At 39.2% G+C, this 144179-nt stretch overlaps 4 protein-coding genes across 6 annotated transcripts; 2 read left to right on the forward strand and 2 right to left on the reverse strand.

Moving 5' to 3' along the window:
* Nucleotides 1-12840: 12840 nt before the first annotated feature.
* cables1 (Cdk5 and Abl enzyme substrate 1) lies at nt 12841-39362 on the forward strand. 3 transcript variants are annotated; one of them, XM_078264049.1, is made up of 10 exons: nt 12841-13563; nt 22897-22968; nt 23119-23211; nt 24515-24592; nt 28316-28424; nt 28911-29067; nt 29230-29333; nt 32644-32750; nt 32881-33088; nt 37637-39362. In XM_078264049.1, exons 1-10 carry the CDS (start codon nt 12986-12988, stop codon nt 37775-37777), a joined length of 1647 nt encoding a protein of 548 aa, XP_078120175.1. In that variant the 5' UTR covers nt 12841-12985; the 3' UTR covers nt 37778-39362. The 3 variants fall into 3 exon arrangements, with proteins under 3 accessions (XP_078120175.1, XP_078120176.1, XP_078120177.1); XM_078264051.1 differs by lacking the exon at nt 12841-13563 and adding an exon at nt 16398-16676; XM_078264050.1 differs by lacking the exon at nt 24515-24592.
* Nucleotides 39363-46923: 7561 nt separating this feature from the next.
* On the reverse strand, nt 46924-63447 carry npc1 (Niemann-Pick disease, type C1). Its single transcript, XM_078264053.1, has 25 exons — nt 63291-63447; nt 60827-60955; nt 58946-59052; nt 58410-58555; nt 57990-58157; nt 57587-57836; nt 57346-57428; nt 56815-57185; nt 56383-56609; nt 55858-55958; nt 55167-55269; nt 54863-55052; nt 54426-54608; nt 54045-54159; nt 53701-53828; nt 53245-53379; nt 52995-53084; nt 52495-52685; nt 52117-52232; nt 51181-51310; nt 50808-50993; nt 50050-50281; nt 48804-48917; nt 48336-48498; nt 46924-48238 (listed from the first exon to the last, which is right to left on the reverse strand). The coding sequence occupies exons 1-25, from the start codon at nt 63366-63368 to the stop codon at nt 48156-48158; spliced, it is 3819 nt and encodes a 1272-aa protein (XP_078120179.1). The 5' UTR covers nt 63369-63447; the 3' UTR covers nt 46924-48155.
* Nucleotides 63448-65275: 1828 nt separating this feature from the next.
* Nucleotides 65276-105567, reverse strand: egfra (epidermal growth factor receptor a (erythroblastic leukemia viral (v-erb-b) oncogene homolog, avian)). The gene is made up of 28 exons (XM_078264057.1): nt 105304-105567; nt 86492-86643; nt 85327-85513; nt 85047-85178; nt 84842-84910; nt 83936-84054; nt 83384-83525; nt 82774-82890; nt 81851-81977; nt 81652-81725; nt 81477-81564; nt 81121-81320; nt 80812-80944; nt 78688-78778; nt 77931-78088; nt 77132-77170; nt 76879-77023; nt 76477-76599; nt 75196-75294; nt 73791-73976; nt 73225-73380; nt 71844-71919; nt 71010-71156; nt 70753-70850; nt 70472-70639; nt 67979-68026; nt 67769-67862; nt 65276-67307 (listed from the first exon to the last, which is right to left on the reverse strand). Exons 1-28 carry the CDS (start codon nt 105380-105382, stop codon nt 66964-66966), a joined length of 3591 nt encoding a protein of 1196 aa, XP_078120183.1. The 5' UTR covers nt 105383-105567; the 3' UTR covers nt 65276-66963.
* An 8032-nt stretch (nt 105568-113599) lies between these two features.
* Nucleotides 113600-127661, forward strand: mmp16b (matrix metallopeptidase 16b (membrane-inserted)). Its single transcript, XM_078263785.1, has 10 exons — nt 113600-113728; nt 115642-115790; nt 116426-116542; nt 117595-117899; nt 120769-120930; nt 121759-121976; nt 122129-122267; nt 123965-124115; nt 126701-126816; nt 127300-127661. Exons 1-10 carry the CDS (start codon nt 113600-113602, stop codon nt 127659-127661), a joined length of 1848 nt encoding a protein of 615 aa, XP_078119911.1.
* Nucleotides 127662-144179: the final 16518 nt, after the last annotated feature.

The following is a 144179-nucleotide window of genomic DNA, read 5'->3' on the forward strand; positions in this document are numbered from 1 at the left end:
TTTTATTTTTTGTTAAATTTTAATATTGTATGTGGCGTTTTCTTTTGCAGGGTGCAAATGTTTTACCAAACCAAGTTCCTTCCCGCAACCATTTTACAGATCCTACAGAAAGAAATGCAAACAACCCAGACTGTTTATTTTTATCCTATCCAGGAGTGTTTGTGTGGAGGGGCCAGACCTTATGCCACAGTGCTGTAGAGATAGGTCTGGCAATGCGAGACTAGATTTATATTAAAGAACCACACGTGTTTTCTTTGTGCATATAGCCTACATTTGGGGTTCTGGAGTGCCACAAACCTAGACTGGGTAAACCCAGCCCGATCTGCCGGCGATTTGATTTCGCCCTGCAGCTCAGGCTGGAAACCTGTACGTTTATCTATCCTGCTTCCATTACAAATTGGCGGGAACCAATCACAAACTAGCTTATCCACCTGGGCGCTATTGGCGGGTTTAACACGATGACGATAGAGCAGCGACCAAGCAGCTTTTTGTTTACATTCAACAAGCCAGCCATCAAAGCACAGCACTCCGTGGCAGCAACCTGTTGATGCCGCTGTCGCTGCTACGTCACCCGGATCGTTGGTCTGATTGGTTGAAGGACTATCCAATTGCGTACAGAGTCATTTGAACTATGCCCGTTGATCACGCCTCTTGTGCAGAGAAAATACAGAGCAGACTCCTCAGACTAATGCTCAATCTTAAAAGATTGAGCTTGGTCTGGTGATAGCCAGACTACCACAAAACCACAAAATGTGAAATAAGACAACCCAGTCATTGTTTTGTGGGCTGCCTGGATCAGGAAACATTCAACAAGCCAGATTTGGCTCTTCTTCCTATGTCACATGCAGGCTCATTAGAATATACCGCCCCCCATCTGAGTTTCTCCACCCACGTCTTGAGAACTACCTTTGCAAAGGTGAACGATTTTGAAAATATTTATTTGTAATGTAACAACGTAATATAAATGTTGAGTGAAAAATGCAATATTTTCCTCTGATATGTACATCAAAGTAATGATACAAATAAAATGGAAATACTTTAAGTACAATACATGTCATGACCCTGATATCAGACTGTAAAACTGACTACATTCTCATAATGACAAAACCAAAGTGTTACTGTGACAGCAGCACGCTGATGATGAAGCCATTCTTTACCTCAAAATACCGCCAGTGCACTTAATAATTTGAGGGTGAATCATGTTATGACAATGTTTACCTTGGATCACAGCCTCTCACATGTTGTGCAAGACATCAGGAAATAGGGGGACATCAGAGAGTGTGAGAGAAAGTGTGGCTGCACAAAACAGTCATTACATTATTTTTTTAGACCACAACACCTGATGAGCTGATTTTTTCAGTCCCACGTGGTCCTCTTACGGTAATGTGCCTCCACAACCTAAAATAAGTCATTTTCGTTGACATGTAGTGGGTGTGATGGAGATGTTTGTTAAAGAAATGACTCACCAGAAATGTTATTTTTTGAAATTTTGAGTCAATGTTTTATGAATAGCCTCTGGTCTACAAATATAAGAATAATAACAAATTGACATGTACTATAATACGGAAGTACAAGTAGCCTACCTCAAATTTGTACTTAAGTCCAAAACTTGAGTAAATGTACTTAGTTACATTCCACCACTCTTACCACTCTTACATAAATAATTGTTTTTCCAACAATAAATGTTTAATAGTAGTAGTGAAGTGTTCTGTTTCTACTCAATAGAAATACTAAGGGGAAAAAGGCTCTGGCTTGTTTGTATTTCTTTAAAGTGCTCATATTATGCTTTTTGGCTTTTCCCCTTTCCTTTATTGTGTTATATATATTTGTTTGTGCACGTTATAGGTTTACAAAGTAAAAAAGCCCAAAGTCCACCCCAAAGGGACTTACCATCTTCCAGAGAAAACACTGTTCACCAACTGCTCCAAACAGCTCTATTGTAGTCCAGCCTTTACTTCCGTGACAAATGCTCATCACTTTGTAACACACGTTATAATGACCTCATACTCTGCAACTGACTAGCTAGTAGTGCTTGAATGAATTGTAATTTGTGTGATGGAAACAGATTTAGAACTTTAGAGCTTTTGATATTGCTTTAGATTTTTGCTTTAGATTTTTATCTTTAGAGTTGCCACATAATAAATGTTCCCTGGAAAATTTAACAACAAGAGGAGTATTGTCGAGAGACGTAAAGAATCTGGTTTCAAAAGGAATTTCTGATGAGATTTCCTAGAAGAGGTGTTGGTGAGAGTCAGATCCTGCCTGTGAACGGGCCTGGTTGCTATTTGCACAACTTCATCCCTCCCTCCCTCCCTCCCACTGGAATCTGATGACAAACTAGGTTTAACCTCCCAGCTATGAGCAGCTGGGTTCAGCTTCTTATTGCTCTGTGTGGAGGAGTCGCTTGTCTGGTGAGAGATGAATTCTAGTTGTGGGTTATGATTCAGGACAGAAGGAGGTATAGATTTAAAGATTCCTCCTAGCATACTGTGATTTGACTCACAAGCACCTTTAGTCACTGTAACAGACAGGAACATATGAATCACACTTCAATTTTAAAATGGGAACAAATATGGATTTCCTTTCTTTTCTGCATTATTACCAGTTGAATCCAACTGTTGCAAACCTTAACATTAAGCCTCACTGGATGTTTAAGAATCAAAGGAAAAGCATTTAGATCCCCTTCTGTTTTTTAAGTTAAACCTCCTAGTTGTTTTTGTTTGACCACTTTGGGGCAGCGCATCAAGTTTTAAACAGTACATTGACATAATCTCACCTTTATTAATTTGATTTGCTGAATGTGGTACACATCCAGCACATACAGAGCAACATTTATTTTGAGTCATGTTTTCTGGCCACCTGATTAATGTAAGTCCATTATGCACTGTTCTTTTAGCTAACTGATGGAAATATCTGGCTTTTTAGTTGTTAAATACTCCTCTATGTTCACCAGTTAGTGTTGCTAACTTTGTCTGTCTGCTTTCAGAGAAGTAGGAGTGAACAAAACAGTAATGTTGTGGGCCATAAATCAAAACTAGGACCTTTACAAATATGATTACTATTTTCAAATGCATGATGTACAGACAGTGTTTTGGGTGAATTTGTATAGTTCCAGGCAGTCATTGGTTTCAAGTAAATTCTTTAAGATATGCAAATAAGTTGTGTGCAATTTAAGTGCACATTGTTTTGGGAAGTCTACATTGAATTATTATTTCTTTCTTTAATTAGCACTCTCTGGCACAAAACAAATAGATTAAAACTTCTTAGATAAGGATTCTCTGCAAAATGATTAGTTGTGTCAAGTACTGTATAAGAGATTTGTATTGGTCTGAAACATGCAGAACCACTGGCAATGTACTATACATGATCTGAGTTTCTGGCCACTGGTCTGCTGGCAAGATCTACATGACAATGCCAGTGCACACTGGTTTAAATATAGTCTCATGATTGTCAATATTTCCTCATGACATTTCAAGTTGTGCCAGTTCTTTCATCTTTGCCCATGGTCCTTTAGGGCCAGGCAATTAGATGGAGTCAGGAAGTCATTGGTACTGCTTGGCATACTGTGATGCCGGAAGCAAAGCACAATATAGAGACAATCATCCTTGTTGGCCAGACCTTGTTTCTGTACTTTATGATCTATTGGTGTTTGTCAGCAGTAAAACTCCTCTCAGCTTCACTGACTCTCTGAATTAATAACACAAGATGAGAAGAAATCCTGTTGTATACTACCCCTGCTGGGGAAAACCCCTGACTATACAAAACCTAAGCAGCTTTCTCTTATAGTCACCACTTCGAGCCACTAGCTTCACTTTTACATGACAAATCATTCACATTTCCAGCCTAGTTGTTTCCTCCGAAACCATTTCACGAACAAAAGAAACCCAAAAGTGCTGATGTAGCATGAAGGATGGTGTTTTCATAAGTGGTTTGGCGTCTCTGTCGCCAAGCCTGCCACACACCACTATCCATTATCTTTCCGTGGGACAGGGGAAGTTATCTTGGGGACCTATTGTATGCTTGGTGAAGTTTTGACTGTGTGTTTGTGGCACCTCTGCTGTGCATACAGGAGGTGTTGGGAGACCAAGGCTGGAGTCTCGGATCCCAGAGGAAAGTCTTGGCTCCAGGGGGCCTGTACTCCCCTCTGGCTCTTGCTGGGCTGCTGGGGAAGCCAAGCATGGAGACAGTAGTATAGGGAGGGGGGGCTAGCATAGAGGCAAATGAGCAGAAGAGGTGCTAGGCCGGCTCTTGCCCTCTCACTGACAGGATCTGGCCAATGTCCTGCCGCCAAGGGTCGCGGCCCAGCTTACGCACACAAACTTATCTCCAGTGCATCTGCTGGGCCGCCTGCGCAGTCAGGCTGTCTCCATTGCGGGCCACGAGCGTTTTCCTGCTGGGGGTGAGAGGAGGATGGTGGGAGGATAGAGGGAGGAAGGGTGGGGGAGATGCAGGGGGGAGAGAGGAGCTTGAGGCAGAGAGGGACGGGAGGGGACTCAATGTGAAACTGCCCCTTTAGAGGCCTGCCAAGTTGCTGAGCTATATGGAAAACACAAGCTGCCTCCAGGGTAACAGGACCACTTCTGAATTTCTACAAACAAAAATAGCTTCGATGTCTGGCTACGACCTCTCTGTTCTCTGGCCCTCGTCGCTTTTGACTTCCCACACGAAGACAAAGCTCATGTTCAAACCTAAACAGCCCTAAAGAACAACTTCATTTACGGTTGAGAAGGAAAAAAAGAACACAGAAATTTAATAATTGTGTGGAGCCGAGTGCATTTATCATTCCTTCTCTTCTCTCGGATGGAGATGACCTTTTGGTGACCAGTTGTGGGGACCTCAATCAAGGTCCCATTGGTGAGCCATTTCATCATTTAAACAGTACGAGATCCAATTCTCATGACCTAATGCGTTGTAGAATGCCTGAAATCTGCTGCTTGTGTTTTCTCTTCTCTTCCTCAACCCTTTCTCATCAACAGCAACATGGATCCATAACAGGAAGCTGTTGGGACAAGGTGGTGAGCTCTCAGACGAAACAGCACTGAAATGTGTATACTTTTATAAAGTCAGTAACACATCATTTGCTTTTTTGAATAATTATTATGGCATATTTGTCTATATTTGATAGTTTACAGTGTAGATGCAGATAGAAAACACAGGGAAAGAGACAGGTATGACATGTAACAAGGGTCCCAGAGTCAAACTAGTGACAGTGCAGTTATACGGTAAACGTCTTAAACAGTAGGCCACCAGGACACACCATCGTTTACATTTTTTAAAGGATTAAATTTAGTTTATTACACATTTGTGTCATTTTGGCCTTCATATCTATTGGTACTGATAACATTGTACTTACCAAAATAATTGCTGAGATCTGAGAACACAGTGACAACAAAGTGCAACAATACGGCAAGTATGGTATGTCAATGTTGAACCAGGGAGTTGGTCTGTAAACTGGTATGGATGTTTACATTGGACAGTTTGCATAATGATTTAACTTTTGTTTTCTCCAACAAATAAGTTTGACTAACCTGGGGTTTTGGTTTAAAACCCAATTGTGTCTGTCTGCTATCATAGGCAGCCGCTATATAAATGGCGAAGATGCTGTTACTTTATACCCATAAGAACAGAGGGGTATGCTTAATAGTATGACCTTCAGATCGTACTTGGCCATTGGCATACAGACCTGCTGTATGCCAATGGCCCATGATTTTGTATATGTATTTAATCTCTAATGTTTATGTCCCTGTAAATTATTCTTTTCAAGGGGATTTAAATAAATTGCTAAAAGTGTGTGTGTGTGTGTGTGTGTGTGTGTGTGTGTGTGTGTGTGTGTGTGTGTGTGTGTGTGTGTGTGTTTTACAGTTCAAATCATTTATAATGGCTGATAGAAATAAACCATCAAAGCTTCCTTGGCTTTGATTCTTCTGTAGTCTGTGGGTCAGTTACCTTTGAGTACTTTAATACTAGTCCTAAAGTCCCAAGGCCTGCAGTAGATCCTCCAAGTCTTACATGACAGCACACCCGCCACTGACACATGCACACCTATAAACCTTACGCACACAACTTCCCTCATCTGCTACTCATTGGGTGCACTGTTAAAGCAGGACATTTAACACAAAGGTAAAACCATGCGATGGGTGTTTACAAGGCAAAGTTTAGCCATGTGACCTCCAACACTAAGACTGTTTGACAGTGACTGAAGGAGGAAGGGAGCAGCAGGGCGAGGACCTGATTATGGCGTACTGCTCTTCAACCTTTAAACGCTCATGTTGTTAAGACACAAACATCACAGTAAAATGGAGCCAGTGCTATTTGAGCCATATTTTTTGTTTGTTTGAAATTGTCTCTGATTACACTGACACAATTGTGAAGCAAACAGGAGATAACATACATGAGGAAGAGTTAAGTTTACCTTCTTTACCATTTATTTTTATTTTTGCCTCAACATGTAGTTAGGATGGAGGGTGCAGGGAGAGAAATAAGGAAAAGAGTGGAGGAGAGACAACCTCCTTAATGGACATTATGTTCTGCTTTGACTGTGATTCCCAAGGTTGCCTGTCTAGTGTGTGTGTGTATATGTGTGTGTGTGTGTGTGTGTGTGTGTGTGTGTGTGTGTGTGTGTGTGTGTGTGTGTGTGTGTGTGTGTGTGTGTGTGTTTGTGTGTGAGTGTGTGGTGGTGCCAGGCACAGCGTTTCTTCTGGCTCACACAGTGTTGACCCTGCCCTGTACTCTCCTCCTACTATGGGCGAGGCTTGGTGGTGAAGCACGTAGCAACACTGTGCTAATACTGATATGTGCATACACAGATAGGCCAACAGACAGACACGCACACACCTACACACACTCAAAGAATAAAGACTGTGATATTTGCTCATTGCATAAATACATTCAAAGTTCAAAATCTGCAGAAATGAATTCTTTTTAATGTTTATTTCTCCAATATTGCTGCTTTTAGTGTGTGAAATAGCTCAGCTGCAGTCTTTTAACATGCTCACTGTTATCCATGAATTACTAGACGATGGCTAACAGGACGCCAATCAAAACAGTGTAGTAGCTTTATTAATGATGAGGTGTAAAAAGAGTCACCATCGATCACATGTCTCTTCTACTTCATAGTTATTATGGATTGACTGATATAGAGGAACAGAATAGTTCAAATAAAAGCATTTTCTTCCCTTCATCTTACTCCTTCCATTAACATCACCCGACACTCTCCACCACAGATTTTATAAGTGAGACAAATATTCCCATGTGAAATGAATTGCAAGGTATGTGAAGGTACATTCCTGATTTAAGGCTTTCTTGCCCAAGTTTGAATCTTGTTTAAAACCTCAATTTTCATGTGTGCGAGCCCACGTCGTCCGATTGTATCTTGCCACCACTTTATGCCTCTCACCCACTCAATTCCAAATGAATATAAATGTGTTTTCATTGTGAGACAAAACGAAAACAGCCAAGTATGTAACCAAAAACACTGGCTAATACTCTTAAAGGGAGAAAACTAGTCTACAAGAAAAACAAAAGTAGGAAATTCTTGCAAAAAAAAAAAAAAAGTTGCGGCCAAATTGTTTTTCATGTCTGCATTTGGAGTGCAAATGCAGAGACGAAAGAAAGACGAGGAAGCGCATAACCAGTAAAATGAGACATGGTTAATAATTAATGTTCACATTGTACTCCACATGAAATGCTATGAATTTACATTAGTAAAGTTAGTTTTTGGCATTTAGCTGTTAAGTTATCCAAAACATCTTGCAATAAGTGCAACAGTGAAACAGGCCTACATTCCTAGACTAAAAACATTACAAAGTGACTAATAGGCAGAAGTGCAAAGGTCAAAGCAACAGGAACAAGTCACTGGATGTGACATGAATTTGTACAAAAGCAGTTCAGATTTCCACGTACAAGATTAACTATAGATCCCATCTTACTATTTAAAAGGAAATGTGCAAAAAATAACTGACCTAATGTTCCCCAAAAGTGATTTCATCATTACTGTGGAATCCTGAAAGATGCCAGGAACATGTCAGAAATATAAAGGAGGTTTTGAATAGCTTTAACTCTCTCTCGGACAGAGAGTATGTGTTAATATGTTTAAAGCATCAGATGATACACGCTGAGCATTTACATTTCATGCATACGGAGACATCTATGACAAAATGATATTACTAGATAATTAATCAATCATAGTGGACATGAGTATCAGCTAGCTAACTGCTAACTGAATTTACAAGCTGTCAGGTTTAAGGCAGACGTCACAGAACCTGAAATGTCTTCTGGGTCTCACTACGATCTGAAGGTTGTCTCAGTGTAAATCTCTCAGTTCAAGACCTGGGCTGACCTGCAGAGTTAGCCTTTGTTTGGCAGACGCCTTGGCCCCCTTTAATCTTGTGAAGAGATAAATCCTTTGATGGACCTGGCCTGACTCTGTTGAAAGTGCTGCCCAGCCATCTCCATAGATCAACATAATACGGCATGTTTGATGTTGTGGGGGGGCTGTGGCACACGGACGGGTTCTTTCTCCCTGACCTATAACAGAGTCATCAATCCCGTGCTACAACCGCAGACCCCACCACCTCTCCACGCCTCCTTTCCCCTCCTCCTCCTCTAACCGTGGACTCGACCACAACCTGCCCTGCCCTCTTGACCACAGAGCACTAACACTCAACCAGGATAAGCATATCTGTGTGTGTCAGGCACAAACAGGCAGACTCTGTGATGGCAAGCATTTGACACACAGACACATTCCTCATTCAATATAACTGCCACTTTTAAAGGAATAGTTCGACATTTTGGGAACTATGCTTTTGGGAAATATGCTGTGCTTTGGGAAATATGTTTTCTTGCAGATAATTAGTTGCCTGGCAACCTCACTGACGACAAAACTCCAGGAAGTTACTGCTCCTAGCCAAGAAATACTGTAATCCAGCACATAACCCCCTGTAAAACCTCAACGTTTTGTTTTTACCCTTTCAAAGTGAACAAACAAAATATCACATGTAAATTAGTGATCTTTAGAGGTAGTAGATATATGCTGGTAGATATACAGAGCCATGCTAGCTGTTTCCCCCTGTTTCCAGTCTCTGTGCTAAGCTAAGCCGCTGCTGAGTCCAGCTACATAATGACTCTACACACATAAAAGTGGTATACATTTTCTCATGTAACTCTCGTCAAGAAAGCAAAGTGTAGTACCAAAAAACCAGTGCAGAATATTTCCTCACAGTCCTCAGAGACTCGATGAAGTGTTGACTCATGAACACTCTCTGGACAGAAGAAAAATTTTCTTTTTCTTCATCTGTTTCTCACTGAACTTCTCATCCATGGCTTTCACTCTCATGAAAGTGAATGATCCTTTTCACTGAGTACATCAATGGGTTATAAAAGTGTCATCGAAAAGCTTGCAATTAAACTGAGGTGAACTTCAGGGAGCTCTTTTGATTCCACTGATAAGACCCCGGTCCCATTAAGACGAGCTATCCCTGTGTGAGAGCGCAGCGCTGGCCTCACACACTCACTCTTATCTAAATCCTTCATCAACACACACCTAATCTGACCACGGCTGCTAATGTTGATAGATTTGATTCTCCACTAGGGAATATGGGAGAATTCAGTGTCAAAAATCAACATTCATCAACAATAACAAACCATTTAAGTATCCCATTGTAGAGAGGATCAGGTATAATGGACTGTACTGCAGTATATTAGTATGGTATAGTTTTCTTGCTTGGGTGCAGTAGGTGCTAAGGCACTCAATTATACTGTCATACTTTTCTGGCCCTGCATTTGTGTGTGTGTGTGTGTGTGTGTGTGTGTGTGTGTGTGTGTGTGTGTGTGTGTGTGTGTAAGACATGCATGTAAAGAGTGTGCCCCAGCAAGACCAACTAAGGCAGGCAGTGACATTAGCACCCCTGAAATAGCTTGGCAGGCATTTTAATTGCTTTACCCTGCAATGACTCAAAATGTTATTGGTGTAAAAAAACAAAAGGGTGAAACCTTTCCCAGGCTTAGGATTTCCAGAAACACTAATCATACGTGACTGACAGGGAGTTTCTGCCAGTGAGAGCTAAATTCCATGATTTTAATACCTGGATGAGTATTTATTTCCCTATTGTTGTCTCTGATCTTTGCTCTCTTCCTTCCACATTCTATCCTCTCACCTTTATTCCATTTTTCTTTCAAACCTTCTACTTTCATTATTAGAGCAAAAATTATTTCACTACTGTACAGTGCTAGTGTTCTCATTAAGAGACTCCAGTATTGTGTTTCTACATCTTAGGACAGTAAGGGGAAATGTATGATGCATGTTGGCATATCTGTCTTTAATCATTGTAAAAGCAATAGCAGAGGCATGTGCATGAAGCCTCACAATGAGGTGCTGAAGTACTTCATGAGTAGGAAGCTTCACACAAACACAGGAAGCTCAGAGTTTCTCACCGAGGGCAGGAGTCTTTGCTGCGACGCTGCGGGGACTGATGGGCCGCTCAGATTAACTGGGGCCAAAGAACCTGCAGTTCCTACACATTATTGTTGCCCAGGCTGTTTACAGAAAGGCATCAGAGCATAGATCTGCAGGGTATATAATGTTGTTATCCCAAGCTAAATGTTATATGTGTATCATTCTGGTTGTTTAATATTGGTGACACATTTAATGTACAAAAAGTAGTCAAGAATCAAAACTTCTTTGAGTGTTTTTGGAGCACAAATGAAGAAAAAAAGTGACCCTAAAGATCAATCATCAGTATTTCTTTATCTGTATATATCACAATAACCTTAGGATGAGTGACTACAATCGAGTCAATAGAGTCAATATCACCAATGTTATGGTGAATTTATGTTGGTTATATTATGATGTGCATCCACCCTGGGGCTTTTTAAACATCAGTCACTACGTGCTCTTTTGTGTACTGCAGAATGTAGGAAACATGCAGCATAGTGCAGATGTAAGCTCCAACAGAGACATCTAGTGGTAAAGAAGTGCTGTGTTGTTGGCAGTCTCTACAAAGTGCGACCATTTGACGTCTATTTTCTAAATATTCCATTTAATGTAGACAATTTTAACACACTGTGTATTTTATAAGACCTATTCTGCAGATGAGGACAAGGCTCATTGTCTTGTGGTTTGAAGGATAGCCTCTATTACAAGCAATGTCTGTCTTCATCATTTCTGTATTGCAACCTTTAGGTTTGGCTGCAGTTGTCCCATTATCCAGGAATTTAACATTTCATTTTTTTATAAATAAACTTTAGTTGTAGCAACTATACTTCGTATTGATGAGCTTACTAATAATTGCTGATATTGTCAGAAATAGTATTGGGACATTTGACAAAGCTTGACTTTACCTGGGATTGCTTGTGGGACTAGAACAGGAGATTTACCAGAGTGTGCATTAGATAAAGAGTCGATTGTTTGAGTCGTTTGATTCAGATCCTGTGCTGATGTTACTTGACTAACATGTGGAATATGACTGTGAACTACTGAGTTAAATGTCTTCCTGTAGCTACCGATAATACTTCCGTTGGTCAAAGTGAGGAGTGCGATTATAAACATGTCAGTTTATCACAAGATAATGAGAATATTTTAAATCACACATTGTTGGACAAACATTGCAAAGAGATGTCCTACTGATCGTATCATGTCTTATGCAGTCTTGTGGCCCCATAAAAAATATAGTTTTAAGACTATATTCATTTAGTTTATATTATGCTTATATGGTGTCTAATCCTAAATAAACTTGTTCAAATGAACACAAACTGACACACAGACAACTAATAGAATCTTCAGCATGGGAGCACTGGTTGTTTTGGGTCTAATGAAGAAGCTGCCATGTGTATTCTGCTGCTTGCACTGAATTTGGTGGGAACATGGCAACACAGTAGGCCTACATAAGAGGGGTCAGCAGGAGTAAATGGGGGCCGAGGAACAATTTGTGTTCTCCCAGAGCCCCAGAACATTTTAATCCAACCATAGCAGGGAGTAACATCACTTGCAGAATAGGGCAAATAACAAACACATTGTAGTAATTCATTTGTGGAATGAGCAGTATTACCCACAAGGCTGTAAACTGTCCCTTATGGGATCAAAGTTTTATTTCATGTTATGTTAAATTTGAGAAACATAATGCTATATAAGCATGCACAATACCTTAATGCATCCTCAATTAAAAGGGAAAAGCCTGATTATTCCTCAACACTGCCTCTCTTGAGCGATTCATCAAAACGCTACCCAGCAAACGGATAACCCAGGTAAATATCCCCCTGCATATAAACTACAGTGGCTGTCACCGAAAATCCACAAGGTGGCATATTTTTTGGGTTATGGCAAAAAAGCAACAACAAAACACAGCACACGCAATGCATGTCAAGCAGACAGATGGCGCAATTGCTGCAGAGATGCTGACTTGTACAGTTCAGACAATGATATATTTTTTCAAAACAAACAGAGCTAGGCCACATTCTGTCAGCGCCCATTGATCATTGTGCTCCTTGTGCGGACCGTCTACTATGGTGCGGACTGAGAAAGCAGCCATCAGCTCTTTCGCCATGCTTGAATGATATTTGTAATGCAGAAAGCTGCAAAAGTTTTCTTGCCATGAAGTTTAAACATTTCTTGTAGGAATGTGTTTTCCAAATTGATGGACAAAATGTAAATGTTGCTTACAGACTCGTACTGTGCAGATCAAACTGTTTTAAAGATACCGTGCTTAGTTTATGTAATTTTGGCATACCCTGTCAGAGAAGCTAGTGGAGGCTCCAACAGTCAGGAAAAGGTAGAAAAAACGCACATGTATTCCTGACAGCCCATTGGTCCAAAATTTCCCTGTGCTGCCACAATACTGCACACACGTGACCCCCCTGTTTTCACCCAGTTAAACGCATGTACTTAAAAGACAGGCCACTGCAATTCACCAACACAAGCACGATTAACACAATATTAATGTTAGCAAGGTAAGATCGCTGCTGTGGGGATTAGGATCACTGGAAGAGGACCATGGCGGCTGCCACGAGCAGCAACACATCCACAGCCACGCTACAGATCAACCACTCCAGTGTCGAGCAAACACGGAAACGCATAGACCCGAGGAGGAGGCAAGCGGCGTTGTCTTTTCTCAGCAACATTTCTCTGGATGGGCGACCAGTGCAAGACGACCAAAACGAAGAAGATGACTCGCTTGAAGCTAGGACTAGACAGAGCCTGGTTTCTCCGGAGCGCTCTGTGTACGGGGCTGCTGGGGCCGCCGGAGCTGCAGCTGCTGCTGCGGCGGCGGCGGCAGCGACCACCGCCGCCAAGGCGCTCGCTTTTGCAAACCAGGCTCTTCTCTCCAGCAGTCGGGCCAGTTTCGGGACGGGTCCCGCAGCTGCCCCGGCGGTTACAGACACGGAGGGCGACGCTTTTGTACCCTCGACGTTCAGCTCGCCGTTCTCCGCGGTCCCAGCATCGACTAGAGGGAGGCTGCAGACGTACACTCAGGGAATCCTACCTGCCCCTTACTCCAGGCAAACCTCCCAGAACTACAGCCTGGAGGGCGTACAGATAGCCAACTCTGCGATAGAACTGCAGAGATCAAGGTAATTGTTTGAACAACGGTGTCTGGTGTTTGGGAACATGCAGTACAGTGTGAGTAGTGTAACGCTGATGTTAAAGGTGCAAGCTTGTCTGCAGGATCTGCAGTCAGGCCGTTAGACTGTACATTGATGGCATCATAGCAAGCAAACAAAAACTTAACCATGTCCCCTTCCAAAAACAAATCATAGGAGAAATACATAGGAGCAGTAAGCCCCCATGCATGTTTGGTACCCTCACTTATCAATCCTTAGTTAGTTTTCAAAATCATTATTAGCTACAATAAGACGCCACTGACAAACCCTCTATTGCAGTTACTTTTTGTTGGTTTACATTCACCACCATACCTAAGCAGCCAGATCATTGTTTTATTTCTTAAATTTTAGTAGATTATCAGCGTTCTATGTGCATGTCACAATCATTTAGTTAATAATAATAATAATAATAATAATAATTACTTAATAATCTGTTATTAAGTAAAGAAGTTAGACATAATTACTTACTTTTGTTTTGAACATCCAATGCATTGCTTTGTTTTCCTTACAACCACATAAACCAGGGCCCTGAATTATTGAACCTTTCCCTGCTGTTCTTTTTAATTTTTATTATTTTTTATTATTTACAGTCAGCTATTTTGGAAAGGTGCTTTTTGTTCTCAGCAACACAGTCTGCCTGGACACAAAAATACACCACAGGAAGATAAAATTCAACTGTTTTTTTATGTACTGCAGGTGGTTGTAGCCTTAGGACTCACTGGTCTGCAATCTGCATAGGGATAGATATGTGCAGTGCTGTAACCTAGTTTCCCCATAGAGGGAACTCAGCGGTTCTTTTTTCTTTCTTGTGCTCATTCTCATTGTCAAGTGTCACCTGCTGTCTCCTTCTCCTCAGTGTGATGTAAACATCCGGTAACTGTACACCGCTTTTCAACTACATATACAATTAAAGCTGCAAGCAGAGTTGGACGGGCCCTCGCACCTCCTTGCACGTCACCAATTAAAAAGGAACTCTTGAGTTCAATGATACCTCACACAAGAGTCTACATTAAACGGTTCAAATGTTATGAAAGGGGGTGTGGCCTGAGTAAGTGGAGTCTATGAATCATGAAAAGTTTGGGCCAGATTGAGCAATGTACACTTGAGTTACACTCACTTCCTGTTTCGATGGCGAAACGCACAAAATGGCTGCCCTGCCACGGCCAGGCCCCATGACGAAAAGTTTTTCTTTTAATAACTTTTCATCTTTAAGGTCTTAAGATGGTACAGACCAAATTTGAAGTCAACAGGTTGAAATCTCTAGGAGGAGTTCGTTACAGTATGACACGTGGAATTGGGCAAAAACGCACTCACTTTGAACTTTCAATTCAAAATGGCAGACTTCCTGTTGGGGTAAGGGTATCATTCCAATGATTTTTTTTTTGTACTTCTTGACATGATACATATGTGTACCAATTTTCGTAGTCTACTTTAGGGCTGAAACGATTCCTCGAGTAACTCGAATAATTTGATTACTAAAAATCCTCGATGCAAAATAATTTGCCTCGAAGCTTCGTTTAATTAATGTTACCAACGTTGTATCGCTCACGGTGTTTCCGCACGGAGAATTATTACTGTCGCACACCGGGCTGACGCTGCTGGCGACACATGCCATGAAGACTGATTACAAAATGAAGAAAGAGCGTAAGGGGCTAAGAGAAGAGACAGACTGGAGAATACGACAGAAAGTGTCCAAAGTTTGGAATCAGTTCAAACGTAATTAAAACGAAAACTCTGTACAGTGTGTGTCTACTGCAAAATTGAACTAGCTTACCACAATAATAGCACGACGTCAGTGCTTCAGCATCTCAACAGAAAACATAGTCTAACTTAATCATCCATTCCACGAAGCGGACCTGACAAAAGTAAATCACAGAGTCATATGGACGATGAAACTACACCAAACACAACAACTACCAAAATCAAAGACAAGAAAATACGTAGTGGTGACCACAATTTGATCTAAAGAGCCAGGAAAACAGCTGATTGTTGCGCACCATTTTCCCTCACACTCTCTCTTCACGGAGAAACAGCTGATCAACGATCTACTAGCATAAGTGTAACAGAGCTGTGTAGCATTGTTATCAAATATATAAATGAAAATAGGTTGGGTATAACTAATATTTACATATAGGCCTATAGAGGGTTTTCACCGACGTCACGTTCTGGGCGGTAACCTCGATGCGCGGCCATATTGGAGGCACTCAGTGTAAACAACTGAATGGAGTAATGGAGTATTGTGCACTTTGGATACTTTAATACTTTATGTCTAAACAACAGAAAAGCTCATCAAAACGCGTCCAAGATGCAAAGGCATGGAAGGACTTGGACCACAAAGAAAGGCGCGATATTTTGAGAAATTACAGTTTACTGGCGGTGTAGATCCGTACAAGTTGGCTCCCTCTTCTTGGATCCATGGCGACCCGGTGATTCTTCCTTCAGTTGCATATCCCGATATAGTCAACTACCTGGTTTTGTCGCCGAGCCCATACACAGCGGAAGACCTTAAATCCTACAAAAGTTTGGAGGCTTATAACCAGATGGTGTGTGGATGGGTCAGGGAGACGCAGTACCAAGTCATTAACGACCAATGTGTTGTGAAGGCCAAAGTAAGTAATGCAATAACGTCTTTAATCAACCTAACCTTAACTGCATGATATCATTGTGATACTCAAGGTGTAGCCAAGTGACTCTCAATATTTTTTTTTTCCATTTCAAAGACCGAACAAGACAAACAAGTTTTCCCTCGTAGATCCTGGTTGAGCTTTGCCAACCACAAGCGCCTCCTTTCCTCTGATAACTTCTGGCATTCCTCTCCCTGGTTTTTAATAACTTTTGGAAGTCGATAATATCCCAAACGTTTTTCTCGGTCTGACCTATTGGTACAACCTCAAACATGGCAATAATTAACCATTTTCCTTGACGCCGTTCTGGATCTACTTCAGTGCCTGTGCTTTGTTGTGATGCGGAGTACCTCCAACATGGCGACTTTGGGTCTGATGACGCATCGTGAAAACCCTCTATAAACAGATCAGTCTCAGGATGAAACTTGTAGTTTTGAAAGTTAAGTTGCACAATTTAAGGTAATGTTTATGTATGTATAATGTATGCCTTAGTTTGAGTTTGTTATTGCATTTCAGAAAATGTTTTCTTTAAAAACAATGTAATATGGCACTTAAATGCACTTAATATGTTTAGTTTTTTTGAGAGATGATATTGTAAGCAATGTAGGCAATAAAAATGTTGCTTTTTGTTCATTTTTGTGCGCCTATTCCCGAAACCCTTAAAATACATACATTTTCACCAGGCTTGATGCGACCGCCAATTTTGATGAGTTTTTGAGTATATTAAGCCCCTCAAAAAGGCAATTCATTTGCCGTAATAATAATAATAATTCCTTCAGTTTCAATAGGGCCTTCGGCGCTCGGGCCCTAACAAGGGCTTGCTGCTCTTTTATGTGCCCTCTCTGTCTACTTTGCTTTCACACTGGAGGCACAAAGAGAGTTTGGACGGTCTAACCTCGCTGCAGGACAGCTGTCAGTAACAGTCGTCTCATGGTTCTCTCACTGTCATAACCTGCCGTCAAGTCCTCTCTGCTCTGCTTTTCATTCAGAGGCCCTCTCTTACTCAAATCCTCTCCTCCCTCTGGTGTCTCTGCCAGACTTCACAGGGAGCCCTGCTTTATGGCGAAACACTCAATAAGCGTTTAGTTCCCCTTCCTGAACTCATGGAAATTGTACTGCAAAACAGCTTCCGAAAGTCTGGATCTGTACCTTTTTGATAGTGAAAGAAGTGCATTAAAGAAGTTATATAACACTTATAACAAATAACACCATTGACTATTTCAAAATGTGCTCTGTATTTTTACCATTAACTGCTGCTTCAAAATTGAACAGAGTTGAAGCGAAAGTTCAAAACAAAGTTAATATTAGTTGACAAAACAATCTCACGTCTCAAGTCCATTTAGTAGCTTTTTTGTGAGTTAACGATAATATCACAGAATCTTGCTCAGAAGATGGTGTTTGCTCAGTTGTCATGGAATTACAAATGTTTAAATTTCCATTTTCCTGAGCACTTTAAGGACCACCTGTTCATGTTTGCGTAAAAGTCGAGATTGAAAGTTCATTCTGGACCTTTTGAAAACAGCCGTTGAAGGAACAGTCTCACCAGAAGGTCATTTTATTAGCTTAAACTTTTGATGTATGTGGTTTTGAATTGCATTACAATGTATTTCAGTCGTTAAACCCTGACGGTACCCTCCTTTTTGAAATGTGTTTGGATGATGTCCACACAAAATGAATTCTAATGTTGAGAAATAAGCAACCTGTTGATGGAGTGTGGTCATGTTCCACAGACAGACCAGCGCTCTGCACAGTGCCTGGTTTGTTTTCTAAGGGCAGCTGGTGGAAACGTGTCCAGAGGTCCCTGGCTGGGAGAGGCAGGATGCCCAGGCTTTCTGAGAAGCAGCCTGGCTCACCACTCTGTATTTTTTGTACTCCACTTCCTCTCCCATGGGCATCAGAGACACACACTCACCCCTTAGACTTTTGGCCTTCAGTCTTGCTCCCATTCAGGAAGTCACAGAGCCTCTAATGTCCTGCCAAAGTAGACTTTCTGAAGTTAAGGCTGCTTTAGACTATATCTTAATCAGAATCTAATGCATGAAAATGATGGATGATTTCATATTTGGCTTTCCTGCCACTCCTCAGCCTTCATCTATCATGAATCAGCACTCTAAGTGCTGTGGCTTTAAATATAGCATTCCTATTCTTACCATCTGGCCTTGTCTGCCTAAAATGTAAAGCTATTTTCATTTCATCCTTTAATTTCATCCCTAAAACATATCCAGGTCTTCTCACATCCTATTTCAGTTATGTTCCGATCACCATTAGGTACAGAATCATGTGCTTAACAGTATTATTTTTTTTAGCATGAGACAGCAGAGGCCATGGCTGGAAAACAAGCAGCGCAAGCCATTATAATGGTCCTGTGGAGTTTTGTGTGATTGGGTCAAATACTTGTGGTTATGAGATGGATTGTTGTTCGCTGAGGTCATGGTTGGCATAATGACAGGATTATATAAGAATGCTTCATTTTCCTTCTCAGTGTCTGAGCTGTTAACAAACACTCATAAAAAGCCCATAGGATTTGATGGAGAAACCCAATTTAAATGCAAGACAAAATAACAAGGGTCAGCATGTGTTTTTCTTCATGCAGTTTCAAGTTGAACCCCAGAGTTAAATTTCCACATTATGACTTGTACTGTATCTCACCCTGCAAAGCTAATATAACTATTGTGTGTGTTTCTGTTTCTTTAACTTCCTTTTTTTGATTTTTAAAATCTACTGATACATGCCATTTGTACTCCCTGTGTGTTTTTTTTTTTTTTTTTAATCAGAATAACCCAGTTTTCCATTTGCCTGGGATTTATTGTGTGAAGAAGCCCAGAAAATTACATTTATTTCCACTCAGCGACTCTGGCAAAATGAAAAACTATGTTCTGTGGCAAGCTGCCAGCAGGGTGTACGTGTGAAACAGTTTAATCTCCACATCTAAACAGTCCACTTGAGTTTTATGGTGTCATTGCATGGCACTGCTGGAGAGGATTTTTAATAGCTTTTTTTGAAACATTTTCATTGCAAGAGGATGACATTGTGTTTGTAGAGATTGAGAGATACTAAGGGATGCTTGTTGTTGCTCCTTTGCCACTGATTTATACTTGGGCTTCTTTGAAGCTTCGGACCAGGCCTTGTTAATGTCAAACTGGGTAGAAACAGACTGATCTAACCCTAGCTGGTAGGAGTTGTGTCTGAAGTAAATTAGTTTTAATGATGAGTGAATGAGTTTCCAGGATTTGTAGCAGCCTGGTAAACATATTTTGCATTCAAAAACATGTCCTGTTGCTGCTGTGCATCTGCAGTGCCTGGATCAAAGTTCTCACACTGCAGCTGTGTCCTCTTGAACTGGAAACATGCCCCCTCGGCCAACTGGTGAATGCTTTTCGAAAATCAGTAACAATTCACTGAGATTTGGACTGGAAAAAATGTCAGTGTCACACAGAAATTGAGGCCTATGGCTAACATACAGTGTTTGCAGAGTTTAAGGACAGGTTTGGATTTTTCTGTCTGTCTTAATGCAATACTCATGCCTGTATGTACGTTCAGAGCTATTGGTCGCTGTAATAATTTATCCTGCCCATACTATAGTAGCTGGGAAGTGATCATGCCTTCACTGTGACAGTTGGGACCAAATCTACTTCTGTACATTCCTCCTATCCTTCGAAAATCCAGCCACAACTTATATGAGGCTTCAGCAATCGGAGTTAGTGAAATCAAGCTTCCAAAGTTGCAAGCTTTTTAGTGCAAAATCCCATCTTGGTGTTAGTATCCCTCCACTGCATCCTTGCAAGGAAACGCTGTCCGGGATTACCCAAAGAGGGAATTGTTCTAAAAAGACAGTAACTTTGGAAGATATCCACTTGATTTGTCTATGTCAGACTGCTAAAGCCTCACATTAGCATCGACTGCGTTTATGATGCATTCATGCTCCGAACAAGATCTGTGGATTTGGTACCCTCTCTATTCACTCAGAGAAGTGATCGCTTCACGAATAGTATGGACAGGAGGAATGATGACCGCAAACAATTTGAAACTCTTTTAATGTGCATGTTAGTGTATGGGTAATATATTAGGATAGAAAAAATCCAAACCTATAAGCCTGCATTAATTGACTTTTTTTGACCACTTGGTGGGGGCATCACATGCTGTAAACACAACACTGACATACTGTATTATCACCTTATGAAGGCAAACAGTTGCCTATTTACACATACAGCAGATACAGAGAAACATTAGCGTTCATTTAGCTCGGTTTTGGTCTCCACCAATTCCTGAGATCAGTATCTGGCTCTTTGGGTGCTAAATGCTGCACTATGTTTGCCAGCTAGATGCTAACTTTGTTTCTGTTGTTTCGGGCTGTGCTAGTAGCTCACAGTGGGTCTATCAGGGCTATTAGTTTCTTTTTAGGTTTTCCAAATGGCTGCCTGCTGCATCCAATGAGAACAAAACAAAAAGTTGAAAAAATCTAAAGCACTCTGTAGAGCTAAGGAGAATTGAAGTGTTGCAGAATTGCAGGAGGATAATTCTCAGTGGGTTCCATACTACTGTACGAGTGACACCTCTCACATTACACATTATTCATTTGATCCATAATTCATATAAAAATATTGATTCATACAGCTTTAAATTGAGTCTTTAGCTAGAAACTCTTACTTTTATTCCATTTTTGGATTAAAGACAAAGATGAGGTGATTTTCACTTTATTATCTTATCAAAATATGGAAGCATGACACCATGGAAATGAATGGAAAAGAATGAAGTGATGCTCCATCACGAGAAAGCTAGAAGCCTTGTCCTCTGTCTTGCAGAGGTCAGGCCCTTTCATTACAACCATGTCAGCTGCCCATTGTTCTGCTCATTTGGACTAAAACATGTACTGTTCATGCTCTTTATCAGAGCTTAATGTTCTTCCTTCCAGTTTATGATCATTAGGGTCATAATACACAGTGCAGAAGGTTAGCCAGTATAATGGCTTTAGGTTTCTTGTCAACTCCAACAGTCTGGCTCCTCATGTAATCACTTATCGCGGCCCCGTCTCCGCCTCAATACACTGTTCACTCAGCTTGTGTTGGTTTAAACCCTGGGAGCTCCTCAAGGACAGTCATTTTTTGTTAATCTGTTCTCATGCTCTGTCATTTATTAACCAGCCATTCTGCTTTACGCTCCGCTGTCTCCCCCTTTGGCTGAAATGTTCAGTGAAGAGGCGAGTGTCATCAGCATTGTAAAAAAGAATTGGATAGTCCAAGAATATATACAGAATGCATGGTTTGAACAGTCATTTATTTGCACTCTTACTTGGCTTTGCCGACTCTGCTGCAGATTTATTTAGCCCTTGATCACAGATAGACCCCTTTGGGAGAATGTGTTATTTTACCACTAACGTGTTAATTTCTACTACTCTTAAATGTGAGCCACTTTGTAAGGTTGACTAATGAGTTGGATTGTGTTATTTGTGGTTCTAAACATGCAATTACAACCTAATTTTGGAACAGCTCAGGCATACTTAGCTATCACATGTGGGTTTATTTCTTAAACTGGCAGCTGATATGAAAGGCATCCAGCAGAATTAACCTCTTGAGTAGTAGTGCAACTAAAGTGTGAAATAAAAGCCGTCTGGGACAAAATGTGTTACACAAAGTGCTTGCCGAGCCAGCTTGTTATCCTTGTAAAGGCTCTAATTCTGGAAAATTATCTGATCTACGCAAGATTGAGGAGTGATCCTTGTCCACACAGGCACACAGTGGTGTTGATGGATGGTGGTCATAACTCGACCGTCCAAGACACTCTCTGTAAATTATCCAGAGAACAGACAGAGATGGGTGTTAATTTGACACCATTGTTTGACTTTTTGTTCCAAGGCCTTCAGTGACCACACACATACTTTGTTCCAGGGCTTTGAATGGAACCTTAATGCTTTTTGAGTACTTACCGAAATGTGTCCGTAGCATCGAGTACTGAGTAGTTGGCATTGAATGCATGGTCAAATTCTTAGGTTGTTTAGTTTCTTTGATCAGATCTTTGTCTAAATAAACTTTGGATAACCTTTTCTTTAGACAAAAGTATTTATTTAACACTTCTCCATAGAGCAGTTTTACATATTTTGGTAAATTTAAAATAAATGGGTTAAATATGCCTCAAGTCCTAAAACTATTAAGTTATCAAAAAGGTATTGTACTGAAACTTCACTGGAAAATGATTGATAGGTATCTCCCACGCTATTCAGTTTCTCAGTAGTTGTGTACAGAACAGTGAGGTGGATCGCAGCTTTACCCACTTATCACCCGGTGATACACAAAAGTAGATTAATGGAGATTTGGGTTGAAATTCCCTGCACTGTCTGTGAATGCTGATACCTTGGTTTTATTGTAAAAGCTAGACTGACCTCAATTTGTCAGGAAAAATGATTGATTTTCAGTGTCCACTTGCAAATTGTAGGTATTGCTGTGCTGGGGTATTGACTTTGATTTATTGTTCTGCCTTTCAATCAAATTGCATTGCAGGGCTGTGTCCATGTGTTCGGTAAATGGAAAGATCACAATGAGGATTATTATCATTATTTTGCCGGAGTTCATTCTTTTAATAGGTGTTTTACATAAGGACAGTTGGTCCTGTGTTTGGTGTGTTGATGTCTTTTCGTATCTAACTTCAAACTTTCCATCTGTCTGTCTTCTGTTTGTCTTTCCAGACGAAGACTCATCTCTCAGCGCTCTTCGCTTGAAACACTAGAGGACATTGAGGAGAATGCTCCTCTGCGCAGGTAGTAAACTGCACAGAAATACCGTTCACATTGTCTGCTAAAGTATTTTGTGTCTAAACTGAGATATTCTACTCACTGTATGTATCTTGGACTGGGACAGTTTCTCTGTTTTTTGAGGTATTGATGTTTAGTGTTTGTTTTACATTTTAGATGCCGAACCCTATCGGGTTCACCCCGACCAAAGAGCTTCAAGAAGATCCACTTCATAAAGAACTTGAGGCAACATGATATGCGCAATGGAAGGTATGAAGGCAAACATCGCCATCCATTAGTCAATACAATCCTCAGTGGATAATGGCAGGCTGCCCCAGTCATTGAACTGCAGTGTGGATGTTTCTCACATTACAAGCCACACCGTAGGCAAGCAGGCCTGGCCCATTCACTGCATGTCATTTTGAATTATAAATGAAATGTAATCAATTGAGAATCCCATCCATTCACACAGAGTATAATCTGATAGAATTTAATTTTGACCTTATTTGATCACTGTTTAAATTTTTTTGAAGCAAACTATGAAATCACTAATAAAACTAAATCACATATAATTGGGTCACAGTTTACATAAGCATGTATGCAGAACACTAATCCCTAAATAAATATATATATATATATATATATATATATATATATATATATATATATATATATATATATATATATATATATATATATATATATATATATAAAAACATTTGGCACAGTGGTGTTAATGTTGATGTTTGACTGGGTGTGCAGATTGTAACCAGAGAAAAGATGGTTGTTTAATCTAGGCCAGGAGACCCGAGAGTGTTTACTGCTCTGGTGATTTCCATCATTATCAATATCACGTTCTTTGGATGTTAAATCTAATTCAGTTAACTGCTGTGAGTCTAGTTCTGGTGCTTTCTGAAAAAATATTTTTTCTGCTGAATTGTTTTTTTTGAAAGCATAGACTGTTAGTACAGTATCTCTTGTTTAGTAAACCAGTGTGCCATCTTGATAAGTTCCTCCTGTTAAATTAGGTCTCCTGATAGGTAGAGTTGTTTTTCCTCAGCTGATGTTGGAACAACTGTTAGCTGGATTTTCCACACTATTGAGAACTGCCTGTTGATTAACTGATGCTTGTCATGACTCACCGTGTTGTTTGTGTCCTGATGTTGATTTTTACCTAGTAGTAAGATTCATAATGTATCTATGAGTTGCAGCTATGGCTTTGAGGTTGTTGTAGTGTTACCTAAAGTTGGAGCCATTCTGCCCTGTGTGCTGCTGACATCTGGTCACAACACATCTGATTGGATATGTATGTTTACACAGGGCAATTTAGTATAAAAAAATATCATTATGTTAATTGAAGTTAACTTATAACAAAAATGCATCATTGTTGCCCCCAAATCACTGTATACATGCTACATGTGCTACCACAACAGAAAAAACAACACAAACTCATGTTGAAGTTTCAGCTCATTCTCTTCATTCTTATTTTTACTGCACACTCTCTCCAGCTTTAACGTGTGGATCTTGTCAGATAGATATTGATTAGCTTGTTTATCATTTTTTGTTTTTATAGGATAGTCCTTATCAGTGGCAGAAGATCCTTCTATAGTGTATTTTCTGTCCTGCCCTATCGAGATTGTAGCCAAGCAGGGTATGTATCCTACAGCATGCCGAACTCTGTAACCTCCTCCAGCCTGTGCTCCCTCTTTCCCTTTGTTTTCTCATCCCTCTTTTTCTGTGGATGTACTCTCCTCTGACTGGTGCATACATTTCTATGGGTTGGTTTTGGTGGTTCCTTTTTTACCATTAAGGTTTGATAAATAAATAAACAGCAGGCTCAAATGAGCTTCAAAGGTTTTATTTTGTATATATCTAGACTATGTTGTTGCCCAGTGCTTGTTGCTTGTATTGCTTTTCCTATAATGGCTCTGGCGGCTTTTAGCCACTCTTACGTTTTGTTTAAGTCAACCCATTTTTGTCTGTTGCAACTGTCTCTGGCTTTGCTGTTTAGCATTTAATACTCACCTTTCCCGGGGGTTCCTGTTCTTTACAGATTTGGAACTTTAACTCAGACTGGAGTTTCTGCTGCCTGCCCTGCAGACAGTTATGACAGTTCATAATTAACCACTTTTGTTTCATCTTTGCCTTGTTTTAGGGTTTTACATTTCTTGGTGCTAGAACAGAAGACCTTTCTGGCTTATCTGTAGACGATGCTTGTTTCTTTTTTTTTCTTCTTTTTTTTAAAGCAATGCAAGGCAAGGCTCTATGTAATGGGAACCCACCTGGCTTGCATGGGGATAGCTCTGGAACGGCCTTGGTTCTGACTCCCACCAGTCACATGACAACGGTGTGTTTTGGAGGAAGTGAAAGAGAAAGGGGGACAGATAAACGCCAGAGAATACAATGCACAGAAAGAAAAGCTTCACACTGGGGCTTAGTGAAGAGCATAGAAAGCTCAATCCATTTGTGGAATTTCCAAAGCCAGCCAATCAGTGCAAGGTCAAGGGTTAATAAACCCCCAGGGCTATCCAATATACACATTTGACTGCTCATTGCTGCTAATTGACAGTTTACTGACTTTGGCTCAGTCAAGTGTTGTAACTGCAAAACAACATTGTATTAGACGACTGGGCCCAAACGGCTGTTTGCATGTAGTTTCTTTCTTCTGTCTCTCTGTCTTTATTCTCATTATAATTACCTCCCCATAAACAAAAAAAAAAAACAGCCCGGTATGATCCTTCAAACTAAAGGGGACATAATATGAGAACAATTTTCCTACAGTACAACAGTAACTAATTAAATTCAAAGGACAAATGGTTTGACATTTTGGGAAATACACTTCCATGAAAACATTGACACCACTCTTATACCGGTCTATGTGAGGGACTATTTCTTGGACGTATGTAGTGACTTCTCTCACTATGACGACAAGGTTATTCCTACCGACTTAAACAAAATAGTCGAGTCTTCATGCTAAACTAAGCTAACAGGCTGCTGGCTCCAGCTTCATATTTTTCCTTCTGACATAAGAGTAGTATCAGTCTTTTTGGCAAGAAAGCAAATAGCCATTTTTCTCCAAAATGTCGAACTATTTCTCTAAAGGAATGAAAACATTAAACTATGCTGACTAAAAGACTGTTTAAATGGGCATCTGTTTATGGGGCGTCAATGTCTCTTGACATCTAGATGGTTCTGATTCAAACCCCGCTAGGGACGACTGGCTTTTCTGTGTGGACTTTGCATGCTCTTGCTGTTTTGGCATGGTTTTCCTCATTTACTACAGTTCCGCTGACCCTAAAAGACATGCATGTTAGGTAATGCTCCTGGCATTGGAGTGTAGTGGAAGACTGGGATAAAAAGTTAAATGGTTCAAATGCAGTGCATAACATTTCTCACAGGGATAATAAAGTATAATTTACTGATGCTCATAAGTTTAGTGTAATGGGTGAAGCTTGGGCAAGACTGCGGAAGAATATTATTACAGGCCAGTCAAGCCAACTTTAAACGGTTTGTGAGCTGTTAAGTATTTGGTAGTAAAGTAACTGGCAAGAGTCAAGAATCTTTTAGTCATGTTCATGTATATGCTTTTTTCACTTAATGCTAGCTTTAGAAACATTTGGCAGGGCATGATGAGCACTTTGCATATATTATAACCCTACTAACATACAGATGTTTGAAGCCTGTGATTCCTATCCATGCATGTTGCTAAGCAATGTCAGCTTTTTAAAAATAATTTCCTTTCATTTCTCCTTACTCTCAGCAGACTGAAGCGCAACTATTTATTTATCTGGATTGCTTATTAGAAAAGCTCTTTCCAAAGAAAGCTTTCAGTCTCCTTTGTTTCCCCCTTTTTATTTAATCTTCACTTTTCTGTTAGACGTCTGCTGCCTGGGGATCTCAATGCTCCGTGATGCATCTGTTAACATTGTGTCCTGACATGCCAGTCTTCCAAATAACACTGTTTTCATTATAACAGATTGGCCACACATGTCACCAAAACACTGGGAGAGTCATGCAAAGGCCCACTGTGTAATTTCTTCTATTTATCTGGGCACATTTTAAAGAGAAAGCATGACCGAGCTAGGGAAGATAAGGGAGGAGCAGAAAAACAAGACAGTGTTACAATTTAATGTCTGCTGTCTGCTGACTCAATGTAAAAAATTAAGCTAAAATAAGGCTGAAGTTAATATTACACAAACACAGGTTGATATTTGGCTATCTTTGTCTTGTCTTGTTTTGACAGGAAAGCAAGTCTAAGACATTTCAGCAATTAAAAACATCTCAGTCTGTAGTTTGGCAATATTATTGCAGTACCTGTTTAAAATGTGCCCGTTTAAAACGTGCCCGTTCAAAATTTGCCTGTTGGAACAGGCCGATTGCTTGGCCTCCTGTATTGCTGCTTGCAGCTTTCTCCAGAACCATTTTCCCCAAATAACTTACAGAAGGCTCTCATAGCACTTAATATGCAACTCAGCCGTATACTACTGACTTCCTTTGTACTTCTACTTTAGAGGAAAACATTGTACTACTAAATGTACCTGACAGAAATGTTAGCGCTTATGTTGCAGATTCAGATTTTACTCACATAATATCACAATTAAAATACGATGAATTATTATTTATTCATTACCATCCAGCATTATATTAAAGTTGAAAGCTTCACCTTGAACAGACGCTCATTAAATTTAAGTAGCCTACATTGTGCTGATAATGCCTCTCTTTTCACTTTCAGTAGGCTAAATATTTAAATGCAGGATTTGTACTGTGCAGTCTAAGGCGATTTTACCATATGGATAGGTAGGTAGGTAGGCGATTGCCTGGGGCACCAGGAAATTGAGCAGTGTGATTTATTTATTTATTAATAAAACACAACCGGGGACACCTGACAATTGGGCGTGGATCAGCTACGGCTCATAAAGAGATTTGGCGTGTCGCCTATTTTTTCCGCGTAGCCATCACCCATCCATTTAGTAGCCACACTGCCAAACAGCCGGGCATACTCACTCACTCTCTCACTCACTCACTCACTCACTCACTCACTCTCTCACACACACATGGTGTATTTTAGTGTTTAGTTTGCTGCTATGATTGATGTTGTGGTTTTAATCATACTTTTCTCAACACTAGCCATATATATATTTCTCAACACTAAAATGCCATTTTATATAAATTGTGCATGTGATTGCCCCAGTCTACGGTTTCATCTCAGCAGCAGACATTAAATAGAAAAATATTCGGCCAATCCATCGTAGAGATGTAGAGGTGAGCTAGAACAGGCCTCAGCGATAAGGTTAAGGAAAGGGATTAAAGTTAAAAGAAGCTGTAGGAAGGTTTCTATGTATGTTGAAAGCTCTAAAGGTGTTGTGCTTATTAGGGATGTCAAGCTGGAAGTAGGAGGGCGTCAGCGGCACCCATCAGGAGGCGTCAGTGCCAAGGAGATGGTGATCGGGCTGGAGGGTGTGGAGTTAGGAGCTGATGGAAAGGTAAGATGCCAGCAGAAATAGGCTGTGTGGAGGATTTTAATCACCTTACCATTATTGACAACAAGATAAATATAAGACCATACTTGCTAGTTACTTACTGCTATTCAAAAAAAGACCAGTTCAGACATAATAAACAAAAAAATGTAGTAAATCACCACCGTTTTTAGCATATTTAAAGCAGGATTTTGACACATAGCACGAAACCCCAGTTGTAATTACATTGCATTACATCACATTATGCATTCCGTTTAGGCAAGTCCGTTCCAGGCTCCTGTTATTGTGCATGCTGGCTTACTAGTATAGTATACTGGGACACTTAATGAAACCTACCACCCTAAATGATATTGGTAACACCTGGGGATTTTCCTGCTTTGACAAAATGCTTCTGTGAAAAATATATATTATACCTGTTCACCCTGTTAGATTATAGGAGTGCAAACTTTTTTAGGCTTTTGTGAAACATTGTAACTACACCTGTGTCTGCAGACGGTGTCTTACACCCAGTTCCTGTTTCCCACTAACTCGCTTGGTGGTCGAAGAAACACCATCGACTCCACCTCATCCTTCTCTCAGTCTCGTTACGCCAGCCATAGAAGCCTCAGTTTGGGCCGAGCCAACAGCAACCAGAGCAGCATAGACACAGGTCAGTCGCCTGCCAACAAGTACTTACCTTATTCATTATGAATGTTGTGTATTCCTCACCCTCAGTTTTTTTCCTCCATTATCCAGTGTATTTTTATTGGAAAAGTGCAAGTGCAAATGTTAACTTCTGGCTCAACCTCTGTTGTGTTTGTGCTCGTGGCAGGGAATGATTTGGGGGACTTCCGCGAGTACGACCCCAATCTGCTGGATGACCCGCAGTGGCCTTGCGGAAAACACAAGAGAGTCCTCATTTTCCCTTCCTACATGGTGAGAAAGTACTCTAGCTGCGTCTAACACATCATCACTACCACCACCACACACAACAATAGCGACAGCAACTGCAACCTTGTCCTCTTGAGAGCAGAATGGAGAAGTTGTTGGCATAATTCGCTGAAACAGACCCACCTCTGTTTTGACATGTTTTTCTGAAATGTCTTACAATATCTCACTGTTAAAGCCTTTTTTTTTCTCCAATGGTTATTTGTGTCACCTTTTTGTTCTCAGTCCTCCCACCACAACTAAGAACAATAACACACCGGAAAGATTTGTCTGCCTTGTCTGACAGTCTCTTTCTTAGAAGTCCTGAATTTTATCAGCTGTTTTTTTTAAAAGAGCCAGAAGGATGTTTCAGATGGTTTTAATCAGCAAGGTCGCTGGCCCAGACTCTCTCCCACCTTCTGGGACCTGAATGAACATACATACTTTATCCCAGTATAGTGGGCAGTAGCTATTAAGCAGCCACTTCACCAGAGCAACAGTTTGTGTAGTGTTTGTACCTCAGCACTAATCACTCTTGTACTTTTCCGGAAAAGAACGGATGTTTTATTGTGGTGGGAAGAGGGGGAAAAAAAACCTGACTAGACTCCAACCTCATTCTTTCCTGGGCTCTGTTTTTGTTACAGAGACTGGCAGAATACACAACAAGGCCTGCCAAAGTTGAAATGTTAAGTCAAGGCCATGCTATGTGTTTTGTTTTTTCTTCCCTTCCTTCAATTACAAAACCCAGAGTCACACAACAATGGCTATTGTGTTTACTACAGGAATAGAGCGAGTAAAGTCTCAGCATTTCGCAGGTTAAACGCAGGCTGCTTAGAAGACATGACTCTGATTGAACTTTCAAGCTTGGGTTAATTATAGTTTTTATACTCTGCATGCAATTGAGAAAGCTGACATATGTATGACATAGAATGTGAAGCATGGAAAAAAAGTCTTTTTAAATGTGGTAAAAAAAACATGTAGTGGCTTGTTGATTTGTGTAATAGTATCCTCACTTTAAAAACATAATAATGTAGTGACATAAGTTAGCTTGAGACATGGTCACAGTAGAGTGTATTTTCTGTCATGCAAACTCAGTGCTGTTCAGCTTTATGTTCATTTCTCGGGGCTACGACCAACGATAAGCATTCGTTCTCCTTCATGGTTCATAATCAGTAGCGTGGTGTTCAGGGTGGATGCCATTATTCACACTCCATGCGTTGCCTGTAATGCCATACATGCATATTGAGATATGTTTAGTACCACTGCAGAGTATGTCACTTGTAGTCAGTGGACCCTTCATTATAGGATTTTTTAAATTTGTTTTACAACTTTAGTGTTATTTTTGTATGTTTCGCATCATCTATTAGCTAGAAAAACCCTGTATTTACCATAGTAGAGGAGCAACAATTTATTGTATTGTCGATTTAATCTGCAGGTTATCTTAATTAATCGTTTCATCTATGAAATGTCAAAAAATAATGAAAAATGCCTAATAGAATTTTCTAGAGCCCAGGGTGATGTCTTCAAATAGCTTTGAACAACAGTCCAAAACCCAAAGGTATTTTATTTACTGCCAAATGTGACAAAGCAAAGCAGCAAATTCTCATATTTTTAAAACTGGAACCAGCGAATGTTTGGCACCTTTGCTTGAAAAATGACTGAAATGATAAATTGAGTTGCCGGTTAACTTTCTTGTAATCATTTCAGCTCTACACCAAAGTAATTGCTCAGATCTGAGAACACAGCGACAATGCTACAGCAAAGTCTGACTGGGAAAGAAACACCAAGGGACGGATGATCAGATAGTTTGTAAACAATACTACACTTAGTTATTATTTTTTTTAAATATTATTTTTTGTGGTGCATTTTCAATGAAATTTGGATATAAAACAAATGAAACAAAAATGCAATTTATTACATAGTTGAATCACAGTAACACTCAATCAGTTGGGTAAGGTGTATGTATCATATCAATATGCCAGTGTGTGTACATATGTGGCAGGGTGAATTAATGAATAGAACAAGCCAAATAACGTGTTTTAGGTAATCTGGCTAAAGTGTTGGTGGAATGCAGCCAAAATGTGGGTAATAATCCTGCATGCACAGTTACGGCGAGCATGGTACTGTAGGGCAAAGTTTAACCAAGATGTTGGTAATGGGTGTTTACAAAGGCCATTTTGGATAATTTTAATTATTGTTACAGTTAAGGTAATATTGCTTGTTTCTTGCCCTGCCTGACTTCCTTTTAGCACTGTTCCCCTGTTCCTGGATCTTAGGAATTATATTGGTGAATGCTGGCGAATGTTATTACTAAGGAATGACAGCCAAGTTGACAGAAATAAGATCCATTTTAGAATAAATTATAATTATCCTGCACATCTAGCAGTTAAGATTTGTTTTGCCTCTAAAACAGCTTAAATTTGAGCTGTGGATTCAGCACATTGCTAGAAATGTACTTTGCCTTACAGGGGTCATTATACTATATTAATGTGACTCACCCACCTGGCACTCAAGGCATGTTATAACAAGCACTAAGGGTTGTTTAATAGAAGCCAGATTAAAGTATGGAAAGCTCGGTCAGCAGTCAAGTATGTTCTGCGTCCTCTAGGTTTTTGAGAAAAAGGATGGCAACAATCTATCTTTTTCTTATCCTTAACAAATCCTATGAAAAGACCAAAAGCAACAATGTGTTAGTCCATCTCTCAATATTTTTCAACATCCATATACGCTGTGTGTGTGACAAGCCCATAAAGCTATATAAAGTTATTTGCTAGAACAGCTGGGCACTGTAGTTCTTAGCAAACGTTACTCAAACAGAAGTAAATCATTATTTTAGTGAGGACTATTTTCAGCAGAGGATTGATACACATTTGGTGTGCTAATGAGTATTTACAGCAGCAGGTTGGTTACGTGGTATTGACTCAAAGTAAACCACAGTGCCCATTTTCATTGTAATGAAGAAACATGTCACCCAAAGGAAACCGTGTGGCTCATTGGTGTTTTTAATAGTGTTTGGACAACAATGGCGCTCTACGGCACAGAAGAATAAGCTACAGTACATCAGGCTAAGGATACACACAGTAGGTGTGTGTTAGTTGGATCAATTCATTGTTGGTTCTGGTCTTTTTAATAGGATTTCTTTGACAATAAGAAAGATAAAAAATATCACCAGACTTTAAGTGACATGAGTAACACCAGGTCTCTGTAAAGCCTCATTGTGAGACAGTGGAATCCAACACTAGTGTGTGATGTTCCAGTCACTCTGCCCAGTGCTGAAAGTGTAGTCATTTTGACACCACCTTTTGGTTTTCCTTTTCAGACTACGGTCATTGAATACGTCAAACCCTCTGACCTCAAGAAGGACATGAACGAAACTTTCAAGGAGAAATTCCCCCACATAAGGCTTACACTCAGCAAGATTAGGAGGTAAAACAGACAGAAGTGTATAAAATGTGTCATATTAAGCAAGTGTTAAAACTGTACCATGTTTAATTAAGATCAACTGTTTATTTCTCCCTTTCTTTTCTTAATTCCCTGCTGTTTCGCCTCCCTGCAGCTTGAAAAGGGAGATAAAAAAGTTGGCCTTGGATGAATGTGGTTACGAGGAACCGACGGTGGCCATGGCATTCGTCTACTTTGAAAAACTTGTGCTTCAAGGCAAACTAAACAAGCAGAATCGTAAACTCTGCGCTGGAGCTTGTGTCCTACTGGCGGCCAAGATTGGTGGCGATCTCAAGAAACACGAGGTCAAGCTCCTGATAGACGTAAGTGTCCTGACTCACACTTCCAAAATCCTACTTTGATGATGATTTGTGTTGCACCAGATTAAAGGGTCAGTTCGCTCAACTTAAAGTCAACAAATCAGACATAGTGAAAACTGTTTGCAGTGAAGTCCGTATATTAAAGATTTCTTTTCAAAAGTAAATTTTCGGTGCTGTGAGCGCCACAAACAAAATGTCCCTGGGTTTGGCAGCAGACGTCTCAACAGCGTCAAGATACAGCCAAAACCATTTGCATGACTAGATAACACTAGGGGTAAGGGAAGTGACCATTTAAATGTCAGGTCTCAAATAAGATTTTGCTGAAATTGCTTTGCACAAAAAAAAATTAAGAAAATGTATTCTCAAATAAATAAAGCTGTCTGTCACATCCAACAGTAATGTCACAGAGTCCACAGCAAAGGGAGAACCACTGGAGGCCAGATAAAAATCTGATTTTCAGTGAGTGTTAAGTTATTCCTTGAAAATAAATTGGTCAAAATTGATGCGCCAGATGTTGAGATATCCTAATTCTTTGTTTCTAATAGGGGTCAAGCTCCAAAAGTGCAGGCTCCTAAAATTCCCATAATGCCGCCTCCAGTATGTATCAGTTTGAAGAGCTAACTCTGAGCTAACTCTGATGACCTCATGAGGGTTATTTTGACTTTAGAAAGCTCCTTCTACAGCACGAAAGATATTATGAATTTGACCTAATGATTTCTGCAGAACTGGCAAACGCAACACAATTTAGTATTATATTAGATATATATTATCTAACTTTTATTTTACCAGGGAAAAAAATCACATTGAGATTAAAATCTCTTTTACAAGTGAGCCCTGGCCAAGAAGGCCGCACATAAAAATACACTTTAACATACAACAAATAACAGACAGACAGGGATGGACAGCAATAAGAAATAAAAACAGAAAATCACATTTTAAAAACAAGCGCAAACATATTGGTATATTTGATGTAGGTAGGACTTGAATTCAGTATGTGAAATAAAAACCTGCATTTTTAGCTGATTTTGTAACTCATTCCATGAAGTTGGAGCACTGTAACAAAAAGCAGTTTTTCCAAACTCTGTTTTTAGTTTGTGGAACATCATACAGTATCATCAGTATACATCTACTTGATCTTAGATTGTGTTCAGATCTACTAGATGTTAAGAGTGTAGTTAAATATGGAGTATGTCCAGTTATTGATTTGTACACAAAGGTCAACCAATGTTTGAGCCTTCTTGTGTTGAGTGAGGGCCAACCTACCATTTCAATACACAGCGATGGGTAGAGTACTTTGCATGGGTTATAAATCTCAGTGCTGAATGATACACAGAATCCAAAGACTTCAACAGGGACTTTGTGGAGTGTCTGTAAAACACATCTCCATAGTCTAAAATTGGCAAGAAGGTAGATTCAACCAACTTTTTCTTGACTTTCTGTGTGAAGCAGGAACTGTTTCTGAAGTAAAAGCCTAATGTCTTTCTCCAATATAAATCCCAGGTATTTGTATGAGGGAACTAATTCTATTGGCCTGCTCTGTAATGTGTGGAGATGAGGCAGGGAAAGTCCATGCTTACGGATTCTGTTAAAAAACATATATTTAGTTTTTCTTATCATTAAGAACTAGCTTTAATGCATGTAAATTGAGCTGGATATATTCAAATGCTTTTTGTAGCTTTAAAATTGTCTCAGCAGGTGATTTTGCCGAACAGTAGATAATGGTATCATCAGCATACATGTGTATATTGGCATTCATAACATATTCACTGAGGTTATTAATATATATTGTAAAAAGCAAGGGCCCCAAAATAGAGCCCTGTGGTACACCAGAGTTAACAGTAAGTTTCTCAGACATTTAGACATTTAGAAGTACACGTTGACATCTGTTATTTAAATAGCTACTGACCCAACCAATAGCAGCATCAGAGAGGCCAATGCAAGCCAACCGTGATAATAAGATAACATGATTGACTGTATCAAAGGCCTTTGTTAAATCAATAAATAACGCAGCACATGATTTACGATCATCTAAAGCACTAATTATATCATTAAGTACTTCCATAGTGGCGGTGGGAGTACTATGATTTTTTTCTAAAGCCAGATAGAATATTATTATTATTATTATTATTATTATTATTATTATTATTATTAACTATAAACTGTTTTAGTTGCTCACTGACGATAGATTCCAAAATCTTAGCTATCACTGATAATTTAGATATTGGACGGTAATTGTCCAAATTAGAAGGGTCACCACCTTTCAACATTGGTAGAACCAGAGCAGATTTCCAATGTTCAGGAACAATATTCTGTTCCAGAGATAAATTAAAAATATATGTCAAAGGGTCAGCAATGATTTCTGCTGCACATTTTAAAAACATACCTTCAATCTCATCAGGCCCTGCAGATTTAAGAGTATCCAGTTTTTTCAGGGTCATTAAGACCTCATGACTCGTAATAGGCGTAAAATTGAATCTATGACTATAATAACATTCAAAAGATTTTGATCAGAAGATCCATTGAATATAGATCCAGCTGACACAAAATGCTTGTTAAAGCAATTTACCATCTAAGTTCTGTCGGTTATTTGCCTTTCATTTATTGTTAATTGGTTCGGGAAACCACTAGATGATTGAGTAGGGGACAAAGACTTAATGGTTTTGAAAAACTTGGTTGGGTTATTTAAATTTCTTGTTGTTTCATTAAGATAAAACTCAGATTTCACCTTGCGAACTAGGGCTGTGCATCTATTTCTCAGGGTTCTAAAAACCACCCTGTCCTGCTCTGGCCCAGGCTGAATTCCTTTTATGAACAATTCCTCAGTGAACCAAGGATTATCGTGGCCCTTCACTCTAAATTTCTTAATTGGTGCATGTTTATTCATCACCTTTAAAAAATATTGTATGGAAATACTGCCATGCAGAATTCACATTGGGTATTAAAACCAATTTATCCCAGTCACATGCAGACACATCATGCAAAAAACCTTGAATATCAAAGTTCTTAAAACTCCTTTTTTTAATAATTCTAGGTTTTACTTTTGGAATCTTACAATTTCGTATAGCTGCTACAGCACAGTGATCACTGACGTCATCTGGAAAAATTCCTATGTGGGTGAATTTATGGGGTTTATTTGTTAGAATGACATCAATACGAGTGGATTTGCTTGGGTTAAGATTAGGTCTTGTAGGTGTGTCTATGATTTGAGTTAAGTTCACTGAATCACAATATTCTTTAAATTGGTTTGACACTGGTGACAACCAATCCCAGTTTAAAATCACCCAGCAGTAAGAGTTATTTTACTTGAGCTAACACTGATGACAATGAGGTGAGAGTGTCATTAACAGCTGAGGGTGGTCTATAACAGCCAACAATATTCAGATAACAATCATTTCCATAGTGTAAATCAATGGCTAATAACTCAAACTGTTTTGGGATGGACAATGACTTTATAACAGTTGTATGAAATTTTGATTTTATATAGACTGCAACACCTCCTCCCTTACTTTTCCGATCAGAACGAAAACATTGTATCCCTCTATTGCAATATCATTATCTCCAATAGAATTTCTGAGCCAGGTCTCAGACAGGACCAGTACTTGGTCTAACTTAGGCATTGAACTACGAACATTTAAATGCAGGACACCAAGGCCAGACCTATCTGAAAATTCCAGCAGGGTTGAAAGATAATTTCCCACCGGACCAGGATTTGGATTTATATTACCAGCCATCAAAAGCATCAACATTATCAGACATCGCTGCTTTAAGTTTTTTAGTGGGAGATGGTAATCAAATTGTCCATTTTTAAAGTACAAACGTGATTTCTTTTCGCAGAGCATAATGCATTCTGTAGAGTGAGAAGAAAAACAACAGTCAGATTTGCTCTTGGTTCCATTCCAACTGCAATTGGAATCACTTGAAATGATAGATCCGTGCGTGTGTGTTTTGATGGACGATGCAGGGGAAAACGTTCAAAGTTACACGCATTTTTACCTTCGGCACAGCCTGGCCTGACGCTTGGATCGAACATGCAGAAAGCTGCCCATATTAGCAGCGTCGCTCTCCTATTGCCAGCAATGCGGGGAAACGCACAAATGACCAGCAATCAAGCTCAAGGATTTCGGTTCGAAGGCAGCACCTCCGTGGATTAATATCGGGGGTAGGGGCCAGAGACAAGGAGCACCCGCCGCTGATTAAAGGCGAGAAAGCACCACCGACCTCAATGTTGATCCCCTCCACAAGACATATATATATATATATATATATATATATATATATATATATATATATATATATATATTGTTTATACAGCCTATCTAATCCTATCATTTCAACTCTGCTCCCATTTTCTAGTTGGCTTGTAGAGTATGGTGATTGCATCAACAGTAGGTTTGTCAACCATCCAAACAAGAGGCATCTCCTTTTGTCCAAATCGTCTGCGCCAGTCCTCATGAAATGCTGGTTAAAAATGAGGGATTGTAGTGAGAGGCATTTAGGAATACAGCATCGCACGTATCTATTATTTAATCTTAACTCTTTTTTTTCTGGCAGAAACTGGAAGAGAGGTTCAGAGTGAACCGCAGAGAGCTGATAGCATTCGAGTTCCCGGTGCTGGTGGCGTTAGAGTTCAACCTGCACCTGCCAGAACATGAGATCATGCCCCACTACAGACGCCTGCTGCAGACCTCCTAGCATTAGTGACCCATCAGGAGGATGACCACCAGGTTCTCCTTCTGATCCTCTGCTTCCCACCGTATCCATCCTCGTCCACATCTGGCAGCCCTAAGGAACCGCTGGCTGTCACTCAACTACAGCCGACAACGCTCTCCTTCCTCTCAGAGACCTGAAATCAGCCATTGTTTGACTGAAAAAAAAAAAAAGGGTTCAACCGTCAAACAAGTTGTTTTTCTAGTTTGCATGTTTTCACGTCTTCATCTTCACTTTGTGTATCTTAGAGCTCTCTTGTTGATTAAGAGAGCTTTTCCTTTTTGAATCTGATGGTGAACTTTTTTTCCGCAGTTAAGGCAAACGAATGATTGTAACATTGTTTAACATCTCTTTTCATTAATCTCCCACTTGTAAACTTTGGTATGATGGGTTGCCTCCTGATCTGCATACAATTTAAACAAAAGCCTTTTAAGTGGCTGGTTTTGGCTGGACTTCCTCAGAGTGACTCATCTTTTCGCAAGTCATCATCTTAAAAGTGCACTTTTGGATATTGGGAGACATAGGGGGAAGGCAGGCATTCTTTTTAGAGTTTTAATAAGATTTGGAACCTACCTTGAAAAATAAGCTGTGTTCATAAACACCACACATAAGTCATTTGAATGGACCTTTTGAATTGTTTTTCTCTCTTATGGTTTACTCACAATTTTCTAGCCACAACTATCCGCATGAAATGTAATGATTGTTTGCATACAGGTACGTGCAGACAAGATGGGACTTCCTATTTTCACTGAAGTATTCCATTCATTTTTTTACCAGTCATATGCTTGCTATGGACTTACAGAGACTAGACCCACTTTTATCAGTGTCGAATTTCTTGTGCTCTATGTTAGAGTGTATTGCTAGCACATTTACGGTGCTATCAGGAAGGTAGTTTTGAAAAGGTGTTCATGAGTGCAAAAATGCCATTGAACTGGGTCAGGATTAGCAGCAGAGTGGCAGCAGGGTGCTCTAGTGTTGAGAGAAAATGTCATGGGCTAAGACCCTGTGCCAGTAACTATCCTTCCTGCTTTAAGTGTCCTTGAGCAAGGCACTGAGTTCCTTCAGGCTTCAGGGACACTTTAGCTGACCTGACCTTTGACCTCTCTGAGGAGAAAAACTCTAAACAAGATCCAAACAGAGATAAATGACGGATCAAACATTTGCATATAACTAACTGAATCAGCAGTTGTTGATTTGAAATCTAAGTTGTTAAAAAAGAAGAAGAATGTGACCAATTAAAAAAAGTATTGTTAAATTCATTTGGCATGTATCTCAACCTGATTTTCTTTTTTTATTACCTTGAAAATTGTCTCACACAATACCACAGAGTATTGAGGGAAAAAAAGGTATTTAATGCTGCTCCAAGTATTGATGGTATTTGAGCTGAAATGATCACAACATTAAACCAAATTGTAATGAAAAAAAGCATGGATTATGCTGATTTAAGGTGAACCCATACTGAGCTTATTTCTGTTTGCAAGCCTAAAGATTTGACTATGAGATGCACACTAAAGACTCATGGGCGACACCTGTGTATGTTTGTAAATAAATTGCTTTGCTTGTTCAATCAAAACAAGACCCTGGATGTGTTTTAATCTAGTGTGTATTGAGTGAACAGAAACTGTACTTTTTGCTTTAATTCCCCCTGTCCCGCCCCATTAACTTTGTATACAGCCTCTACAATTCACCTCGCATTCTGTGTCAACACAGTTAAATCCCCTAAAAAATTCAAATCAAAATCTGAAGTGCTTCACTCCTCTGAACTGAACTGGGTGTGGTTAGAAATGTGATTTGTTGCACCTGAGAGCACACCCAACAGTGATGTCACAGGGTCCCGAAGTACCCCATAGTGCTTCTTTAGGCTTTTTCTGTGTTTTTAAGGGCTGCTCAGTGTGGGTGGTGTCACAGCTACAGTGCAGAGGAGAGAACATTGTCTTAAAACTTCTGTTTAACTTGCTCTCACAGCCACAATTCTCATACACCATTTATACGTCAAAACGCAGATACACTTGTCTACTTTCAGCCAATGTGCTCATTTAAGCAATAGGACTTATATATTTGGCTCAGTGAGCCTCCAAATGACGAGCCACAAGCGTTGCTTTATTGACAGCCCTTCTTAAACATCCTCAACATTTCTGGACGAAAGCACAGAGTACCAGTTTTTCAATGGGAAGTTTACTATACTATGACTTTTTAATCACTTTTCTCAACATATACTTTGACTTTTTTCGACATGCCATACTATGACTTTTTTTATATACTATGCTATCAGTGTTTTCAACATAAGTACTCTTGTGGAACAGTGGCTCAGTGGCACTGCTCCAACAAGCAATCAGCATGTTGTCAGTTAGTTAGCTTAGGGTGATAAGACTATGATTGAAAGACAGAAGGTTGAGTGTTCAAATCTTATAGGGTGCAATTAGTATCAAGACCTACTTTAAGAATTTAAATAGATGAAGAGAAAAGTTGTAAGAGACTGGTCTAAAGGTTGTGTTCCAGTCCAGTCTCTTTCCCAACTGGTTGTTTTGGAGAGATGAATGCACTTTTCAACATACTATACCATTACTCTTTTCCTACATTGTTTCGACATACTATACAATGACTTTTTTCCCCCACTTTTTTCAACATACAATACTATACTATGACTTTTAATCACTTTTTTCGACATACTATACAATGACTTCTTTCACTTTTTTGATTTACTATACTATGACTATTTTCGACATACTATACTATGACTTTTTCATCACATCTTTCGACATGCTATACTATTACTTTTTTCAACGTACTATACTATGACTTTTTTGGACATTTACTATGACTTTTTTATCCCTTTTTACGACATACTATACTATGACTTTTTATCACTTTATTCAACATACTACACTACGACTTTTTTATCACTTTTTTCAACATACTATACAATTGCTTTTTTCACTTTTTTTTCACTACTATACTGACTTTTTCCTCACGTTTTTCGACATGCTATATATGACTTTTTATCACTTTTTTCGACATACTATACTACGATTGTTTTTTAGACATACTATACTATGACTTTTTCACTTTTTCGACATGCTATATATGACTTTTTATCACTTTTTTTGACATACAATACTATGACTTTTTTTAGACATACTATACTATGACTTTTTTATCACTTTTTTCAACATACTATACTATGACTTTTTATCACTTTTTTCGACATACAATACTATGACTTTTTTTTAGACATACTATACTATGACTTTTTTATCACTTTTTTCGACATACAATACTATGACTTTTTTTTAGACATACTATACTATGACTTTTTATCACTTTTTTCAACATACTATACTATGACTTTTTATCACTTTTATGAAATACTATACTATGACTTTTTTATCACTTTTTTCAACATACTATATCACTTTTTTTTCGACATACTATACTGACTTTTTTATCACTTTTTTCAACATACTATACAATTGCTTTTTTCACTTTTTTTGATTTACTATACTATGACTTTTTTTGACATGTACTATACTATGACTTTTTCCTCACGTTTTTCAACATGCTATATATGACTTTTTTTGACATGTACTATACTATGACTTTTTCCTCACGTTTTTCAACATGCTATATATGACTTTTTATCACTTTTTTTCGACATACTACACCATGACTTTTTTAGACACACTATACTATGACTTTTTATCACTTTTATGAAATACTATACTAGGACTTTTTATCACTTTTTTCAACATACTATACTATGACTTTTTATCACTTTTTTCAACATACTATAAATTACTTTTTATCACTTTATTCTACATACTGTACTCTGACTTTTTTCACTTTTTCAACGTACTATACTATGACTTTTTTATCACTTTTGTCGACATACTATACTATACCATACTATGACTTTTTTGGACATTTACTATGACTTTTTTTATCACTTATTTCAACATGCTATACTATGACTTTTTTCAACATACTATAATATGACTTTTTATCACTTAATTCGGTATGCTACACTATGACTTTTTTTGACATTTACTATGACTTTTTATCACTTTTATGAAATACTATACTATGACTTTTAATCACTTTTTTCGACATACTACACCATGACTTTTTTTGACATACTGTACTATGACTTTTTATCACTTTTATGAAATACTATACTATGACTTTTCATCACTTTATTCAACATACTACACCATGACTTTTTTGACATACTGTACTATGACTTTTTATTACTTTTTACGACATACTATAAATTACTTTTTATCACTTTATTCTACATATTGTACTCTAACTTTTTTCACTTTTTCAACATACTATACTATGACTTTATCACTTTTTTCGACATACTATACTATGACTTTATATCACTTTTTTTTGCATACGTAACATAAACCTACTATACTATGACTTTTTTATCACTTTTTTCATCCTACTATACTATGACTTTTTTAGACATTACTGACATTACATTACTGACATACTATACTATGACTTTTTTATCACTTTTTTCGACATGCTGTATATGACTTTTTATCACTTTTTTCGACATACAATACTACGACTTTTTTTTAGACACACTATACTATGACTTTTTATCACTTTTTTCAACCTACTATACTATGACTTTTTATCACTTTTTTCGACATACTGTACTATGACTTTTTATCACTTTTTTCGAAATACTATACTATGACTTTTTATTACTTTTTACAACATACTATAAATGACTTTTTATCACTTTATTCTACATACTGTACTCTGACTTTTTTCACTTTTTTCGACATACTATACTATGACTTTTTTAATATTTTTTTCAACATACTAAACTATGACTTTTTTCGGCGTACTATACTCTGACTTTTTTATCACTTTTTTTGACATACTATACTATGACTTTTTTGGATATTTACTATGACTTCTTCTTTCTTTGTCGATATACTATACTATGACTTTTTTTATCACTTTTTTGACATACTATACTATGACTAGACAGAGAAAACCCCCCCCAGACTAGCCTGGTCCTGGTCAGACTAGTTTTCACGCTAACTGTAGCTTTACTTGCGGCTGAACCACTGTTCCAATCAATCTGCCAGACTGTAACAGTATTTTCTCTAAAGTCCCTCCCTGAGATTTCATTTCACAGTGCAAGTCAACATTTATCACATTTTGACATGGGCTGCACTTATTGCATACTTAAAATATGAGCTCATAGCTTTTTTCCATCTGACCTAAATGCATAATATTCCACATGCTTTTCAAATGCACTGCACTTATAATGAAGCCAATAATTAACTTTTACCCATGGCTGTAGCCCTGTGAATTGCATTTTCAAAATGTGTTCTCTCTTGAAATATCGATCAAATATGATTAAAAAAAAACAGACATCCAGAAATCTATCTATTAAGATACAAGAGGGGCAAACTGAACCAGCAGTTCTTAAAGTGACTGTCAAGACAGACTTTGCACAATAAGCCCTGCTCTTCTGACCCACATTTATGAAACACCCTTCTGTCTTGCCAATGCATAACTCAGATTTTCAAATTGTCAGGACTCATTATTTCAACATAGTCAAGTTTTGAGTGTAAATTGATTGCACCTGTGGCTCTGATGCAATCTGAGAGGTGAGTTTCTCATCCAGTGGGAACTCTCTTGACACACATCCAACGTAAACAAGGCCCACAGTCACGCCAGTCTCGTGCTGCCATCAAAACAAACAGACCAGGGCCGAGTGTGGACACATGGCATATGTGGCTTAGTCCCCTCCATTGACGGCCTAATTCCCCCTGCACTGCCTCATAAAGGGGTCTATTGACAGCCCTTCCTGAGCCCTGCTCACACACAAGTGACCCTCATTGTGAAAATATGTGTACCACCGTTTGGGGCAAGCTGCAGTCTATTGCCCTTCCCTTTAAAATAACAACATTTTGCTGAAACAGCATTTTTCCCCTTTCCTGTCATACTGTGACTCATCAATTACAGTAATTTGTAAACAAGGAAGTAGTCAACACTGCGGATTGTGTTACATTAAATGCTAATATAATTGGATGGGATATATGCTTGATATCCTTAATCTTGAATTCTGTCCTGTACCAACATTACACGTTTGATTGTATAAATCTTAATTACATTTACATAAAGTACAGGCATGTTTCTGATGAACAGGCTAAGTTAAAATCCAAACTTCTTTCTTCAGTAACTGCAATGTTGTGTTTTAAGTGGTCCATGGTCAGGAGGGGAAAGCACTGCGGGTGGACCTGAAAATCTGATCCTCTGCTCATGTTTGACAAGGCTACCTAATCCCTTTTGTTCCACCCCAAGAGTCCAACTGAACCCACTGTAACTGAAAACCAGTGACGCAAAGCAGGACATTAAACGCTTCTTACACTTATTTATTGATGGATCTAAGTAGATGTGGGGGAGGCCCCAGTGTGAGTTCAAGGACAACTGTGAGAGGGAACACAGGGAAGGGCTAGTGGACATAGAGACAGTAGGACTAGATTTGAACAAAGTACACTCAACAAATGACCCGTCCCAATTTTAACAAATGAATTTCAGAAGCAGATTTGATGTACACAATATTTGATAATGTACCAGTATTGGGAATCATCTTGCACTCATTATAATATTGTAATTAACAGCTTTACTTCAATTCAGTTTTATTTATAGCGTCAAATCATAACAGGATTTATCAGTACACTTTACAGATGTATATCTATAATTTACAAAGACCCAACAATTCCCCTGAGTCTGTTTTCTGAGTAGTTTGGGTAAGTAATTAGTAATTACAAGTTCCCTTACTAGACACTATTTATGAAGGAGTGTGTCGCTGAAATTACCTTGTGGGGTTGTTGATATACCTAAGTGTACAAAACTTTCCTTTTTGGGGGGAATCTTTTCTTGTCTAAACATCAGGGGAAAATGCAACTCTTTTTTTCAATCAAGCTGCATTTTCTGAAATTGGATTAAAATGTTTTGTCACTTTGAGATTTCTGTAACAGGTTAGTTGGGGTGGAATTACTTAATTATTTAGATAACTATGCTTTTTCTGATCCCTTCAATTCAACAAAATGATTGTTATAATTATAGCTCTATCATGAGCTGTATTAGTTACCAGATTACTGACAGATTATTTTCTAACCAGTCCTGTTATCTAAGATTTTTTTTTTTTTCATGGATTGATAATCCAGGGTCACTGTCATTCAGTGGGAGTTCTTTCATAACACATCATCCTAAGTGACTTTGTATGCAGGAGAGTTTCACTTCTCGACCAGGATTTTGATACTTTCACTTTGGTTTGATCTAAAATATTTCTGAAACATTATTTTTTGTATGCTTTAATAGATCATTTGATATTTTAGGAATCATTGGCAAGCAAAATTTAAACATAGCATAAAAAAGGCATTACAATCCATACAGTACTCATGTAAGGAGGGCCATGCGCTTCTTTGATTGGTTTTTAGCCTAAAATGTGGGATTCATGTTATTCAGTTACATTTGTCAGCAAAGACAGCAATTTTAATGCAGTTTCTTTTTCTACTTGTTTTGTTTCTCAAATGTTTTCCACACCTTTTTAAACTAGAACCCCCTTGTGTGCAGTATCTGTGTGTCTATCATAATGAAAGATGGGGACGGGTCAGAGTCTGGTAAGAGGTGAGCCTCACACATCTTACATAATAGGGCCCTCATAACCAGTATATTCTTCCCTACAAACAGCAAAACTGACCTGCAAGTGATTAATATTTTAATCTCTCAGCCAGATTCAAAGAACATTCCCCGCTCTCACAGGGCAGCGGATAAATAAGTCATGAGCTGGAGGTTTGTGTGACAACTGGGCAGGACAGACAGACACAACAACTCACGCTGGGAGGAAGTCCACAGCTCAGGGGTTTGGCAGCCACTTTAAAATGGGATGTGAGTGAGTGATGTGTTTGTGAAGTTTTGATGTAACTATTTGAAAGCTGCAGATTTATAGACCCTGGACAACCAGCTCCATTTAAATGCGTTTGGCATTTATGGCATTTGTAATACTTGCACCCTGCAGAAATGTAATTCACTGAGGCAAGACTGCTTCTCTGCAAGACATAAAAATGAGGTCACTCCCACTAAATTACTGAGAGCATGATGCAGACAGAGCTGCATGAGCAGATTCAGGCGCCACACAGTGGTCAGTCTGAACAACTTTAACTGTGTTGTTTACGCTATTGAAGCATTTGCTGCAATTACTATTATAGATTTTGTTACAAGTCTTCTTCAGGCAGGAGCTGAAAAACATCTGACTTAAAGAATTTTACTTTTTATGTTTAACTGGTACCTTATTCTAGGGTATTATATTAAATAAATTGTACATCTGCAAAAACAAAAACAAATCATTTGGGAAATAACAAGAAGCAGGCTCCACCACATATTTTTACTATTTAATATGTGTTAAAATTGTTAAAAACTAAAGTATTCCTATACTTTTTTCAGTTTTTTCCCCACAATCATATTCTTCAATGCAGAGATGATTTGTCCATGTCAATGCACAGCACTGTTAACAAGCACAATTCTTCGTTATTCATGTTACAACTTTTTCAGTCAGTTGCTCATAAACATTTTTTTTTTTTTTACATTAAACTGATAAACACAATTATTTCTTACATTCCACGAATCGTGGGAAACAAAAAACAAACATAATATCCTGTTCCAATGATGTCACAACCCTATTCAAATTAATCTGGTGGGATCACACCACCTGGATGTGTCATCATCTCGACTAGCTCCAATCTCAGACATGTTGAGGTGCAGCTGAACATGCTGCTGGGTTGATTTTGGTTTCCTTGAAAACAAAGTGATTCCTTTACTTTCAAGGTCACTGGAAGTTTTTCCAAGCAGGTATGCATGGTAACACAATGTTAATAGTTAACTAAATAAAAAAAAGAATAACTTAATTGTGTTGGAATGAAAAACTCAGGACTGTACCATTCAGTCACTCTACAGTATTCTGTCTCAACACAGTAAATTACATACCGTAGGAATACTTCTAAATTAGTCCTGTGGAAGCTATTTACAGTTAAATGTAAAGCTTTGTCTCTTTAATTCTTAATGCAACAAATGTTCTGTTCAGTAACTGCAAAATGTCTCATTTACACTTTAATGTAAAACCATTATTGGCCTGTTATTAGCCTGTTCACCTGGCATTAACATGTATCTTGACTGATGTCACACAGGTTTTTTTTTGTAAAAGCATGCAAACATCTCAAAAGGTCATACATTAACTAGCTCTAAAATGAAATGTTGCACCAGATCATGTAAAAACCTTCCAATGTGAAAATAAAAGAAACAGCAGGATGTAGTTTGGAGAGCAACACACAACACCTTAAGGGCTAGTACTTACACTGTTTTGGCTCTGTATTCCCGTTCTCTGGTTTTTAAATAAAACAATCACTGTGATGTTTCAGCTTTGAGGGAGTTCACGTCCATGTCCATTTAGAAATTGTAGCCTTTTTTTTTTTTAAATGTATACTACGAAAGGTAAAAGGGGCTACAATTCCTACACTGCTCTCCCAACATGGATGTGAACACGCCCAAAACCTTCAACATTCAAATCCAGTGTGCTGCAGTGACAACATTACTGCCCAAATGCATGTTGCACAGGAAACACATTATTGCTAGGTGAAAATGCTACAACTAGCTGACATAATACAGTATGTAGACACAGCCCCAGATATGATACATGTTAATACCAGGTATTATGAGGGCCTTTAATATCATCATTGTTATCTCTTAGCTCCACTGTGTGCTCTGTTCCAGTAAACAAATTATTCATAATATCAAACAGTTCTACAAAAGTCCCACGTAAGTAAAAGTTTCAAAATAATTTACCATTACACATTTGATTTTTATCCTGGTAAATATATTTAAAATCATGGGGGAAAAAAAAAACAGTTTTACCCTTTTGAGGTTTTTTTTTCCCCAAATCAAAATAGCTCATAGCATATGGAACTGACAGAGTTGGTCTGTAACTGATGTTGGGGGTGCTAACTCTCCTACTTCCACACTGTCAAAGCATACAGTGCATTTCTTTGTTCAGTGGTATGTCACCCATGCTTCAAATGCCGAAGTCAGTCTTGTCCTGTAGTGTGAGGAGGACAAATGGTGGGGGTCCAAAGTCTTCTGAGGAAAATCAATAAGTTTACAGTTGGACACATCTGGCACTTCTACTCCCAAGTATATTCCTGAGTTAAATCCGTGCATAGTAGTGGCAACGATGATGAGGGTGTCAGTAATCACAGAAACGGCTTGCGCGCACACCCACACAGTCCCTTTTAGACAAATAGTTCATTGTTCATTGTTGTTCCCAAACAGCCAGCTAGTAGTTGAGGAGACGCTCCCTTTCTGTACCAGCATAGCGCTTGTTAGCAGCAAACACCTTTGCTTTGTTCACAGAAGGACCTGTAAAAAGTCAGAACATATTAGATTTAATTTCACATTAAATCTGAGCTTAAATATTGTGTGCTTCATGTCTTGTCCCTTAATCGTGTTACATTACCGATATAACTGAGCAGTACAGGGAGGAAGATGAGGCCGTGCGTGGCCCCCAGCAACACTATGGCCAAGTACATCCTGAAGTAGAAGACCTGGAAGATCTGCGACTTGGAAAGCGCCAGGATTAGGATACCTCCAAACTTTGTTAATGTGATCCCACTGAATACCTGCGAAAAGGAAACAGTGTAATTAAATGTCATGTGTTGATGACCAAAATTAGTATTAATGTATAGAAGAAAAAAAAAATGATTTATGTAAGTCAAAAAATGTTGCCCTTTTTATCTTCAGCAGATTATGTATGTAAATTAGGTTTTCCTTAAAAATCACTGCTTTGTCCTGCCCTACAAGCTTGCTCACCCTGATATCCACATTACCAGCATGCAAAAATCATTTTTAACACAAAAAAACTTATTTACTTAAATAAAAAAAAGCTTCCTCTTGTGAATTTGGTAAAAGGTAAAGTGAGACTTACAGAGCTGCCCATGTGAGCCAGGGCCTCCTCAGCCCGCTCCACTCTGTTCTTCTTCACACTGATGGAAAATGCTCGCACAATATGACTGCAGAACTCCACCGAGATACCGCAGCACTGCAACAGAGGACAGGAAAACAACTCAGCACCACAACGTAGAAATGTTGTTTTTGCTGCCTTGAAATGAGTATTCTACAGGTGAGATGAAGGGCAAGTTGTTAACAGTAAGAGAAAGAAAGTCACCTGATGGTTAGGACAACATTTTGTTCACCAACACAAGTGGTGATATCTAAGGACACGGTGACACTGCTAGAACAATATTCCTTTAGGTTGAGCCACACGAGGGGTCAGAAGGCCAGACAGATTGTAAACAAGTCCAAAGTTTAAAAGGCACAGTCTGTGTAAACATCAATATTGAAAACACAGGAATGTACCAGCTATCACTCTTATGGCGTTTTTCCACTGACTCTACTAGCCTTTTTTGGTTTTCCATTACGAAAAAAAGTCCCTGGTACCTGCCTACAGGTGCTTTTTTTTTTAGTATCACCTCCGTCGAGGTTCCAAGTGAGCTTAGGCGATACCAAAAGGTGACGTGAAAGCCTGCAGACTACTGATTGGTCAGAGAGTATCGTCACTAATCACTGCGTCATCATTGCTAGCAACAGACGGGGGGGTGTCCTGAACAAACCTGCCATTTTTAAATAGTTTAGCCAAGTGGTGGTTTTTTTTTGCTGCCTCCAGCTTCTTTTGAAACAAAACTGGTCTTCTGGCTGTGGCAACAGCCACATGCCGAGAACAACACACCTCTGACGTTCTGTGTGTGTGTGTGTGTGTGTGTGTGTGTCGCGGTTTCCAGCGGCGTCTCTATGACGACCAGCCACGCTCGCCTCACGCATGAGCACAACAATGAATTTATTGAAATTAAAAGTTGAACTACAAAGCAGCTCTGTAAAATCTAATTAACAATTAGAATTAAAACAGACAATTCGGTCAATAATGGTAACATTCACCTTTGTTTTCACTTTCAAATAATTGGTTTTGGTACCATGCTAACATGCAATTCAATTGGCAGGTAAAATGTGCTCATACCTGAGCTACAAAACATGATACTGTAAAAAGCTTATATTGTCATTTTCAATTTAAAAGATGTTTTTTTAAAGTAATTGTTTATTATTGTGTTTGGGGTATTATTCAGGTATTCCACCCAGTGTAAGTGTAAATGTTCAGTGTGTTTCATGATGCTCCTCACCATGACCAGGTTCACAAGGGAAACTGCGTTGAGGCTGATGTTCCACAGCCACATGACGCCGAACATGTTGACCAGGATCATGCCGATGGTAATGCTGACAATCACAGCCGACCACAGCTCGAAGCCCAGCAACACCGTCGTCACGACAAATATAGATGCCAGTGACACGCTCAAGTTCAGAGCTGTGTCATATGCAATGGTGAGGTACTGCTCGTAAAACACATAGAAGACGCTGTAAACGAGGAAAATTGATTTTAGAGAACATTACTTAAGAACACCGACAACTGTTATCTATTTTAAAATGGACAGAATCGTCTTTTAATCTCTTTTGCTGTCATGCATTGCTATAGAGACTTGTAAGTCAACTTATTCTAACATTAAATAGACATTGACATTTTAATTTTGTATCCGCAAAAGGCCTTTTTCTTCAAATCTTTGCTCAACCGCAGTATCTGAAGTGGGGATGTACATTAGTGGTTGCATGGCAGGAAGATAAATCTTAGACTCAAAGTCAAACATCACCTAGATTGCCATTTATCGTGTTTTCTTTGCGGTGTGCTTATCTATGGCCTACTTAACAACCCCCCCACCTCTAATACCCTTGAACCTTAAGTTCAAAACAAGCAAAACTTCAGTTACCAGTATTTCACAACAGAAACCCTGAAAGCGGAAGTGGGTGAAACTGAAAACACCTAATTATCACCACAAAAACAGCAATGGTTATACAACGGCACAACGCACAGTACAACAAGATTTACCTGTAGGCAAAAACTTTGTGGTCCATGGACTGACTGATATTGTCAGCCAGGATTCGGGCCATTTTTAAAGCATCTATGAAGTCTGGGGATTCTTTCAGGATGGTGTGGTAAGTCATGAAGTAAGTGGCTCCGACCCCTGTGTTGTTGGGATACAGGTCAACTGCTGTGGCGTACGCTGCGTGGCCGCTGGAGGAACATTAACGTATTGTGAGACAGATAAAAGAGGGGTCAAATTACCAACCACAACCAAACTGGTATACTGTGATGAGATTCTCTTAAAAACATAGGAAACGGAAGTTAAAGTATTCAATGGCATGTCATGTGTTTTTAATAAAAAATACCCAGACAATTTTCAGCAGAGCTCTAAAATTACCCTTTTCCACACTTGATGTTTGGATTGTCTGACAGAAACATGGGTAGAAAATGCATGAAGTCCTCTCCTTCTGGCCTCTGCTTTCCACTGGGAGTCATGGGCCGACAGTGTACGCAGGAGGAATTTACCACTGGAAAACAATATCAGGAATGTATTCATCCATCTAACCAAAAGGATTGGAGAAATATACAGATTTGTTCTGAGGCAAAGCCATGAACTGAAAACAAATGAATTAAAAAAAATGACCTCAAAGTTGCACAAGGTTTTGTCAAAAAGAAGAAACCCCACCCCCCTCTAAATGAAATACTAGAATAAAGAATTTGAGCACTGTGAGCCTGAAAATCAACAGTACAGTTGTGAAACAAGGTGTGCTTTATAGATGTCTTTATTGAATGCTGAAGCACCATGGCTGTGTTAACATGTGGGTGATTAGCATATCCTTCCTAAACTGCATGCAGCTGAATTGCGCAATTTACCATGTGAGTGAGGAATTTTACCATTTGATTGTTTTCTCCTTTCACTTTTATTTTACTTCCCACATTCTCAAATAAACTGCCTCTGCTGACACTCAGGTGACTTTTAACTGTACACAAATCATTTTATTTACCAGGGATTTATTAATAATGGAATACTCTTTTTGCTGCATTAATAATTATACCAACATTTTGCTTTTGAATAATCATTAAAACAGTTGTATTGTTTGCAATACCTGAGTTTTAGTTGTGCAAAATACAATTCATACTGCTTAAACAATAATAACATTCATGTTTTGTATGTAATGGATTACGCTCTTAAACACTACTTGTTTTACTGCATTTTGTGTAAAAGAACTGAAAAAAACTGGCAAAAATGTTGAACCTATGTCAAACAGCAGTTTGTGACACCAGGATCATGAGACAAGGGTTCAAAGCATGTTGACATTAGTTAAGAATTTACCAGAGGCATTGCAGAAAGCCCCACTGGTGTTGTAGTATCGACAGCAGGAGGACTGCGGCTTCACCCAGTCAAAGTAGTCATCGAGCCAAGAGGACGGTGTGAAGGCGATGGTTGTGCTAGGAGTAAAAGAAGAAAAGTGAAATTGAATAGCTCATATAATTGGTAGGTTAGATCAGACGGACTTTACAAACTACACACACACACACACACACACACCTCGATAAAGAGCTTTGCCATATGCCATATACATTTTTTTGTTTTTTAGGTTTTATTTGATTAAATAAATCATTTTAAAACAAAATTTTTTAGCTTCAATATCAACTGTGTCTTGTGCAATTGAACCGCCTGTGATGTAATTGGTTCATAGCTCAGACTTACTAGTTGCTGATGAGTGAGGCACTGTAGACCTGCTGGACCAGAGAGTCGTTGTTGCAGCCCACTCCTCCGCACACAACATTCTGGCCCTCTGGGCTACTGTAGTTAAGACCGTCTTCTACCACAAAGTACACCGGAGCTCCAGTGTGGAGATACATGCTCAGGTTCTTAAAATAGTCCAGCACGTACGAGTCCTAGATGGAGAGACAGATCGTCAGAATAGACCTCCAGCAGTATAGGGATGTAAACCAAGGCTATTATACATGATAGGTATGGGGAAGACTGTTGCAAAAATGTTATGTTATGGAAATTCAAATACTTGATTTAGCTGTTTATCCTGTTAGCAGGAGCAGTAAAATCTGCTGGAAAATAAACTACATCACTGGTAAGTGCTAATCAAATAATCAAAGTATAACTGTTCTACTTTGCCCACATCTATTAAAAAGATGCAAGCACTAGCAATTCATAAACACACAGTTAAGATAGAAAATGCAAAAACTTACATCTGGCATGGAGAGTTTCTGGTCCAGTCCAATCTCTACTTTATTCACCACAGCAATACTAAAGGAGAGTATTCCCACAAACACTGCCACCTAAACAAAGTGAGATGAAAAAAAAAAACTTATAAAAGGAAAATATAATCGCTATATAGTCAATAACAATATGAGTCCAACTAAATCCATCAATTGAATGGGGAGTTGTCCATTGAAAAGAGATGAAGACAGATGTGCAAATTGTCACTGAGGTACTTACTATGATCGGTCGCACCCACTCTTTGAGGATGAATGGGGCAAAGACTTTCTTGAAAAAACGGAAGAGGAAGCTGTCCGTCTTTGTTTCCTGAGCTTCCGGCAGCTTCGCACAGCAAAAAATGTCGAGTCGATTCCCCTTTTAAACACAAAAGACACGTGAGACGCGAGACTAAGTCTGTAACTAATGTAAAGGTTGAATCATGTGTAGAAACAGGCTGAATGTGTCACTGAGGCCTAAGAGCAACATTCACTGCGCTGACTGATTTCAATAATTTGCAAACAGTTGACCAATGAAGGGGAGTAATCAGTTAAATTAGCCAGTGCAGAGATTGGTAGCATAAAAACTCTGGGACTGTTAAATCTCTAGGAAATCCATTTCACGTAAAGTTCCCAATCAGCCATCTGTAACCCCTGCAGTATCTTCCTTTACGTCACCACCATTTCCTGTCGGTCTCACCTCCTGTCTCCTGGCGTCCATGCCGAGCAAGCTGACAAAGCAACTGATCTGCAACAGGAAATCAATAAAAACAGCCAAGCCAGCAAACAGAGAGAAAGTCCTCACTGCGGGCATGTTGGACAGGGCTCCTACAGAAAAAAAAGTCAAGTTTTTTATTAGCATGTGACTCACCAGGAAACGATGGCACTTTTTGTAGCAACTGTGTCAATTCTGTCCACAAAACTATTTCCTTTCTTGGTTTTCATTTCAATTTAAAGGTGGCACATTCTCATTTAGAATATACACAGTTTAATTTACATTGTCGGTGTACATATATGGCATATTAAATAGGTAATGTATTTTACCCAGGAAGAAGGCAACTGTCTCTGAGAAGGAGGAGAGGAACATGCTAGGGGCTACGTCTCCAAGAATACGACCAATCTGCTGGTGAAGTTCCTCCTGGGGCATCCGCTCATCCCTCTGTTCAGAAATACAATTCACTTTTAGCAGGATTAACAGGTTTCATTGAAAGCATGAAAATAAAGGTAAGATCTTTTTAAAGGGAGACCCGCATGCAAGACAAGCACAGTTGACATGGCAAACAACAAAATGTCACATTACAAATGAATAGTAGGCACTAGAAAGTGATAAGCACTAATAATTAGGATGAGAGTAAGCACTAAACCACATGACAAATCAATTGGTAATTATATACCAGTTTGATGTATTGGGGTTGCGGATGTTACCTGATATGTCTGTACTATAATAAAGATGTTGTCCACTCCAACGGCCAGCACCAGGAAAGGAATGACCTCAATCACAATGAGGGTAAGGGGGATGTTAAAATAGCTGAAGATCCCCAGTGAGGAGGACACAGAGCTGAGCACAATCAGGATACCTGCTATACCCAGAGAAATCTTGGAGTCCACCTGTATGGGCAACAAGATAGAGGATCAGTCATGCTCTTCCCTTTCGCTTTACCCTTTTACGCTCGAGTAGAAGGAAGTTGTCAAACATACTGTACTAGTTCTGGTGAATCAAAGGAGTAAAGGAACTCTTATACAGACAGGAAAGAGGAGTTACACTGCGTAATTTGGAAATGATTTCAGATATGGATTATAGCAACAGACACGTAAGAGCTAAAAAATAAAATGCATGATGAGGATCGTGCTTAGGCTCTTACCATCAGTCTCCTGCAGCTGTGGATGTGACCCAGGGCCAGGGAGATGTAGATGAACATGATGGCATAGCTGACTACTATGGTGCTGATGTCACTGTTGCTCTCTCTGTTTATTTCATCTTCAATACTCCTCTCAGCATTAAAGGCTATGGTCAGGTTAGGGTTTTTGAAGTTCTTCATGAATTTGATGAATCTGAAATGCATGCAAACAAATAGAATATGCAAATGCAAGGACACCATTAACAGCGACGTTTGCAAGCCAAGAGAGCTCTCTCTAATGGATTTTAGAAACAGGTAGTTGTCTCACTCTTTCTCCCATGCCAGAGCTTTGCCCAGCCTAACTGAGTCATTCAGGTAGTTGTTGAGTGGGAAGGTGATCACAAGAGCAGTGGCATTGTTGTAGTTGGTTTCTGTAATGCGGACAAAAAAAGACACATTCATTGTAAAAGTCGCTTAAACAATCCTCTGTTTTTAACCACATCAACAACAATTATTGAACTGGCAGTTATAGGTAAGCACTCAATCTGATGGAGAAACAGCACAGATAAAATTCCCCCAGGAAAAACATGGCTCTCTTAGATAAAGGGCTGTGGTTGGTTGCTATAGCAGCTCTCATGATAATTAGAGATTCTTCATTATATCCATATTATCATTTCAAACAGCGCACTTGTAACCTGATTGCTGCACAAATGTGTTCCTATTGTATAAACCGTGTAGGGCTTATTACAAATACTAAGGTTACGCCAAAACACATTGGCTCCACCTCATCGCTAACACTGCACCATTAGCAAAGAGCACAATGTCAAGTGTCACTGATACAACTTTGGATTAACAATTCCACATATAGCAGGTTAATTACAATTACATTAGTTTTATTTCTTAGTGCAATATTAGAATCTACAGAGAGGTTGTTAACAGATTATTTAACTGCTGTAAATGGTAAAAAGCTACCACTGTTTTCTCTTTCTCTGCCCACTATAGGTGCTCATCCAGCTCACCATCGTAACCCCCGAGGGCCAGCCAAGGGAAGACGGGGCCGCCAAAAGTGCCTAAACACGGGTCATGGAGGAGGGTGGTGTCATTGAGGGATGCTGGTGCACTATGGAAGAAAAGACCAACAGAGTCAATGACCTGAAAAATCACAGTCATTATTAGATTAGCCCAGTCATTCGTACAGGTGTTGCCATTACCTGACCTTATTGTAGCGCAGTTTAGAATAACAGATAAAGAACCAGTGTGAGACAACCAATGGAGAAGTCTGATAGTGCTATTTTAGGAAATAAGAATATCTTTCCCCCACAACAGTTCTTAGAAAATGCAGATACCAGTGTTTGGAGAAAATAGAATCTTGTGAGCTGCAGGTGTTTATTTTCGACACTGATGTATTTTCTATATCAACATTTTCTAAACCTAAAACAGATTTCTGCTGGCAATTAAGATGTTAAGTTTACAAGGAAATGCCAAATATAAGACCATATTAGTACCATCTTATTGGTTTACATTTAAAATAAAATAAAAGTCACCTGACACAGTAGAGGAAGTGGTCGTGAAAGTCAGCATACACAAAGAAATCATCTCCTATGATGTGGTCCAGCACAGCATGGCTGTTCTGAAAGTAGTTGAGGACACTCAAGATGGTACAGTTGTTATTGTACGGGGCCAGCGGAGCCAAGCAGATGTCATTAAGGGTGACGTTTTGGCCCTCGTATGTGGCTACAATGCCTTCAATGTCAAGCTGCAGATCCAGCACCTGGTTCGTTAAGGTTAGAAAAAAAGAAAGTAGAAAAAGGAAAGAAGAACCAATAAACCAGTTTCAGAGATGCAGCTGCTCTTCACATGCAATGTTTCTGTCTAATCTGGTGACTGTCTAATCTGGTGACATAAACAATACTTCTTTTTCTTTTCAAAACACACAGTGGCTCTAACTTCCACATTGACCTCTCCCACTAACCAACCTGATGCAGGATATCTTTGTCCAGGATGGCTCCAAATGGGACATCTGATCCTCCAAAGTATGGGGAGTAGGTGAAATTTCCAGTGAGTGGAGTGGTTATGATGAGCTGCGCAGTTCTAAAGAAGGGTCCGAAGTGGCTGTCAAAGTAGTCCTTCTCTTGACGAGCCTGGCTAGTGGGAGATGACCACAGCTCAACAGGGTCTGTGGTGATGCGCATATAGACCAGGCCCCCAGAGGCGGAGACCACCAGTATCAGGCTGCCCAGTATGACCACAGAGGGATACCGCACACAGAAGGAACCCCAGGAGCTGAAGAGGGTTCGCAGAGCATTCTCGAATCGCTCACCCAATGTTTCACAGCATGATGCATTTACTAAAAGGAGAAAAAGACTGGGAGTTAGCTTACATCATGCAGCAATGATACAACAATGTCATTACATGCATTACACCAAAAGAGCAATGCAATTAGTGACCCAACAAACAAATGACAGAAAGTAGACAAACATTTTCACTTGTTTCATGCACTGCAATACCTTGGTCAGGATTATCACCGTTGAGAGACAGTGGGTTATTGCTGTCCAATATGGGGCCATACTCAGACATGATGGTCCTTTTCCTGTATGCATAAAGAACCACACACACCAACTGATATTAACTTTTAAAGCAAGAATCAGAACCAACATGTTTTTTAAGGGTTTGCAGATATAACACATGAATCCTAGCAGGATGCCTCACAAGCAACAACAACAACAAAAAGAATCAGTCAGTTTTTACCTGTAACACCAAGCTCCCAGTACAGCTCCAATAAAGATAAGCAGGAAGGCCATGTAAGAGATCCACATGATGAGAGTCATGGCATCGATACCAAGGATTGGCCAGGGAGGGGGGAGAGGGGGGGGTACAGGTTTGGGGCCACAGGCGTTTGTGCAGTCCTGACAGGAGCAGGGACCTGAACCGTCCTCCAGGCCCTCTGTACAGGCATATGTTTTGTTGTTCATGGGAGTGTAACCAGACACTGGGACATCTAGAGCAAAGAAACAGCATAAAACATGGTGAATTAATGATACAAAAGAGCAACAGGTGAACATCTATTTAACTTGCAGAAAGGAAGCAGTAGGGATATTTTTCTGCAGCAGGATCATGACATAATATTTAAAAGTAGCACAAAATGATTTACCTGTGAATATTGGGATGATAGGAAAGGGAGTCTGTCCATTGTTAATATCAAACATATACTGGATCCAGTTGGTAGCATTGCAGTCCTTTGCATCCTTCCCACACAGCAGTGATAAGGCCTTCACGTTGCTGGATGGTGCCTGGACGTCCTTACAGGCATTGTACATGGCTGAAAAAGCCAAATTTGACTGCTTTAGTGCAAAACTCAAGATTTCCATGAAGTTAAATTGCCCATCCCCAATTTCATTGAGCAAAAATAACAGTTATGACTGATACTCACTCACAGAATGACACAACCGAGAGCATGACATGTTTAAGTAGGGAACTAATGACATCTACTCAGCTGATGTGACATGCCATGCAAATAACGAGGGTGAAGCCGTTTTTTCATGACTAAATCAACATCTGGCTGTGAACTCACCATTAGCAAATGTCTGTCCAATATAGTACTGGACTTCCACTACATTGGGCTTGTCGATCTTCGTGGCATTCATGAACTGACTCTGGTGAGGGCTGCATGTAAGCTCACAAAAGAGGTTCATCAAGTTGAAGAAACAGGCGGGACACCTGCAGACAGATGTAGTGAGTGTGAGAAGCAGAATTTAAAGAACGAAAGAAAGAGGTCATTGCATAACTTACAGAATAATAAAATAAGTTAAAGTTTAAGAGTGTATAACAGTTGCATGGGAAAAAAGGGAATAACAAATGCAATGAAGTAAATAAAACCTAAAAAGATAAGAAAAGATGCCATGTCATTTAGCCTGTGAGCCAGTCTGTCTCTAAGCCAATGCTTGCATGTTCAAACAACAACATAACATTTGAGCAGCACATATACTGACAGATTCAAAAGGCCAGATGCTCCTACTCTTTGTGCTCAGAAATTCAGAAAGGGAATGATAATGCCCTTTTAAGAATGTCATGTGCTTCATTAGTTAATGTTATAACCGCAGTGCATACCGAGACAGGAACTGAAGGGGCAGCTGGAGACTCCCTTTGAGAGTTTGCAACTGGTTAACATCACAGCAGAGGCTTCGGTTTCCATAGTCATATCCAGGACAAAGCTCCTGCATGTAAACACAAAAAAATGACTTCACTTTGATACACTTTTGTAGACAGTAGACACAGTGCAAAACAAAGCACATAAGTATGTTACAATACAGTGGGGCTCGAAAGTTTGGGCACCCTAGGTAAAAATTTGTATTAATGTGCATAAAGAAGCCAAGAAAAGATGGAAACATCTCCAAAAGGCATCAAATGACAGATTAGACAGTCTTATAATATGTCAAAAAAAGTTAGATTTTATTTCCATCATTTACACTTTCAAAATAACAGGAAACAAAAAATGGCGTCTGCAAAAGTTTGGGCACCCTGAAGAATTAATACCTTGTACTGCCCCCTTTGGCAAGTATCACAGCTTGTAAATGCTTTTTGTAGCCAGCCAAGAGTCTTTCAGTTCTTGTTTGAGGTATCTTCGCCCATTCTTCCTTACAAAAGTCTTCCAGTTCTTTGAGATTTCTGGGCTGTCTGTCACGCACTGCTCTTTTAAAGGTCTATCCATAGATTTTCAATTATGTTGAGGTCAGGAGACTGAAGGCCATGGCAAAACCTTCAGTTTACGCCTCTTGATGTAATCCACCGTGGATTTTGAGGTGTATTTAGGATCATTATCCATTTGTAGAAGCCATCCTCTCTTTAACTTCAGCTTTTTCACAGATGGCATCAAGTTAGCGTCCAAAATTTGCTGAAATTTTATTTAATCCATTTTTCCTTCTACTCGTGAAATGTTCCCTGTGCCACTGGCTGCAATACAACCCCAAAGCATGATTGATCCACCCCCATGCTTAACAGTTGGACAGAGGTTCTTTTCATTAAATTCTGTGCCCTTTCTTCTCCAAACGTGCCTTTGCACATTCCGGCCAAAAAGTTCTATTTTAACCTCATCGGTCCACAGAACTTGTTTCCACAATGCATCAGGCTTGTCTATATGTTCATTTGCAAACTTCAAACGCTGATTTTTTGTGGTGAGGACGTAGAAGAGGTTTTCTTCTGATGACTCTTCCATCTGTTCTAGTATCTCTTTATAGTGGAATGGTGTACCACAACTCCAGTGTCTGCCAGATCTTTCTGGATGGATTGTGCAGTCAAACGTGGGTTTTGACTTGCTTTTCTCATAATCCTGTGAGCTGTTCTGTCTGATATTTTTCTTGGTATTCCAGATCTTGCTTTAACTTCCACTGTTCCTGATGACTGCCATTTCTTAATTACATTCCGAACAGAGGATATTGGCATCTGAAAACGCTTTGCTATCTTCTTATAGCCTTCTCCTGCTTTGTGAGCGTCAACTATTTTCAGTTTCAGTTTCTAGACAACTGCTTAGAAGAACCCATGGTGCTGATTGTTCGGGCAAGGTCAGATGAGTCTGGGCATTTAAAACCTTTGAGATTGACATCACCTGGTCTTTCCAGATGATGATTGAGAACAATCCATGACACTGTCAGGTCTCAGCTTGCCAAAGGGGGCAGTACAAGGTATTAACTCTGCAGGGTGCCCAAACTTTTGCAGACGCCATTTTTTGTTTTCTGTTATTTTGAAAGTGTAAATGATGGAAATAAAATCTAACTTTTTTTGACATATAAGAATGTCTAATCTGTCATTTGATGCCTTTTGGAGATTTGTCCATCTTTCCTTGGCTTCTTTATGCACATTAATACAAATTTTTACCTGGGGTGCCCAAACTTTCGAGCCCCACTGTAGATTAGTTTAAGCATCAAATGTCAGTGAAAACAGGACAAACACATCAAGATACTGCATATGTATACTGTATATTTCGCCATGTACCGTGAGAAGGTCATAGCCCTTAGCATCTAGGGGGCGGGGAGGACCCGTGTAGTTGCAGTTGTACTTTTTTCCAGGCACCTTTACGGATTCCCCACACTCACCATACCACACACAGTGCTGGGCCTCAACCTGACAGAAAGACAAGAAAAACACAGTGATCATTTGTGCAGTGCTGTTCATTTGTTTCAGTATGTTGGTATGTGTTCAGTATATTTCTTTTTTGCAGTCTGTTTAATCGTATGTAGTTTTTTACTGATAGAAGCCTACTTCTATTTTTATCTAGTGACAACAAGAACAAAACACACTTAGTTCCTCTCAAGGCTACAGTGGACCAGCACATGAGTTTGGGGTGCTCAAAAGCCCTAGACAACTCTGATCTGACGTTAAAGCTGTAGCTATAAATGAGACAAAATGTAAAACCTCAAGGTAACTTGAGGTTTTATATTTTGCCTCATTTCCTGTGTTTCTAATATCTCGTGCTTTTCATGTCTGAAAATAAAAAATGTCACTTCTGCAAAAATGTTTACTTGCGAGCATGCATTTGAAGGGTAAGCCTTGTACTACAAACAGAGTCAGTTTGACTAACCCGACCTTAGGCCAGAGAAAGGAGAACTGTGGTCAGATTTCTATGGCAACATAACACTCAACTGTTGTTATAGCTATAACTGATATCTTAGAGATATGTTAGAGAAAACACAATAAAATACTATCACAATTAAATGTATAATACATTTTTAAACTATGTATAGCCTTCTGCAGTCAAAGTTTTCTGTTATCCGTCTATTCAGCATCAGAGTTCTCATGTGTTCTTTGTTGGGAAGGGGAGTTAGGGAAGTGAATTCACTTAATCTACAAAACTGTTTTATGAGTAAGCACAGTGTTACACTCTGTCTTACTTGTGCCTTGTGGGATTGAGGGCAGCATTGCTATGTCGTTATTGCTTCAGTTGGAGTTTTATGCAGCTGCAGACTAGGCCAATACTCTAACTATACCAACTACAGTATTTGTCCAAAGTAAACTTGCAAGACTCAGAACTAGTTGTAAGATACTTGTTTATATTGAGTAAGAACCAGAACTCTGCAAGGTTTGTTTAAAGTGGTTCATAAACATAACAGAAACCTGATGTTTCCAACTCCACAAAAAACTTCCAAACACATGTTTCTGCGAAATCCTTTCTGCTTATCCAGTGCAGTCTCCAAATAATGAATATTTTTACTCATGCAACATTTCGTCGTCGTCGTTTTAACCAGGATGCTGATATATTATCTTGAAACAGTACTGATCAATCAGATTCATGTTTGAGCATAGTTTTGAAGTAGTTCTATGCTTTGCAGTGGGCTAACCTAATCACCTTGTGACTAGGAGTGCAAACAATGAAGTCAAAGGAGTAGAGAGACTACTGATGACAAGCGAGTGAGTGATTAACTTCATCCGATTAAATCAAATCAAATTGATAGATCAGGGACACAGGTTTCCATCTGGTCGGTTTTGAAATGTCATCTTCACCAGAAATACCCTAAATTGACTGGATTTACATACATATATGGTGTTTTAATAAAAAACACAACATCTCCACAAAACTACAACACATTTGTAATATGGGAAAAAAAATAGCCCTTGTATATTACACCTTTATGTCCATCATTCGTTTAAAATGAATCTTTTTTGTTAACATCAATATCTTCAAGGTACACCCCAAAGATTGTGTTGTCTTTTATCTTGTAATGTATATGTACTAACGTTAACTTGTTCATGTACTATTACTATTTTATCCTTTAACACAGTTGTTTAAAAAAAAAGCATAGACCGTAAAGTCTTCCGTTTTGTCCCAAAGACTAGCTACATTATCTGTACACTTGGTCAATCCAAATAAAAAAAGAGAATTTCACACATAAGAGTCATTACATAGTCAAACACTGACTCATCCAACTAATTTAGCAAGCTAAGTTACCTAGCTAGCCATCTAACGTCTGCTTTCTGAATAACTTGCTAACGTTGCACATTTAGTGTTTGTTGTAATCACAACATTAACTGGAACACATTTACCTAGGCTTTATTTTAATACTTGTTGAAATAGGGTGATTTTCGATCTGTCAAGACATGACAGCATCAAACTTCTTTCGCCACCGGCTCTGAGTTCAGCTGGATACAATAATATACACATGGGAAACCCGAATCTCTGTCAAAGCTAACATCTTACGTCATACCTTTTCGGGTTTCGCTAACGTTACAAGGCTGGATTAGTTTTCAACGAACATTAATGCTAGCTATTATGTTTGAGCCACTGTTAAGCCAATTATTGGCTGACGCTATTTTTCCCTGAACGAAGAGCAAGTTAATAGCTAAACTACGTCAACCTGAATCTTTCGTTAGCCGCCGCCTCAAATAAACATCACACGAGCAACTGCAGACCGAGCTGAGTCATGTTTTAGTTACGAGAAAACGGGCGTCAGGTTACACTTACCCATCGAACATGTCCCTCTGAGAGGATTATAATTAAAAAAAGTATACATAAAAGGCTTCTCCCTGGTAGGACTCCCATCCCTCTTACTAAAACGATAGAACCGAAGTGACAGTCCACAACAAGTTTCACAAAATCTTGTTGATGGTTTCTTCCTCGTCGAATTGTTTGTTTGGGGCGGAGACAAACTGTTGCCTCAGTGCTGCCACCAAATGATGCTGAGGACGCACTACACCTAAACACCATGTAACTACAGTAGCCTACATTAGTCTCTCTGTAATTCATAGGCCCTGAAAAACTAATTATAATATATTTATAAATAACAACATAGTACATAAACATTGCATTAAAAGCTTTCTTATTCTTAATTAAATAAGGCATTTTATTTCACAACAACCATTACACCAGCATACTGAAAGAAAACCTTGCCCAATTTAGACTAGAATCTTTGAAAATTAAAGTTTACTGCAATGGTTCTGGTCTTATGACAATGAACTTCCCCCACTTACTTGAAATAATAGTAAGCTACAGTATGAGCACTTCCACGTAAATCCAATACACCATGTTAAACTGAACATGATCACACACCCAAGTTAGAACAATTCTGGTTTTGTTTCACTTGTTCACTCTCCGTGGAAAGATATCCATAACTAATAATAAAAGATTTTAAAAAGAGCATTTGTTTCATTTAATAGGCTACCACATTCACGAATCTAAACGTGCAAATTCAAAAGCCTTATTTTTATTTACTCATTAATGAAATCAAAATAATAAAAAGATTTTAAAAAGTGCAAAAATAAATCTATTTGTTTCATTTAATAGGCTACCACATTTACAAATTTAAATGTGCAAATTCAAAACCCTTATTTTTATTACTCATTAATGAAATCAAAAAGTACATTTGGCTGTTAACATTTGATGTATGTTCTGTGAACACATCTTCTTGGTTTCTGTTATTATTAATGATTTCTTTCACTACATATAGTTGGGGTCAATCAATTCTAATCAAAGAACCCAAACAGCCCTGATGAAGCAGATAAGCTGAGTGTGACAACTCTTTGTTAAACTTTCAGTAGTAGCAACATGTTTTCCCCCTAACTTTAATTGTTGCTTATCGAGTAACAAATATTTAACGTTATGGAGAAATACTTAATTTTTGAAACCAAATTTTCAAGTGCTTTAGATCTAAAGATATGAATATTTAACCTAAATGTTATAATTTCTAACTTTACAGCCTTTAACATACCTTTAACATTTATAACTTAATGCGTAAATGTAACAGTTTGCAACCTAAACTCAAACATCTCTAAAACTTGCAAACATTAAACATAACCTTAATCCCTAACTCATAAAACCCCAAAGTCTAACCCTACCCTATTACATAACATTAACCAAATAAGTAATACCCAAGTCTTTACCTTAACCACTCTAATGTTTTAAATTGGTCAAACATCTGCAGTGTTGGCAGTTTGAGTGTTTAATAATTTCCCCCTCAGGTCAACATTTTAATTTCACTTGTCTTTCCCTGGTGTTTGAGAAACCCCTTGTTTATTCAAACTAATTACTCGGTTCCTCCCTAGTTATTCCCAAATTAGGAGTTAAACAGAATACACTAATTAGCAATGTAAGGGCAGATTCAGGAGAATAAACAACCAAATAGAGCGTACCTTTGATCTATTAAAAATGAATAACCATTGTTTTAGTGTATTCAATTGTGTTTTTTTCCCCTAATGCCAACACAAGTTCCTTTTAGCTTGTCAGTGGTGGTTTCAAGTCCCATCACTGTGGTGGTGCTCAACTGATAAAGTGGATGCATGCTCTCGTTCAGCTGATTATCTGCTAAAGGCTTTTCATTAAATTGTTACTTGAAGTTCTGCAGGCATCAATATAAAACGACTGGGTAAGTAAGTGAATCATTGGGCTCCCAGTCCTTCTTCTTGTATCTCATCCTTCACTTGTTTAAGCTGTGAGGGAAAAAACAAACTGTATTTCCATAGAAAAAAAGATTTATTCATGTTCACGTTTGAATGAAATAATCACAATTCAGGAATAAGTGCATATTCGCGTATGATGTGACAAAACTGTGTAATGAGTATAAATTATAAATTATAGGTGACTATTTTGGGGTATATTACAGTATAATCACTGTTTTCTGTACATGTACCTGTGTAAAATCTGCAAAAGTAGGCATTTCAGGTTGCTACAATAGTATATTCCTTTAAAACTAGGAATAATATTTGCAAAGTTAATGCTCTTAGAAGACTACAAACTTTAAAGCTAAGAAGCTAGGAGCAGATCAATAGATATGGTGTCAACACCCTTGTGAAACAACAGTCTACACTTTTGTAAAAAATAAAATAAAAGAAGAAAAGTCTCCATGAAATAATATAGATACATTAGACACATTCTTTGTTCTGACTTGAATTCAAAGCAATTCAAATAGTATGTAAAACAACTCATATTTACAGGGAAATACTACTTCTAATCTAACAATTCAAACAAGTTACTCACATGACCTAAGACAGTTGTACCATCAATATTCCAAACAAGAAAACTCTTTTGAAGCTTTTTAGTTTTTCTTGGTAACGTTTGTTGTATTGTAAACACTTGATAAACTGTGTGAATGCAGACAGTGTTAAGATACTAATGGGGGTACACAAATGAATGTGCCCTACTGATATAATGCTCAGAGTTAAGATAACTTTGTGGGTCCACACAAATAGGCTTCATGCTACAGGAGTGCTGTAGGTTTTGAACTGCACAACACAGCTGTGTGAATACAACTACAATCACATTTGCTATATTTACCATAACATTCTCTGCACAGGTAGTGTGATATCATCACACTTCAGGGGTACAGGAAACTCACTCTTGTTTCAATCTAAGAGAGACGGCAACCAGTTTGTTATACATACAAAACTGTCTTAGAGCATAAAAGTAACATATTTAAACAATACAATTCACCAGTATTCCCCTTTAAACTGACTCTAGATTCTATACATTGCAACATTTTGTTTCCTCCTTGACTCATCCTTCAAAATGAGTGTCGTCAGGCCTCCGAGGACCACAACATTTTTAAAATCTCCCTTTAATCGTCATGACACCACAGAGAAATGTTCCAAGCCTTCACATCAGCATCAAGTGAGCACACCACTGTGTGTTGTCAACCCTTTAAATTCCAACATTTCAATTCTGTTGACTGATTGTGTATCTAACATGATTCTACAACACACTTGGCTTGTGTTTTGGGTTGAGCTGCCAGTTTCTGTTCTTTGCAATAGAGCTTCTGCCTCCTAGAAAAAGCAGAGGTGTTGTGATCACATACAACATTTTGTGCACAACTTTCTGACAGGGGTTGAAACATATGGATGGAGCGCATCCGGTCCAGCAACTCTCAGGTCAACTGAGCCATGTAAGAGTCAGCTTTCATCAAGAAAAAGTCATTTGTAGATTGGTGGTAGGAAAAAAAGTCTTTGGGATGAGATGGGTTTTGCGTGACAAGTATGACTGCATGCGCACAACACGGAAAGCTGTACAAAGTGTCACTTAACTCCGTAAGAACATATATGATAATTGATGGTATCACTTAGCTATGCTTTCTCAGCCAATACATCGATGCGCCTTTTTAATGGAACATGAAACAGTCTCATACTTATTGTCTGTATCCACTAAGTCCTCAGTCTGGGCCCAGGTACTCTGTATTCTCAGCCGCTGGGATGTGTCCGTTGGCGTGAGTCTTGAACGTGGGAGTGAAATCCTGTTGGTAATCAGGGTTGTCTATGCTATTTTGTGGCTGGTATTTCTGAATGCTGTGGACCGTGCCATTGGTGGTGTGCGGGAGCATAGCAGGGGACCGGACCTCGTTGAGGTACTCCGGTCCGTAGGTCCCGTTTTTGAAGCAGTTCAGGTACTCTGTCTCTGTGTCGTCTGAAGAGATGGTGGGAAGGATGGTGCGAGGTGGACCAGGGTGCTGGTAGATGGGATTCATCACATCTGAGACTCCGTTCTGGTTCATGTAGTCTGTAAGAAAGCCACACTGACATTAGCAAGGACACTAGTTTTTCATTAACTGCATACACTAGCAGGACATTTATTAAACTAAACTAAACATAATGGTGACATGTTTCAGCCCATTAACCGCAAACCATTACAGCACGAGAAGTGGATGTTTACAAAGTCAACAAAGCCACCAAGACGCATTATGGTTGGCATATTGTTCTTATGATCCTGAGTACAGCCCTAATGATGCCACTTTTCATTTTATATCCCCTCACTTCAGCCACCAAGAATAAAGTATATGCAAAAATGGTATAACACCAAGGGTAAATGTTCTTCAGCTGTGGCAGCATTGCAATAAGTACAACAATATGCTTCTTGTCCACTAGATGCCCCCCTTCCTCACTGAATCAAACAGATGGACAAGTGGAGAGCTCTACTAAGATTCACTTAAATGTGGGATTTTGAAGTTGGAGGATACTTGCCTGGAGATGGCAGGAAGGCGTTGTCTAAAAGTTTGTCTGTGGGGTCAGGAATATATCGGAGTACTATGCTTCCATCTCTGCTCGGGAATCCATTCTGCAACAAAGAAGAGAGGTTTTTTAGAACTATGGCATATAATACAATTAATTAAATACAAACAGGGACATTTTCTTTTTCTTTAAGTGCAATTTAAAGGGTTGATTTTCTCTTACCAATAAGCCAGTTCTGCTGTGGCACGTTCCAATGCTACTGTTGAGGCTCTGCAAAATAGATAATATAAACACGAGTTAATGTCTTTATGACACCTCATCAAATGCAGAGCAGGAAATGGTGTTTTATAGATCCGTAACACATTTTAATATGCCTCGGTTATCCATAAAGCGGATATTAAAAAGGGGCTATACTCGACATTCAGAACAATAATATAGCAGCAAACACATTATTATTATTTATGTAAAGATACAGTGCAATGAGTAATGTTAAGATTGAAGTCACACTCCTTCTGTGTCTTGTAATCCAAGCTTCTTTGTTCTTTGTTTTGAAAGCCTGTCCGGTAGCGCGTGCATGTTAGTGCATGTGGCCGTGGAAAAAATTTAAGTATTTCACATATTGGGGAAAGGTCTGTGAGAGCCATGTGGAGGCAATCGTAGCCCGCTGTTTTCTTTTTCTGTATTTTGAGTACAGCGCCTTTAAATAAAGAAAGATTTAAAATGTAACTGAACAGGCATTTTCAATACAATGCACAACACAAAGATGGTCTGCGGTGCTCAATTTAATTAGGCAAATCCTTTATTTTTTTTATTTAAAGTTTTACTTTGGTAGTATTTGATTTTGACTTCCTTCTTTTATATATAGTTCTTTTGATGTGTGTGTCACTTTCAGTCTCTGGGGTTTATTTTAAAACCTCCCTGGGGACAATAAGTTCCCTTTGAATAGTGATAGTAATGTGTTTTTATGGTATCCGAGGACCATAGCTGTCATCGCAGTACAAGCTGATGAGGATCGAAATAAACGTCCACTGAGCATATTCATATTCATTCAGGCAATCTGACAAGCTTTGTTGTGTCTGTCATATTCTCGAGGCAAAAGGAAAGTGAACGGTGTTAAAACCATGGAAACCGAACAAATAAAGAGAACAGAGTGGCAGCTGTGGCAATGCAATTACTTTCAACAAGAAAAGGAAATGAAAAACACTGAAGGAGCGACCATCTGTAAAAATAAAAATAAAACAATCTGATTCCATAGTGGGCCATGCCCCAACAGTGATATTACAAAAGCAGACTCATGCTGAGCTTTTATTGGACAATGATTTTAAAAAGTTGCCTGCAAAGGTAATCACACTTTAAAGTTTGTATGGCCGAACCAGGCTGTCCGTGGCAGGCAACGTTCCCAGGTACAAGAGCCAGACCTACGCATGGCCTTCACTGAACCTGAAGAGTTCTCCTTATTCAGTTCTCATCAATCAAAGGGCACCTGGGAGGAAACGTGGGAGAGGGGATGATGATGAGGACAAATGGGTAGGGGTCAGGAAGCGGAGAAATAGTCCCACTGGTGACAGTTAAACAGAATGAGGGCAACTGGGGTAAGAGTTCAGGTCAGGTATGACTGGCCACTTAGATTAAAGTCAAGGACGATCAGTTTACTGTAACTCTCCTCGCTGTACGATCACCTGGATTCAGTTTAACCATCAGCGTTCTGCTTCTGCTGCATCATGTGAGTGCTAATTGCTTTCAACAAGCTGAAAAATGACTGCATTTATTTCCATTCTGACTCGCAGGATAATGATTTATGCAGAAATCCCATTTCCCAAAACAGTTAAAATAGCACAACTAAACAGCTGACTGCATGCTGGTAACGTGTGCACTGCTGGTGCATGTGGTGCAATTCCTAATAATTTAAATGAATGCGGGGAAATTTTATCCTGCCTCCAAAGCAGCTGGCATTCCTCTTCCAACTGTTTGGATCGAGAGGGTCAATGTGAGTAAGTCTGGCGTGTGTGTCTGTTGTAAAAGGTGTCTGTGTCTCATCCATGTACAGATTCACTTTTTTTCAGATGACTATATTGGCTGGAAGTTCATTGCATACAATATTGTGACAATATTCTGGCTCTGTATCTCAGATTTGTGTAAAACCTTTATATTAAAAGTAAATGTGGTGGACCAGGTCAACAGCTGCTATGGTTTAAATGCAACTGTAGCCCAGTATTTTCCAATCTGTATAGTGTATACATTGTATTGTTTTTACCTTGTGAGTCTGTGTATGTGTGTCATCATGGCAAAACATGGTTCTGGAGACGCCTAGTGTAGCGAGAACTACCACAGAAGAGGTTTAGTGTACTTTGCTAGGTGTTTATATTGCTGTCTGTCTGTGTGTCTGCAGACAGATTTGTTTTCTGTGTGCAAGATGCAGTGACAAAACTTTACAGGTGTGTAGTTAAGATCAAAATTAAGGCCTAGTCCAAAGATGTGTGTGGTCCGAACAAGGGCGCCAGAAGTAGGGGGGTAGGAAGTAGGTAAGGGGCCTTGGCCCTTCCCCACCAGACGCTACTGGCCTGATTTGGTGTTGTGTTTTTCCTGTACCAGGATGCATCATTTTCTCAGCTTTTGCCAAAATCTGAGACGCAGTACCACAAATGCAGAAGGCAGATGGACAGACACACCTGATCCAAAACCTTTGATCGTAGTTTTTCATATGAAGTAGCTTACTGTGGAGTGAAGCAGCGGTGTGACGGAGGTGCTCGGGCTGCTGAAAAAGCCATGTTGCGGCACCAGGTACTCGTCTGCATCCACAGCGTCCTCCATTCCATCCCCACTGATCAGGCTGCGGTACAATTTAGTGTCTGTAGGACTCGGCAGGTGCATGCGGTCATCGCCCTGGAATAAAAATAAAATTTACCTAGTCAGCATGGTGTGTCCAACGGGTTACTACAATTCATCATCAAATAAACTGAAGATTTAAGACATTTAGGTCTGAAGTAAAATCATACCTGAATGACCAGATATCGAGAAGGATCCCGGGCCATTTTTGTAAACTCAGCTATTAGTTCCCGGAAACGAGGTCGGCTATCCGCATCAATCATCCAACCTGTACAGACACATCATCAGAAGACAAAAAGATAAGATGGAAATTATTTGTGGGGAAGTTATCCGAAATTAGTTTCAGCAGCAGAATAAAAAAAGGAAAATATAATGTAAATGTGTTTCAGGAAAGCAAAAGGTTTCAACCATGGTCCACCAAGCTTACATTTCACCATGATCATGTAGACATCTATGGTACAGATTGGTGGTTGAGGCAGTCGCTCCCCTTTCTCCAGGACCCCAGCTATTTCATTGGCTGGAATCCCATCATACGGTTTGGTCCCAAATGTCATCAGCTCCCAAACTGTTACGCCTACAGAAAGGAGGACAGTTGGTATATCAGTTTGTTGAGCTGTCATTTACTGTTTTGCTCCCAATAAAAGAGGAAATGAGAGTGACAGGATGTAAGCTTCCCAAATATAACACAGTATCAAAATAGCTATGTTGACAAATTGGCTTTGCCTGCAGGAGTGGGAGTTAGCAGGATGCATCTCTGCGTTAGAGGAACTAAAGAAGGAAAAGGAGGAAAGAAAGCCTGTCACTTCTGCCAGGGTCTATGATGCTTTTGCCATATTCAGCGGAAGGCATGATCAAAACTCCTGGTGCTGAAAGAACTGTTTATGTGGGTTGTGGCAACAATCTCTTCTTACATATTATTGTCCATCTGAGACTGCTGGTGTGTAGGTGTTTGCTACCTATGTCCAACAAATCGCAGATGCTAGCAAGATGTTCTCCCTTCTCTTTTTGTATCTTAAAATGTTGACAGATCCAAAAACAACATCCTATCTGAAGCTTCACAAGTGCCTTTCCTCTACTTTGCCTCACTAACTGTTGAAACACTTTATTTGGCAAAAAAATGCATATTTTTCCAGTGAGGCTGTTACCAAAACTCAAGAGTATAGAAGCCCAGCTGTTTTACATATCTGAAGTTACACAAGGAGCCAAGCTCAGCAAGGTTAGAGGTACAGCATGTATTCACAACATAAAGTACAAGACTTACCATAACTCCATACGTCACTCTGGTGTGTGTATGTTCTGTTCAGGATAGATTCAAGAGCCATCCATTTTATTGGTACCTGAGGAACAAAAAGTGGCAATGTAATATTCTCCAAATATTGCAGGAACGTCCGCAAATGCAATATTCCTGTGAATCCCCGGTAAATGTGCACTTAACCTGTTAATAATGCACCACCATAATGTTCCTTTGAGTACATCTGGACAATAAGCTTGCTTGGACCACTAACACAATATTTCCATGCAAAACATGCAGTCATTTAATAATGCTGTCAACATTTTTACATGACTCTGTTTGCAGGGTGGAGGGATGAAGATTAATTAGCTCAATGAGACAGCGGCATGTACACTTGCACAGCAGTGTCTGTAATAGCCTGTTAAGAGGAGAAATAACTTAATTTATACCTTTATATTATCTCATCAAATTTGTCTTCTTAACCTAAAGTGCTGTAAATTTAAATCCATCATCACTGTCTTCACCACATACAATACGTAACTGTACTGTCACCTAGTGGTGCAGAATTGCAATAGTGACGCATACAAAATTCCACAAGTTACTGAAAATGCTGACAATTAACATATATTTCAATTTTAGATATGTAAACATTTTTTAATGGCATTTTGCGTCGCACAAAGCTTAAAAAAATGGATTTCTGTCATGGTTTCCTACATAAGGATTAAGTCTATTCACATAATAAAGATGTTGTTCAATGGATTATATAAAAATAATAAACCACCGATGTAATAAAGTGCTGATAACATAATATGGTAATACACCTATATAGAGGGCATTCTACCATATTATTGGATGTTTGAGCAAGTTACAAACACAGATATTTGGTAATTATCATATTCTGGGAAAAAATACTTTATCGGGTACTACAAAAAGAAGCACTACACATTTTTCTGTCAGGAAATTAGTAATTTTAGTTGCACAAAGAAAACATTGACAAGAGAAGGAACTTGTCAGATTTGTCATTTATCTTCTCTAACAGAATTATTTATACTCACTTACACAAGATACAATCTAGAGCAAAACTACAAATGCAAAAATACCATCTTTCATGACATGGGGCAAATTCATTCATGTACTGTACTGTAATGTAATTTGTCTAACAAGCACCGCATTTGTAAAAGGCTATAAATGCACAAGTAAGGTTGCTCTTAGGCCTATTTGTGTGCAGCAGCAACAACAACAACTGACTATAAAACAAAAAATATATTTTAAGTTGTAGGACAAAAAGAAAACACACTTTAAACGTATTTTTTATCTTTTTGAAATACTCATGACAGACAGACTGATCCTGCCGACACAGTACACTACTTTATTTTTAATTAATTAATTATTTAATTAACCTCCAACAAACCTTTCCACCATCTGCATGGTACTCTTTCTCATCTGCGTTGAGGAGTTTAGCCAGACCAAAGTCAGTGATCTTGACATGTTGAGGAGTCTTCACCAGGACATTTCTTGCAGCCAAGTCACGGTGTACTAAGTGCCGCTCCTCCAGGTAGTTCATACCCTTTTGTCAAACAAATGATGAAGTACAAGTTATTACATAAGTGCAGTGCTCTTTTTCCCAAACTGTCTGATTCTACAGTGCCAAAACATGGAAACTTTGCTTGATTAGACTTGATCAAAGATCTCAAAGTGCTTTCATGATAGACTTGTCATCATCACTTATTAAGTCATATCATTCAACAATATTTCGTACCAGTTAATAAAAGCAGCATGTACTGTTCTTTCTAGTAGTTGCGAAACAAAACAACTTGACTTGCCCTGCCAAAATGCTCAGTTACATTAGTTTTTATCATATGGCTTTAAAACATACAGACATCCAATAAACATTATTATTTTGAGCTTTCCTTGCAATAACAACTATTAAACAGACCCTACCATGTAACTTGATGCCTTTACGAGGTATTCTATTACCTTGGCTATCTGCACACACCAGTTGAGCAGGTACTGGGAGCCGATATTGTCTTTGTTCTCTTTGACGTAGTCCAGCAGGCAGCCGTAGGGCATCAGCTGGGTGACGAGCTGCACTGTGGAGGTCAGGCAGATACCAAGCAGACGACACACATGGGGGTGTTCCACACTGGCCATCACATAAGCCTCCTGTAGTGCACATGTAGACATCATTTAATAGGTTATATTCTTTGGGGGCAGTCAGGTGACACATACACCAAAACAACTCCCATATCTAGTGCATGGGCAAATGGAGAAATTGGCATTCACATTAATGGATTAAAAGGTGCAAAGACAAAAAAAGAAATTGTCTGTTTGAGAAAAACGTCTGACAGTCCATCCCATCTTCCACTCAACCAATATTGGTAGAAGTGTCTACATTTATCCTGGAAACTGATAGCTTAAGAAACATGACATTTGTGGAAATACGTTTGTATCTAGTGTTGGGTGATAAGCAGCAGTCATGCTAGGCCAAGCATATTTTATGTGGCTCAGCTGAGAGTGGAAACCACTCATCATAACAGAAAAGCCAACAGGGAAAATCCACACTGGCAACCAACAACCAGCTTCCTACAAGGAGACCCATGCAAACAGCACTTCAAACTGAGTTTTATTTAGTAGATTTCCTGTTGTTGAGTACGATTCTTTTGTACCTCAAAGACATTCTACATGGCTGTTACAGTATCTGTATTGTTCGGTAAATAACCACTTGATTGTTAGGAGCTCTGTAATTTTGACATTTTGATGAGGAAGAGGCTTCAAAGCGCATTTTAAAACAAGCCTTAAGTCATGAAGATCAGAGGATGCGCATGTCATATTGACTGAGCAACACAACCACAAAATCACAGGATCTAACATGCACATTCATCCATTTGAAAATGCATTTTTAACAGGCTGCTTTCTCACTGCGGCTACAGGACTGCATTCCTTTCCAGAACACCTTAGCCTTGGATTACGAACCAACGCCCACACACAGCCCTCTAATGAATTAATCCCACTTCCTACAGCCCCTGCAGGAGGGTTACCATGTAGAAACATGACACATTCTCCATTACAAGAGAAATAAGTAGTCATTAGTTTCAAATAAAGTTGCATGTGCTATACATTACAGGATACGTTACAGTTAAATTGACATCTGGGAAGCAATAATTGTCACTCACTTTGTGTAATACATTGAGGTACTTCTGACTTCTCCTTTTTAATCCAGGCAAAATATTAGAGTTATTAACTTGTATATGTCATTTCCTACCAGCAGCAGCTGAAGGAGTCTGGGAAATGACATTTCAAATGAATGGCATGTTTTAGTTCTGACTCAGTATTACAGTAAGTTTAGAGTTAAAAAATGTACCACATGAATCAGTAAACCTACGTCCAAGATCTCTTTGTTTGCTTTTGGTGATGTGGCCTCTCTTAAAACCTTGATGGCTACTGGAATCTTCACATCCTCTCCCTCTGGAACCCACAGGCCCTGTATAGACACAAGTTTTACATGCTTTAATTATACCTGAATCATCAAGTGAACACAAGTGCCTACATGCAAATATACAGTATAATTACAAATGCCTACGTGTATGTGTTGCATGAATGCTATATTTGTGAGGATCCTTTGTTGTGCCCTAAATTCAGTGGTGTTAAATAACAAAGTACATTTACTGAAATAATGTGCTTAAGTACAATTTTGAGGCACTTGTACTTCCATTTATGCTACTTTCATACTCAATTTCAGAGAGTACTATTATACTTTTTACACCACTCCATGCAGTTGACCGCTGTGTTTTACATTCAAAACATATAACCAGTTATAAAATATGATCCATTGTCACAGATTAAACTACTCAACTATCTCCACCTCAACCAGCTATTTAATCAGTAATAATAATCAAATAATATAATTTAACACTTTGAAAGGGGCCTTACTTTTAATACTTTAAGTTCATTTTTTCTGCCAAAATATTTGATGTTCTACTTATACTCTTATACTTAAAATTATGAATGCAGGACTAAAGGAGTATTTGTATAGCATGATAATGGTAGTTTGATGTAACTTTTACCTTTACAACTAAATGTCTAACCCCAACCCTTACCCTTGCCCGAACATAAACCTAATTCCAAGCTTAACCCCATAACAAAGTCTTAACCCAAATAGCCCTTTGAAAAAATGTCCTTACTTTCCAAAAATGTCCTCACTTTCAAGGTCTAAAACTGAAATTTGAAAGTGCACACTTGTTTTTGTACAAAGTAAGAACATTGTTTTGAAATCCATTCTCTCTCTGGAGATTTACCCTAATGTTAACCTACAAGCAACCCAAAAATAAACGCCTAACTTTGTAGAGATCAGCCTTTTTTCTCCATATGGCAGAAAGTCCCCACACTGTCACTGTGTAAACACATATCCCCACAATGAGATTAATACAAGTATATACACACACTGCACTGACGGTGAGAGTGGAGTCACTCATGCCTGATCTGACAAGTTAAAAATGTCTTTTAATTGAAAAATTGACAACAGATGTAGATGAGCAGAAACACTGACGGGTGTTGGTTATGTAACTTGGCACGTGCAGTACTCCTAAGCTACAGCTTTAATAAAACTCTGTGCTGCAGTGGACAAAAAGGTGATTTGAGACACAAACAAGTAGCATGTTATTACCTTGTAAACTGTACCAAAAGCTCCGGATCCTAGCACTTTGATTTTCTTAAATTCAGGTTCCTTCAGGATTCGCAGCAGAGCCTGGTTTGGAGCCTCTCCACTTGGAGTCAGAGGTTCAACCAACTGGAAAAGAAGGACTGGATTTCTTAGAAACAGCTGCACAAAGTGAATCTTTTAAAATGCATTGTAGTATATCAATATTCAAAACAGATTATACAAAAGAAAATCAAATACTGTAAAGATAATCTGAAACTGATGCCTGCACTTTCCCTTTCAAGTAAAAATGAATCTTTGCATAAAGCAGGCTTGTATCTCTTTAAATTAACCCCAACATCTAAAATACAACATTTTGATGTCTTGATGTCTCTCTACACGTGTGGTGACTCAGTCCCCTAATCTTACCTCTCTCTCTTGGAGAAGTCTACGCATGGTTCTCTTCCTCTTGATGTGGCGTCGGCGTAGCAACACAAACACAGACAGGGCTGCAACAAGAACAGCCAGCAGCCCACCAACTACACCAGCCGCAATCATGGAAAGGCCAGAGGGGCTGAAAGACAGGTGAAAGCTAATTTAAGAATGCAGATAGAAAACAGAGCACATTTACAAATTCAATAAAAAAGGAGAGATGAGATTAGAATTTCTAACATGTTAGTACCTTTTACTCTGGCAGCCTTGGAGACCAGGCCCCATGCACCTGTAAAGAAATCAATGCAAATAATCTGATGTTACCATACCATCACTTTGATTTCACACTGAAAATTCACCATCATCAGTCCATTTTTTCTCTATGAAACTCTGAACCACTTCCCTTCTTACTAATCAGTATACCACCCAGCCACCGCCATGGCTGAATGTTGAAAGTCCATCAAGGTGAACATGTGCTTTCATTCAAAGTTATATTTTGTTCTGTTCTATAATGCATTGCAGAATATAGAGGTTTAATACTGAAATTAAGGAAAGAAATAATAAATAATAATATAATAACCCATCTATGCAGAACTTTTCAGACAATTAAAATAACAAGAATAATATAATGGAATAAAATAGCCAACAATAATCTATGATAACAATACTGATAAAAACAGATAAGATATGTTGGATAAAATTGTGTGCTAGAGTTGATGAAAAAGCTTCTTCTTTTTTTAAAGATAAGTTTTGAGATGTCATTAATTCTGCAAGTCACAGATCTTCAGGCAGGGAGGCAGATTTGTTTTAGTGGGAAAAAATGCTAAATTTCTGTTATTTTTCTTTAATTTGTCTGATTTCAACATTAGTCTCAGCAAAAGCTGCCTCATGTTGAAAGCCGACCTCTCTCTCCCTAATCTGTGCCAGCAGAACCACAGCTGACCCTTCTGGCTTGGATGAAGTTACTGCATCAACATCACAACAGACAAATGTTTGCAACTCAGAGAAATGTAGTGCCAGTTCTCAGGTCGGCTGAACAATGCTTTTACCCTTGAGTGCAGTTTTTGTGGCACAGCCTGCACACTTTCATCTCATCTGCGTATTTCCACACCAGCATGTCGTCCTCCCCTGGCACGCCTTGGGGACATCGAGAAACACAGAAAAGGCCGTCTTGGAAGTTGGCACACTTAGTACAGTTTCCAGAACCCTTAAAGAAAAAATAAAATACTCATGTTTACAACTCTCTTGAGAGGTGTAGTAAATATGATGTAAACTGCCCTGTCTCATAGTAATAATTTCTCAAAGCAAGCTGTGCCGATCTTCCTCATAAAGATGCAAATGTTTGGCAATGAAAACCCACCCAGATATGTTAGGTGGTTTGGTTTAGGCCAGCACAACTCTGTTCACTGAGAGACGCATTGCAATCAAGTGCTGCAGTGTAATACTTTCTTTCAAACTGTCTGCTTCAACTTGTTGTTTTCAGTCAAAGATGTGATTATTATGAGCGCATTAAAAAAAAGTACAGATCACACAGCCACACCCCTCATCCCAAACATAACATGTCTTGTGGCTGCACTGCACTATGGTCTAATAAGGCTGCTGTTGATGGAGAAATTGGTAGCGCTGACACTTCTGCAATAGATTTCATGCTGGGTAATTGCACATTTGTGTTGTTTTTTGATTCTGAGACTGACACAAAAACATGACAATTATTGCTTATTTTAAATTCATAAATGTAGTTTCACAGAGCTGTTCTACAGTAGTTCAAATATGTTTGTAATAATAGTTTAGTTTTGAAACACATACAGGCGCACTGCAGGTTGCGGTTCCATTCAAGCGTTGACACTCGGGGTGACACACTATGCAGGTTTTATTCACGACGGCCTCTCGCGGCTCTCTGCAAAAACAATAACAAAGCTGACAGACTCTCACCGCTGGTGCGCCTCATTTGAAACAGTTACATGTGAAGTAAAATTCTTGATCTCTTTTTTGAGAGCACAAGTTAAATTGTAAGCATGTTGAGATTCAATGTTTGACAGAGATCTGCAAAGATAAACAGATGTGAGTGAACGTGCCATTTCAGCTTCAATGTTTGTCTTATATCTACTGGAGGTTTAACTTCAAAATACCTTGCATCATATTTGGTCTTTGAATTGATTTAATAACAAATCCCCAATGTCCAATGTCTTGTCTGGAAATGCTTGTGGTATGAAAATAGACTTTGAAGGAGTTAACTGTAGAGCACACAGATCTGATGTTCAGACCGTTTGCTTGTCTAAAATAAGGAACACTGCATTTCAGAGCTTAAAAATACGGTGGCTGACAGGGGCAAACGCCTTGCAACTTAAGAAAACACACCCAAATAGACAAAACACAAGCAAATTAAGAAAACAACTTCATTAATTTGACAACACATGCGCAGCATTCAGCAAACGCGCTGCAAATACACACAACACAACCAAAATACATAAACACGCTGCAAATATGAAACGATGCAAAAAGAAAAGTACGCAAACCCAGAAAATAAATGCAACAAAAAAACGCAGCATCCAGAACGGAAGTTCTCCAGACCTCTAGAGGGAGCAGCTAATGGAACAGCTTGATTTTCGACCCCACGGGGAGAGAGCGCTCTGCCTTTTTATTAGAGTCAGGTATGGCTGCAGCCTGGAGAACTCCATAGACTGTATATTAAATTCATATTAACATAATATATTAGTAATATACAGTCTATGCTCCCATCTCATGCCCTCCCGGCTGGTGCTGTCCCCGAGCTACGGCTTTTCAAAATAAAAGCTTGCGTCTGGTCCGCTATGTGTTTGTACTTTGGTGTGTTGGATGTTTGTGAACTAAACAGTACGGCAATCATGCTAATGAATACAATAACTTTTTCAGCAGATGTCTTACTTACAACATGATTAGTTAGTATTACAACGAGCAGTTTTGTGTTTATATGTGCGAGCGGGATTTATTCAGTTTGATAAATCCCAAGGTAAATTGGCTGGTTTACTAAACAGGGAGGGACTATAAATCCTGTCTGTTTTTTGTATTTCAAGAGCGAATTGCTCCACAATATGAATACAGATTGATCACTTATTTTGTTGGTAACCGCTGTGGTATAATCACAATATTACACTTGAGGAGGCCTATACTATACTACTTCATGCGCCTTTTGGACCTCGAAATTAAACCCTCTCATGTAATATGGCTTAAACAAACGTCAACGTTAAACACTGATGCAGTTTTAAATGTTTTATTACCACGAGTTTACAGACGTCTCTGCTGACTGAGTATCACCTGTGACCTGAGCCGAGACACACCCACCAAACGAGAGAAAACATATCTCAAACATAGACACTCTCACTCTCTCTCTCTCTCTCTCTCACTCTCTCTCTCCCTCTCCCTCTCCCTCCCCCTCCCCAGGGTCGAAAATCAAGCTGTTCCACTAGCTGCTCCCTCTAGAGGTCTGGAGAACTTCCGTTTTTTGTTGCATTTGTTTTCTGGGTTTTTGTGCTTTTCTTTTTGCATCGTTTCATATTTGCAGTGCGTTTATGCATTTGGTTGTGTTGTGTGTATTTGCAGCGTGTCTATGTATTTGGTTGTGTTGTGTGTATTTGCAGTGCGTTTGCTGAATGCTGCGCATGTGTTGTCAAATTAATGAAGTTGTTTTTCTTTTTGCATCGCTTCTTTTTTCGGGGTTTGTGTGCTTTTCTTTTTGCATCGTTTTTTATTTGCAGTGTGTTTATGTATTTGGTTGTGTTGTGTATATTTGCAGCGTGTTTGCTGAATGTTGCACGTGTTGTCAAATTAATGAAGTTGTTTTCTTAATTTGCTTGTGTTTTGTCTATTTGGGTGTGTTTTCTTAAGTTGCAGGGTGTTTGCCCCTGTCGGCCACCGTATAAAAAGGCATTAAAACCCGGATTCCTCCCTTACCCCTCCAGGATATTGCAGGAGTCAACGCAGCTCCCATCACGGCTGTGGTCACGGCAGGCAAAACACATATCCGGGCCAGGGCCCCAGCAGCTGTCCGTGGCACACTTCCTGTCACAAGTGTTGTTTTGCAGGGCTAAAAACAAACATACAATCTCAAGAAGAGATCTTTCCTGCATAATCATTTAATTCTGAAATTAGACTTCATTAATTCTAAATCTGACTTGTGCGTTGCGTAATCAGTAAGTTACATAACAAAACAACAAAAAAGGATCTGGCTGACTTTGTTGTGGGAAACCAAATTCAATTTACCACATGTGGCAGCATCAGCATTTTCTTCTATGGTAGCACTTTGGCTTTCTGATTTGAAGAGCCCCTTCCAGTGGCTATTGTTGGCGTAGCACAGGTTCCGGTTCTTAATGATGACCACGTCTCCATCGCTGATTTCTTTGAGGGAGCGAAGGCCCAAGTAGTTGATATCAAGATGAGCCATAATCACGCTGCGGCTACCACTACCAAAGAGAAAAAAAGGTAGAACAGAAAGAGAAGAAGAAAAAAAGGAAAGATTTTATGACAGCCTTGAATAATAATCAACTCTTAAAAAACAAATTCATTTCTTGAGATCCAGCGGTTGTAAATCTATGGGGGGATCTTTACAAGGAACATACCGCTTAGTTCGTCCTCGGATGATCTCCAGATTCTCAAAAGGACTGAGTGAGCTCATGCTCTCTGGCCATGTTTGAATCAACAAGTATCCTGAAGCAACAAATGGATTGTTAATTGTGAAACTTTTTAGTGTGCATTGAATGTGTCATGCATTACTCAGGTCTTATGCAGTCTTACCAGTAATTTCCTTAACTGTCTTAAACACATCAAGCTGGGCAGGATCCATCTTTGGTGTGTTGGTATAGTCATCACTACAAATAACAGAGAATGTACATGTAATCTGCCATTGGTAAAGGTACCTGGTAATCTATAGCATTTGATATGGTTGATATACACAGGCATGAAGGCTGTAATGTTGTTAATATCCATGACTTACCCATAAATTGATGTCTTGATGATAGCAATGTTACCATTGATTTTTGTGCAGTTTTTAAAGGAATCAATGTTGGTGGCATTGATCGACAATATGTTTGTCAGATTTCCTATTCCAAGCCCATTACACACTGTGAATAATATGAAAACAAAATCAGTACAGAAACTGGTTTAAAGCTTTTGATCGTACTCTAATTTTGGTATTAAGCTAAACCAAACTGAGCCTGGCATTTTAAAATCTGCAATACCACGATGTTAAGTACACTAATTATTATCAGCTAAATGTAAAACATCAAAACTCAAAGTAATCATTATGCTAGCAGTATGTTCCCTTAAAGTTATATATTATTATGTATTACAATATTGGATTAGTGGTGCAATAATATGAAAGTAGCATTAGCATGTTGTAGTTGGTCAAGGTGGAACTAATCTTTAACAATTTGACATTCTATTAAGTAGATTGTTTGTAACAATGTATCATATGATTTGAATGGAAGACTGGAAACAGTGGGAAACAGCTAGCCTGGCTTTGTCCAAAGGGAACAAAATCCACCTACCAGCACCTCTAAAGCTCAATAGTTATGTTTTTTTGCGGGGAGTTATGTGCTAAGCTTATAGACTGCAGACTGTACCAGCTAACTTTATATTTACCGCAGAGATATGAGAGTGGTATAAATCTTGTCATCTAACTCTCAGCAAGAAAGTAAATTTCTCAAAATGTTAAAAAGTAAATAGTGCAATATTGGCCTCTAAAGCTTTGTTAAGCTGAAGTTTGAATAGCATAAAATGGAAGCACTTGAGTACCTTTGAATTGAAATAAAGCACAGCACCAAATGTACTTCGTTTTGTTGCACCACTGCAAACTACACTGTGTCTACGAGTCAGAAATAATTCCCCAGGTTGCACAGTGATAGCTTAACCGCCTACCTTTTGGACACAGTCCATCACACTTGGCGCACTTCCTGATTCGTCCCTCGTCCACCTCATATGTGTTAACACTGCACGTCCGCACACAAGCTCCATGATCAGTTACAACATAGTTATCTGGAATTATTACAAAATACAAACTGTTTGCTTCATCATCATGTAATAGTCAACATTTACAGGTTGAATAACGTCAAAACCAATCTGAATGTGCCTTTAAGCATAACCTGTATGAGTCATACCGAAAGTATGACTATAGGTACATAATAATGCTGCAGGCCTTCAGTATAGACTGAGTAACAATGGGACAGACCTGTGTAAGTTAAACTGAGAAAGAACAGTTGTGGCATTAACACGCCCTGAAACTCAATCATTTTCTTTTTGTGTTTCTATAGTTTATAATTAAACTTTAGACAAACTATAACCACTTAATGTGTAACAACCCTTTAGGACAACCTGGGAACTTGTTATGTTTGTCTAGTTTTACTTTATTTCTCTTGACTGTCAAGACAACAGCTAGAGTGCACGCTATGAATATATCAAAGCCTAGTTAAGTAACAAATCTTACAATTCATCTTACAAAACAATTGAGAATACGTTTATCCGTTCTTACGTGGGCAGCTCTCTACACAGGTGGCCCCAAAGTTGTACTTTCCAAATGGGTTGGGTACCAGCTGGTGCAGGTTGGGGTCGTAGCGCATGAGGCCCGGGCAGGAGTCCTTACACACCCCGTTGTCCTGGAAGTCCCGACAGGCCTGCAGCACAAACAGTCAGTCAGTACACTGGGACCATAACAGAGCCCCACACTAATGATAACACTGCATTCCTCTACAGCCTCGGCTTAATCCTCAGAGCTGGTCAGAGAGGGAGAGCAGGCGCCGATACTCGAGGCACTGCCAAATAAAAACATTTAATCAGCAGTTATATATCTAATTGGAACTGAAACCAATAGCAATACTTCTGATCATAAAAACAGATGCTGCTAAGTGAGGGCTTTGTTTTGTTGAAGGCTTCTGATCCAGATTTATTACAGACGCATGAAACATTCAATGTTTTTTGTTGTTTAAGCTTGTCTTCTCTCCCAGCTCTTTTATCATATCATTACTCTTCTAGTAATCATCATTACTCTTCTAGTCCCCTATGTGAAGTTGTCTCTTTCTCTCACCAGACAGTCGGTGGGCCGTGGTCCTGTGCAGCCCGCAGCACAATGCTCATTACAACAGTCGCTGGGTGAAGGCCCTTTGCATCTCTTTGAGCACTGCTGTGCACAATTCAGCTTTGTTACTGGAAAAGGTACAGGACAAAGTCATTAGAATGCCCTGTAACAGGTATTTTTGGAGGCCATATTAAAGCTGTACATCATATCAGTTTGCATGTTCAAATGATGGCAAAAACAATGAAGCATGTTTGCAAATTAGTTTCACCTTGCTGTTGTTGGTATGCAGTGAAAATGTTAGAGGACTTAAGGAGTAATATGAAAACAAAGAGACTCATTGTTTCCTAATAGAGTATGAAAACTATACACTAACAATAATATATTAAATAAAAACAATATTGATTTCAGCTTTAATACAGCATTGAGTTTTTGTTAGGGCTGCACAATATATATATTATTATTATTTTTTTTTTTTAATCGTCATCGCACATATCAACTGTCGCAATATACAAATTGTGAAAGGCTGCTACATATCGCGAAAGACAGTCAGAGATTTTTTGTGTTAGTTGAAAGAAAATATAAGTAGTAAACTACACTTTTAAAAAGAAACCGTCATGCTTGTGGTGCCTTTTATATTCAATTTAATGTTCAATATGTTCAATAAATGCTGGAAATGATTTCCTTTCGTTTGTTTTAAATTCAACAAGCAATTTGTTGTATTTTAACAGAATACTGAAAGCAGCAGAAGTGCAGGACTGAGTACACTATAATATCCGTTTATGTATCGCAAGTAATAACGTTATCGCGATATTCAACAACGTTATCGCATAAAGCATATTTTCCTCATATCGTGCAGTCCTAGTTTTTGTTTATTCTTTTCCCATGATAACATTAAATCACAGGATGATAACTCACAGGTCTGACAGTTTTGAGGACCAGGTGCCCAGCATGAGCCATTGAAGCAGCTTGGGTCGCAGCTTTTACCTGGAAAAGTAGACCACAAGAAATAAACAGGGTAAAATGTTTACTTCACACCCTTGAAATTCTTTAACAACACAAAAATCAATCGGTTTGATGACATTCTGTGGAGTCTCTGCCTTCTGCTGTGAAATGTACTTACAACGTGGATGGCTAATGGCCGATGGGAGCACCATTTTGGGTTTGATATCAGTGTTGACAATATCATACCACTGTATTGTTTCCACATTGCATGGCTGGTTGGTCCCAAACTTTACACCTCCTTTAAGAATTTCTGCAAAAGAAAACTGGCACGTGAATTTGATAAAATGACAATTCATTTTACAACACACCAATTTGTTTTTTCAGAGTTTTATAATAATACTATATTTTATGAAAAATTCAGTTCACAGAGAACTGAAGAACTGGTGAGGTGGACTGACCTGTCAGGTTGGTCAGAAGAAGCTCATTGGTGCCCTGACCTGTCCCTTTGTCATAATTGGTCAGCACAGCGAGGCCAAACATTCCCTCATAGAGCGAATGACCTCGAATGATGCGCAGGTTCTGCAGAGGAATCCTGGATGCTGTGTTGAGGGCGATCAGCACATAGCCGCCCACTTCTTCAATAGACTGGAAGAAAAAAAACGAGAAACCTTGGTTGTTAACTGAAGTAGCTAATGTACAAAAGTAAAAAAAAATAAAAAAAATAGGGCAGTAACTGAACCTATGTGAATTTCCTGCATTTATATACATTTACGGATGGAGAAAATGGTCGTCCATAATAATGGTGGTATAACAAAATAATTTGAAATGCATGTCAAATACTGTATTATTAATGTATTAGCTCTACTTGAAATCTAAATATTTAGTTTCATTGATAGACGGCGTTGACTTTAATCTTAAACCTACTGTCAAACGTATGATCAGCTGGTGCAACAAGCTACTGATACATAATGACAGATCATGCTGTTTTTACATCCTTACTGAATAAAGCACAGTTCTTTATTGTGTATGTTTTTAGAGGAAGAGTACAACAACTCAATGCCACCTGTAAATCAAATACAACTAAAGGATTTTTTTCTCAAACAAAGACCAAAAGGTAGCCTACTTGCTATCACTTGTAACACTTATCGCAGTGAGCGTAGATGACCTTGATGAGGGTATCAGAGATTTTATTAACTCAGAGCTTCTCTCATCTGGATTAAGACAGCTGGACAGTAAGCAGACACTATTTAGAGAGATTTTATTGAACTAAAAATGATAAAATGAGAGGGACAAAAATAGGATTTTGAGAAGAGGAGGGAGTCATGCCCCCCTGCTCACCATCGGAACTACTGCACGATATCTGCTGACTGTATGTTATTCTGTGTTTGTGTGTGGTCCCTCGTCACATCTGCCCATAAACACACTAAATCCTCTGTCACTACGGACTCACTCTCCGCATATTTTAATTATCTGTACTGAAGCTAGAAGAGCAGTGAAGAGCCTGCAAAGATCCAGGATAAAATGTCTGGCAAACTGGATTCAGACCACCAAAGAGATGATAGGAAACTTCTCCCATCTGTTATGTGCACGTTTAGCCTCCACTGCTAACAGTACAGTCTTTACCGTGAGGAAGGACAGGTCACGGTGCTCCTCCATGTAGGTGACCTCCAGGTTCTCCAGGACCACAGTACAGTTGCTGTAGGTCTTCACCATGTTCAGGTAGTGGTCATCTTTGGAACCCAGAAGGTTTAAACGATTGCTGATGCCTTGGCAAACTGCAGGGAATTCAAAATAACAATGTGTTTGATTTATTCAAGTGTTACTTGAAACACAATATGCAAAACTGGTTGTAAATCATCTACAATGTCACAAAAGCATTTATTCGAGGCCCACACTGTCAGAAACATTCACTGCTTATGTGACATCCTGGCTCGATTTATGTCTGTGTGTGTCTCTGTTAGTGAATTTGGTCTGCACAGTCATAATCTGGCCAACTTTCATGTGAAAATAACCGTTCTGGGTTACATCTACAATAGGAATCAAAAGCCAGTTCTGGCTCATGAGTCAAAGTAAGCTGGCTGTATTTATACTGGCGAAGGCCTGAATCTTTCCACTGCTATGCAGGCTAGTTAAAACAACCACTGCAGCAGCATCTCCAGGCCCATTGTGTCACTTCAGAGAAAAGATTTGGTGCGTCACAGATTCCATGAGATTTGTAAGTGCGTTTAATGGGGGAACTGTAGCTTTCTAAATCTCATAATTGATAATGTTCTTCACTTCAATTCAACTGCAGCAAAGTTTAAGCAGATCTGATTTCAGGGCAAGTTCTTGACATGATTAAATAAGAACTTAGGGCTTACATCAAATGCTGATCCATGAACATTCTCAAGTTTTCAGTGCCAATGCCAACAACGCCAATGACAGAGATTCACAGGACTACAATTGTGGGCTGATAATGCAGCCTATCTGGCCTTATGCAATACAGTGTTTGGATAAGGAAGGCAGTCATACTGATAAGTGCAGAAGACACAAGAGGCGTTTTTTCTTAGTGCAGTTTTTAAAAGAAAGAATGCAGTAAAAGAGCAAGTATTCTTCCTCTGTTCAGTAGTCCCTTGACTACACACACACACACACACACACACACACACACACACACACACACACACACACACACACACACACACACACACACACACACACACAAACACAAACACACTATAGGCATACAATTGTTTCAGTCTCAATTTATGGGTTAACTTGAGCAATAGGTTGAGAAAAACAAAAGCTTATTCCTCCTGTTTATTAAAAATGAGGGTGCTGCTGGTGTAATGTCTCTTAGGTCACATTCCACAACATGCCTGCTCTTGACTGCAGAGAAAGCCAAAACATGCGCTACAAATTCTGAAGCACACCTCACCTCACGACACTGTACATAACAGTTGACTTGATTGCACTGCGGCATTTCTGATTTGCCAAATTAAAGAAAGAGACAACATAATCTTCCAGCTCAGTCAAACAAGTATCTGAAGCCAATATCTTGTAATTTTCCCCTTCCACTGTGCCTTTTACTCATGTTGTTGTTTTGAATTCACACAAACCAACAGCGATGGTGCACCGAATCAGTGAGAATTAGGCACAAACAGCTGTCTCCCGCCCTCCCTCTTCTTCCTCCTCATTAATTTGTCCCTGAGGGATCTCCCTGACATGAACCCTGCAGTCCAGCAGCCTACCGCCCAGGCAACAGAGGCAGAGTAGCAAAGGCAAGTTGAGTGTTTTAATTAGAGGAGCCATGTGAGATGTAATTAGCCCCCTAATTATTACTCAGACTGATAAACCAAACTGTAATAAACAAAAAGGTTGTCATGAGTGTGCAGCTGTGAATATTAATCAACCTGATTTGGCCATCCTGAATGACAGTTTGCTAATAGGGTATGCTGCTGATTATGGTTAATTAGTGTGTTGTATTACCATATATAGTACATATATGGATATCTCCCAGCCTACTTCCTGTCTGAATGTTTTGTTCAGTTAATATTTATGATAAGCAATAAAGGCTGAGTGAGGCAGGTGACTAAAGGTTCAACAAACTTCCTTCACTAAAGGTTCAGACTTGTGTTGCGCACAAAGAAGAAAAAAAACTGATTGCTCAAGCAAGCAGCAGTACAGCCACAGTACAACAACATTCTCCTCTGTCCACTTGTTGGTTTCATAACTCACTTGCAGGTGGTAAATGACCTGATGTCACACAACCACAAACTGACTTCCTCACCAGGCTGCAATCCATGAGAAAGAAACAAGGTCAGGCTGTAGCTACATTAAAATGATTACTAAAAGATGACTTCATAGTTCTACCTAGACTTTTATTTCCTTCTAACAACACGGCCTGCTACAAATCAACTCTTGTATACAGCCTCTGAATCAGATGTGTCATAAAAAGGTTGCACAACTTGCAAACCACCTTTCTGCAAGTAGAGACAGACTACAGCTTTTGTGTAAAAACTATCAGGTTGAAAATGAAGAACACCTGATTCAATTTGACTTAACAAATTTCCTAGAAACACAGCTGACCTTGCTTACAATAAATGTAAGGGTGAGGCCTGTAGTGACGTAACCGATACGGTGACAAAGACTAATTAGCGATTGCTTAACCTTCTCCAGTTGAATTGTCGTCACAAATGTCCAGGAGGTTACACTACGAGGAAGGAGTGGCGGACTGGTATATAGCTGCTTTAGTGCTGTATGCGTGTGTGGGTGTGTGTACAGGCATGTGTGCAACACTGTGAGGAGTACATAATATTCCCTGGATTGTGCTGTGTTGATCAGCACCCAGCCAGAGCCAGACAAAAGACTTGATAAACCCAATCATTAGTCATCTAAGCTTGTTGAAATGTGCGGTTGCATATCACTCTTTTGATGTTTACTTGGGGACTAGTGTTGGAAGTCAAGGGTGTGTGGGTAGATATTTGTTTCTTGAGGCTATAGGATCTGCGCGACTACAGAAAAAGTGACTGGCTCAGCTAATTATGTGAGATAATTAGCTCATTCTGTAGGTCCACACTCAAATAACACTGAAATTGAGAATTCAGATGCTACTGTTGTACAGAGAATGTAGGTCAAATCTGTTTCAACCACCTGTATTTCTCTCCAAGAGGAAGTAGAGGAGTAATTACTCAAATCTCACCATATAATGAAAAGGTTTGTTTAATCTTTACTTTTAAGAGTAAAAATTGCATGTAACCCATGCAATTACAATACAAGCTTACAATATACTGTCATCCAATAAAAAATGATCACAAAAATAAAAACGTAAGAAAAAGCTGACATTTGTGTTGAATCAACGTCTCTTTGACAATGTCTCGCGACACAATTTAAACTTAAAAGGAATTGTTCGACACGCTTTCTCCCAGAGAGTTAGAGGAGTCGGTATTACTAATTAATCGGTACTACTTTCATGTCTGTACGGGAAATGTGAAGCTGCTGCGAGCAAGTGATTAGCTTAGCTTAGCACAAGGGCAGGAAACACAGGGAAACAACGGTAAATAATCCCCCTGTAAGACAGTGAATTGCAGTTATTACCACACCAAGGACGTTATGTAATGTTTTTGGTTCGGTTTGTCTGTTTGTTTGTTTGTCAGTCAGAAGGATTAGGGAATATCGACAAGCCCGATTTTCATGAAACTTGGTAGAAGGGTGGAGCATGGGCAAAGGACGAACCCATTCAATGTTGGAGTGGATCCAAATCACAGGGCAGAAGTTATTTTTCACTTTCTTAAACATTCACACAGCAATGCCATTGTGAGATAGGGCATGCCTTGGCGGAGGTCAGCGCAGACCTCAGAGTGCCCTTCTACTTACCCTTTGATTTTTGTACAGATAAAACATTTTAGCAATTAGTGAGCCAGGCTAGTTGTTTCCCTCTGTTTCCTAGTCTTTATGCTAAGCTAACTGGCTGCTATCTGTAGCTTTATAATTAACGGACGGATAAGAGTGGTATCTATCTTTTCATCTAACTCTCTGCAAGAAAGCGAATAAGCATCTTTCCGCTATGTCAAACTTCTCCTTTAAAAACTTTCCAAAAGTAGCATTTACTGAAGGGCTATTAGATTGCATATAGGCTACAGGTGTTTGAGTTATTATGTCCATGTCTTTTATTAACTTTAAAAACTTTAAGATGTAAACCTTTTCTTTCAACTTTAAAGCTGAAAAACATATTTGACAGAGAAAAGGAACGAGTGGAGCAGAGTATAAAACCTAAGTCACGGCAGACAAAAGTTCTAGTAAATATTTGAAACACATTAACTAAACATGGTAAGATCAAATCTACAATGTTAAGTACCAAAACCAACCAAAAGAAAAAAAGCCTGCCATAAATTTACATTTTGAGGTCTCATCTACATGTTTTGATGAAACTTTGTATTTATCTGGCCATGAGAGGAAATCATGAATGTCCAAATGCAAACCAAACTTCTCAGGCACGCGCTGAAAGCTTCTCTAACCCATCTAATGGTTTCCTTTGGTACAATGAGCCATCTACTATACATGTAAATCATCATGCTTTATACCTTTCTACAGACAACAGAAATGGCCCTGCTGCGTTCTCTTCCTCTCATTCACTACCTGCAATTCAATTACACAGTGTCCAGAGTCTGATAATTACGTTATCTGAAAACTTATACATGATAAAAGGGAAGTAACGATGCTAACTGACATGACTTGTTTATTTCTCTCTCCAAGTCAACGGCATTACGCCAAAGTATCTTACGTAACTCAATCTGCAGTGTTCCTCCGCTGATAACAAATCAATGCCAAAATGAATTCCCTTATTTAGAGGTGAATTATGGTTAACCCTCTCATATGTCTCTGCACGTATGGTAAGAGGATGTTACACATTCTGCTTTTTTTTGCCTCATTTTCAAGTCGGGGCTCATTGGAGGTTGCATTGACTCAGATTTCCAGACCTCCAGATTTCAGGGAAGTATAAATCTCTCAAAGCCTACTATCAGTGTTTTTAGCTCATATTCCTCCTCTTATATTTTCTGGCACAATTCAGGAGGAGATGAGGGATCAAATATCATAATAGGTAAAAACCAGCAGCACAAGTCATTATGTGCATTCTTTGGTGTTGTGCACTATATTCATATAAACATACTTTTTTTAAATTCCCGATATCCTGCTCTCTGTACAGGAGGAAACGCAATCTTCCTTTGCGTGGGAGATGCATCAATCCCTTAGAGAAAACATCTTGGGGCCTCAGAAAAAGACAAAAAGGACGAGAGGATACCCCCCCCACTTTCCCTCCCTATCCCCAGTGAATGCAGCAACACAAGTCCCTTTGACATCACAGGAAGCTGATCTTTGCACAGGGTCAGTTCCAGGCGGCTACCCTGCGATGCTGAACCAGATGGTAGCTGATTGTTGTCTCCAGGGTAGGAGGACAATCTGAATCTAACTTCATGTACTATTGGGGAAAGAGAACTGATGAAAAGTAAAACAAACAGAGAGAAACTGAGAGAAAAAAGGAGAGTCTGGAGTGGTTTGTGGTTTAGCTAAACAAGATGTAGATGTGGGACAAAGCAGCTGGCTGTGGGTCAAACTGTGTAAAGGGGGTGTTAAAGCCTCACACTTGACGTATGAACGTGGCTGACCTTTCCCTGAAGGCTAACATAGGGGACAAAACACTGGAGCGGCCAGCTGTAGCACACAAGCAAATGAGCATCCCAGTGAATACGTCACGTCCTCTAAACATTCAAGCCCTGCGACCATGCTGACTGGCCCTGCCTGACTTTGAGCTCAGTCAGTGAAGTTTGGTCTGTTAAGACCTCAGCAAAGTGACCAAATAAAGACCAAAAAGGCTAATGTTTACTCTCAGCTCCTGAGGAGCACTCTCTACCAGTCAGTGAGACACTCCAGGTCCCTGTGGCTGGGCCCATCATAATGTTTACTCTCCACCTCAGTGTGAGGAAACCGTGGATTTAGGTTCTGCACAAACACAGGAATACAGTATGTATACTCACACTCCTGCATACAGCATTTCTAAGACTTTAAATCATATAAATTAGTCCAGTATAATGCCTCATTTAAAAGCCAGAATCAACACCTTTAGAGCAATTTCCTTCAGAAATTCTTGGGTTTAAATAAATATAGAGCATATAAATAATATAGGTCTACATGGGGTAAAGGTTCATGTTAATATATCAATGTTGTGTTTTTTTCAAAGTTGTGAGCCCCACAAACTAAATTTCATTCACCTCCATTGTATTGGGGTGGAGGCAGAAATCTCAAGAGATACATACTGTATATCAAAACCTGGGCAAAAAAAAGGCAAAACTACATACCACCAGAGGTAAATTAGAAAATGCATTTGTATAAATTTCAGTGTGCCAACCCTTTTATTTAGAAACATATGAATTTATTATGTAGTTACTGACTTACAAGAAGAGATTTCATTGCATTTATGCTGGTTATCATTTGAGCTACTGCTGTGAATAATCCACACACTGCACATTTATCTCAATAGTCAATGATGCATTCATTACCCAATTGCAATTTCCAAGACTGAAGAGATAAATAAACCATAAATCAAGATGTATTGAAAAAGGCATAAATTACTGGGCACTAACTTGATTTATTGGGAGTTAGTTAAACACAGCTGCACTCCTATTACTCTTCAGCTGTGACCGATATATGAGGGGCCCAACATGATGGCCCAAATAGTCAAGCAATACATTTCATCAGTCAGACAATTCTCCCACATTAGGGCCGGACGATTAATCGAAAATGTATCGACATCGAAATTCTGAAGCTGTTATCGGCGTATTTGTCCCATGACAATAATTTCGATGATTTTTATAAAACTGAAGTGTGCTTTCATTTCAATTAATAATCAGTTATACATTTTCAATAAATAGCCATAATAGTTCCCGCTTTGTGTGTTTCCTTCAATTATTTCAAAATCACAAAAATAAGCACTTTTGAATTAGAAAAAATATCTCACCTTCAATATTTGAGCCTATAGTACAAACCTTGCCAATGAACTATGAGGACAAAAAAAACGAATCACAAAAAAATTTAATCATCGTTTATCGTTATCGAGGTAAAATGTGCAATTAATCGTGATTTTGATTTTAGGTCATAACTGTGCAGCCCTATCCCACATGCCCTGTTGAAAAGTCCATTAGTCCTTAAAAGGCACCAAACAATTCCACTCCTGTTACCCAAAACTCACACAACCTCTGTTAGCCCCAGCCCCATTTAAATTCCAATAATGCACCCACCATTCTCCTGAAATGTTCCAACATTCAACCCACTTCCTCTTTAACATCCAGACATTCTCCCTATTGAAACCCATGCTAGCCAAGACAACCCCCCACCTCCCCTCTTTTTTCCCCTCTTTCTCCTTCCCTGTTAAAACCATACTCCTCTTCAATCCCACAGGAAGCACTGGAGGAAGACTGGAGAGGGAGTGGGCGGCGAGCGCACTGCTGCTAACTCACTGCTAAATGCCCCCCCCCCCCTTCCACAGACTGTCACTAAGCCATGCCTGGAAAAGAAGAGTGGAGGAAGAGAGAAAGAAAAACAACAACCACAAGCAAAGAAACCCACACATTTCACACATCATTCCAGCAGGAGAAAGCAGCTGTGATTCGGGAATCCCCTGTTGGTTTAAGCATTCCCAGTGCAGAGCAGCAGACCTATATTGAAGCACATTGACAGAGAGGACAGATAACTCTCACTCCTGGACTCCTCACTTCATCTAAACAAAAGGAGATAGAGACTCCTCGAGGCAGCCTTTCTGCTTAAGGGTTTCTTATTTTTAGCCCGATTGCTGACAGATTCGTTTCAGTGTAGGTCCAACCACTGTTTTGCAGTGTTGCCTGCCAACAACCCTGTTACTGCCTTAGTCATGTCTCAACTGCCCCGCTGGAGTCTTCACATAGAGACCCCATAAAAGGAATATTCTACAAAGGCCCTGGGGTTTGCATTAGTAAGCTTTACTCTGTTGCTCAGCCCTTACTCACCATTTCAAAATCTGGGTTTCACATCAGCAGGCCTTTAAATCCACTGATGAGTAGTTTCTTCCTCATCCACACTGGCAAAGGGCAAAAGTCAGGGACAAACGGAGCTTGGGGAATTCGTATGGACAGCAGAGGAGCTCTCATAGTTTTTTAACACTCTGAAAGGGTATTTTGTTACATGTTGCGTTGTACTCACCAAAAGCATGACCAATTTAATTTGCCCAGGAAAGTTTGTAAGAATTTAGCTACGTCTTCCTGATGACACATCAAACTAAAATGTTTGAAATGCAACGGGTTGCCGCTGCCAAGCACTTGGGGCCCCAGAGTGCTCCGTTATAATCTTCAGAGTATTTTCAAAACAATTCTATCGACACTGAAATAGTGTGAACTGCAACGACTGACAGAAAATGGTGCTAGTTTTTCATCAAACACCTCTCCCACAAGCCTACGGCTCAGATTTCATCCATTGTTAACGTGCGGGTCCTCATCCTGTTCATGACAAAAAAAGCACATCACACATGGTTAACAAAGCTCCGAAACAATGCTTTAGCTTGTTTAAGATGATTATGACTGAGGAGGGCGGTTGTTTCAAAGCCACCCCCTCACTACAGAGACACAGAGGGGCTTTTGCACAACCTACAGTAAGGCCTGGCTGCTTTGCATCAGTCATCAAAGGCATCAGGCTTGGCAGGCTAGACCCTTTTCCTCACTATCAGCTACATTGCTGAAGGACCCTGGCCAATCGGTGTATGAGCCAGGATACAAAACCTTTCCAACATTATCCAATGTTATTTAATATCCAACCAAGAGAAAAATGAGGAACATTGTCCAATTACTAGTTAAATAGTAGACAAAAAGTACTACCAACTTTAATGGAATAACTACCTTTACATTGGGGTGAGATATTTGGGTTTAAATTACACCATACAACTATTACAAACATGTTGAGACAGAAAGTTCCTTCTTCACTTTGGAAATAGTAGTTGGCAAGTTCAGCTACAAATCCCGGTTCTCATTTCGGATGTTTTTCAATTGACCAACAGATGCCAAACATTTATAACCCAGAATAAATCTTGGACACTTCAGATGACTTTCTTGGAAGCATTAAACATTAGCGCTTAAAAAGTACACAAAATGCTGACTTACCAAGCCAGAAGAAAGAAAGAAGAAAAGGAAAAGGCCATTTTCCACTGCCAGTCTAACATGCATATTTCAAATACTCTCTGCTTGACTGTTTAATGAAATCAAGTTCCGTGGGTTGTTTACTGTACATGTCCTTTGACCCAAAAACTCAATTAGATCTTGAGTATTTTTAATCTCTTGGAAATCGTATGGGTGCCTGATTATTGAAATAATACCAGGATAAAAACTAAACAAGTGCATTCATATTAAAAAATCTCAGATTGCCTTCTAATCAGCTCAGGAAGAGGATGTTAATGCGGTGGATATACTGCAGGTCCAGAAGGCTAATCCTTACTGCCTGGCACTAGTCCAACTATGCACTCCAGGGTATTTCTACCAGGGAACCCATTCTCCACCTAGCTACAAAGCTATCAAGCTGAAGTGGTTTGTTATGAAAATGAAAGGAGAGTAGCAGATAATAATCATTTATCAATGATGCTTTAAGTGTCATGGGGCTGTAATATAATGCAATGCATGGGAATATACTTATAATATATGGCCTTCGCTAATGGTTTAGTGGGCTATAAGGCAATAAAAGGGTCAGTTCCACCTTTTTCTAAAGGAGGGAAACATTGCAGGTGAAGCAAGCAGAATTCCTTCTCTTTATAGGCCTCTGGCTTCAATTATGAAAACATATGGTAATGAAGATGTTCAGCTCAAAGTCCAACCAGGAAATTAATTCTGAGCTCAGCGAAGCATGTGGGTAGTTGAAACTTACTAGGCAATTAGAAAAAGGTACTACAGAAAGCGTGTTGTGTTTAAAGCACATTATGTTTTAGTGCTCTGGGAGTTAAACAAATCACAGATCAACTCTGTAGCTGAGCCTTACCGCCGCTACAATATTATGAACAATGCAGTCATCTTGTCTATAAATAACTTGGTTGAAATATGTTTTACAATGCTGATGAAATCCCTGAGAGATGATATTGGCTTGTAAAATACTGGAACCATGGTGAGAGAAGGGCTGACATCTTTTCCTTTTCTAACACACCCCGCCACAATACACTGCCAGCAGCTCTATCATCATTGTTGTCGTAATTCAGACAGCTATGTCATGAGGAGGGACGTCTGTTATTTGCTTGCCAGAATTACTACACTGGTCTATAAGGAGATTACTTGTTGGTGTCTTTTTTGTTGATGAGTTCTTGAAGAGACAAACCTTTGACATGTAGAAAATATCTAATCAAGCACTTTTTTAGTCACACTAGCGGCATGGCTCTAGAGATGGCAATGTCCGTCGGCTGGTTGGTTGGTCCACCACTTTAGTCCAGACTGAAATATCTCAACAGCTATTGGATTAATTGCAACAGAGAATTGCTGCGGATAAGATGAATCCTAATGACTTTGAACAAACGGTTTACTTATACATTGAAATATTTCTATCTGGTTAGTTTGGAATTAAATTTTTCACAGACATTCATGGTTCCCAGGGGGTAAATCCTACCGATTTTGGTCATTCCCTGACTTTTCCACTAGTGCTACCATGAGGTGGTTTTGTGTTAAATGTCTCCACAACTCTTGCATAGATTGCCATGAAATTTGGTGAAGACATTAACACTCCCCTCAAGATGAATTGTGATAACTTTTGGAATCCTTAAGATTTCATTACATTACATCAGTTCAAATGTGTCAAATACTTTAGTTTATGACCACATACCTACAAAATTAACGACATCCCCATCAGCCTTAGCTGTACTTTGTGTTTAGTGCTAATTAGCAAATGTCAGCTTGCTGGCATGCTAAATTAAGATGAACATGGTAAACATTATACCTGCTAGCATGTTAGCATTGAGACCATTTTAGAATGTTGAAGTTAGCATTTAACTCCAAGAACTGCTATTCCTAAGTGCAGCCTCACAGAGCAGCTAGCAAGGCTGTAGACTTTGTAGAATTTGTGTGTAGGATTAGATGCTAAATGGATTATTTTACCCTTGCAGCCTTCATAACTTTTAGCATACAGGGATGCCTTTCTCATCACTGTTGACACAGGGCTGTAAAGTCATGTCTACATGGCAAGTTAAGGTCAAGGAAGACAGATAAGCCTGTGTCAAAGAAGACAACAAAGTCCTGAATAAAGAACTCTTTGTCCAAAGACTTGGGGTTTCTGCTGGGAAGGAGACATTCATTCAAGTTCGGTCTACACATGAGCCACAGGGCTGGATGAGAGCTGATTTGTCTCATGCACTTTCCTTTTTTTCTTTGTGTATGTTTTTTTTGTCATGCGTGTTGTCTCATTATCTTATTTGGCAACCCACCCACTATGTATATTGGCTAATTTTCAGCCATATTAACATTTTCTATAGGAGACACTCCTGTTAGGAAGCCAGGGGAGCTTCCCACAATAGGCACACTGTAAGTAGAGAATTCAAACTTTGCACTCTGCAACTTGTCAATACCAGGCCCATTCAAAGATGTGACAGGGGGTCTAGACTAGACGAAACCTGGAGGCAATACAGGTATCAGTTAACAAGTACATGTCTGTAGATGTTCTGTAAAGCAAGTTTCCTATTTTCCTATGCACGTACAGTGCAAATCAAATCAGCAAGTTAACAAACCATTCTTCTCTTAATGCTGGCATTCAAGTGTCCCTCAAAGCAAGATAAAAGGTTATACCATCACTGAACTTGTTTGTATTTTCCTTGCAGAGGAAACAGTATATGGCAGAGTCCACAAACACTAAACAAGGAAAAAACCTTCTTTTAAACTAGGTATTACTCGCCACCACTGTATTTTCAAAACTGGAAAGTCACATACTGTACAGTAGGTCTTGATTGACACTACCACTCCCTTGCAATGAAGCATGTAATGCCTTAATAACACTGGCAAAGACTACTACTACTACTACTACTACTACTACTACTACTACAACAACAACAACAACAACAACATAAGTAGTCAATCGCTGAAAACTAAGCCTGCTCAGGGTTACCTTGAATGGCATATTTATAATTATGAATTTAATCAATGAACTAGACAGTTTTTCATGTGAAGATATTCACCCTTAACCCTGCGTGAAGTAGCTACTCAGCTGCACTAAATTCAAGTCAACTAAAACAATTTTACGTCAACGTCAGTCACACTGTTTTCATTGTTTACAAGTATAAGCGTGGAAACATTTAAGCAATAGACTAGACCAGAGCCAATTCAAACTAATGGAAAATAGCCTAACCCTTCAGGTTAAAGCTGTTAGAGAGCTCATACATCCTTTTAATCAGGATGTGAGGCAGGAACCCCCCTCCCACCATTCTTTACACTGCAAAAATGATTACAAATTAAACATCCTGGATCTCCATCCCAATTGCTTTTGACAAATTCAGGAATTCATTTACAAAAATTGAATAAATGTACCATAATGTTCTACAAGATCCAAGCCACTAACAGTGAGTCACAGCTTAAAATGCACCATTTAGTTTACTAGACTAATGGACCACACAGGAAGAGGCTAAATGTTATTAGGGAAGCACGTTTCAGAGGCCACCACCCTTCAACCAATGTTTTCTTCAGAAATATTCTGAGATGGAGATATGTTTGTGAAGCTATTGTTCCCTTCCCTTTAGGGGATTCCTCGTTTGGGCAATGACTGTTTAAAACATTGCTCTTCAGAATGACCCTTAGGTCATTAGAGAAGATGCCACACCTACAGAAGGTCTATGGTATAATGCGGAGAGACTTTCATCTCCAATTTGAATGCCAAAGTGAAGCAACACCAACTAGAAAGAACAGACTGAGGCTTTTTGGATGAGTGATTAAGGGAGGAAATAATACAAAAGTCAAAGATCTCACCCTGTCCCTCCAATGGGTTTGTTTGTGTATCCTCGACTTTCCTGTTTTCTCCCTTTTGTGGCGATTCTTCCTTTAAACCGTGCACCACGCCTGTCCATCTCTTTGACATCTCTTACATTTGCATTGTGACATGGAGATCCATACAGGCCAGTACTGAATAAAAATACAAAACCTTATTTATCTGCAAGGAAAAAAGGCCCCAGACTATGCCCGTTTTCTGAACTGAACTGAGTTGCAAATGTCTTGAGCACCTTCAGAGCAATGGTTTTCATCCAAACTGAAAGCCTCCAGGATGGAAACATGTTCGGTGCCCATTTTCCATCTTTACCTTCACTATTAGAGCTGACTTACAGTTTCAGCAGTTCCAGCCTTACATGACATATTCAAAAACTGCTTTGTCAAACACATGAAAAACAAGTAATTCATTCACAGCAGAAATCATTTGGTAAGAAATGTTTCAGTTTCTGCAACAGGTATAAAGTGTGTGCGTTGGCAAACATCTACCAACCAGCCAAACCAAAAGAGAACATTATTTTCACCCCTACATTGAGCTAAAACTAAGTCAAGCATTTGTGTTCATTTACTATTTTTCTGAGGTTACCAGTCCACTGTGACCTAAAACTTGTTTACAGGTGTACATCCTGTAAACATACAGTACAGATAAAAAATGAAATGAGGGAATGCATCAATGTTTCTATGAGGATGCTTAATATACTATGCATTCAAGTTCTAAACTAACTAATCAATTAACCTGCAGACTCTCCTTGACTTCTTGACTGTTTGGTTACCATGTTCTGACCAACAGTCACAAACTTAAGGATATTTAATGTACTATAACATAAGACAAAGAAAAGTTTAATCTTGTGTCGATGGATTTTCAGCTCATTTTATTTATACAAATGTTTGTTGGTTTCATTCTTTTTCCAATTTGACAGTTGAGACACCTTGAAAAACACAAATGATCTATCAATATATTGTACATTCCAAACAAAATGAGAAGTAACAGTGAGTCATGTTTTTCCAAAGATAAGGTATTTTTTCCATCAACCAGGTGCTCAAAACATTACAGCAAAACAATGAAATCATATTGAATAGAATTAGAATTATATAGAATAGAGAATTATAATTAGCCCCTCACTTCTATACTTCTACTTCTATATCGATATCCTGTAGGAGATAGACATACATAGAAAGGCTTAATAACTCATTTGGAGCTGTGGCCTCTTTTCCCTTTTAACACGACACTGCATCTAATGAGATGGGAAGATAGCAGAAGGCATTTTTTCCAACCTGAATTCCTGGGTCTCTTTCCACTGGAGACGCCATGCACAGCCATTGGATCATGGAAAGGCCATAAATGCAGCAGATCACTTTGTTACCATGTACAAACAACGGACGCAAATCAGTTCAATGAGTAACCACATTCACTCACTTATTCCATGCTAGGTTCTCAGTGGATGTAAACAAATTACAGAATGGATTTTAGTAGCTGCAGTCACAACACAATAAACACTGGTTTACTTTGAATGAGAGGCCAAAAAAGAAGAGATTTTAATAATTAAAAACAGTGACATAGAAGGGAGTATTTCTTAACTTATTAAATATTCATGGCAGATGTGAGAACAATACATGACAGTTTATTGTTTGTGGTTTGTTTAGACTGAAAATCAGCGATATCAGACACGTAATTTACCAGATTTTAGGGCTACACAATAGATTTATTGTATTTAGAGGTGTCTCTACGGTTAAAAGTAAGAAGAAGAACAAAAGTTACTTCACTTCTGTGTTTCCTCTGGATGACATACACGTCTAGCCTCGGGTGCGTCTGCTCCACGGCACAGATCTCGGTTGCTCTACAAAAGTATCAGTGCTGCCAGATAACCTGCCCTCTACAGAGGCACTATTGTTCCAGAGTGAAACCAAAATCCTACACCTCTCTAGCAGCTCTCTAAAATCTCTACCACTCCGACATGGTGCAGTTTATCAAAGCTGGGAAGGAGGGCGGCAAGAAATGATCCTCCAGCTCCCACGGCCCACACCAAAAACCAATATTTCGAACAATGGCTGCAGCAGATGGAAGTCTGGGAAGGTCATCAGAAGACCAGCAAGACACAGCAGCAGCAGCACTAGTAGTAGCACCAGGGCCACTCCAGACCATAAAACGCAGACTAGAGATTCTAGGATTACACAGGATCATAACATATACTTCACTACAGACATCCATCTAATCCCAGAGAGTGGGCTTTAATGAAAAGAAAAGGCCTGGTTTTCTGAAAGTAATGGAAAAAATTGATGACTGAGGAGCAAACCTGGCTTGTGAGATTCCCAACACAACACAGAGGGAAAAGCACTTACTCAGGATGCTGAAATGCACTGCAGGAGTGAAATTTGTCATGATTCAGCTCCATTTTTGCAGGTGTGCAAGCATATTTAAATGCAGAAATGATGGCGCTGGACTTCACCTATATACTGTATTATTTATATATATATATATATATATATATATATATATATATATATATATATATATATATATATATATATATATATATATATATATATATTTATATTTATTATCTTCCAATCTCATTCTGTCGAGAACTTGAATAAGCCATTAACTCTGAAAAAGCATATTGATTTTTAAGCAGATTTATCCTGTGCCCAAATCAAGCTGGGGAGCCTCGCATTAAGGATTAAGGATTTAGCCGTCGACATGCCCCTGAGATTAGTTTGATCTTTCACAGGTTAACTCATAGCCCAGTTAGAAGGGCTCTCAGGCAGGTTCACATTATATCTGTGTACTTTGGCAGCTTGGAAAAGCAATCATTCTACATTAAAAAGGTAGAAGAAATTTGAGTGTATAATAAAAAAATGGTATCATCACCTCTTCAGTAGGCTACAACTCCAGATACAAGCAGGAGTCCAATTGATTCTGAGACCATTTAGCATTTCATCTGGGAAATAAATCACTACAGTTATTATTTGTAGTTGGCTGCTGGGTGAAGGTGTGGGCATTATTTATAACCTCCCTACAGATGATGAACATGCCAGTGTGCGGGACGAGGAGCTTTTCTATTATTTTGCAAGTCTTGTCTGACTAACAAGTGAATTTCCCAATTGTGGGATGAATAAAGTATTATCAAATCTAAAGACTCCCACAAAACCCATCATGCCCTGGCCTGTGAGCGGAGGACTGACAGGTGGGCTTCCAGTGGGACAGGCTGCTTGCTGTCAGGTGCATTAGCAAATCTCAAATTCATAACAGTACTTCGACTAGGAGTGGGCTAAATGACCATGTGGTAAATAATTTGCTTCTGATTATCATGCAATACCTTTGGGCATTCATCTTTGATTGGCAAAAAACACATTTGATATAATTGGGTAGAGCAGTTTTTAAAACTTTGTCAACTGTTATAAATGTCTGCAGAAGCGTCCCCCTTAGTTACACTTGTCAGGTTTTCCATCCTCACACAGCACGCACATGCAGTTTACAGCGATAACTGCGACACATTTAACACTCAAAATTCCCAAGAGATCATCCAAACACAGAACAATATGCACCAGGGGGGTTTATTTTTCACCAAAATAATCTCCATCAATTTTAAGTTTTTCTCAACTTGAAATTGTTTTGCCACTTCCCAGTGTAAACAGCTGACCAGATGTTCTCACTTGCTTCCTAGCAACACAAACACTGTCAGGTCAAACAGACTCTACTAATATAGATCCAACAGTCGTCCACCCCTGAAAACCATGTATCTCCCAGTTTGGTGATTTCAGAATAAATCAAAGGATTACATGCTCTTTTGTGGGCTGAGAAAAGTATCCTTCTTTTTTTATTTTGAAATTATGAAACCAATTCAAACCCTTTAGAATTATCTCATAAATCCATGGCCGTTGTTTATTTTGAGTTCATAGATAAACCAACTGCAAACTGACAGGCCATTGAACTGGATGGCACAACCCCATGAACATGTTGTGGAAGCCTCCAGCTATTCTTTCTTTAATCAATAACAAAAAGGTATGTGTTTATAAAGATGTAAAACAACCCAAATATCCAAGCATTTGTTTTTTTGGCTGTTTCAGTTTGGAGTTTTGATGACGTAACAATGCAATTGGAGTTTGACATCTTGTTCAAATCAAGTTTTGACTAGTATGCTATTATACTGTGTGCTTGGAATACATGTGTGACACATAGAAACATCTGTCTTAGCCCCTGGCCAAAAACAAAAACAACAACAGCTTAAACTGTCAGACCATATGGCAGAGCTCACATTTCCTTGGAAATGGAAATGAACAGTAATTAAACCAAATTGTACTGCATACCGTAACTATCATTACAGCTGCTCATTTCTTCTTGGGTCTTAATACAATTCTAAAATCCTTATTTACTGTGGGAGACTTGCTGCAGCGTGAAATGTGCACTGCTAGTTTGTTTAGAAGCCCAGAAATATTTAGGGACTCTGTCTTTTTGGCTCACAAACACTTCTGATTTGTTATGGTTCTTTGAAAACCGGCACTGGTTGTTACTTGTTGGAGCAGACGGGAAAGATGCAACTTACACGTGTGCAGCTGGCACCCGAACACACTGTGCTTATCTGCTTGTAAGGAGGAACAACAGTGCAACGAGTGGGCAATGATGAATCATGAGAGGAAGTTAAAGTCATTAGGGAGTAAAGTGATACTTCTGGTCACTTTCTCCCCTGACATCTGTCCTTTATTATGAGGTCTGGTCACTCAAACTACATGTGGAATATATTTAAATATAAATATGTTTTTAATCTTACTCTACCATTTAATTTAGCCACTGAGATGCAGGGTCTTTCCTGTGCATATTTTCCAGCCAGATCTGTGTCAAATATTGCGTCTGCCTCACCTCAGTGAGGTGAGACTGACATGTCAGCTATTAAAAAAATAAATAAAGATACTGTAACAAGAAAGCATTGAAGTAACAGTCAAAACACTGCCATGTCATTAAACAAAAATAAGATTGCTGTGACCTTTACTTCAGGGCCAAAAGAAAGCACTAATATAAAGGAGAGCAAGAAAAACCAGGAAACCTGGTTTCTGCTACTATAGCACTTGTTTTCATACTTTCATCAGCCTCACTCCATACCACACTTTCCAGACTCTCTCTGCTTTACATCATTTGTGCAAGTAGAATGAAGTGACTGTCTTCACATTTTGATCTAATTTTAAGGACCAGATCCAAACTGGGCACATGCGCCAGTATTTTTTTTTTTTTATTATGTAAGAGGATGCTCAAAATATATATTTAAAAAAAAATGAATACATGTAAACAGCTGAGTGGTCAACAGAAGGAAATCTTAAGTGAGGAAAACATAGCAAGGTTTTGTGTATAGGAAATAGGCCTTGTTAGTGGGTGCATCAAAGAGCTTTTGGTGTTTCAAGGTGACAGCATCGTTCTATTTTTGCCTACAAATAGGCCACACACTGCATATAGACAAAGATGCTCACTCTGCTCACAAAAAGATCGAATACATTACAAATAAAAGGGGGGAAATGAAAATAAAGCACCACGCCAGTAAATAGCACAATCCGCATCCCTTCCCTTCCCTGCAGCATCTTCATCAATGTGGTGCAAATGTGCGTACTTGGGTCATCGCCACGCTTATTTGCGCAGTTTTCTACTCGGCCAATTCATTTGAACTTTTCCGCAACACACACGCCACCGTATTCCTTATCAATAACTATCCAGCGTTGACACTGGACGCTCAACTTTGTTAGAGCCTCACTGTAACTTTTACCAGGTCACAGGCTGAACCGCGAGACGATGACAAACTTTTTCTCCCACGCTGGATCAAGTTTCTCTGCGGCTTCTTGAGCGGTCTGTGATTACTGAGATTTATGGAAATGTCGGAAAGGCAAAGAGGAAAACGAAAGCCTGCTTAGCATTACAGCCCCGCCACGTACATGTTGTAATAGCTCCCCACATACCTTTCCTTTCCGCCAGAACACAGCAGCCCAAGCAGAACAGAGAGGTGAGACTGATCCACTTCACAAAACGGGTGGCCATCGTGTTTTTGAAGCTCCCGGTGAGAAGGTGTCATTCCATGCCAACAACACGCGATATACCGCTTTATCAAAACTGAAAAATCTTTTTTTTCTCGTTTAGTAAAAGACTTTTCCTTCTCTGGGAAACTCAAACTTTGACAGCTCCTCCTCCTCGCAGATATCTCCAGCAGTCCGAGCTCGTGCAGCGAGGACAAACTACTGGCTGCTCTGACGTCAGCAAGAGGGAGGATGCGCCTCTCAAACTGCTCAGGTAGCCTAGCTAGAGGCAGAGTGATGGTTTTTAGAAAGACAATGTGCACACTATTGTGTAGTAGCACTACTTTCGGGAAATGGTCTGCAGAATGGAAAAGTACACATAACGAAAACAACAACAAAAACACAGGTAGGCCTATAGTTATTTATTGCTGTCATTCCCAAACTACTTGCCTACTCCCAATGATGCAGTGATTAAACGCTGGATAAACATCCTACAGTGAAAACACTGGTCTTTTACCTTGAAATCATTCAACTTATATACAGTAAGTTGGGTGGCGGATGAGATGTGGAGACCCTCCCTCCCTATAATTACCTCAAACATATATTTGGCATTTCTGTTCTGCAATTTCTTGGTATTCAGCTGATATGCTGATAGGGATATTATGCAAAAATCTATATCGGCCGATATTTATAAGTCTAGCTCCAGTACTCTACACTAGTCCAAGTTGGGAGTTTAACACTCAATATAATAATAATAATAAATTTAATTTATCAAGTCACTTGCCATGAATTACTTAATGAACACAAAAAACATGAATATTAGCTCTTTCTTTGCAGTTAGAAAGGTATATTAAATGTGTTTTACTGGGTTTCCTTCTCTTCCTGCTTTTAATGCTCTTATAGTTTAGAGTGAGTGGGTGGCAGTTGCCCTTGGCATAATGATCTGATGATATTTCTATAGGGAATTAGGCTTTTGATGCGACTTTGCCCCTGTTAGTATGAAAAGGAAAACAAAATAATGAGGTTTAACTAAGTTTAACTAATAACATTAACGATGGCTCAGTTCCATTAAGTGTCCCGTAAGTCATTAAGCCAGTAAGTGAGCATGTGCGAATGACAGTGATGCTGAGCATTATCAAAAACTGTAGCCAGAGGTACAGGGTCATTTTTACAGACAAATGACTACTTTTTGTTTATTTATACACACACACACACACAAAATCTCATGTAAGCGTCCCTCAGGTGAACACCTATAAATTAAAGAAATTATAATGATGAGTCATCTGGGACGTTTCATTTAATTTGGCCTATAATAGCTAGGCTCAACAGTAAGTTCTGGCATCTTAAAATCACCCTTTCACCCTTATTAGTGGGAATGCTGATTCAGCAGCATTCCAACTATTGTTATTCTGTTCGGCCATTTTCTTTATTTTTCTTATTCCGTACGTTTTTTGGCTCTCCGTAACTTCTGCATACTTTCAGCTATTAAAACCATTCAACTTTTAAAATGTTCAGCTCTTTCAGCTAATGATGGGACTTCTTCAACTTTTTTTTAACTATTTATACTTTTTTAACACTTTTTTTTAACATTGAAGTCAATGAGAGCAAGCTTCAAATCCTTCAAATCCTCTTCCGCTCCCAAAAGATTCAGCTCCTTTGTACTTTCACCTACAGACACCAAACAAACTTTAAAATGTTCACAAAAGCTTCAGGTATTAGGCTATGGCTTTTCAGTTTGATATCCTTTACAGTTTATGTGAAAAAGCTGTTTAAGTTTAGTGATCATTTCAGGATTTCAGGAGTGTGTGTTGCGTCTGCCAGAGTGAGTGATGTCATCAAGTAGAGTGTGGAGCCTTAAACAATTATCTTTGTCCCTTCTCTATAAATTGCTCTCAAACCCACAATTGTTACTTGTCATACACATTGTATACATCAAAACGTAGGTATCTTTGTCTAGTTTCAGCCAATGTGCTCATTTATGTGATTTGAGTTATACATTTGGCTCGATGAGCTTCCAAATGACAACAGTTCCAAATCTTCCTCCATTCACTGCCATGTTAAACATCCTCCACATTTCCCAGCGAAACTCATAGCAAACCACTTTTTTAAATTGCTGATATGCCCACATTTTTAAGTTTATCCACATAAATTTTATATTGATGCGTTCACAAAGGCGTTGTGGTGGTCACGATTACATCACTTCACTGATACCCCTTATCGTTTTAGCAGTCTGAGCCTTTATTTGAGAGCTTTCTCTGTGTCTTTGAATAGCTCCAGTGTGGCACAACAGGTGACAGTTTCAGCATGACAACAGCCATGACAACCCTTTCACAGAAAGTCAACTTGAATACTACAGGCAGTAATATGAACATTAGTCTATATCTTTTGCGTTCCACTTCTGTCTGTCTCTGTCTGTCTGTCTCTGGCTGTTTCTGTTTCTCCCTGTCTCTGTCTCTCTCTGTCAGTCTCTGTCTGTCTCTGTCTGTCTCTGTCTGTCTGTTTGTTTCTCTCTGTCTCTGTCTGTTTCTGTTTCTCCCTGTCTCTGTCTCTCTCTGTCTGTCTCTGTCTGTCTGTTTGTTTCTCTCTGTTTGTTTCTCTCTGTCTGTCTCTGTCTGTTTCTGTTTCTCCCTGTCTCTGTCTCTCTCTGTCTGTCTCTGTCTCTCTGTCTGTCTGTTTGTTTCTCTCTGTCTCTGTCTGTCTCTGTCTCTCTGTCTGTCTGTTTGTTTCTCTCTGTCTGTCTGTCTGTCTCTGTCTGCCTTTTTAGTCAATTTATTTGAACTTCCACTTTTGACAGTATTACAGTTTAGCTTCCAGCTTTTCTAGAAATGTATTTCAGCTCTTAGCTTAATAAGGTAATGTAGTTCATCTTCCAACTGACAATTTTACATTTCAACTTCCAAGTTTTTCAGCAGTGCAATCCATTTGAGATTTTTCAAACAATTTATTTCATATTTCCGCATTTTCATCTCTGTTTCTCTTCGTCTTCCAGACGTAATCATAATTTCAGTTAGAAAATAAATTATTTTATATATTAGTGGTGTTATTCAACTTTTTAATGACATTTATGTTAATTGAAACCATTCATACTTTTTAAACTATTCTCACTACTTCATCTTCTTCTTACTGATTTAAGCTATTCATCCAGTTTAACTTTAGCAATTCAGCTAGTCAGTATTCCCACGCATTTTCTGCAGGAAATGCATTTTCTAGTTTATTTAGTTGTTTGTTAGTTTAGTTTATTAGTATATTTAACAGGGGCCATGCACAACACAAATGTAGAGCCAGAGTTAGCTATATAGCTCATTTGCATCTGTAGTCCCTGTGCAGATGTGCATGCATGAAAGACAGCCCTCAGTATCAGAGTCATGCAGATGTTTAATGGACAAAATGTCTAGACCGTTGACAGAGTGTCCGTCTGATTGGAGTCGAGTCTAATTGGATGTCAAGATGCTTGAATGTGTTTGTTGTTGTATACCAACCAGACTCTATGGGGACAGGAGTGATAGAAATCATTTCTCACACTGGGGTTTATTTCATTATCGCAGCCTAATGGCTCCGCAAATTGTCTTTGGTTGTACTGTTGGAGGAAGAGGTTATTGTGTTGGGTGAAATTATGACCATTTTCCTTGAGGAGAAATTACTTAATGTTAGGCTAACGTTTCATAGGAGACGGCACAGCAAGCTATTTTCATTGTGCTGTAGATGTGATGCAACTGCCAGTTTGACTTTTCTCAGAACTGTCATTGGGAAATCCATGGCCTTTGTCATTTTGGTTAGTCAGGGGGAAAGTGGTAACTGAAGGAGCTCCATTGAGTGAAAAAGTTTTTTCCCTTCACAAGGTTAGTCACTATTAAATAATTCAAGTCTCATAAAGAGGAACAAGAAAGGTCAAATATTGCAGTCTTACTTTTAGTGAAAATCAAATTTCCGCTTCGTTTTAGGGTCATATATTTGAATATACTCATGGGGTCTGTTTTAAATGTTTTGGAATCAAGGTTTGCCACGCGCTGAGCCACGACGGAGGCTCAGAACAAGAAAAAGAAAGGTCAAGAAATCACCTTGGCTTCTCACCAGCGGCCAATTTCTACACCGCTGGTCAACATCTCAATTATGAAATGTTCCACAGTCAGAAAGAAAGAAATCCTAGTTGTAAGTGTTTCATATCACCATCCATCACAGTCATGGGGCTCTGTGCGTTTTGCACAGGCAGAGCCTCACACCACAGCTGTCTGTCAGCCAAGCAGAAACACTAAACAAACAGAGAATAATGGCCAGACCACTGGGGATTCAAAAGAGAGACAAGAAAAAGAAAAAAAGAACCAGGCAGAGAGAAGAAGAAAGAGCGAGAGGAGAGATGACAGCTACTGGCTGGCAAAGTATGGTTAGTACATGTCCCACCTTGCAATATTTTCACATTTTCCATCTCTTATGTTCAGTACCTGAGGGACACTTTGGATTAGCAGTATATGCTAATTAATGCAGCTCATATTTGAGTTATTTCAGATACAGTAAAAGCCAAACAGACAATGTTTACACAAGCAGTCTTGTGGTTCAGTGAGACAGAAAGGCTATGCGACTGTGTTGTGAGGGGAGACGACTCGTCCTGAAGGTCTGAAGTCTGATCTGCATGACAGGGCCCAGATGGACCAGCAATATCTCAGTACATTTCTGAAGAAGAAAAACCTGCACGGGAAAGTACCAACCCCCACTAACAACATGACCATTTGTGAGTGTCTTGTATATGCTGTAGTAGAGATGAGCTGCAGAAGCAACAGACATATGTGATCATATAGGATTCAATGTCACCCAGAGGCACAACATCTGCTGCATCCACCCAAACAGACATCACACTAGTGTATCTAAAATGAATATCAGCCATGAGAATAAGTAGGGCTGGGGCAACGTCATATCACAATAATAGTTTGCAAAAAAATTGTTTGCAAAAAATAAATAAAACGTTTTGGGACCTTTAATTCAATGTGATACTTTCTGATTTTTCTTCAACTGAATTTGCTGTCTTGCATCTGAACTCAACTCAACACTATTTATACGGCGCTCTCATAGAAATCAAATTGATTTTACCATTTTATTTCTATGGGCTCTCTACACACGACACAGTTGATCAAAAGTGTTCTACAGCCCAGACAGAACAAAAGAAAGGAGGAGAAGAAGAAGAAAACCATTAGCATACAACAAACTTTTTGTATCAAAACTATATTGATCCTAATAACTTCATGGATCATAAAACTTTTTGTATATCAGTATTGTTATTTTGTTATGCAATTCATTTGAGAAGTTTTTGGCAAAAGTAGGCTATTTAATTATTGCCCAAAGAACAAATAGTACAACATATCTAAAGCCTGGAAGAATGTCAAAACCTTTGTGCAAATCCACAAAACTGTAGGTTATATTGAGTGATGTTGCTTCCAAAAGTAATCAAATTAAATGTTTAATTTCAGATGTCCTTTTTGTGAATCTCTGCACTATTTTAGGCACTTGTCATGGCTGCCATATCTCTGACATGTGAGATAAGACATGGATTAGATGTGCCTGAATCCATAAAAGCTTTAATAATAGCTTTCTAAATCCTGTTTTCAGCGGTATGGCTGAAGAGCCTCAGGCGATCAGAACAAACTGTCAAGTACCAATTAATTAGGTTTAATTAAGAAGCCAGTGAGATTACCTTGTATCTCACCATCTGCCCCCGTAAAGGAAATTCTCCTTCAGCTAAACTTAAAAAGTATAGGCAAATATTTGAATGGATAAATGAATTGTTTTGTGATAGAGAGTACACACATGCACACACACGTGAGTGCACACACACACACACACACACACACACACACACACACACACGCACACACACGCACACACACACACCTTGTTTTCTCTTCCTATGAAGAACGATAAAACGTGCATATCTTATTGCTCTGTTGTACCGTTTCCTGAAGAGGCCCCTGGTCTTTGGCTATGAGCCATCTTCACTTGCCAGAGCATGTGGTCTCCATGGCAGCCCATTGGGTTACACAGTAAACACCTCAAAGTAAATGAATGAACCTGTTTTAATCCAATAGGAAAACCTTTCTCAACTTCTCAACCTGTCACGTCCTGTTTCATAACATGGAACACCTTGTTTGCAGTTATGAGTAATGTGAATGATTTCCTGACGGTTTTGTCTGTTCAGGTTTCAAACATTCATATAATAATAATAATAATAATAATAATAATAATAGTGATACAGTTCATATCATCAAGTTCTTTACAAAAGCCAAACATAAAGCAATAAAACAATTTAAAAAAATCAAGTCGACAGTGAAAAATGTAATCAATTAGACTGATGAAATGCCAGTAGACAAATAATTAGACAATATAGTATTTTTTATTCCAGTCTATTCTATTTGTCAATTAATGTTATATTATAAATGTGTATATAAATGCAGGGTTGTATACCAATTAAGGCATTTGCTAGGGTGAAAAATATTGTTTTGAAAAAATGTTGAAGATAACATTTCTAAGTGTAAAGGAGTTATTATAACAGTCATTATCAATTATTGAGATCAAATTTTTCAATCAATCAATCAATCAATCATCAAACTGTAATCAAATCAATCAATTTATGACAGATAAAAGAGCTATTGTCAGGCTTCACTGAACCTGTCTTTATTCATTCAGGTGCTCTGTATGTGCTGCAACCTATTTGGTCCCTGTTTGGGCATCAGACTCAGACTCAAAATGTGCTTTTTATGATATTCTTGGACAGGATGGTTTGGTGCTGACTGTGGTACAGTTGGGGTGAGGGCATTCCCACAGCTGGTGCCATGGTTTTCCGGCAAAGGGTGGCCCTCTCCTTCAGATCCAATCAAATCAGTGGTGAGAAAGTGTCCATAACTACAGGAATCTCTGAGTCATTCACAAGAAGATTGACCGTTTGCAGACAGGCTGCAGCAGTGCAGAAAACTGCCAAGCTGACACATGTGGCTTGGCAGTGTGATGATGATCTTCATTCCAACTCTCTCTTAGTGACTGATAGAAAGAGATCATGTATGTAATCAACTAAAATGCAGATTTCTCTGCAGTTAGGCCAGGGCAACATCATATTCAGAATCAGGAGTCCCTGCTCCTGAAAGAGACAGTTGAGATGGCTCCTGTTTGAAGGAATGTATTGCTGTTAGTAAATATAAAAAACAATCATTTAATGAGCTCCTTCTTCATTCCTTTTCCATATGCTCTTTCTGCCTGACATATCAAATTAATCTCAGATCAATTCCTCTGCTCATTAGTTCATGTGGGGTGGATTCAGGTTTCAGTGTGTCCTGTGCCCTCAGAGGTTTGCAAGCAAACCGCTAACGGCCATATTCCTCAATGAAACACCGCCATCGTGTGGCTCCTTTGCTTGAGGCAGGTTGTTGAAGCAAGGGCTATAAAGAGCTGTACAGTAGGAGCTATAACTGTCTTGGGATGCTGTCAGGTAGTCTGTTCTGGGTCTCCAGGGCAGAGATCAACACAGGGTAAACTGTGGGACAGATAGTACTTTAAGATAAGTGAGCATAATTACACTAAAGGTCAGCTTTTGTCCTGATGTCTAACTGTGTACAAGTTGTAGATCATATTTTTTTTTTTTTTTTTTTTTTTCTTCATTATGGGGTCACTCCGCAGTTGTGTCAGTGCACACAAAGCCAAATGATGATTTATGGCTTATAGGCATCAGCAGAGAAATGTAAGCTAAATCAGTCCATAATCTGATTCTATGCCTTTGTATTTAAGATCCAACCATCTTACTGCATATGCGTGACTCAAAGTGCACAGAGCCGTGGTCTTTGCAATGTAAAAGTCAAACGTACAGGCAGTTCTGAAGAATGGCATTTCATCTCTCCTGCACGCTGTCTCGTGATGCTGCCAAGCAGCGCTGCGCTGTGTGAGAAATCAAAGCGCAGGCGTCGAGTCGGGAGGTAGCCTATCTTATGCGCAGACTGGGTACTGTACATGGCCATTGATGCTGCTGGATAGATGTAGCCCCTGATGTAAATAAGAATGGAGAGGGCAGCGGGTCTAGCATGCCGCGTTATCTCTGCTTGACATCGGAACATTGTATGCCACCATTTGGATTTTATAAAACGCGGGGGCCTTTTCTCGTTTTCATCGGAATCTGCCTTGACAGCTCGCCTGATGATTTTAATTTGACACAAGAGCCAAAGCAGACGGGCGGCTTCTTCTAATAAACACTCGGGAAAAACAGGTCATTATGACCTTAGTATCCTCCAGTAAAAGAAAACCATCGGATTGCTTTTACGCGGCAGCATTCTGCTTGCATTTATTGCTTTGGATTTCGTGTGCTGTGTCCGGAGAGGAGAATCATCAGTTCAGCGTTGAGGTAAGATAAATGGCCTTCCCTACCTGGTTATCATAAATGACCGCGCGCTCTCCTCCACATCATCTGCCTCAGCGTGAAAAACACTTAGGCTATAGCCTATATGTATAGTCTATATATCGACTCCCCACGCTATCTGTGGGCACAATAACCATAAAGCATAACATGGATGCATTGTAAGCCTATCAGGATAGCTCACGCACTGAACGGCGAAAATATCACGCATTCCTCATTTGTAGAGTGCAATGAAACAGAAGGATGCTCATTTTATTACACTGCGGTCCATGAGCTGAGCTGATCCAGCCCACTGATCCTAAATGTGCAACCCAGATGAGAGTGGTCTGTTTTAACTGAGATGTCCTACAGCATAATGCTTTTGCTGGATATAGTTCTGTGACAGGCCAACATAAAGTCAGACATGCTTTGGCAGCATCATGGAGGAGATTATACATTTGCAGACACAAGCTGCATAATAGGATTTGCTTTTTTGTACCTTATTAATTTATGTCATTTTCATCCTCACCTCAGGCTCCCCTCCCACCACTCTCAAGAAATTAAATGCTGCAGCTGACAGTCACACAAACACATCATTATTCAATTTTATGGCTCACTGAAATCTGCCCGATATGTCTCTGAGATCTGTGCCTTCGAACAAACAAACAACACACACAGGAAACACGCCCACAGGAGAGAGGAGGGGAAAAAAAGGGATAAACAAGGTGTTTAGCTCAGCAGAAAGAGGGATGGAGGCAGAAGGGGGAGGGATGGACAGAAGAGACAGCTAGTCAGATTAGCTAGCTGGAGCATATATCTCATAGGCTGTGTGTAGTGATGGGGAGGCTGTGGACAGCTGCGGATAGCGTGGGCACCTCGTGGCCTCTCAGCTTCAGGATTGAGTCTGGCAGTGACCCCTGGATGATGCTCAGCCTCACCTCTTTCCTCTGTGTCAAGTCGCTCTCTCGCTTTGTAGGGCAAGAGGAGGCAGGGCCACAGTCCTGCACATGCTGACCGGCAGCCACAAGACACAAACACTGGTCACTAGGAGGGATTCAAATTCAAACAGTTGCACTGATGTCCAGGGAGCCTGTGAGCAAATATACACAGACACATTTAAACCTAAACTTCTGCCGGATAGACAGTTTCTGCAAAAAATAGACTATTTACTTGCAAATTTTGTGAAGTATTTCATTAAAGCTTCTGTGACGTTAATTATAGATATAACCACAGAAGCTCATTCTCAGTTTGATCTCTTGCAATAATAATGTAAAAAGTATTGTAGCAATGGTTAGTCACCTCACAGCCTTTTGTGAGATGCAGAATGAATAACCTGCATACATATTTTATTGTTTAATATGGGATTGGCCACTTACTGGGAACACTGGGTAGGGTAACTAAACAAATAGTGCTTTGCCCTCATTTAAACAGCTACTGTGCCCTTGAACAAGGTACCCCAACCACTGCGGTGAAGGAATGTCTGTGGTCTGTTTTTGAACTAGACAGCCTCCCAGCATTAAGTGAAATATGAATGCTAAAAAAGAGAATATGTTGTAACAGTTATATGTGAGACCTGATCTAATCAAACAAAAAATGAAGGAAATTCAAGTTCATAGCTGCAACAAATGGTGTTTGTTTCTTTTATAGCCTTTCACTTTTGACAGCTCGGGTTGATACATGTGCATCGTAGTAGATGATTAACTCATTTATTATCCGAACAAACTTGCAAAATGCAAATGTACAACGCCCTGGATGTGATATCAGCTCAGGACCTTTTTTCACATGTCATCTCCTACTGTCTTTCCTCCTGTTTCCTCTCTACTGTGAGGTTTTCTAATAAAGGAGTCTAAAAGAGTCTAAAGAAAGTTTTAAAATAGCCACGATATGAAGGCACACATTTTTCTCCTTCTTCCCCCTCGCAGGGATGGCTACAGAGGTATGGCTACCTTCCCCGCACAGAACAGGGAATGTCTGTCCTGCGCTCGGCCCAAACCATGCACTCAGCCATCGCTGCCATGCAGCGTGTCTATGGTCTCAATGTCACAGGGACACTGGATGAGAAAACCAAGGAGTGAGTAGCCTATACACACTTGTACAACTCAAGCTGGAGTACACATGTACTTTCACCAGGCAATTGTTGTCACATTAATGCAAATGCTCCGCTCATTCATTTAAAAATGCAGACGGAATGGCTATCAATATTGCAATGACTTAGTGAAGGACAGAAATAGAGATGTTCATTTCACCTCCCATCACATCATCTGAAACAACCTCAGAGGAAGGTTTTAACACTTTTCCTTCTTCTCATTTTGCATGATGATGCAGTGATATCACACTGAGGTGAGAATTAATGTTTTGCCTATATGTATTACAGTATCTGTGTTGTGTGCTCTTGATAATCCGATGTGGTATGAATGAGAAAACAAGAAACTCTGGATTTTCTCTCAGCCCTCATTGAGAATTATTGACTGTAGTTTGGAGTAGATTTTGTGGTATTTTGCACAACATGTCCTTAATTTGCTGCTGTGATTATCTCAGTAAGAGAACTACTGAGTTCACTTCAGTGCTTTATGTTGTCTCGTGATGGTGTTTGCCTCCCAACTTTTATTTAGCAAACTTGAGTCACCTTTTCTTCTCTTCTCTTCTCTTCTCTTCTCTTCTCTTCTCTTCTCTTCTCTTCTCTTCTCTTCTCTTCTCTTTCCCAAGTTGGATGCAAAAGCCTCGCTGTGGAGTTCCAGACAAATTTAGAAGTGCTTCGAGGTCACGGGAGCGGAGATACGCGCTGACAGGACAGAAGTGGCAGCGTACACACATCACCTACAGGTAAGAGATAGTGGAGGCAGTTGTCATAGCGACCATTGAGCTTACAGTAACAGCGCTTATTGTAGGTTTCAGATGTGCCAGTGTTAATTTTCTCAGCTCTCCTCTGTCTCTCATCTCCTCCTCTTTAACCACCTGGGATCACATGCTCTGTGTTGTCATAGAGACTGCGCAAATACGTCACATGTCTGGGGGCACACACAAATATCATCAACATCACACATTCAGATTCACACATGTGCCCATATGGGCTGTGAGTATGTTTACTTTCCAGTTTATAAATAGCTTGCTGACAAAATGAAAAATGGGATCAGGCAGTTTCTTTTAATCCTTCTCCATGTATTCTTTTTTTTTTTTATAAAACAAAACAAACTATTTTAGCTGAGTAGCATGACTTTCCTCTACCTCATAAATTGTTTGAAATTCCTGAGTGTAAATTCTAAACTCTCATCTTATCTCGCCTGATTAAGCTCCAGCTTTTAATAGGTTCTGAGGAGAACTGATAACTGGTTACAGCAGTAATAGACGATAACACTGTCAATTTATTCAAATCCTTCCTTCCCCCATGAATTTGAATTGATGAGCCACCTCTCCTAATGGAATGTCAATCAGTGCTAAGCCAGTGCTGCTGCTGACTGCACTTTATTCACGAAAATGAGTGGTGAGAGAGGGAGAAGATTTCCCACGCCTCTTTGCCTGCCAGGGACTGATAACGACTGCTGTGTTAAAAGTTCAGTAAAAGCTGCCGGGCTTGAAATAGTTCTGTCAAGTGCAACTTTTTTTTTAGTGTCTCCTTAATTTGAAAAATAAAATATGTTCACTCAAAATGAATAGGATTACGAGGCACGGAGTTGATGCAGTATATATTTTATTTTCACTTCTCCCGAATGTTCTGTTCCCTGTAATTCAAGATGATGTATGATTGTTGCACCATGTACACCCATGTTTACTATGAACACAGTATGTAAACTACATCCTGCAGAGCATTTTCTCAGCCTCATAGCCTCTACCTCTTTGCAGCCTTTACAATCGATTTGCTTTCTTTCTTCCCACAGCATAAAAAATGTCACACCAAAGGTGGGCGCCCGGGAGACTCACGATGCCATCCGGCGGGCGTTTGATGTGTGGCAGGGTGTGACTCCCCTACGCTTTGAGGCCGTTCCATACAGCGCACTGGAGACTGGCAGGCGTGATGTGGACATCACCATCATCTTCGCTTCGGGTTTTCATGGTGACAGCTCACCCTTCGACGGGGAGGGGGGATTCCTCGCTCACGCTTATTTCCCGGGCCCAGGCATAGGAGGGGACACACACTTTGATTCAGATGAGCCATGGACCCTGGGGAACCCAAACCATGATGGTAAAGGGGTTTAAACCTAAATCTATAGATAGAGAAAGTGGTGGTAGTAAGTTGTAAGACAAAGGCTACAAATGAGTGAGGAAAGCGAAAGTAAGGAGAAACCACAGCAGGAGTGTGGAAAGGAAATTGTAATGGCAGGGGTTAAGATAAGGGAAGAAAGTACAGAAAGAAGGTTGTTAAATGCAGAATGTTGGCTGTTAAGTAAACAAGTTAAGGGGTGTGGAAGGCATGAGGAAAGCATTGAGAAACAGAAAAAAGAGAAGTCATCGGGAGAGACAGATAAAGACTGGTGGGAAGAAAAAAACTGGAAATACAGATGGTTAGGCAGGAGGGCAATATAACAGAGATGGTATCACAGGGCAGAGTATGAGGGATGCTTAACCAAAAACAAAGAATGCAGAGATTTCTTTGATCGGGCTGTGCTCGCTAAAGACGCATCACCCCATCTGTCAGGATTTTGTTTTTGTTTTCTGCATATGACAGGATAGAAAGCTATGCTATTTTAAGACATTGGTTGCTGGCACATGATTATTGCTATTCTGTTTTTAGAGAATTTGATGTAGCTCAGTGGTATGCGAGAGGTGACAGAAAGCAGAAAAGTGCCATATATATATATATATATATATAGCCTATATCTATCTATGCCATTACAACATGTCAAAGTAATGTGATATGATTGTATGTAATGTAATCATATGTTATGTGTTTATAAGTTATAAATTGGTTTACTTTGGATTTTATGACGTTAATTATGTTATATTATGCTATTCATGGATATATTAGGTTAAGTCAGATTAGTTAGTATGGGTTATATTGTTATGTTAGGTTATGTTATGTTATGTTATGGGTAATGTTTATTATAGGCTACGTTAGGTTAGGTCATTATGAGTTGTGCCGTGTCATGTCATCTTATGTAATGTTATATATTATGTTGTGTTGTGTTATGTCATATTGTTTTGGATAATCTTATGATAGATAAAGGTAGGTTTGGTTATTATGGATTATATTATAAAATATACTGTAACAGTGGCCCACATATCATGCAATGTAGGCCAGCCTGGCAATGTGGATTCTGGCAGGGTGCAGCATCCCAGAGAGGGAGATAAAATGCCTTTCTTAGCCGTGCATCCACACACACTTTAATTACCCTACCTACAGGGCGCCAGGCTTGTCAGAGCACTACCAGGCTGCTTCGCTAATACCCATGTGCCATACGCTTACATTCTATCCTCCCATTAGTGGAAGAGGAAGGTAACAGCTCACATTGTGTTTGTTCTGGGAAACTGCTTGCCACCCATCAACTCCACTCCCTCTCTCTCTCTCTCTCTCTCTCTCTCTCTCTCTCTCTCTCTCTCTCTCTCTCTCTCTCTCTCTCTCTCTCTCTCTCTTTTGTTCTCATACTCCAGTAATTGTCTCAGACTCCCAAGTCAAATTCATGTGCACCCTTGCACAGTGTCCCATGGTTATCCATGTGGAGTGCTGAGGCTGGTTCTGAAAAGCTTCTGTCTGTGCTTATGAGTCTGGGAAGATGTGCAACCTTTAATGGGCTTTCATAGCAGTGTAATTGTAAATGTTGCATGTTGACATGTGCGCTAATGGTAGCTCCGACCTGTCTCCTGGGAGTCTTTATGGGACATTTTTGGTTTGGTAGAAGAGGCTGGATGTGTGACATAAATGGGGGAGGGGGAGGTGTAACCTTTTAGCTGCTGGCTGGGGGTCAGTGGTTGGTCCGTGCAGTGCTGCTGGCAGGAGTGGATATCATGTTTTAAAGGGCAACAATCTCCTGGGGACAGCTTCAGTCACAAGCTGTACATAAATGGTGCTCTTCTTTCTAAATCAGGTTGACACTATGAGCTGAATGCTGACCATAGACACCGGCATTTTTCTTTTTTCATTTGTCTGTTTGTTTGAATGTGATACGAAATAGAACCCAAATGTTTCCTTGTTCAATTTTGACATGTGTATAGGAGCATTATATGAATGTTTGTGTCTCACTGTTCTCAGGTGCCCAGGGCAGCAACGTGAGTGTGTGTCCCTCTGCTCTCTGTGGGGCGTATTTGCTATTACGGAGCCAAGCATTTTACCTTCAATAATCTTTACTTGCACTTCATTGCACCACATTAGCTCAATGGAAGTTGTCTGGCCCAGAGAGGTGCAAGTAATGATTATTTTCATTGTTGATTAATCAACCGGTTATTTGTTAGTAATGTGTTTACTGGTTTGTCCATAAAATGTTGAAATATTGCTCAGTTGTGTCCAACCAACAGTCCAAAACTTAAAGGTAGTCAATTTACAATGATATAAACCTGAGAAAAGAAGCTAATTCTAATTATGAAAGACCCTAGAACGAGCAAATATTTGGCATTCTCTGCTTGATAAATGGTTAACTGGTGATCAAAACCACTGATGATTAATTTTCTGTTGACCGACTAATCAAGTAGTCTACAATACTTATAGAGAAGTTTGATTTTATTGTGCCAGCATGTACGTATGCTCCCACCTATGTCTAATCTTTCTTGGAATGATTCCTCATTTTAGCCATGTTACAGTGGCACAATAGCAGCTTGTGGAACAACAATAATTTATAGACTATGGATTTACGGATACAATTACTGGGCATCTATATAGCCACTTGTCTATATAGATGCCCAGTAATTGTAAAAAATCTAATGTCCATATGAATCTTATTTCTTAGTGATGTATCATGTCTGCCTCTTGTGTTAATGGGTGTGTATTTTCTTCTTCTGTTTCATCATGGCACACATAAGTAACATTTATTCTTTTCCACCTCTTATTTATTGTATGTACTGTACTGTGTGCCATATATGATTGAGTGTTTTTGCATTAACAATACCCTCTTCCGCTCCAGGTAATGACCTGTTCTTGGTTGCGGTGCATGAGCTGGGCCACGCCCTCGGTCTGGAACACTCTAACGACCCCACCGCTATCATGGCTCCTTTCTACCAGTACATGGACACAGAGAACTTCAAACTACCTCACGATGACCTGCAGGGCATCCAGAAAATCTATGGTAACCCTCTGTTTCATATGTTAGTATGATGTAGAAGTTGAACAAAGACAAACAACTCCTTTTCTGTAAATTCTAGCAGTTAGTAAGTAGTTAGAGCCCTTTAGAGCATTGTTACATATGCATTATATTGTTCCAACACTTTTTTAAAGCCATATTACAAACTAGAGACCATCTTGCAATGGGATCAAACCAGCCGTGAAGCCAAATCTGGCCAGTGGCGTAAAATGTAGGGCCAATGGCCCCTTCCCTAACTCTTACTCCCCTTTGCTTGGATCACACCCATCCTTGAACTCGGTCTTCTTTTTGTTCTCAACTACATACCTCTAAAGTTTTGTGACTCCATCTTGCACGGTTGGGATGCTATCACGGTGACAAAATCTGTCCGCAGACAGACAGACCTATAAACACAGAGCAAATTACTCAAATTCTTCTACTTTTTCTCTTTTTCTGTGGTAGTTCCCGCTTCAGTAGGTGTCTCCAGGACAACATTTTGCCATGATGACACACACACAGACTCACAAGGTGAAAACAAAACCAGCGTCGCTGTCGCGGCTGGTAAATATTATTGCTACTGAAGCCCTGCAATGATATAGTCAGTATTACAAATTCTGCTGCAACATTCAGTCATTTTAGTTGATGTAAGCAGCATTTGTCCGCTGTTAAAGAGGACAGACAACATGAATCAACTAACAAATAATCTGTGCCAACATTAAAGATGCATCGGTCAAAAAACAGTAAACTTATTTAATATCTCATTGAAGACAGTCTCAAAAATAGTTAAATCTTACAAATACAGAAAAACTGTACAGTCTTTTTCTGTCTTTTTAGGTCCACCAGATAGAGCACCGCAGCCTACTAGGCCCCCACCCACGGTTCCTCCTCCTCGCTTCCACCCTCCTTCAGACCCCCGTAAGCATGACCGCCATGCCAGACCCCATCGCCCTCCACAGGGGGCCAAGCCCTTCAACCCCAACTCCATACCCAACATCTGTGATGGAGGCTTCAACACCCTGGCCATCCTCCGGCAGGAGCTTTTTGTGTTCAAGGTAGAGTAGATCATCAGCCTGAGTGAACATGACTGCTGGTTTTAAAGCTGTTTGTGATGATGATGATGATGATGATGATGATGATGATGATGATGATGATGATGATGATGATGATGATGATGATGATCATTCTACCTTATCCATTTCCATAGGACCAGTGGTTTTGGAGGGTACGAGACAACTCAGTAGTCCCTGGCTACCCCATGCAGATTAACCACTTCTGGAAAGGCTTGCCTCCCAAAATTGATGCCGTGTATGAAAATAGCGAAGGGAAGTTTGTCTTTTTCAAAGGTAATAAAGGCATGAGAATTTTCCTTTTTTGGGGTTATATTTTTTCAGTTTTCAATTTATTAAAGGTACCCTGTGGAGTTTTTGGCCACTAGTAGTGCTATTGAGCACCAGTTTTTGAGTGGGTCCCCATTTTGTTAGTATTCTGCAAATGCACTATGATACACATGTAAATTACATGTGAGCGTACGTGAGATGTGATACGTATTTTTCTGCCACCGGTATCATGCCTTTTCGCTGATTGACAAATGGAAGTGCTAACGCACCAAGTAGCAAGGGACTAGGGATGTCACGATGCCAACTCGGTACCAAACTTCTGAAAACGTGCCGGTGCAAATTTTTCAACAGTATCGTAGGTACCGGGGGATGCAATCCTTCCGGACCTGATGGGGGCAGTATATACGCCTAACGTTAAAAATGTTCTAGACTGCCGCTAAATGCTGAAGAAGAACACCGATCAGCATGGAAAAACAACGAATAGCCCCTCCTCTCTCTGTACGGCTTGACCGCATTCAGCTTCTGGCTACCGTAGATCTACGACGGCGGCTTTCACGAATTAACCTGGAACTCACAAACCGCAAGTGAGTCTATTTCTCTCTGCCGTTGTCTATCACAACCTAATGTGTGCTCTGATAGCACTTGTTTTAACGGGCCTCTATAACATCAGTTAACTAGATTTTTGGTATCGTGACATCCCTACAAGGGACTAACAAATACGACGAAGAAGAAGGCTGCTAGCTAGCAAACATGGATGTAAACAACGCAGGATTTAAAATATATTTTTTAAATCAGCTTTGCAAATGTTTTATGATTAATTGAAATGCATTCAACCGATTTGTCAGACTTGCATTTTGGTGAAAACACTGAATGTAAACATACTTCTTTTTTTTTTTTATTCCCAGATTTGAGAGTTGTGATATATACTGTAGAATAAAATACCACCACTACGAGTGCATGTGTATCTGTGAGCTCTTTTAACATACAGTAATCTTTTATCCTAGAGCAACTGAATGGTTGACTTTGGGGTTGTTTTGCGTTCTGTAAGGAAACAGAACGGGTGCAGATCCAGTACAGCCATTAGTCCATCAGGCAGATTAACATGACATCTGTCACCCAGTGGGATCAGAGCGCCTCATGCTTTATTTATTCACTCAGGGGGACTTAACTGCATGTGTGTGTGTGTGTGTGTGTGTGTGTGTGTGTGTGTGTGTGTGTATGTGTGTGTGTGTGTGTGTGTGTGTGTGTGTGTGTGTGTGTGTGTGTGTGTGTGTGTGTGTGTGTGTAGCTACTTCCTGCAAGCACACAACCACAGCAGCTCCCCTCACTCTGCCTGAGGCATTTATGATCAAACTGAATTAAATGCAATAATAGCTTCAATAAAACTGAAAACAACAAGTCTCAGCGGCGTTGTCTTCAGAGCATCATCTTGCTGTTTATTGTATTATAGACAACACTGCATAGTTTTTCTGCTGTACAGATATTTTGTAAACAAGGTGATACATCTGACCTTTGAAATCATGTGAATAGAAATGAATCCAGACTCCCTGGAAGAAAAAAAAAATCACTGGAAGAAAAAAAACAAACACAGAAGGTTTGAATGAGCTGAGAGCCGGCAGTGTTTGGTCTAGAGCAATTTTCAAGGTCATCTTTATGATAATGTCTTTGTCCCAGAGCCTCCTAACTTGGTGTGTGTATTTTAGGAAACCGTTTCTGGGTCTTCAAGGACACAACTCTCCAGCCTTCATACCCTCAGGACATCTCGCTGTTCGGGAGCGGCATGCCCACTCAGAGTATCGAGACAGCTGTCTGGTGGGAGGATGTCGCAAAAACCTACTTCTTCAAAGGAGACAGGTCTGTGTACTAGCACTGTTATGAAGTTAAGGAGTTTGTCAGAACTGGAGTCTCTCAGAGCAAACAAAGTACTATGAGGCCAAATACATTGCCTATTTAACAGCTGAAAAATGCTGCTTATTGGCATTTAATCCATTATGACCCAATATTAGAGGAACATTTGTGATAGTGATCATGTTACTTCAGAGTTTTTCTTTTTTAAAGTATTTATATTATTTTGTCTACTTGCATACATCTATTGATTAATTCACGGTTGAAGTTAGTTACCTGCAGTTGGAAGTGGAGTAAAATCTTTCCAAAGCAACCAAATTAGAGGATGTGTTGTTTATGTACGTTGAAAGGGTCTTAAAGTTTGAGAGTATACCAGTGTGACTCACATGTTTGTTTATCTGTCATGATCAATCATATCTGAAGAGGTCAGAGGGCCCTGTGGTGAAAGCTGACAAAATGCTTTGTCATGATAATGTCATCCCTCAACCTGCTGCTGAACATCATGACAAACAAGACGTTCTGTCCATCGTCTCAAACATAATTTCATCTCTCTCTCTCTCTCTCAATCTCTCTCTCTCTCTCTCTCTCTCTCCCTCTCTCTCTCTCTCTCTCTCTCTCTCTCTCTCTCTCTCTTTCTCTCTGGCTCTCAGTGACAGGGTGGTGTTTGTTCTAATTCAAAGAAATGACACTGTGTAGCAAGATTTATGTGTGTGAGTGCTAGTGTATGAGAAGCAGATCAATCACAACAACCCCCTGAAACAGATTTGCCAGGCAGATAAACAAAGTATGGATGATTGATTGCCTGCTCTCTCTGGTTGTTTGAATCAAGTCAGTTGCAGATCTTTAAATTGTCAGATTGAGTCTTTCTTTTTTTTTTAAGTCTGGCTGCAAGTTACAGACAGCAAACTGTAAACACAGTGTGCAGTAGTCCAGTGCTGTACCATAATACAACTTTGATATTGTATTCTTCCTGGTCTTAAATCTGTATTATATATATATATATATATATATATTAGGGCTGTCAATCGATTAAAAAATGTAATCTAATTAATTACATACTCTGTGATTAATTAATCGAAATTAATCGCATACATAATTAACGGTGCCTGAACTGATACTTTTTAAGAAAGTAAAAAAGAAAAGAAAAAAAAAGGGTACTAAACAACAGTTGGTGACATTAAAGAACGGCTTGTTTATTGCTAAGGCCATATGGTCAAAATGAAATGATTTAATAATAATGTATAACAATAACAATACCTAATTTCAGTAGTAAATTGCTGTTGAACCATCAGATGGGAAAAGGACATTTACAATAACTTCATATGCACCACGAGGCTGTAGTTTACCAGTTTCATTGAACTTCAAACATCAAACATCAAACTTTACACCGTTTAGCGTTAGCTGTCAGCATTGTAACCGTGTTTAATCCAGCTACTAGCTAGCGGTAGGCTAACGTTAGCTGCTGTCGAGTATAGTGTTAACTAGCGTCATGTGCAGCGATGTTTGTGTTTCAGAGCATCAGAGAGAAGCGCAGACATATCAGTAGCACCAGATTTCGGTAGCCAGGGTTGGCAGGAAGAAGATTTTTTCAAGTAAATGTTCCAATTAATAATCCAGGCAGCACATTCTCGTCTCCCTCCTTCATTTTACAGTCCAATGGTGGCTAGAACGGCTCAGGGTCAACGATTTTTTAATGATTAAAGTTTGAAGAAACAAGACATATTGGCAATTGAAAAATGTATTCATTTCACAAACAGGAGCCTCAGTAGCGTGTGGAAGAACCATACACAGCCACAACAGCCTGGCACCTCCTCCTCATGCTGGTCACCAGCCTGGTCACACACTGCTGTGGGATGGCATCCCATTCTTCAACCAGCAGTCCTGACCTCAACCCCATTGAACACTTGTGGGATCAGCTTGGGCGTGCTGTTCGTGCTAGAGTGACCAACACAACCACGTTGGCTGACTTGTGACAAATGCTGGTTGAAGAATGGGATGCCATCCCACAGCAGTGTGTGACCAGGCTGGTGACCAGCATGAGGAGGAGGTGCCAGGCTGTTGTGGCTGTGTATGGTTCTTCCACAATATGTCTTGTTTCTTCAAACTTCAATCATCCAATCCACCAAACACCAAACGAGTCAATGGCAGAATAAGCTGTTTGGCATTGGCAGAGAAGATTTGGCAAACGTTTCATGGGCGCAACCCACATACTCAGCACTGCTGCTCAGCCCACAAAATGCATGTTCCTTACAAATGGGGCACCATTTGAAAGGGAACTAAACAGGCTTTCCAACGGCATAAGGTTTATTGCCAAAAAGTATTGTTACCACAGAGAAATAATCTACCAAACACAAATTTCCTTACTTTCTGTGCTAAGTTTAGATCTTGGGCTTTAGCGTTCATGGATATGGTAATTGAGTCCAGTTGTTGGATTAATTCAACTCTCATCACTCTGTGCTGATGATCTGTGCTTGTGTGTGTGAATTTTCTTCCTACTTGGGCTTGACCCAGATCAGCACACTGTTGCTGCAGGGTCAGGTGTCTGACAGGATACATGTCACTGACTGACTGTATTTATGTCTGTCCTGTTGTAGGTACTGGAGGTACAATGAGGACATGAGAACCATGGACCCAGGTTATCCCAAACCCATCAACATCTGGAAGGGCATCCCTGACTCTCCACAGGGGGCTTTTGTGGATAAGGCTAACGGTATGGCAGCTTTATGGACCACGTAACTAGTCAGTGAGAACCGATCTAACCCTAAGTAGTTTTTCACTCTGACACAGTGAAATTCATTAAAAAAAAAAGATCAAGAGTGACACCTTAAAGTACATAAAAAAGAAAGTTCTAGTTTGTCTGGTATTTTCATGTAAATGTTTAAACCAGTGTTAAATCTCTATTTAAAACACATTAGACATCAGAGCATCTGCACATATTAGGTGAGTGATAAAAAATAGAATAAATGAACTCAATGCATACACTGATGTTGCAATACACTACACTAGAGCTGCAACAATTAGAATTGAAAGAAAATACATTGTAAACTATTTTGATAATCAATTTGGCTAATCCTTAGAGTCATTTCTCAAGCAAAAATGCACAATAAAGTGGTACATCTACTGCACAGTTGCTCTTCGCAAATTTAATCTTTATAAGTGAATTTGTTGTTGTGTCCACAATACCTCCCTCCAGGCTTTACCTATTTTTACAAGGGAAAGGAGTACTGGAAGTTCAACAACCAGCTGCTTCGTGTGGAGCCTAGCTACCCAAGATCCATCCTGAGGGATTTCATGGGCTGTGACGGTCTGCCTGCCGACCCCGACTGGGACTGGAACCCTCCAGTGGCGGAGGAACGCCACTACGACAATGGTGACGTGGACGTTGTCATCAAACTGGACAGCACGGGGGGCACGGAGAAAGCAGTGGCCATCGCTATCCCCTGTGTACTGGCGCTTTGCATGATGGTCCTCCTCTACACCGTTTTCCAGTTCAGGAGGAAGAGCACACAGCGCCACATACTGTACTGCAAGCGCTCCATGCAGGAGTGGGTCTGAAGGACTGTTATCGCACTGTATAGAAAGGGGTGTGAAGCTCTGATAGAGGTATAGTTATTACTTGAAGCCCTAAGTACAGTAATTGGAAGCACTGTAAAGGGTACAGTACATAAGGATTTCCATGTTGGCAGATTTTAAAACTGCTTGAACTCAACTAACAAGCTGCAAGGAAGCGAAATGATCAGCAGAACGCAACTAAATCAGTGAGGGAGCCACATCTCCTGTGTCCAACTAATATGTATGTATCTGACTTTTTCTGTATCTTGGAATGAACTCAATTAAGTGAGACACAGTTAAGCTACTGTAAGTGGGACCTTTGTCTATCCTCGTCTCTGCACGCCGCTTAAAAAGCCCCTAGCACTAACTTCAGTGGACAAATTAGATATAGGCTTCTACTTTACTTTCATTTCTTAATTACATTGCTCTGAGCTGTGCTTTTTTTCATTTAGGGTCCCTGTAAAAGATTAGTCATTGTGTGGAGGACTGATAAACAAACCAAATATGACCTTTTCTCCCAAAGAGGATTACTGCTTGATGTTGTTTTTCCTCCATGAATTGAACATTGCGGCATCATACTCAGATTTTCTTTTTTGCCATTGGTATTCACATCCACCCGTCTGCTCTGTAATCTGTGGGGATAGGAAGCAGCTGTAAGTAGGAGCTAGGAACTCTAGACTGTTGTGGCAGTGTATCTCCAAAACAGGGGCCAAAAACCTCTGCAATATTTATGAGACTGCCTTAATCACAGATTGCTTAAACTCCCTTCTCTTTCTCTCTGTTTCTCTGGTGTGGAAGCTGAGAACTGAGTGACAGTAGGAATACAAACAGTGTATAATAAAGGCATTCATTACTTTCCATAATGCAACTTCAAAACCAGTAGTTAAAGGGTCAGTATGTAACTTTTATAAAAGAATTTTTTTTGTCATATTTGCTTAAACTGTCACTATTCCTGACAGCAGTACATGAGACAGATAATCTGTGAAAAAAAATCATTTTCCTCTGCCTCACTCTAGTCCAATCAGAGCTGAGGAGTCTCTCACACATACGCCTGTAGGCGGTGCGTGGATTTCGGATTGACGGTTTTCAACATGGAGGTCGGGTCACAAACCTTCACATTCTACAGCTAAACAGTACATTAAAGTTTCTGAAAACATTTGAGACGAAAAATAGGCAATGCTGTAACAGAATCTTGATTCCTATTTGATCAGCGCTGCCTAGTTTGATAGTTTAATGGAAGTTCCAGAGCAGTCATTGACACTGTGTTAGAGACTCCTCGGCTCTGATTGGTTGATTTCCTTCAGGCGCAGTGGAATCTTGCAAATCTCATTAGAAGCACCAGGAAGAGGGAGAGGAACAGGTTACCTGTCTCATGTACTACTGTCAGTAGTGACAGCTGGGGGAAATTTGACAAAAAGTTATATTTAAGAAAGTTACCTACTGAACCTTAAGGACAGTTGCTCTTGAAAATGTGCTAAGCAGTGCTAAATACCTGATGGCAAGCAGGCTATCAGCTTTCATTTACTGCCTCACCGGAGCATATGAGAGAGAAAGGGAAGGTTAGTTGTGTGTGTGTGTGTGTGTGTGTGTGTGTGTGTGTGTGTGTGTGTGTGTGTGTGTGTGTGTGTGTGTGGTTTGTGCACTAATATTCTAAACCGCGTCAGTCCATGCATTTTAAACAGCTTTACTAATCCATATTTGTTTGCTCTTCTCAACTTTTTTACAAGGTTTGTAGGTTTACATGATATTTCACATAGCAAAGGACACAGAAAGGGGAAAATGAGACACATACACTATTTCTCATTAAAAGGTCATTATCACTGCATCTCTAGTTACCACGGGCATATTAGCCTTGTACCAGTGGCCAGTGCTTTTGTCCAGATTGCTCCATCTTCTTACCAAGGTATTGCAAATAGGTTTTGAGGACATGCAAAGTGAAACAATTGTTGTAAAGAAGAAAACACAAGTCTAAACAATAACAGGAATGAATCCACAGAAATAAAGAAACTTATTGTCTGAATTCTGGATGTCATAAAAAAAGTTAAACCTGTGTGTTCAATAATGGAACCAGGTTCTTTTATGCACTGTAATTATAATTAATTAATAAATTATTATTATTATTATTATTATTATTATTAATAAATATATATACTTATGTTTTATTAACAAATTACTAATACATGTTTATAGAACTACTCTAACATTGGATTTTACAGGCATATTGGAATACTAAAACTAGCAAAACTAAGTCTGATGACAAATATTTCAAATATATATCATGATCTATGATGTTGCGTATATATGACATCATACATAAACCATAATATGTTTCAAAGAGTTTAATCAGCTGACTATGAGAAACAAATAAGCAATATAAAGCATAACAAATTGCAGACTCTCTCTGGGGTCTATGGAGCTAATCTCAACTGGAGCTTTTCTGTCCCCATGTATTGTATTGTAAATGCAATACACAGCCTTGATCATAATGAAATAGATTGCATCATAATTGCCTTTGATTGCTGCCATACATTTACAATATGGTTGTTTGGTGTAGCGTTGATGACCTGTCTGTGAGCATTCATGATATGATTTTTATATATATATATATATATATATATATATATATATATATATATATATATATATATATATATATATATATGTATATATACTGTGTGCTCCTTGGTTTTGTTACTTTTACTTGAAATGGTCCTCAACATCAACTGTACAGGATATCTGACATAATCTTCCGTTGATATCAAGGCAATGCCATTTATGCCATATAACAGAAGGATTTAAGAGATTTTGAATGTCTACATGAATTATCTAAAGAAGGGTAAATGGGTTGGACCATGATTAGATGTGGTTTTATCATGTCATCATTCATACAAGATACAAACTTCAAACCTATATACAGTAAGGGCAATGCATGTCGTTGTTAAACCAAGATGTCATTCTTTGATGGATCATTCAGACTCTTTCCCATTATGGTTAGATGAAGTGACTGATCAGCATTGCAGGTTTCTGTTGGATACATAGACAGATCCAAACTGTCATCTTTTATAAACCATGTGAAACTACCAGCTTCCAGCCGGTCCTCTCTCTTCCAATCTGTCAAACTAATGAAAGAACATGTAGACATTTTAAAGGCAAGAGCATCTTTGCTTTCCATAAAGGAGTGCTGAATTGCAGAGCATATCTGTCCATGTTGATTCCTGACAACTATAATTTAAGGTGGAAGCAAAAATCTTTGGCTCATTGTTGTGTTTGATGTCTTATCAGTTTGTGTGTTTGTGGTGAGGGTCTGATGACTCCAGCGAGAGTGAACTAAAGACGGCCAGTACGGCGAGTCAGTTCTGTATTTATTGCCATATTTATTCCTCTGCACTCAACACCTCAAATCTTGCATTGCATTGTACTGAGGGGAAGAAGCTGTCGATAAAGTGGGTTTGACATGCAAGTTTTTTTTTAGTTTAGTTGCTGCCTCAACAACAAACAATGAATGTGGTGCGAATGCTTTTCCATCTTTGAGAGGTAAATCAAAACGTGAAAAGGTTACATATTTAAAATGCTCTTTTTAACACTTAAATCACTTGAGATACCTGACATTTCAGATGTGGACTGAGTGTAAGCGGTAAGTGTCAATGCTCTGACCTGCCCCTGTTTATCTCCAGACTCCTCCGAGCTTTTTTCGTCTGCCTTGACACACACCTCTAAACATTAGGGCTAATTTGGAGTGTCATTAAAGGAAGTAGATGGGGACGATTAGACAGCCGCCGATACACCAGAGAGGCAAGGGTGTGGAAGAGACAGGAAGCATTTGCGATCATTGCAGTCAAGATCTTATACACAGATACATGCAGTATATACTCCAAGGCATTGTGCGTGAGAATTTAACATATTGCATAATATGTACATAAAGACAGAGTGTATATTGTCTGCTTGGGAGAATTTTGTTTTTAATGGGCCATTCATTTCATGGATAAAGAAAATGCTGTGTGTTGTAAATAAAGTTGTAAATAAAGTGCATAATGAGTGTTTCCTCGTATCATGCTCTCAGTCACACACAAACAAACTTTATACTTCATAACCTCAAGTAATCTTCTTCAACAAAAAAAACGAAAAACTGGACATATGTGTTTATATAGTTAGAAAAATACAGATAAATCCTTGATATTTATACCTGCATAATGGACAACTCAGCATGCAGGACCTATTTTTCATTGTTGCATGTTGCTGATTTTTTTGTGGGGCCCATCATCTCATTGCAAATCTCTCTGTAGCCGTTTGCATAAGTCATTTAACTTCCTTTTTGAGTACAAACAGACTGAAAAGTGACACATATTAGTTAACACAACAGATTTCAGAGTTCTTTCTGAAACTGCTATAAGTATGTATAAAAAAAAGTATCTCATACCATTAATTAGATTGTAAAGTAGGAAGTATAGTCATTTGGACTGGTGGCATTCTGAGACTTTGTTGTGACGAGCTGGGGCTCTCCATGCCCATTTGCAAGATGGAAAAATACACATGCACATATACGGAGAGCATAAGGAAATTGCTACTTTTTATTGTGTTTTTTTCAGTTTATAGGCAAGGGTACCAAGTATTAGTGAGATTTGGGCCTACATGGGTCTAAGGGGGAAACAACAGTTTCTAATTCAAATGTAACACAATCATAAAATGATGAGGTGAAGTAATTTCAACAGTTAGACTTTACAGGTGGCGAGTCCGTAGCCCAGGCAAGCCCAGTCATTGGTCATCTCCATGAAGCCTGGTTCTGAGAGTAGGCCGCTCGCTATAACATTCATTCACAAACACAGATGGATAGAAATTAGATCAATGGGGGGGGGGGGAACTATATATATATATATAAATGTATGTAGTTTATACAAATACGATGTTTTATTATAAATTAAACTACACAACAATATAACAGCCTACAAGTCCAGCTGAAATGATCAGCCAATTAAATACTGAGTTGACTGAAATGTTAGGATTTTTCTGCATTGAGTACTTTTACTTTTAATACTTTCCTAATGATACTTACATACTTTTACTTAAGTAACACTTCCAATGCAGGACTTTTACTTGTAGCAGAGTATTTTACAGTGTAGTATTAGTACTTTTACTTAAGTAAAGGATCTGAATACTTCTTCCACCACTGTGGGCGAGACAATTCATGTTGGGAAGTGATCCTGAACTCACCTGACAGCAGGTTGTAGAGGTTGCAGTAATTGAGTCCACCATCAAGAAGGCTTGTGAATCCAAGAGAAGTGGACTGTGCCTTGGAAGTAAGCAAGTCTAATGCAAATTTATACTAAGGTTTATGCACTATGTTACTAATGAATGTATTAGTGGTTTTCAACACATTTACAAATCAATATTAATACTTTGTTATCAAATTGTGAGCACATATCATCTTAAAGGATTTATTTGGTTTTTGTACTGTAAATCCTCTGCCAATCTATGTTTTGTCTTTTATAGGTATCAGTAGATTATCACATTTAATGCATTAAAAAAAGAAGTAGCTGCAAAATTGTGAGCCCACCAAAGTGGAATCCCATATTCCATAAGAAGCCATTAAGCTGGCAGTTAAATTAAACATTAAAATAACAATAAATATCTGTCAGTTATTACTGTAATGTATATGCTTATTGTCCAAAATAATAATAATAATCTTGCAGATCGAAAAAACGGCTGCTTTGTTGGCAGAGAAAATACACCAACCAAAGGAATTTCTTTACTTTTGCAATAAAACTGTTTTTTGTTATTTCTGATCACATCCTGTTGTAAAGCTATAATTATAATATCAAAAAAAGTCACTTACTGATGTATAACTTTATGTACAATGAAAATCACTGTTAAAAAAATGAGCATCATTGATACTTACAGCCACACGGCAGCCAAGGGTCAGTATGGTGGGGCTCAATGCGAAGGTGATGCTCTCCTGTCCCTCCAGGCTGTCCTTGGAAGTGTGGTTAGCTTTGATCTATAGACAGGCGGCTGACACAAGCCGCAACAGAAAACAACATATCATATCACTAAATGTATTCATTTCTTTCATAAAGATATAATATTTGATTGTTCTTCTCTTTTCTTACCCATCTAAAACATAATTTACATTAACAGAAGAGGGCTTAAGAAGGCTTGAATCTGTTGAACTACTTTAGTGTTGATTTGGGCACAAGGTGTTGCAAAGAGCCTAGAAAGAGACAGTTTGGACACTTTCATGCTTGAAACAAAAACGAGCATTAACAGTTCAGAGTAAAATATATAAAATATATAGGCCCTTTGCTGTATGTCATTCCCCCCTCTCGCTCCCCTTTCATGTTTTCAGCTGTCCTATATAAATAAAGGCCTAAAATGCCCAAAACATAATCTTAAAAATAATGTCTAGCTATAATGACTACCTCAAAAACAGATCAGCAATCCAAACTCACCACAGTGTTTTGCAGAAGGCATGGTAAGGAACAGGAATAGGGACACTGACAGAGACAGCAGCCAGAGAGCCAAACAGTCCAGCAAAGAGAGCAGAGGCCACAGCAGAGTCCTCATGGTTGAAATGGAGCAGGTTTCTTCCTCCTAGTGTTGGTGAGATTGTGCTGGTTAATTCCTTTGTAAGCCAATTTATATAAAATATCAGCCTTGTCATAAGGCCCAGTAAAGATCCTTGAAATTGATTTGGTTAAGGGTATGACTTCTGTGTCTTGTGCTGTACAATAAAATGCCTCTCATTTTCAATTGTACAAATACTTAAGCACATAAAAGATAAACAAATGGTAAAATCAGGATGTCATTAGAAGGGAGGCTAAAGAAACGTTCCAAAGTTAGGCTAAACTTTTGCGAGGGAAAAACTGGCATGAGCATTTTCACAGGGGTCCTTTGACCTCCAACCTCACCATATCTGAATGAAAATGTTTTCTATGGGTACCCACAGTTGTCCTCTTTACAGACATGCATGCTGGATGCTCATCACATGCAGTTTTGGCAATAGCCATGCAGTTCTTCTCATACGGTATAAATGTGTTATTTTTGTCAACTCTATAATTTTGTAGGCCTATTTAAATATTTCTGTATACTGGGGTCTTGGAGTTGCATAAATTGGATATGACTTGAAAGCTGAGACTCTGTGTGACAATGTTAGTCCCCATAGTAACCATTTTATTGTAGTGAGACCATTTTCTGAAACTTGTGGCACTGTGTGAAATGACCTGTTGTGACCTCGAGGATAATTACAGCCTCATGAAACTCTACAACCACAAACTACAGACCTAGGGCATAGGCGGTGGGTGAGGTGGAGGTTTGGGTAGGCTAATGTGGGAGGGAGGTAGATTCGGAAAGCCTAGGCAGCAAACACATGATCCTTGGTAAAAACCGCTTTGAGAACGCGCTCGTTGCCGCTAACTAGGATATATAGGTTATATGATCCGCGCCGCTTCTTTTTGGCATCATAAGCATCAGTTATCTCTTCTGCTTAGACTTTTTCTGTGAGGTCACTCTCCACGTGTAGCAGACTCAGTGTTGACAAATATAATTAACGACATTGTCGTCAATATATTTTATGTAGCCTTATTTTTTAGTCCACTCCCGAATTACCCATTCCCCTTTCCTGACACTGCTTTTGATTACCATGACAACCAAACCAAACAGATGAACACAGACAGCGGCCACACATAGACAGTATATAAACTGGACCAACAGATCCCGTTGCTCTGGACGGAGACCAGTGAAGGATATTAGAAGCACTTTTCCGGTGATGGCTGAGTGTTACTGCGCAGCCTCCAACTGAGCTCGAAGACGTAGATGTGACGCGAGCAACCTGTCTGAAAGTTGTAAGTCTTCTGGTAGCTGTGCCAAGAGAAATCTCAATAATTCCCAATCTTACAGAGATGGAAAGCGTAGGTATATGTAAGGAGATAACATAGGCACAGGCTAATTATTGCTAACTAAAATGCTAGTTAACATTAGTAATTAAACTTAAACAGCTAATGTAAGTCGAAACTGCCTGCGAGCTTCTCCTGTACTATACGGTAATTCCTCTACTATGCGACAGTAAGTCCCGTGGTTATGGCACAATCGTTAGCCTATTTTTACAAAACGTCTATTACAGAGCCATAATGTGAGATACAAGGTAATGAAGCCTTTTATACATTGTTGTGTTTCTTTAGAAATAAGCAATGGACAAATATTGTCTTTAAACGCTTCAGATGTAAAGTTATTCGCTGTCAAAGTGGTGCCAAAATGAATGGCAGTCAATGGAATGCTAACGGGAGGTGATGGCTTGGTAGCATCAAAATGGCGCCATAGGAGCTACGCGTTCCAGGGAAAGGCTTACCCCCTTGCGGCCACAGTGATTCAGAGGCGCATTCAAAAGACGTAAATAAACGCTAAAGGTGGAGAAGGTGGTCATAGCGACAAAAGCTGTAGGGTAATACTGGGAATACACAGGGGTTTGTATGCTTTAACTTTAGCATAGTTGTGTGCACAATACTGTAACAGCCAACAGGACTCCGTTGTGCTCTGCGCTGAAGCACTGCAAAGGCTCATGGGACTGTGTTCTGAATGGTGCCTGTCTTCGTTACAGTATGTTTTAATGATGTTCTGGTAATGTTTGGGTGTGCATTTATGTTACCTGGGGTTTTGTGTTGTGGGTTTGATTTAGTGTTCAGGTTTATCTACATGTACATGTGTAACCATGACCGAGACTTTGGTGGGGATTTCTTCTGGGAAGTGAGAGTGCATTAAAAGTCTTTTAATAATATGGGAATTAACCCACAGATTGTAATAATACTGTGTCTAAGATAGCTACCTCTCAATATTTGCAGGATGGAGTATTTGGGTAGGCTTAAACCTACCCAAGTCTACATTACACGCCACCCCTGGTATTCAGCAGATGATTTAAGGTAGATGTAAAACATTCATCAGTAACACCTCTGTCCAGAAACCAAAATCAACTATTGTGGATAATCCACAACACACTGCACTTATTATGTAGAAAGTAGTTCCAATGAATACTGTTCACAGTAAGGTCCAAAGAGTTACCAGAGTTATCAGGATATTGTGTCCAGAAAGGTGAACGGACACCTTATTGTTCAAAATAAGTGCCTTTTGAAAGAAAACTGACTTCTAAACATTATTTGTTTCTTGAAGTCTTTCTTTCTTCACGTGTAAAATGTAATTTCAGGGGCAAGTATAAATATTTAAAGCATATATTTCATAGTAATTAATGACAAATATTTACTGTTATTTTTATTTTATTTTTACTGTTATTTACTGTTAGTTTAGATATACAATCGGCAACAAAGTATTATTATTGATTTGTAAATGTGTTGAAACCCACTAATAAAGTCATTAGTAACAGCGCATAAACCTTAGTATAAATGTGCATGTATTAGGCTTATTTACTTTCTTACCTAACAGGCATAGTCCACTTCTCTTGGATTCTCCAGGTGGACTCAGTTACTCTATAACCTGCTGTCAGGTGAGTTCAGGATCACTTGACAACATGAATTGTCTCAGCCATGCATGCTTTTACTTTTATAATTTTAAAGTCTGACACTATTTTAGATGATCAATTTTCAGATTATACATTAGCATGCTTTTACTTTGCTTTATTAAAATATAAACCTATATTAAGCATGAATTTGGAATGATCTCATTTCCATCTATTGGTATTTGGGAATTTTTTATTGATCAAAATACCGAAGAAAAGTTACAATTGTATTATTCAAGAGCATGCATGTGTGCATTTCATTTTTTCAGACATTTTTTGCACATAGCATTAAGACTATCACTGCATTAGTACCCTCTTCTGATCCTTACATGTACTTTTACAGGGTAGTGTCGCCGGGTTTTCATGCCACTTCCTGCTGATACATAAAGGCCTGGGGTCTCATTTACAAACGTGGCGTACGCACAAAACGGGGCTGAAAATGTGCGTACGCCACTTCCCATGCAAAGGTTGTGATTTATAAAAAACAAACTTGACGGGAGAATGTGCACGCAAACTCTGACCCATGCGTACGCACATTTTGGAGACAATGGGAATTTGCGACGCAGATGGTGAGGTGGTGAATTGAATCGTTACCATGAAGATTAAATCCAGCAGTGTTATTTGCGTTTGTACTGAGTGATACTTGTTCCATAAACACCTTGTAAAATACAAATCAAATCTTAAATCAAAACTCGTTAATATTTAATCGCCGCTGTCTCACCGTCACATTGTCCGCTACGGAGCGCAGGAGGAGGAGATGGCCCGACTGCATGGAATACAGGATAGCATAAAATACCCTACCATTAGATAACGGCAGAACACAGTGTAAATAACTAAATATCTGTCTTTAAAACTGTGCATATATCATCAAATGTCAAAGTCTGGAAATACAGCCGTTAAGCTCTCGCGCAATCGTTACACTTAAAAGTCCTCATTATCGGTCCGAACTTTAATACTGTTCGTGACAAAACCTGCATCAAGAAAAGTGTGTTTGCCTATTAGACTTTCTTTCGTCTTCAAATTGTATCTCGGGGTTGGGGATACCACTAGTTGATGCTGTGTTGGCAAGGTGTTAACAATCACAAATTGTTGTAAACAAATACTGTGGTGACCCCGTGCGTAATGCTGCATGATGGCACTGCTGACACTGCAGGAGTACTACACCAATGGAAGAATCAGGAGAAAAAGAGACTTCAGGGACCATGACGATGACTGGCTAGTATGCCGATTTAGATTCCCTAAAGCTGAGCTCTTGGATCTATGTATTGAATTGGGTCCAGTAGGGAAACGCGCCGGAACCGTGCCATCCCGGTCCAAATACAGGTCCTCGCCACTCTGGGGGAAACCGGCTGTTTCCAGAGGGAAATGTTAGACAGCTAAGTGTTTTTTTTATATAAATATTATATATAATCTTCAACGTTATCACTAAGGCTTGTTTGGATATAATATACAGTATAGTTCTGTTAAATCTTATCATATAGGTCTGGTATATCGAAGCTGTCCCCGAGTGCCGTAATGCCTGCCGTTTTGGAAGATATTATTAATGAAGGTAGTCTATAGATTAGGTTTCCCTACACTGTGCGACAACAGGCCGAAATTATAATTCAATTGGCAGCAATTCACCAACGTCTGAGAGGTTTTTTGCTTTTTTCTCCGCCAGTCGTCATGATTCGGCATGATTGGGTGACTGCCAGTGTCATTAACATACTTACCAGCATTCACGAGGTGCTTTGCATTGACTATTTATGGTTAAAAATGGGCGTGTACAGGGCGGGATAAAAGGCTGATTCACGTACGCACACTTGTAGGTAATCTGTGATTTATAAAGGGAACATTGCTTACAGATGTACGTACGCACGGTTTTATAAATCTCAATTGTTTTTGGCTTACGCCATGTTTGGCTTTTGGGCATACGTACACTTTTAGTAAGGATCCTACGCACAGTTTTATAAATGAGACCCCTGGTTTTACTTGGGGGCAAGTGGAAATGTCCTGTGTAAATTCATTCCTTTAGGCCATGTTTAAATATTGGCATTACCTAATACATAAGGACAGCAAATGATGACCTGGGTTTGCTCAGTGGTGACATGATATCAAGGGGGACTTGATAGAACAGCATGTGATCCAGTGAAAGTAGGCAATGCAGATGAGGCTCTGAGAACTCCTCGGCAGTCTCAAGATGACACGCTGTAACACACTTAATTGTAAGGAATGTAGTGGTCAGATGACAGACATTCAAACAATTTTTCATGCTTTGAGTTGTTTACATGCAGGGCTATCTTTTCCAAGTAAATCGCCTCTTATGGTGCCAAAACTAAACTGAATAAAGAAATAGTATGAATTTCATGAGACTGTGATTATCCTTGAGGTCACAATAGGCAATTTTTTTTTTACAGTGAGGTCATGTTCCAAAAAATGGTCTCTCACTACAATAGAATGGCCACTATGGAGGCTATTATCATCACACATAAGAAAGTTGGGTTCTTTAAGTCCACAAGAGTCTCAGCTTTCCAGTCATGTTTTAGGTCTGTTGACATTGCATGTTTGTTGATGTAGACAAAGATGTCACTGTCATCTGCGTCATCCTATTATAAATCTGTGACTGATGACTTTAGTTAGTTGGCTGGGCATAGCCTATAAAGTACAACATCACAGAATCAGGAGGCTTGACAGTCTGTAGAAAACAGCAATGGGTGTCTAAAAAAAGAAAGATGCTCCGCAGCAAAATAAAACATGTGACTTTTTTTCACCTTCCACACCACATTCAGACCAGAGAATCCCCAGAAGACATTTAGACATACATAACTGGACATAATGTAATAAACCTAACCAGTAGGAGTAGGCTTGTGAGATGGCTAGGGTGGGGCATTTGAAAAAATGTCATATAAACAGTTTGCCAGATTGGATGTATATACTATTCTATATATATATATATATATATATATATATATATATATATATATACATACACTGGGGGGGGGACTAAGTATACAGTTTCTGCGTCCAGAATTTAGCACCGCCCAAGACGATTGTGGTTGACTTAAAGAAATGTAAACAACCCAGAGCATTCCTAAACCTACCTATCCTAAAATGTGTTTGTGGTGTGCTGGCAATGCGAGACTACGTTTAGGTATAGGGACGGAAAACGCTCCTGTGGGTTGTATTTCCTTCCAATGCATGAAAATTGAGCATGAATAATTGTTTTAGTGTTCAAAAGTCTTGTGGATATAGCATCCCAAAAGCAGATTGTTATGCATCATGATCGTGTATGAATAATCACTTTACAGTCATTTATTGGGTGGCCTAAAGAGAGAAGAGAAATGAGCACACCAAACTCCAACATTAAAAGATGTTGGCAACAAGAATGGTATTGTGTGCAAAGTCCCACATTTAGTCAAGCAGTAATATTTCCTGTCTGCATGCTTTATAGTTTAATATGCTTTAAACTGTGAGTCACTTCCTTGAGGAGCATGTCATATTCGACAAATATTAACTATTAATGTTGTTATTGATTATGTTCATTCTCGTGTGTGGAGACAGCTGAGATGTAATCGTAAATTCTAACTTTGCAATTTAATTCACAAACAATGTACTGTCATCAGATTTAATCAGGTTTCACCAGTATAAGTCACCTTCACACGTTCATATTATTATATGACGTGTCCCACAGACAAACTGATCATTAAAAAACAGAAATAATGGTATTAATTCAGAACAGGATGGTGAGTTCATGTGCTATTACAAAAACACTTTTGTAAATCCATTCTCTAGATCTGTATGACGGGACAGAAATTTCAACCATGAATTTGAACCAGAACCGTGACATTTCAGATTTCACAATTATTTGCAGGCAGCAACTCCAACTCCAAGGCAGAGCCACTCGTTAGTGAACTCTATGAAGCCTGGAGCTTTGGTAAGTCCACTTCCTGTACAGAAAGGGAAACAGAAAGACAATAATCAACCATCTACAGACAGAGATGATTCTCAATTTACACATTTCAGGTCTGAATTCTGATTCTGATTATAACATTTTGCAATAGCATTGCTGACATTTTGACTAAAAGGGTGTTTATTCATTTCAAAGTAAAGTCAACAATAATATAATGAATGAGTGTGTGAAACCACCTACCTTGTATTACGTTGTGGAGGTTACAGTAGTTGGTGCCGTTATCAAACAGGCTGAACCAGAATGTGGACACAGATGAACCCTGGACAGCAACCAAATAAAACATGTTCATAGACACTTTATTTGTATTTCCTCTAAATATCTGAATATCATTTTTACTGATGGTAATTAAGATTTAGTAATACAAAAGTGTCTGTCTCACATCTACATGGCAGCCTTGGCCCAAAGCTGTGGAGATCATGGTGAAGTTAACAGTCTCGATCTGGCCGATTGCAGAGGTGTGGTTGGCCTGAATTAGGGCTGAAGTCACTGGGCCGAGCTGGATTACAACCACAAAAACAGTAAATCAGTGTCAACTATAGACATAGTACACTTACATGACAGTCACCAAAATAAATCCACATGAAACTAAATTTCTCTTCAAGCTTCTTACCTTGTATGAGCCCATTGCTTTAATCTGAGTCAGGATGGCCATACTAACTTTATCACATGGCAATCCAAACAGCCTGGGAACAGAAGGAGTTAAATATGTCAATGTCTTTTGTCTTATCTATTTTTTTAATTTATTTATATACACTTTTTGGTTTTAGTTTTCATTATATCTTATCTGTATGTACACACACAAAGTGAACCATCGGCTGAGGGTACAAATCTAACAGTTGATCACAAAGAGATGAAGTCTTACCAGACAATCTTGCAGAAGGCGTGTGTTGTGTCACTTGGTCCGCCATTTGTGACTATGCACATTCCCAAAAAGAGAGCACAGGCCACAACACAAATCCTCACAGCCATGATGTAGCTTTTGTGAACTCTTGTTCCAGATTTCTCACGGGGCTGTGTGCATGTTTGTGTGGTTAGGGTTTATATAGAAGACTGCTTGACAAGGAACAACTTGAAGACCATTGGCTTGTCATGTGGACCCGTGGAAAAGTGATTTGCAGGACACTTCACATGAACTGCATGGCATCTTTCACACCAGCGGGGTTGGATTCTACAGCCTGAATTCAGGACTTCAGCAGAGGGCTCTGGGAATTGAAAAAAACTATTTAAGCCTCTACTTTCAGAAATGCATACCAACAAAATGTGTTATGTTGTTGTTCATTTGTTTGTTTATCCTCCAATTGGAGTTAATCCTTTAAATAATTACTCTTTCTCATTTTTTAAACTAAAAATGATGACAAATGATGTTCTCATCACTTTGTTTTGGCCAAAATAAAACAGGATGTTTTAAGTTTGTTTTAGGACAAACAGGAATTATTATTTAATTGATTGTTTGTTCAATAAAATGTCAGAAAATAAAATAGTAATAAATCACATTTACCCCATGAGCCAAAGATAATGTGTTTAGATTGCACAGTCCAAAACCCAAAGATATTGAGTTAAAAAATAAAGTTTACTATTGAAGAAGAATAAATTTGCAATTATTATTTGGGTGTCCACTTACGTGTATAGATTATTTTGTTGGTTTCACTTAAAGTCAAAAGCTTTTGAGGCATATTTTTCATCAACACTAACAGATTGATGCCCTCTTCATTGTAGCTGATGTATGATTGAAAACTATAATAAAGGCATAATGTTGATCATATTTTCTTGTCTGTTTTCCTGTTCTTTGAAAACATGTGCCTCTGTATAAACACCATAGCTGTTAAGGGTGAGGTTTTCAATCCATCACAGTTTCATATAATTATCTCACTGCATTTCTTGACCCAAACATGCCTATTGATTAACAATGCTTGAGGCTCTGGACAGCCTAACCAGTGTAAACATTAGATTAAAGACAACAAGCAGAACACCATCCACTGACTTTTATTGTCATTCATATCATATAAATTAACTGAAAGCATCCCAGTCCCCCCTCAGGCAAGAACATACCATGTGCTTATTCTACTGAAAGTACAATAGTTGGCTGTACAGTGGTGGTGGAATGTAACTAAATACATTTACTCAAATACTGTACTCAAGTACAAATTTGAGGTACTTTTACTTTGAGTATTTTCCCTTCAAGCCACTTTATATGTCTACTCTGCTTTTCAGATGGAAATATTGTACTTTACACTGCATTTGTTTGACAGCTTTAGTTACTTAACAAATTAAGATGTGTGACCTTTTACCTAAGGTCTGAATACTTCCTCCATCATTTGAAAACCCTTATGTTTTACTGTCACATCAAACTGCAAAATATGTGCCTCATCTCTGTCTGCAGAGGGCACCAGACTACAACACTCGGCCGAACCTTAAAATCCTGACAGGTCTCTGGCAGTCACAGTGATATCCAGAATTTTTCTGTTTAGGTTGTATCTGCCTTGATTAGGTATGATTCATCAAGGAAGAAAATATGTAAATGCAGAAAAGAACAAAGAAAATGTCATGTTTAAAGTGAATAGTGAGTTTAGGGCATATAGGCCATTATAATACATGTCCAAATCGAATTTGATTGCTCTTATAACAGGCCTAAAAAAAACAACAACATAATAACAGAGTTCCATTGTATACAGACCATGCATCAAACTGGAAGTCTTGTTAATGTCTGAGCTGTGTCTCAGGAGGTCTGTCCACAGGGGAGAGCTGGATTTGAGTCATCCCTCTCCTTGAGAAGCTCCCTGTGGTCGTGTCCGTCTAAAAACATGGCAGCCATAGAGATGAATGGGAGTGACAATCTTTTCTTGCCACTAATGAGGAAACCCTGCAGTGGGATGGTGCTCTGGGCTTATGAGGAACAGCACTCCAAAACACATTTACCATAAATGAATGAATGAATCAATAGTTTTATTTCAAACAACATACAAACAAAATGTAAATAAAAGACACAACGTATTTTACTATTAAAAAAAAGCAAGAATAAGCTAAATAAATAAATACTCTTCAATTAATACTCGTGTCCCAAAGCGAGTAGGAAGAA

The sequence above is a fragment of the Sander vitreus genome, chromosome 12, assembly GCF_031162955.1.
Source record: "Sander vitreus isolate 19-12246 chromosome 12, sanVit1, whole genome shotgun sequence".
NCBI classification, from domain to species: Eukaryota; Metazoa; Chordata; class Actinopteri; order Perciformes; family Percidae; genus Sander; species Sander vitreus.

What these genes read in the sequence shown, in the direction of transcription:
- cables1 (XM_078264049.1), top strand. Translation starts at nt 12,986, where the DNA reads ATGGCGGCTGCCACGAGCAGCAACACATCCACAGCCACGCTACAGATC. An exon ending in GAGAATGCTCCTCTGCGCAG is followed by an intron (nt 22,969 to 23,118) that starts GTAGTAAACTGC and finishes TTTACATTTTAG; the next exon opens with ATGCCGAACCCTATCGGGTT. An exon ending in CCAGAGCAGCATAGACACAG is followed by an intron (nt 29,068 to 29,229) that starts GTCAGTCGCCTG and finishes TGCTCGTGGCAG; the next exon opens with GGAATGATTTGGGGGACTTC.
- npc1 (XM_078264053.1), bottom strand. Translation starts at nt 63,368, where the DNA reads ATGGGAGTCCTACCAGGGAGAAGCCTTTTATGTATACTTTTTTTAATT. An exon ending in TGGACAGACATTTGCTAATG is followed by an intron (nt 58,158 to 58,409) that starts GTGAGTTCACAG and finishes TGGCTTTTTCAG; the next exon opens with CCATGTACAATGCCTGTAAG. An exon ending in AACATCAAGTGTGGAAAAGG is followed by an intron (nt 50,994 to 51,180) that starts GTAATTTTAGAG and finishes ATGTTCCTCCAG; the next exon opens with CGGCCACGCAGCGTACGCCA.
- egfra (XM_078264057.1), bottom strand. Translation starts at nt 105,382, where the DNA reads ATGGCCACCCGTTTTGTGAAGTGGATCAGTCTCACCTCTCTGTTCTGC. An exon ending in TGTTCTGGCGGAAAGGAAAG is followed by an intron (nt 86,644 to 105,303) that starts GTATGTGGGGAG and finishes AATTCCCTGCAG; the next exon opens with TTTGCCAAGGCATCAGCAAT. An exon ending in TGATGGACTGTGTCCAAAAG is followed by an intron (nt 81,978 to 82,773) that starts GTAGGCGGTTAA and finishes TATTATTCACAG; the next exon opens with TGTGTAATGGGCTTGGAATA.
- mmp16b (XM_078263785.1), top strand. Translation starts at nt 113,600, where the DNA reads ATGACCTTAGTATCCTCCAGTAAAAGAAAACCATCGGATTGCTTTTAC. An exon ending in CGTACACACATCACCTACAG is followed by an intron (nt 116,543 to 117,594) that starts GTAAGAGATAGT and finishes TTCTTCCCACAG; the next exon opens with CATAAAAAATGTCACACCAA. An exon ending in GGGGAACCCAAACCATGATG is followed by an intron (nt 117,900 to 120,768) that starts GTAAAGGGGTTT and finishes CTTCCGCTCCAG; the next exon opens with GTAATGACCTGTTCTTGGTT.